Source organism: Oenanthe melanoleuca, chromosome 1 (assembly GCF_029582105.1).
Source record: "Oenanthe melanoleuca isolate GR-GAL-2019-014 chromosome 1, OMel1.0, whole genome shotgun sequence".
In the NCBI taxonomy this organism is placed as follows: domain Eukaryota; kingdom Metazoa; phylum Chordata; class Aves; order Passeriformes; family Muscicapidae; genus Oenanthe; species Oenanthe melanoleuca.
The window spans coordinates 367,879-503,074 of NC_079333.1; the positions used below are offsets into that span (position 1 = coordinate 367,879).

General features: G+C 56.5%; 11 protein-coding genes and 4 long non-coding RNA genes across 21 annotated transcripts; 5 read left to right on the top strand and 10 right to left on the bottom strand.

The window, feature by feature from the left end:
- Nucleotides 1-5,088: 5,088 nt before the first annotated feature.
- LOC130257909 (uncharacterized) lies at nt 5,089-5,545 on the bottom strand. Its single transcript, XR_008841400.1, has 2 exons — nt 5,382-5,545; nt 5,089-5,201 (listed from the first exon to the last, which is right to left on the bottom strand). It is a non-coding gene; the product is annotated as an uncharacterized LOC130257909 (long non-coding RNA).
- Nucleotides 5,546-6,118: 573 nt separating this feature from the next.
- LOC130259854 (serine/threonine-protein kinase pim-1-like) lies at nt 6,119-8,988 on the bottom strand. Its single transcript, XM_056504655.1, is given in 7 exon segments — nt 6,119-6,398; nt 6,645-6,821; nt 7,033-7,399; nt 7,604-7,654; nt 7,826-7,993; nt 7,996-8,173; nt 8,960-8,988. Coding segments are annotated over 7 exon segments (1,077 nt in total). The 3' UTR covers nt 6,119-6,291.
- A 7,856-nt stretch (nt 8,989-16,844) lies between these two features.
- Nucleotides 16,845-19,692, top strand: LOC130257907 (uncharacterized). Its single transcript, XR_008841399.1, has 3 exons — nt 16,845-17,023; nt 18,180-18,243; nt 19,613-19,692. It is a non-coding gene; the product is annotated as an uncharacterized LOC130257907 (long non-coding RNA).
- Nucleotides 19,693-22,210: 2,518 nt separating this feature from the next.
- On the bottom strand, nt 22,211-26,142 carry LOC130257889 (Fc receptor-like protein 5). The gene is made up of 8 exons (XM_056500826.1): nt 26,035-26,142; nt 25,558-25,578; nt 25,239-25,469; nt 24,734-25,006; nt 23,353-23,667; nt 23,065-23,159; nt 22,656-22,690; nt 22,211-22,568 (listed from the first exon to the last, which is right to left on the bottom strand). The coding sequence occupies exons 1-8, from the start codon at nt 26,081-26,083 to the stop codon at nt 22,460-22,462; spliced, it is 1,128 nt and encodes a 375-aa protein (XP_056356801.1). The 5' UTR covers nt 26,084-26,142; the 3' UTR covers nt 22,211-22,459.
- Nucleotides 26,143-31,988: 5,846 nt separating this feature from the next.
- LOC130260188 (Fc receptor-like protein 2) lies at nt 31,989-37,165 on the bottom strand. Its single transcript, XM_056505397.1, has 12 exons — nt 37,139-37,165; nt 35,971-36,052; nt 35,287-35,307; nt 34,968-35,198; nt 34,458-34,712; nt 34,081-34,359; nt 33,351-33,620; nt 32,948-33,262; nt 32,783-32,869; nt 32,375-32,396; nt 32,205-32,284; nt 31,989-32,119 (listed from the first exon to the last, which is right to left on the bottom strand). The coding sequence occupies exons 1-12, from the start codon at nt 37,163-37,165 to the stop codon at nt 32,010-32,012; spliced, it is 1,779 nt and encodes a 592-aa protein (XP_056361372.1). The 3' UTR covers nt 31,989-32,009.
- Nucleotides 37,166-39,421: 2,256 nt separating this feature from the next.
- On the top strand, nt 39,422-43,982 carry LOC130257915 (Fc receptor-like protein 4). Of its 5 annotated transcripts, none has more exons than XM_056500889.1 (6): nt 39,422-39,505; nt 39,961-39,981; nt 40,070-40,300; nt 40,532-40,804; nt 41,879-42,193; nt 42,968-43,982. In XM_056500889.1, exons 1-6 carry the CDS (start codon nt 39,457-39,459, stop codon nt 43,282-43,284), a joined length of 1,206 nt encoding a protein of 401 aa, XP_056356864.1. In that variant the 5' UTR covers nt 39,422-39,456; the 3' UTR covers nt 43,285-43,982. The 5 variants fall into 5 exon arrangements, with proteins under 5 accessions (XP_056356864.1, XP_056356871.1, XP_056356888.1 ...); XM_056500896.1 differs by lacking the exon at nt 39,422-39,505 and adding exons at nt 42,387-42,482; nt 42,847-42,880 and having other exon boundaries at nt 39,776-40,300; nt 42,968-43,173; XM_056500906.1 differs by lacking the exon at nt 39,422-39,505 and adding exons at nt 42,387-42,482; nt 42,859-42,880 and having other exon boundaries at nt 39,777-40,300; nt 42,968-43,173.
- Nucleotides 43,983-55,861: 11,879 nt separating this feature from the next.
- Nucleotides 55,862-60,281, bottom strand: LOC130260254 (Fc receptor-like protein 2). The gene is given in 10 exon segments (XM_056505522.1): nt 55,862-57,104; nt 57,190-57,269; nt 57,360-57,381; nt 57,767-57,853; nt 57,954-58,268; nt 58,359-58,628; nt 59,088-59,136; nt 59,138-59,367; nt 59,466-59,720; nt 59,978-60,281. Coding segments are annotated over 10 exon segments (1,683 nt in total). The 3' UTR covers nt 55,862-57,033.
- A 3,858-nt stretch (nt 60,282-64,139) lies between these two features.
- Nucleotides 64,140-68,436, top strand: LOC130257939 (Fc receptor-like protein 2). The gene is given in 11 exon segments (XM_056500925.1): nt 64,140-64,233; nt 64,723-65,217; nt 65,476-65,730; nt 65,829-66,058; nt 66,060-66,108; nt 66,573-66,842; nt 66,932-67,246; nt 67,325-67,411; nt 67,796-67,817; nt 67,908-67,987; nt 68,073-68,436. Coding segments are annotated over 11 exon segments (1,962 nt in total). The 5' UTR covers nt 64,140-64,184; the 3' UTR covers nt 68,183-68,436.
- A 16,956-nt stretch (nt 68,437-85,392) lies between these two features.
- Nucleotides 85,393-86,840, bottom strand: LOC130255311 (uncharacterized). 2 transcript variants are annotated; one of them, XR_008840905.1, is made up of 4 exons: nt 86,710-86,840; nt 86,285-86,306; nt 86,115-86,194; nt 85,393-86,003 (listed from the first exon to the last, which is right to left on the bottom strand). It is a non-coding gene; the product is annotated as an uncharacterized LOC130255311 (long non-coding RNA). The 2 variants fall into 2 exon arrangements; XR_008840901.1 differs by having other exon boundaries at nt 85,394-86,029.
- A 1,178-nt stretch (nt 86,841-88,018) lies between these two features.
- On the bottom strand, nt 88,019-93,682 carry LOC130251622 (uncharacterized). Its single transcript, XR_008840189.1, has 3 exons — nt 93,530-93,682; nt 88,507-89,724; nt 88,019-88,224 (listed from the first exon to the last, which is right to left on the bottom strand). It is a non-coding gene; the product is annotated as an uncharacterized LOC130251622 (long non-coding RNA).
- A 2,388-nt stretch (nt 93,683-96,070) lies between these two features.
- On the bottom strand, nt 96,071-97,977 carry LOC130255231 (ferritin, higher subunit-like). Its single transcript, XM_056495661.1, has 4 exons — nt 97,330-97,977; nt 97,004-97,150; nt 96,799-96,924; nt 96,071-96,452 (listed from the first exon to the last, which is right to left on the bottom strand). Exons 1-4 carry the CDS (start codon nt 97,753-97,755, stop codon nt 96,276-96,278), a joined length of 876 nt encoding a protein of 291 aa, XP_056351636.1. The 5' UTR covers nt 97,756-97,977; the 3' UTR covers nt 96,071-96,275.
- Nucleotides 97,978-98,557: 580 nt separating this feature from the next.
- On the bottom strand, nt 98,558-101,394 carry BAX (BCL2 associated X, apoptosis regulator). The gene is made up of 6 exons (XM_056485409.1): nt 101,231-101,394; nt 101,013-101,061; nt 100,134-100,295; nt 99,918-100,053; nt 99,741-99,845; nt 98,558-99,523 (listed from the first exon to the last, which is right to left on the bottom strand). The coding sequence occupies exons 1-6, from the start codon at nt 101,352-101,354 to the stop codon at nt 99,422-99,424; spliced, it is 678 nt and encodes a 225-aa protein (XP_056341384.1). The 5' UTR covers nt 101,355-101,394; the 3' UTR covers nt 98,558-99,421.
- On the top strand, nt 101,367-103,709 carry LOC130250069 (leukocyte antigen CD37-like). The gene is made up of 8 exons (XM_056485396.1): nt 101,367-101,872; nt 102,074-102,146; nt 102,231-102,355; nt 102,580-102,654; nt 102,753-102,857; nt 102,935-103,120; nt 103,195-103,278; nt 103,537-103,709. The coding sequence occupies exons 1-8, from the start codon at nt 101,441-101,443 to the stop codon at nt 103,612-103,614; spliced, it is 1,158 nt and encodes a 385-aa protein (XP_056341371.1). The 5' UTR covers nt 101,367-101,440; the 3' UTR covers nt 103,615-103,709.
- Nucleotides 103,710-106,595: 2,886 nt separating this feature from the next.
- LOC130260329 (aldehyde dehydrogenase family 16 member A1-like) lies at nt 106,596-120,150 on the bottom strand. The gene is given in 24 exon segments (XM_056505643.1): nt 106,596-106,693; nt 106,767-106,838; nt 106,841-106,886; nt 106,888-106,953; nt 107,348-107,728; nt 108,086-108,229; nt 108,314-108,367; nt 108,588-108,689; nt 109,619-109,741; nt 109,965-110,141; nt 110,219-110,423; nt 110,537-110,614; nt 110,877-110,938; nt 111,077-111,170; nt 111,250-111,386; nt 111,468-111,563; nt 111,952-112,143; nt 114,727-114,882; nt 114,969-115,156; nt 116,183-116,260; nt 116,945-117,123; nt 118,176-118,302; nt 119,409-119,511; nt 119,961-120,150. Coding segments are annotated over 24 exon segments (3,054 nt in total). The 5' UTR covers nt 120,057-120,150.
- A 7,851-nt stretch (nt 120,151-128,001) lies between these two features.
- On the top strand, nt 128,002-132,995 carry PIH1D1 (PIH1 domain containing 1). 2 transcript variants are annotated; one of them, XM_056485427.1, is made up of 9 exons: nt 128,002-128,670; nt 128,742-128,805; nt 129,082-129,270; nt 129,357-129,418; nt 130,086-130,170; nt 130,567-130,660; nt 131,289-131,376; nt 131,886-132,062; nt 132,908-132,995. In XM_056485427.1, the coding sequence occupies exons 1-9, from the start codon at nt 128,590-128,592 to the stop codon at nt 132,938-132,940; spliced, it is 873 nt and encodes a 290-aa protein (XP_056341402.1). In that variant the 5' UTR covers nt 128,002-128,589; the 3' UTR covers nt 132,941-132,995. The 2 variants fall into 2 exon arrangements, with proteins under 2 accessions (XP_056341402.1, XP_056341396.1); XM_056485421.1 differs by having other exon boundaries at nt 128,005-128,670; nt 131,289-131,379.
- Nucleotides 132,996-135,196: the final 2,201 nt, after the last annotated feature.

A 135,196-nucleotide genomic window follows, 5' to 3' on the forward strand; every position in this document is an offset into this window, starting at 1 on the left:
TGAGACCAAAGGCACTCTTTAGGGGGAAAATGTTCTCTCAGCCCTAACTCTTCCTGGTGGTTGTTGCTGAAGTACCCTCAAGGGAGGCATCACCATTGCCTGAAAACAGGACCCAAGCCATCTTTTAGGAAGCCATTTACAGGCATTGTTTCTGCACATCCAGCAGGTCCCATTCCCAGTACCAAAGGTCTGATTTCTCATTTCCCACTGTGGGCTGCTGATGGATCCAGGGCTCCTTCCTGTGCTCCTGTTGTGTCCCCAGTGCCTTTGGGCCAGAGGAGTTTCACAGTGGCCCTGCAGCTGGGAGTGCTGTAACACTGACCCTGACCAGCTCCAGCACCCTGAGTTCTATTGACATTGGGAGTGATGGTAAAGCACAGAAATTCTTTCACATTGTGGCCTCTAACTCTAACAGGGTTCAGTTTCTACTGAAGAGAAATCTTAGTGAATCCAGTAAAACTGATAACTGTATTCCTTTGTTCCACAGCACAGTTTTCTGTAACTGTCCCTGCACTGACTCTGTTATGAGTCAGAGCCCACTGACAGAGGTCTGCCACCCCACAGGGAAGCCCCACTCCTCCCAACCCTCCCAGTTGAGAACATACCCAGCAATTAGCTACATTGAGTATTTTGGCTACTTCACTCTTTAAATTTTCATAATAATTTCATGACTAATCCTTGGTGAAACTCTAGAGGCGTTTTTGGTGAACAAGACTGGCTGACTCTCAAGATAGAATTTACAGACATAAGCAGTACTTTTAGGGACAAGGTTACTCATTCTTTTTCCTCAATCTCATCCAGGTTAGGAGCAATATTTCCATTGTCCATGGAGCTGGTGCCTTTTTAATTCCAGAATAATGTCCCCAAGGTCCTTTGCTGTTCAGCTGTACCACGCTGTCTGTGGGTGACAAGGCTTGGTGGGTCCTTTCCCCTCCTGCTGGAGAGGTGCCAGGTCCCAGTCCCTGAGGAGCCCCCAGGCTCTTGGTTGGAATTCATGTGGAAGTCCCTCAGTGTCACATCAGCCTTCACATGGACCCCGTGGATCAGAGCATTTTCCAAAGACATGTTAGGGCAAACAAGGAGATTTGATCTGGCAGGACCTGTAAAACAATATCCCATAACATCCACTTGTTCTCACATAGACACTCAGCTGCAGGGACATATTCCCATCGCTCCTGGCCAGGTTTCAGGGTTCAAACAGTGCTGTCTTTCCCCAGAGCTGTTCCTTCAGCTGGCTCAGGAGGGCCATTTGGCCTCTGCACCCACATTTTGCCTCCATTATTAGGGCTCCCGGATCCAAACGCTTTATCTCCACAAAAAGTGGTGATTTGAGGTGGGTCTCCTTTTCTCACTACTGTTTTTAAAACTTAAATATCAATAATTGTGCTATTGTGTCATAGGGCTAAATAATCCAATCTTGTTCACTATTGTGTAAAAGGATTACTTTGATTTCTCCTTGACAATCTGCATCAATTACTTTTTCCGTGACATGAACACTTTGCAAAGCCAAGCTCCAGTGAGCAGTTCCCCAACCAAAGTGTCCTGGAGTAATCGGAATTCCTCTTTCTGGTATTGAAATCTCTCCTTTTCTTCTGATTCATCCTAATGCATCCAAGTCCACCTCTGCAGCCTCTGGGGGCCCTGTCAGGGGCCATGGCACGCAGAACAATTTCCCAGCAAGTCCAAGTCTCACTGGCCATGGCTGTATTTGCAAACTGGGTGCAGCCATGCACATCCAGGGGCTTTCCATTTCCCTGTGGGCCCATTGTTAAGGGTATGGAGCACATCTGGGTGATGGGTTTTCCATCAGGACAGGCTCTCATCTCTTCATTTTTTCAACTGTTCTTTTAACAAACATTCATCTGTTCAAACAATCCTGCAGTTTGTGGATAGTCTGGTATATGAAAAACCCAGCAATTTTAATCACCATGATTTCCACAGTAACAGATAACACATTCCACATCACAGTATCAGCAAACCCCATTAAAACAGCCCATTTCATCCCTTCCTATTATTCATTATAAATAATCTCACAAAGTTTACCATGACCTTTATATCCTTGTTAATGCTTTTCTGTAGGGTATTTAGTGTTACATCCCTGAGCAACCAAAGCTAACACATCAGTATTGTCAGCATTATTTCACATTATTATTATTATTATTTACTTTATCTACAAAGATAAACATTATTTGATTATATTTGATACATTTATAAATATAAATATAAATATAAATATAAATATAAATATAAATATAAATATAAATATAAATATAAATATAAATATAAATATAAATATATATATATATATATATATAAATATATATAATATCATTATTATTTCACTAGTACAAAGAAATTCAAACCCAAGATTAAAAATTCTTCTGTGGCTCCATGTGGGAGCGTTCCAACAAAACTTGTTCCTTCGGTTGGTGCTGTGTCAAATATGCTGTTAACAAAATCCATTCTCATCATCCCAAACCCGTAAGTTCTCTTCCTTTTTCCATATGCAATTTTTGGATGCATTTTAAGACATCCAGTAGTTCAGCCTCTTTTAACTGACTGCTCCACTGCTCACACAGTGCTCTGACCTCAGCCCACTGCAGAGACAGCGAACTCTAGGGAAGAATTCCTGCATCCAGGAATTTTGGATGGGCCTGATGCCTTACATTTACATTTAAAAAGTGACATTTTGTTGTGATCCAGCCAGACAATGCCACTTTGGTTTTACCAGTGGGCAAGGTCAGCACCAAAGACACAGACACCAACTGAAGGAATCAGTGTAATTTTCTGAAGTTCAAAGCAGCAAAGAATCACAAAAGGAGAAGCTCAGCAATGCACCCAATCACTACCAAAAATTGCCCACAGTGATTTAGGAAGATCCATCATCAGTTACCCCCAGACTTTACCATCACATCAGCTGGGGGAAGCTGTCACAGCCAAGGACTGCAGAGCCACTCCCAGACACTGGGAATTCCTGCAGGTGCCTCCAGCCACAGCTGAGGCTTCCAATCCTGCTGTGAGTGGGCCCAGCTCTGACAGTGCTGAATAAACAAACTGACAGCACTGCTAGTGCAGGAACATCTGGTTTCATTCTCCTCTGGGCTCCTCCCAAAGCCTGGCCAGGGCTCAAGGAGGAACCAAGTGAGTTGACTTTGACCATACACTCCCAAACAAGGCATGTTGGATTCCACGGCCCTGCTCAGCTTCTAAATACAGAAAGGTCAATCCATGTTTCACTAATAAGTGCACACATCTATCAGAGTGCTAATGACCATGCATATGTCGTTAATGAGTGGATACAAAGATAACCTTTAGTTGGAAGGTTCATCCAGAGGTCACCTTTGGCTCAGGGCCTCTTGTCCAGGCCTTGGTACTTCAGGGATGTGATCTAGTGGTGGGCTTGACAGTGCTGGGTGAACAGCAGGACTTTCCCAAAGAAAAGATTCTGTAATTCCAGGATTCCATCTGCTGGGCTCAGTTAGGTCCATGTTGGCAGCACCACTTAGGTCAAAAAGCTCCCTCTTGCTCAGCTCTTGTGGCCTAAGGCTGCAGCTCTTTTAGCTCCTGGTGCTAAGCTGCTCATGCTGGACGAGACGACTGAGAGAGAAGAATACAGTTCATCCAATTCCTTCTGGGACACTGAGAGGGGAGGGTGTGGAACCAGGAGCATTGTTTGGTGTCACCTCCTCTCTGCCCTTCACACCTTTCAGCACTTTGAACCAGCCAAGAGCTTTCTCCAAGGGTGCAATGAAGCAGCTGTTCCTGCTTCCAGCTCTGGCTCTTCCCAGTCTCTGACCTTGACTGGTTTTGTCCCTCTTGCTGTGCCCTCTGTTCCCCCTGTGCTCAGTGGCTGCTTCCCAGGACTGTGAAACTGGCACAGATTAAGGGCTCCAGCCCCTCCTTTCTCTGTCCTTGGAGCTGCCTGCTCACAGCAGCCTTTTCCATCTGGAAGCTCCACGTGAACAGGGAGTCCCCACCTTTGTTCCCTGCACAACCTCCAGGAGCCCAGAGCTGCCATCTCAAGTCCCTGCTGGCACTGGAGGCTCCCAGGTGCCCCAGGCTGCTGTGACACCACTGCACATGGGAGGGAACAGTGGCAGGGGCTGTGCTGAAAGTCAGGTCCATTATGTGCTGCTGCTGCTGCTGCTGTGGGGGTCATTTGTCCAGCCCTGCCCCAGAGTCAGGGATCAGATCCAGGCACTGCTGCTGCTTCCTTGGGTTCAGCCACAGTTTGGGTGTTGCTGTCAGTGCCAGCAGAAGCAGTGGCTGGAGCAGCTGGTGCTGACAGTGCCCCAGGCCCCAGGGCCAGAGGGGTCCCTGGGCTGGGAGGGAGTTGTCCCCTGTTCTCCTTCTGCCCCACACAGAGCTGGGCTGGGCACAAGTGGGGCAGCACAGCAAACAAGGAGGCTGCGAGTCTCTTCCAGCCCTGTCTGCTCAGAGTTTGGCCCTTGGAGCTCCAGGGGGACAAAGACAGCTGCTCCAGGTCCCTCTGTGTGTCCCTGTGTTCAGCAGTGCTGCTCCATCAGTCTGTGTCCAGCAACGGGGAAAAGCCTCAGCCCTGCAGGGCCAGGAGCTGCCGGGCTCTGCCTAAGCAGCTCAGCCAGCAGGAAGGAGCTGATCCACACGGGAACCAGGAGCCAAGGACACTCTTTTTTATGGCATGTTTTCTGGTTTAAGGAAAAGAAAAAATAAAAGGAAAAAGCACAGGAAAAATGTGAAAGATAAAAACAAAATGAAGGTGTTACTGAAAAATAGTTCATACCTTTGGATAAAGGGGTAACTGATTTTTTTAAAACAAGAACTAAGTTATTTACTTTGTAAATGTGCTGACGGCATGGGTCCATCTTACTGACCCCAGCAGACTTTTTAAAACAATTTTGGGGTTTATTTCCAATATTGTTATTGTAAATTGTGGTTGAAGTAAGAGGAAATTGCTTTGTGCCCTGCCAGCTTCAAGCAGGACTGGGAATCTAAACTCTGTCAACCCCCAAATCCTTTAGAAGATGCCCTTCCTTCTCACCCTTCAAATGAAGTGCACATTTCCTTTAAATTGTCAGTGGTTTCTTAAAGATGGAAAGTCCCACTTACAGCTTTTGCTCTGGTTTGGAAGTGCAGAAGGGCAATTCTCCACCCATCAGCTCCAGGCTGCACTGCCTTAGGAACACAGCCCGCTCGCCAGGTTTTGTCCACTCGTGGCACTTCTAGAGGAGAAAGAAAGTGCAACTGCACAATTCCAGCCAAGAAGGAACGAAGAGTGGGACAGACAAAACATCCTGTGGAGATCCAGGGGTTCAGCTGGGACCATGGAGAGTTTGGGTTCTTGCCAATTGGGTGTGTGTCCCTAACTGCAATCTCTTGGCCTGCAGGAGCGTCTCCCTCACCTGCAAAAGCAGAAAGCTCAGGCGGTGTGCTCGGAACGGGCTCGTCTGATGCAAAGCTGTCAGAGCCCAGTGAGGGCAGAGCCCTGTGCCCAGGGCTGAGCCCAGCACAGCCCAGAGTCCCTCAGCATCCGCAGAGCCCAGCTCTAAGGAGAGAAACCAGAACCCACCCGTCAGCTGAAGGCTCCTGTCCCCCTTGTCCCAACCCCCCCAGTGCCCAGGCCATGCTGGCTGTGCCCAGAGCTGGGCACAAACCTCCCACCACTGCTGCCTTTGGGAGCAGAGCAGGAGTGCAGTACGTGTGCCCAGCCTGCAGCCAGCCATGGCACATCCAGCCCCTCAGCAGCTGCCCAGAGCCAAAGAGCAGCTTGGCAGCCCACTGAAGAATTTGTTGCATCCACTCAGCAAAGGGGGAAACCTTTGGTGCCCAGCCAGGCCGTGCCATGCCCAGATCTGGGAGCATTCCCCTGGCTGGGGACTCACCTGCAAATTGGGTATGGAGCATGTCATTAAAGAAAGTGCCAGAATCAAAGTCGATCATCTCCAGCTGCCAGTGGCCAGGTCGAGGAAGAGGTTGTCATCCTTGAGGTTGTCCTTGTAGAAGCCCCACCTGGTACAGCTTCTCCAGGGGCTGCTTCTCCTTCCCTGGGAGCCAGACCAGGCTGTCAGTGCTCTGCCCAGGGACTCAGCCATCACTGAAGCAGGACAAGTAAAACCAGGTTGGATGGTGGCCACCAGTGCTTGCAAGACCAGCTCAGCTCCAGAACAGATGCTCCCATCTGATGACCCCTGCTCCGTGGTACAGGCAGGACGAAGAAGTCTGGGTTTCTTTGCTTCTTATCACCAAGAGATGTGTGGAGCTGTTTAATCCAGGCTCCTAAATCAAATGGTGCCTGTGAATCTCTTCCATTTTCTAGGGCAGATGAACATCCTGCAGCCAAGGGTCATAGAAGAGATCTTCCACAGATGGCCTGTCCGAGGAGCGCATGGATAAACACCAACTGATAATATCTTGGCACTCTGGGGAGAGAAACCATAAATCACTAGGCAGTCGGAGAAGAATCCTGTTTGGTTTGCCCCACCATTCCTGTGCCTGGGCTCTGCTGGATGCTCTCAGAGCTGTGCCTAAACTTTCCAGTCAATTCCCTGTTTTGGAGGAGAGCAGGACATGTGCCACCTCCTCAGCAGCTGCCAGAGCAGGATGCTCACGAGCCCACTGCTGTCTCCCAGCACTGGTATTCCCCGTGCCCAGAGATGAGGATCCACCTTGAGAGAGCCGTTGTGGGAACTTGAGCTTGCCCCGCATGAAGCTCCGGCCCTTCTTGAACGGGTGCTTCCCGCAGACCATCTGGTACAGCAGGATACCCAGGGACCAGATCGTTGCTGCCTCGCCGTGGTAGCGTTTATGGTAGGTCCATTCTGGGGGGCTGTAGGATGGTGTTCCTATGGAATACAGATGGAGCTCATCAGGGGGATGCTGCTGCTCCCAGAGCAGTGTTTGGCAGGGCTGGCAGCTGGCCCCCCTCTGACCCCCACCCAAAAGCAACTTGGCTGCAGAAGCAATGCCATGGCCTGCAGCAAAGGGGGGAATCCCTGGTGCCACAGCCAGGCTGGGCCATGAGATTTCCAGGAGCATACCCCAAGCTCGGCTCACCTGCAAACTGGGTGTAGACTGTGTCCTGGAGGAAGGTGCCACAGCCAAAGTCAATCAGTTTGAGCTGCCCGCTGTCCAGGTCGATGATTATGTTGGCCGGTTTGATGTCTCTGTGCAGGACCCCGCAGCTGCTGCAGTGCCGCACGGCCTCCAGCACCTGGCGGAACAGCCCCCGCGCCTCCTCCTCCGGCAGGAACCTCCGAGCCACGATGAAATCAGAGAGGTCCTGACATCGCTCCGGACGCTCCAGCACCAACAAGAAGCAGCTGGGAAGCTCAAACCACTCCAGCAGCTGAATGACTCCACGGAAGCCAGTGGACACCTTGTCCAGCAGCACGATCTCCAGGGGCGCACGGGCGCCGTTGGGCTGCGCGAGGAGCACGATGCCGTCAGCGGGGCTGAGGCCGTGCCAGGGCTCTGGGACTCCTCAGCCAGCCCGGGATGCTCTGCACCCCCCGCTCACCCCACGCCCGCTCTCCCTGCAGGGCTCCCGGCGGCTCCCACCCTGCCGGGCCCCGGCTCCTCCCCGCCCGGCACGGCCCGGCTTCTGCCGCTGGCCCCGCTCACTCACCAGCTCGCCCCAGTGCCGGATGCGATCCCGCGGCACGCGCTTGATGGCCACCTGCGAGCAAGGGGCAGCAGCGGGCTGAGCTCGCCGCCCGGCACGCCGCGCTCCAACCTCCCCTTCCTCGTCTTCTTCTTCTTCTTCTTCTTCCTCCTCCTCCTCCCTCCTCCGCCCTCTTCCTCCTCCTGTTCCTTCTCCTCCTCCTCCTCCTCCACCCCCGCCACTCACCGGGGCGCCGTCCGCGAGCCGGGTGCCCGAGAAGACGCTGCCGAAGCCGCCGCTGCCCAGCAGAGAACCCATCCGGTACCGCTCCTGCAACGCCTCCTGCGACTTCCCTGCGGGCGACACGCGGCTGTCAGCGCCGGGCCCGGGGCCAGACACGGTCCCCGACCGCCCCCCGAGCGTCCTGGGCCGGGCATCCCCACCCGCCCCGGGCCCCGGCGGAGCTCGGGCCGGGGGAGCCGCAGCGGGGGCGGCGGGAGCGGCCGCGCCGCGTGTGCCCTCCGCGGGCCCCGGGAGGAGCCGGGGCCGGAGCCGGGGCTTGAGCCCGCGATGGGGCCGGGGCTGGGGCTGGGGCTGGGGCCGGGGCCGGGACAAGCGGAGCCAAAGAGAGGCTATTCCGCCCCAGCCCCAGGCACTGATGCCTAGCCAACAGCGCCATAGCCAGGACAGTGAGAGCCGGGCGGAGGCGAGACCGCGGCGGGACGGGCGGGGCCGGGGGCGGGGACGGGGACGGGACAGGGGCAGGGGCAGCACCGCCCGGGGCCGGGGGCGGGTTCGGAGCATGGCCCGGCAGGGGAAGAGGGGGAGAGGGGGAGAGGGGGAGAGAGTCCGTGAAAGGGACACCGGGGAAGAGGGTGCGGGACTGCGGGAGAGGAGGAACAAGAGATCGAGAGGGTCTGTAGACTCGCTGCTGCTGCTGCTGCTGCTGCTGCTGCTGCTGCTGCTGCCGCTGCTGCTGCCGCCGCTGCCGCCGCTGCTGCTGCCGCCGCTGCAACTGAACACCGGGGCCGTTTGTCCGTGTGTTCGCTTGTCCGTGTGTTCGCTTGTCCGCGTGTCCGTTCCACGCTCGCCCCACACGCCCCATGGCCGAGCCCCGCGCGTCCCAGGGACAGCCCCTGACTCTGTCCCAACACGAGAACTTTGCCCTGTTGAGCCAAGGCCCAGAGTCCTGACTCCCGCACGGTGACACAGGAATCCCCTGGGTCCCTGCTGTGCATTGGCCCTGCTGAGGCTCAGACACTGCTGGGGCTCATTCCCTGCCTGGAGGATTCCTGCCCCAGCCAAGCACTGCACTTATGTCTCCAGCATTGCTTTCCAACAAAACCAGGGGAAGGCAAAGTGTTTGTAGCTAAAACTCACAAGTCATCGATCTTAGAGGTGAGATCCATTTGGGATTAATGGCATGGAGAAGCAGTGCAACACTAAAACACTAGAAAAAGGAAGCATAGAAATAAACACATGAAAACATCTTGGATTGTTTCTTTCCATTTTCATTTCACTTCTGGAGAGCTGTTTCAGTTTTCCAAGAATCTTCTCCACAGTCCTGTCTGCTCTTTTCAAGAACCTTTCATGGAGAATGAGGTCGAGCTTCTGTCACAAGTTGTGCCACCAACTGCAGCTTCTCTTGGCTTTCCACACTGTGCATGCAGCACAAGTTCTGCAGCAAAGCAGGACAAATGTTTGGAGAACTTTACAACTTATCCTTTCTTTTCCTTGTGGTCTGGGGAGTTGTGCCATTGGTAAGGTTTTGATTGTGATTGTTCCAAGCTTGGAAAACAGGAGATGGTACCAGGAATTGTTAGGGAATGCAACCCTGACTGAACTCAGAGAAAGAATCTCCAGAGCCTGCAGCTGGAAGTGGAGAGTTGTGTGATAATGATCTCCGTGGACACCTGCAAAGTAACTTAGACTGTGAAAATGGGCTGACAGACGCAGTTTGTTTCTGTGTTCAGTTTAGATCATTCTACATCTCTTGCACTGGTATAAATCAAGAGCACAATCCATTCATGATAAGCACTAGACCAAGCTGGACTGCCCAGAGTAGACGACAAAAAGAATCCAAAAAGGGGAAATGCAGGTGAACTTTGTGAACTTGGTGAACATTGTCTGCAAGAAGGGTATTTTTTTCTAATAATTTCTAGTCCATTCCTTTTATCCTTCTGACAAGGCCATTTGCATCCCAGATTCCTCATCAAAGGAGAACCCTGAGCTTGTGGAACTGTGTGTCCCTGTTCCTCTGCAGGGACACTCAGAGTGAGACAGGAAGCAATTTTGAAGCAATTGTATTAAAACAAAACTAGTTATTAAGTAGAGATTGATATCATTCACCCAAACCAAAAACTTTGGCTCAGCCTGGAGCAGTGTCCTTGAGGGGTGTCCCCACTCCAGGGAGGAAGGCCCACACCCTCCAAGGAGGGAAATGTCAGGACACGCTGCTGTTACAATCTGGGACGGGGCTTTTCCAGTCTCAAGTGCTGCCCTGTCAGTCAGATGTGCCCAGGCTGTGCCAGCTGAGCAGCTCTGCAGAAGTTCTCAGTGGTGGCACTTGGTTGTTCCTTTCTCTGGGGATTTTCCCAGCTCTGCCACAGCTTCAGCTCCCTCTCAGGATGTAGAACTTTGGGATGGAGGAGTCAGGCTGGTTTCAGCATTATTCACCCCAAAAGCAGTGTGACCCTCCCCCCCTCCTTCATTTCCCCCTCGGGGCTTTGCAAACAGAGCCTTGTTGGAGTTGTTTGAGCCCATTCCAGGCAGAGCCTCCTGCTCCAGCGGGAACTGCCTTTCCTGTGCCATGGCCAGGCCAGGTCCTGCTGCAGAAAAAGCCCCAGTCAGCCCCAACACAGGAAAGGGCTCGGGCACAAGTGCAGACTGGCATGGTGGGAGCTGTGCCTTTTCCACCTAAACCCAGCTTTTCCCTCCTAAACCTGGCTTTTCCCACCTAAACCCAGTTTTTCCCACCTAAACTCAGGTTTTCCCAGCACTGACTCTAGGAAATCACGCGTGCTAAGGACCTGAAGTCCCGGACATAGCACCGAAGCAGAGACACAAAACTTCCTGCAGAGCCCAAGCCCCAAACCCTGTGGCTGCTTTGGCCCCTCCCAACCTGGAGAACACCCCAAGACCACCCGGAGCACAGGGATGGGGGACAAGGACACCCCAAGTTTCTCAGAGCCCCAGGATGGAGGTGGGGGCTGAGGACACCAAGGCCCCCAAGCCTGGGGATGTTCAAGGAGATGCTGCAGGGGGCCCCTAATCCCAGCAGGTTCCCCCTGAGTTCAAACCCCCACATGGCTCTCCCTGAATTTTCCTGACCAGCGGTTATTGACTGAGGTTTTCCTGCTTTTCCTTTGTTTCCAGGAAAGGTTTCTGTCCATTTTTGGGTGTAGCCCCTGGTGGGGCTTTGTCTGTCCGACATGTACCTGAAGGCCCTTCAATAAATGCAACTGCTTTTTATTCCCTTAATTTTGTCTGGCCTCTGTTTTTAGGTAGCCCTGGAAAAGGCATCAGGTCAATAAAATGCTTAGTTTTTAAAAACCCACTGGCCTATGGAACTGCACGATGCTTTTTCTGTAGGAAGAACTGGAAAGCAACCAGCCCAGTTGTGCCAACTTTTACCAGCTCAGGTGTGACTTTGAGGTTGCCAACCACCAGGGACCACCAAAGAGGACCAGGACAAAAGAACATGTGCAGAAAGGGAAGAGAAAACATGATATTGATTTGGGGGGAAAGGATTATCATACGTAAGTTTATTCCAGGAAAATTGGTGAATATGTATATAGAATAGAGTATAGAAACAGAAGCATTTTCTATTATCAGTGAGTGAGCTTGGTGGAGTTTTGCCCTGCATATCCAGCCAAATAAAGAACATCTGCTTTCTACAGGAAAAACTCTCTATGGGAGACAATTCCTCAAATATAGAACTGAAATGCACAAGGAAGAAAATGCTCACAAAACGGCACCAAATTGTTTCCGAGCCACCAAATCCCTGAAATGTAACCAGACAATTTAACTTAAACAGCAGAATGTGACAGACTCCTTATCTTTGCTTTGCAAAGAACAACAAGTACAGTGTGTCCACTTAAGACAATTCCCTCTGGAATAACACATTCCTCAACTTCCCCTGAAGCTGGGATTTTGTACTAAATACAGACATGATTAAGACTTTTTTTTCCAACCTGACTATCATGGCAGCTCACTTGTGCCCTGTGTGTCCCACCTTAAAGAGCTTTTGAACAGATTGTTTTATCTGCAATGACTTTGTGCGTGTAATCAGGAAATATTTTTAATTGTTCTTTTAACCATTACTGCCCTCAGAGTGGGTTTGCCTGAGGAGATTAGGAGCTCAGACATGCAGGTGTGAGCAGGTTGCTTCCCCTGGAGAAGTCAGAGCAAACACAGAGCTCACATCTGGGATTTGAGGGATCCCAGCTGGCTGGACGCTGGCAAATGTCCCAACTGGCAAGGAGGACAAGAAGGAGGGACTCAGACACTCCAGGCCAGTCAGTCTCACTTAGATACCCAATAAAATAATGGAAAAGGATATTCTGGGAAGTATTGAAATATACCTGGAGGACAATACAGGCATCAGTCAGAGTCAGCACGGCTTCATGAGGGGAAGGTCCTGCTTGTGAAGTCTGATTTCCTTCTATGACAGGGTAAAAACCACTCGGTTGATGCAGGAAAGCCAGCAGATGGAATCTTTCTCGATTTCAGCAAAGCTTTTGGTACTGAGTCTCCCAGAATGCTTCTGGACAAAGTGTCCAGCACACAGCTGGATAAACACATTGTGGGATGGGTGAGCAGCTGGCTCGGGGTCAGGCACCGAGGGTGGCAGTGACTGGGGTGACACCACGCTGGCAGTGGTCACCAGTGGGTTCTGCAGGGCCCCATTGTCAGCCCTGTCAGCCCCCACCCCGCTTCAACATCCTCCTTAACGACCTGAACACAGGACTTGAAGAGATAATCAGTAAATTTACTGATGACACTAAACTGGGAGGAGCTGTCACCTGCCTGGAGGGCAGAGAGGCTCTGCAGAGAGACCTCACAACTAGAGATGGGCAATCACCAACTGTGTGGAGTTCAACAAGGGCAGTGTCAGATTCTGCCCCTGGGATGGGGCACCTCTGCCTTGGTGTATGGACCGGGAAGGAGAGGCTGGAGAGCAGCTGCAGGGAGACACCTGGGGGTCCTGGCCAAGGGCAAGTTGAACATGAGTCAGCAGTGCCCTGGCAGTCCAAAGTGCCACCGTGTCCTGGGCCAGCAGGCCCAGCATCAGCAGCCGGGCCAGGGAGGGGATTGTCACACTGTGCTCTTCACTGGGGTGGCCTCACCTTGAGTGACAGCACAACATAGAAAAGACATAAAGCCATTGCACAGTGTCCAGAGGAGGTCACAAGGATGGGGAAGGGTCTGCAGGGGCTCTGTGAGGAACAGCTGAGGACACTTGGTTTGTTCAGCTGGAGAGGAGGAGACTCAGGTCTCACTTCCTGAGCTCTTCAACATCTTCCCAAGGGGCAGTGCAGGGGCCAGTACTAATCTCTTCACTCTCATGAGCAGGGTGTTGCCTGGTGGCCTGGTCCAAGTCCAGCACGGTGGCCCTATACGCAGGGTCACTCGGTCCATCAGCTCCAGGACACCAATGTGGTGGACAGCAAATGGCATTTATTGAGGGGTTGCAAGGGTCTTATAGCCTAGGTAGTAGGGGTCATTTCCTCTAGGCTCTCGTCCGCCTGTGAGCTCTGGTCTGGAGCAGAGGATCTCTGAGGGGGAGGGGGGTTCCTATCTACCCGTACATCCCGATTTCTTCCGCACGCTTTTCCCTAACTCTCACCAGTTCTGTTAGTAATTTTAACAACTGCTGTTGTTTCTGCTTGTACAGTTAGATATATTAGTACAAGAGCTGTTATTCCTACCCCCTTATCTCTGCCTCAGAGTCCTTAATTCAAACGTTTATAATATTTGGGGGGAAGTAGAATTCAGGTCTCTGTTTCAAAGGAAAACTTCTGCCTTTCTTGGCAGACACCTGTCCTTCAAACCAGGACAGGGGTGATGACGCCATTGATGTGCCTCATGGCACCCATCACATCCCACCAATGCCATTCCATGCCCCCTACCAGGTGACGGCCATCCCCACCTTTGGACACAGCATCCCTCATCCCTCCCTTACCTCACCCTCATCCCACCCTCATCCCCCACCCCTCATCAATCACATGCCCTCATCCCACACCACACAATGACCCCCAGCACCACGGGGTCACTGTCCTGAGTGAAGGAGGACTCTCTGTCTCCAGGTGCCACCATGCAGACTCCCTCGTCCCCCCACTCTGGGTGCCAGCCCCCCCCCCCGCCTCAGCCCTGTCTGTGTCCCCGCAGTGCCCGTGGCCAATGCCACCATCACCCCCGGTCCCCCGGCACTCCAGGTGCGCCCAGGTGACCCCGTGACCCTGCGCTGCTCGGTGCAGGTGGGCTCAGCCCCTGTCACCTTCACCTGGCTGCACAACGGGCACGAGGTGGCCCAGGGTCCCCTCCTGGAGCTTGGGGACATCGATGTGGGACATTCGGGCACCTACCAGTGCGTGGCCACCAACCAGCTGGGACAGGACGGGCACCACGTGTTCCGGGCACTCAGCCCAGAGCTGGCCCTGGAGGTGACACCACAGGGAACCACTGGACACCACTGGAACACAGGTGGGGTCACACGGGGTCACCGGAGTGTTCATGACCCCCGGGGTTAAGTGACCCTGCTGTGTCCCCCTCTGTCCCCAGTAGTGGCTGTGAATGTCGGCAGGACCCTCCTGTACCTGCTCCTGCTCCTGGCTGTCATCGGGGGCTGTCACTGGTGGCACCGCCGGGGTGGGTGACAATGGGGGGGCATGGGGGTCCTGGAGGGAGGGGAAGCCCTAGAATGGGGACAGAGATCAGGCAGCACCCAGGGCCCCTGGGCTGGGGGAAACTGAGCCCACAGTGACCTCGGCCGGGGGTCCTGGGGATCATGGGTGGAATTTGGCGAGTCTTGATGGGCTCCATGGGAATCCCAGGGTGCACTTTGAGGAACATTGGGGTGACACTGGGAGCTCCTGCAGCATTTGGGGAGTTCATGGAGGGCTGTGCAAGCATGTTGAATGGATCTTGTTTGGATCCTGGGGGAGTGTCTGGGATGCCCGTCCTGGCCAGGTTTGGAGTTCAGAGGTTCAGGGACTCTGGGGGCATTCGGGGCATTCTGGTGGTGCAGAAGTTCTGGGGGGCTTCAGCAGTCCTTGGAGTGTCCAGGGGGAATGAGAGATGTGGTGGGAATCAGGGCTGCAGTGGGGATTTGGGGGTCCTGTTGATGGTTGGAACTGCTGAGGTCCCAGGAAGGTTCAGGGGTCCCAGGTTCCCCACAGTCCACCCCCTCCCCTTTTCCAGGACAGGTTAGTGGGGAGCCGCAGCTGGGACTCCCCTTTCTTTCTCTCCAGACATCACCCAGACCCCCCCTTATCCCCCACAGGACCCCCTGGAGGAGGGGGTGGTGCTGGACCCCCACGTTGTGTGCATCAAGAGTATGGGGTGGGGGGGGGAAACCGGGACATGTCACCCACGGGTGTCACCCCCACCCAGGTCCCCAAGTCTGATGTCTTTCTCAGGGCCCCCCCACCACCTCCCCAGGTGACCCGTGTGGAGCTGCCAGGACCCCACGGGTGACAGCAACACCCCAGTGTCATCTAGTGCTGTGACACTCGGGGCTCTGGGGGCACTGGAGGTTCCTGCCCGAGGGCACCCCCCGTGTGTCCCTACCCTCCCTGCTCCCATGGATGTCCACTGTAGCAATGTATTTGAACATCTTAGGCCACAGTGTGCTCCAGCCAAACCATTTTTAGGTATTCTTATCATTCACTTTGGAATTTGTCAAGGCTAATGAAACATAAACTTGTGCTAAATTGGGAAAGAAAAGATTGAAAAACAGAATGCCAAGATTGTGAGAACTAAGATAAAGAAGGGCCTGGAAGCACTGGACTGTAACCAATCATATTTCATGAGAGATGCGAGCAGAGCGCGGGGACAAGTCAGAGGCACCAATCAAGAACTGCGTGATCCCATGGACAGTAGTTTTGGAATGTGTAAGTAGAGCATAATGTAAACAATAAAGTGGTTTCTGCTTAATCACACTGGTTAGTTGTTCAGAAGTCCTGAGTTCCTGCGTGTTGGTGACTCCACAATGTGATCAGCACTGTGATAATGAAGCAGAGCATCGCACCCTTTGGACTCTGCAGGGCTCTGTGGAGTGAACAGGCGGGAGGCCCGGTCGGAGACCGGCAGCTGCAGGACCGCGCTGGGGGAGTCGGAGGGCAGCTCCAAGGAGTAGGGGACAAAAACGGGTCCAGGGACAAAGGCTCTAGAAAAAATAGGTACACTGCAGCGGGGGCACTGGGAAAAGGGGAGCGGCCAGGGCTGGAAGGGTGGGAAAGGCAGTGTCAGAAGAAGAACAGGCCACGCTGAATGTTCTCCAGCTTATTCTGTCAAAGAGAGCAGTGAAGTATGACACGGAGGTGTTAAAAAGAGTCTTGTGATGGAGTCAGGAGAGAGGATTTTTTGCCACGTCCAGGAGTGTTTTCGACACCCTCAAGTGGGAAAGACTGGGAATAACTCTCTGGCATGCTGTAAGCGATGGGTCGGAAGAAACCAACGGGACTCAGAAACGGAATATACAAAGTAGCCAAAGGCTACGGCTACAGACAGCCGCAGGATGGCGAGAAACGAGAAAAGGTCACTAACCGGAAAATATATCGCATCCTTGAGCGTGGGAGCACGGCCGAACGAGTTGTGGGGACAGTGGTCTCAAGAACCCTGGTGAGGGAACAACCGACAGCCGAAAAAAAAAAAAAAAAAATGTAGACGAGACGCGGGGCACTGTCTGAAGTAGCGGGGAACATATGAGCAAAGCAGCCGTGGAGCCGCGATCTGGAATCGTGGGAGAAATACGGCCAGCGAGCCGGTGAGTCAGCGGCCATAGGGGATGACATGGTAGCTCCAAAATTGCTATATTACTGCATGGTATGAAAAAAAAGAATAAATTACAGACCACTGGAGGGAGCACGGTTTCCGCGGCGGCCCTCGCCGCTCCCCCCCGAGGGTGCCGGAAAACTTTCAAACAGTGCCCCCCGTGTCTGTGGCTCTGTTTCTGTTCCCTTCACCAACGAACGATGGAAAGCTTACCTTTGAAGTCCGTTTTTCATGTTGAAAACTAGTGCTAGAAAATGTTATAGTCGCTTTTAAAACTGCTTTTATTCCAGCCGTATGAAGACACATGGAGAGGGTCAAAGAAACCGGGATCGGGAATTCAGTTGCGTGCGCCTGCAGAATAACTGGGGCGCGGTTTCGTTCCCCCGAGAGCGCGGGGCAGCCGCTCCCGCCCTCTGGGAGCCGCGGCGGTGCCGCAGCAGCGTCCGGGTCAGTCTTGTGCTCCAGAGCCCCCGAAGCTGCGCCTGGCCGCGGCTTTGCGCGGGCTGTGCGGCTCTGGAGCTGCTGGGGCCGGCCGGCATTTCCTGCGGCACGGCTCCTTTCCGGAGCTGGGGGCTCCGCTCGCCTTCTCTCGTGGGCTCGGGCCGCGGCTTTTCGGCGGAGCCGGCGGCTCTGCCGGGGCGGGTGTGGGGGGTGTGGGTGCTTTGTGTCCTTTTTAGGCTTTGTTCTGCATTCGTTTTCCGGTGTTTTATCCCCTCCTGTATGCAGTTTTAGGGTTTGTTTTTTACTGCCTTTTCCCCTCCTCTTTTCCCCGCTCTCGTGCTCGGGGGTGCAGCAGCCCCGGGAGGGCTGTGCCGGGCTCGGTTCGGGCTCGGTGCCGTGGCGGCTCGGCGCGGCTTCCACCGCCACCTGCTCGTTCCAAATGCGGGGATCTAACCCCTACAAAGATAGATGCCATACAGCAAAAGTTTCTTTTTCCCTTCCCCGCGCGGCGGCATTCCCCACTCTCCCCCCGTTCTCGGAGCGGCTCCCGTTTTCCCCGCGGGGTCCCGGAGCTGCCGCCCGCCGTCTGCTGCCCGACTGCTGAGCCGCCTCTCTTTACCACAGCCCACAGGCGGCCTGTGTCTTCAGATCCCTTCTAGCAGAAACAAAAGAAAACACAACAAAACAAACAACCCTCCCCCCCACCCCCCCCCCAAAAAAAAAAAAAAAAAAAGGGAAAGAGTGATTTTTTTATTGTTTTTCTGGAGGAATTCAAAACTATCTGTGTGCACTATGGCACAGTTATAATGGTGTTGGCTTTTACTATAATAATTAGAAATTTATATACCAAACAGTATTTACAGACAGATAATGTTTCTGCCCCCTTAATTCGGGGGACCCTTTCTTCACAAATGTTTTTAAGTAAATGCCTGTAGAACAGCAGTTAATGTTTAAGCCAAGGCTGAAAATTCTTTTTGCCATAAAACATGTGTCAACATTTTGATTATATATAGCTCTTTAGTAATTTAAGAATGATTAAATCTGTACTTTAGAAAATCCTAATAAGACCTATACTTAACAATTGCAATTACCATGATCTGTGCTCAAATCCAAATTACACAGAATCACAACATACTTATCATATCCTTTTTAATCCCTCCAGCAAAATCATCCTGTTCACAGATCGTCCGAACGTTTTAGTGCCCTTTTTTATTAACAGTATTAGAGTAACTTACGTCTATAATCTTGTAAGAGATGTTGGTTTGTATTCCTGTTAAGGGCCAATATTTTCATGTCCACATACGTTCTATTAAGATTGACTAAGGCTTAGTTCTATTAGGTTAATTCTGCTCAATTTCATTTCTGTTGAGTTTCAGTATCACTAAATTTAGACAACGTTCCAGTTTTATTTTGATCACGTTATGTTTGGTATTAATACCTGATTAACTGAATTCTCTTAAGGGTGCTTTTTGTTCTACTGAAGTGATGAGTCGCTTTGACTTGGCAATTTGACCCTATCAATATGAGAGCTGGACCTATTTTTGAAGTGCACTTGGGTATCCTTTTCCAGACATCTTTGTCTAGTTCTGCACTGATTTGACATTTTTCAGCTGTTGCAGAAACTGGAATGATGGTACAATGTTCTAGTGGCTGGCAATTGCTATAAATGGATGTTTGGATATGTTCATTTTGTTTAATTAATCAAAACAACAAGGTTAAATTTAGCAGGCAATTCATTAATAGCAACAATTGTATATAAATGAATACAATCAGAATATATTAGTTACAAAGATTTAAGTAAATACAAAATTTAGCAATGGGTAATTTAGTATAATTGAGGCTTGGTTCGAATCAAGTGTAAGCAAAACTGACTGGAGGATACCCTGGCTGGGGGTACGGGTAGGACCATTCCTCTCACAGTGTACAATATGCTTAGTGCATTATGCTTAGCATTATATAATTAAATATATCTTCCCACCACAGGCCTTAGTCCTGTGTCCAATGCTTTGGAATCACCCCAATTTGGCCCAATTCAAGGCTGAAAGTTTTATTTCTAGATGCTGTTCTTAGGCCTACACCCTTACCATCCTCATTGCCACCAAACATCAGGAGGATGATTCTATCTGCTTTGTTTAACCATTTCCTTTATCCTTTCTTGCTTTATAACAATTAAATACAATTTTTCTATTGATTATAAAGCAACAATTTTGCTAATATTGTTCCAATTTAATTAGCACGAATCATATACATAACAGTGAATTGTCTAATTTCACATGTTACTAATTATGTCTGTTATTGGAAATTTTTTTGGTTGCATATGTCTGAATTCTTCCTGACTGCTGTAAGTTTCTGGTCTCACTAGAACACATTGTTTTGCTATTCCCTTCATGTTCTTAGCAAAAGTCATATATGCTTTTAGGAAAACAGAAAGAAAGTGAAATGAGCTTCTAGAGAAGTCTGAGTAATGCAATATTTATATTAAAAAAATTGAAATGATTTTTCGGTAAGGCTCCTCAATTGAATGTATTGATAATTGCTAATCCCTAATTGATACACTAACTTAAAGAGAAAATATGCATGTGTTTCTATCATCAGCAGGTTCAGAGTAGTCATCTATGCAATTGCCTCCAAGAAAATGAGGCACAGTCAGAAGAGAAATTACAGAACCACCATGCAGTTTTCATGACCCGAACAGGAGCAGGACTGCCAAAACAACCCTGTCTGGAAATTTACAAAAGCAACTTAGCAAGAAGCCTGCACCCACCCACCGCCTCTGCCATGTTTCCCGAGTTAGTCACAGCCAGGAGCTGCACAAGCCCTGCAGCCCCAACCTGCAGCACCAACCCACAGCTGCCAGCCCAGAGCCACCAGTGCTGCAGCACCAGCCCAGAGCCACCAGTGCTGCAACATCAGCCCAGAGCCACCAGTGCTGCAGCACCAGCTGTCACGATGTGACTTGGGTTTACCAACCTTAATATATTTATTTTTTTTTTACAGACAGGACCTAGGAGTAGAGACAAAGCAGGCTTAAACTTAAATGTAGAGTAAGAAATTTATTAATAACACAAAAATAATTTAGAATAAGATCTCTGGATTGTTCCCTCCTCCCCTTTATTTTACATTTTTTTACCAACAAACATACAGGGATCACTTCAGTCAGTTATACATCCAAATAATTAGTTTAGTTTACTTAAGAGACAAAAGTCCTTTTTTTAGTTATGGCTTAGGGGGTGTCTTCACCTTCACAATCCACATCTGCCTGGGAAAATATTGCAGATTATGACTTTCGTCTCCATTCTTTCACAGTCCTTTCAAAGCTGTGCAATGGGTTATGTTACACACTTGGGGTATAACTTTTAAAGGCAGGCTGCCGAAAAACAAAATTCTCTTCATCTCCTTCTCTATGAAGTGTCTCTGTTCATATTCCAGTCTCAGAACAGAGAGAAAGCTCCATTTCCCTGAGGCAAAAAGTAATTTCTTTCTCTATCAATGTCTCTGTTAATATTCCAGTCCCAGAACAGAGAGAGCTCTATTTCCTCAAGGCAAAAAAGTCCTCTTTTTAAGCACCAAAACTTCTCCAAGTATATTTCACAGTTTAAAGGAATTGTAGTGAAGTCACAATCCCCTTAGCCCACAAAAAAGGTTTTAAGCTACTTATCAGTTTGCATCTTTTCAATCTCTTCCCACCAGGAACTTTATCTTCATTCCGCTGACCTCTGTAGTCTCCATGCTTTAATTTCTCTCATTCATGGGAAGCTTAGGAGATCGAGGATCTTATCCAGGCATAAAGAAGTTACAATTGTATCCAGATCATGAAGAAACAACATGGGCAGCTGAAGGCCTCTTCTCTCATAACGAGGAGGGAAGGGGGAAGGGAGAGCTTTTGGTGGCTCCCCGATCCCCCCTGCTCGGCCATGCCACGTGGAGAGGGGAGCTCCGGGCCGCGCGGGGCCATGCGGTCAGGGAGGGTGGGCCGGGACCATGCGGCCGGGCCGGGCCCCCCAGCAGAGCCGGGGCCGGGGTCCCAAGCCGGGCCCCCAGCAGAGCCAGGGGCACCGGGCCGGACTCCAGGCCAAGCCCGGAGCAGAGCCAGAGCCCCCAGGCAGGGACCACCACCCCCAGGAGGACCGGAAGCCGCAAGAGAGGCGGCCAACTCAATCCACTGTGATTTGTGAACGTGAAATAACTTTTCATTGGTTTCCCGAGCTGTCCATCACCAAACCAGCTCTCTGATTGGTGGCAGCAGCTCACAGGGGAAGCTCCCAGAGACGGGAGAGCCCCTCCCACTCCCCAGCCTCATGGAGCCTGCTCTGAGGTGAATCCATCCCAAGCACGGGAAACCAACACGCCAGCCCAGAGCCACCAGTGCAGCACCAGATCATAGCCACCAGTGCTGCAGCACCACCAGCCCAGAGCCACCAGTGCTGCAGCACCAGCCCACAGCCACCAGTGCTGCAGCACCATCCCAGAGCCACCAGTGCTGCAGCACCAGCCCAGAGCAGCCATTGTTTGATGATGCCAGAGACATGCAGGTGCCACCACTTGGAAATCCAGGGAATTTGGGGAACCCTCTGGATGTAGTGTGAGCACTGGGGCCAGAGAATGGGGATGTCACTGAGGGTACTTGGAGCACTAAGATGGGGGTTGGGGAGTCCCTGCATGTTATAAGTACAGATTATATTATTGGCTTTTTGCAAGTATTAAAATGAATGCTATGTGTTTAATGTTGGAAAACTTTGCTGTATGAATATAGTTTATTTTAGATCTGTTATTAACAAAACTTAGAAATAATAGTGTGCTAAGTTTTTTTGGGTTTTTTTGGGGTTTTTTTTGGTTTTTTGGTTTTTTTTGTTTTTTTTTTTTTTTACTACAACATGGTGAAGTAAAAAGCTTTTCTTTATGTAAGTAACTCAGAGAATGGTAAAAAGATAATCAGAAATTTCTTCACATTCTTGGATTATCCTATCTGGATAAAGATAGGGATGACAAACACCAGAAGTCCAGGGAAGGAATTTATGGAGCCACAATAAAAGCTGATTTACAGATTGGGGAAATGATTTTGAATAATGCATGAAGGTCTATGAATATTCCACATGTTGATGCATTTAAGGAAGTGTTTTCTGAGTTAGTGTGTGCTCTTGGCTGAACTTCAAGCACTGGGACATAAGAATCTTTTGCTTTATTGTTTTTATTGTCTTCTACTTGACTTTTTTTATTAAGCCTTGTAAAATCTACCAGGAAAATGAACCTCATTTTTCACACTGCAGGTATGGGCAAGGGGATGGGGGAGCCTCTGGGGGTACTGGGAGAGAAAATGGGGAGCACAGGGTGCCCTGTGTAGCCTTCTCCTGGCTCATGACACCTCCCTTGGAAGGATGGACAACCACAGGAGCCATGGAGGGAGCACCCCGTGTCACCCAGTGCCTCCCCCTTCCCAGAGTGTCACAACTTTTGCTGTAGATTGCCATAGATGTCACTGAGTTCCCATGGTTGCCCATGTGGCCCCTGCAGCTCCATGTAGGTCGCCTGAGGATCCTCCAGTGGGGGGGCCCTGTGTGAATAAAGGGGTGTGTGGAAGGGGATGGGAGGTCCTGAGGGTTTGGGGAAAACCCAAATCATGGTCAGAGCCTGCACTCACCTTTCCTGGTGCTTCCTGGCAGCTCCAAAGGAGACCTGGAGGGGTGACATTGATTCCCCACCCACCCCCAGAACCCTGAACCACCACCAGACCCTCAATTCCCACCAAGTCCTCCCAGTATCCCTGATGCACCCCAGGAACCCTGAAGCACCCCACTGCCCCAAGACCCTGACCCCTCGGAACCCCAAGCCTGGCAGGGAGGGGCATCCTCAGAATTCCCAAAAAGCCCTGATAGAACCCCCAACATCCCTGCATGACCCTTCAGCACCTCCCCAGCCACCCCTGGGCCCTGAGCCCTGGTCACTGGGGGCTCAGCCCCTCCCAAGTTAGGGTCTGTGGGGGCCACCCTCCCCTTCTCTGGGCACCTTCCCACCACTCTCCAGGACCCGCGTCCCCCATTGTCACCCACCCATGTGGATCCACCAAAGGCCACAATGATACTCATGAGCAGGACCAGGAACAAGAGGGACCCAATGACCAATGCAGGAAATACCCAAGGAGCCTCTGCAGGAAACAGAGGGGGATACACTGGGGTCACGGGGGTCACCCCAGAGGTTCTGCAATCCCAGTGATCTCATGAGTTTCCCTCCTGTGCCCTGTTCCATTTGTGTCACTGCCAGGGACAGAGCGGGGCTGACCCTGGGTCATCTGTGATCCGGGGATCTCAGAACCACGTAGGAACCCCGTGTGACCCCACCTGTGTTCCAGTGGTGTCCAGTGGTTCCCTGTGGTGTCACCTCCAGGGCCAGCTCTGGGCTGAGTGCCTGGAACACGCGGTGCCCGTCCTGTCCCAGCTGGTTGGTGGCCACGCACTGGTAGGTGCCCGAATGTCCCACATCGATGTCCCCAAGCTCCAGGAGGGGACCCTGGGCCACCTCGTGCCCGTTGTGCAGCCAGGTGAAGGTGACAGGGGCTGAGCCCACCTGCACCGAGCAGCGCAGGGTCACGGGGTCACCTGGGCACACCTGGAGTGCCGGGGGACCGGGGGTGATGGTGGCATTGGCCACGGGCACTGCGGGGACACAGACAGGGCTGAGGTGGGGGGAGGGGCTGACACCCAGAGTGGGGGCAGGGAATGAGGCAAGGGAGTGTCAGATGGGGGGATGTGGGAGCCTGTGCATGGTGGCACCTGGAGACAGAGGGAGCCTGTCAGCCAGGAATGTGACTTATGGTGGTGTTTACCAGTCACCCACTGGGGATGTTGTGGGTGAGGGCTTCCAGAGCCAGAGGGTCCCGGCCACCCAGAACCGTGACCTGCAGTGGTGGGGATGTGGCTGGTGTGGGATGGGGATGCCGTGGATGAGGTCACACCCAGGCTGAGGGTCCTGCTTACCCAGGATGGTGACATTCAGGGGGACACTCTTGGCCATGCTGTCCCCACTGGTAGTGGCTGCTGTCATTGTCCCCAGCGTGCCTCAGCTCAAGGCGGGGGCCAGTGCCCAGTGGTGTCCCTGAGCCTCCCCCGTGCCAGGGGAAGGACAGGGGACCTGTCCCTTTGGCCACCACACAGCTCAGCAGTCTCCCAATGCCACCTGTGCCCCAGGGGGCTGCACGGGCAGGGACACCCCTGAGAGCGGGACCCCTGCAGGGGGACATGGGTGGGATGGGGCATCTGGGAAGGGTGAGACATATGGGGAGTGGCAGGAGGGGAGTACAATGGAGTGGGAGGGGATCCCATTGAGGGAGAAGTGGACCCAGAGAGGGGTGGAATTGAGGCAGGCAGAGATGAGAGACAGGGATGAGATAGGACAGAGGGGACCAAGGGAGGGATGTGGGGTGGCTCAGAGAGCGATGGGGAGAGCCCAGGGAGGGACTGGGGGGAATCAGGGAGGGCTGGAAGTAAGCCAGGTAGGAAAGGGAGAGCAGAGGATGGAGCTGGGAACTCAGAAGTGGTATGGGATGACAGGCAGGGATGGGGTCCCTAGAGAGGGACCTGGACAAATATGGAGGGAACTGAGAGGGACATGGGAAGGTCTGGGTGACCCAGGGATGGAAGGAAGGAGGGAGGAGGGACCCAGGCAGTGGTGGAGGAAAGCTGGGAAGATGCTGGGATTTCCCTTCCCCATTCCCACATTCACCATGTACTGTCACTGTCACTGTCACTGGTGCTGACTTCTCCCAGCACGGTGATGGCCCAGAGCTCACCCAGCCCCCGCAGCGATAGCGGCCACTGTGGTGCAGCTGCAGGGGGGACAGGGACAGCTCGGTCCCACAGAGGGGCCCCCCCAGATCCTTGTCCCCGTGGTAAAATCGTACTCCAGTGACCGTGGCATCCTGCCAGCCCCGGCAGCGCAGTGTCACCGTGTCCCCCTCCAGCAGCGCCCGTGCCGGCAGCTGCAGCACAAGACGCTCTGTGAAACAGGAAGGACCTGTCACATCTGGGGAGTCTGGGGGATCCCAAAGGCCTTGGGAGGCACCAGGGGTCCCCCACTGCAACAGGGGATCTCAGGACAATGGGATGCTCTGGGATGTCCCTGTGTGCAGGGGACGGGCTCTGGTCACATGAGGGGAGTGACCTGGGAATGGAGCCCACCCAGAACTCTTGGGGATCCCGAGGGTGCAAGGGCAAACATCCCCCCTCACCATTTGACACCATCACAGGGGGGCTGAGCCCAGTGCCAGGCCTGTCACACGTGTAGGTTCCACTCTCTGTGACAGTGAAGTGTTCGGGTCCTTTCTGCCACCAGCGCCGCCTGTCCTTGTACCAGGTGGTGTCACCGGTGGTCCCTGAGCCCTGGCAGGTCAGTGTCACCCGGTCCCACAGCACCGCCGGCGTCCAGGGGGGCTCCACCAGGAGCTGGGTGCTCTGGGCACCTGTGGGTGACAGGGGACACCAGCCTGCCAGGGCCACCACGGGGCTGGGGACAGCAGGGCAGGGACATGGCATCCCCCGAGGACTCACCAGCGAGGCCGAGGGTCTGGGCTGGAAGGGAGAAGGGACAGGGCTGGGTGGGGGTGGCCCTGCAGGGACAGCAGCACCCGGGGGACCTGGTGTGGTGTCTGTCCCCAAACTGTCCATAGGTGGCACAGACCTCTCAGGGACAGGGACACCAAAATCACCCCATGTTTCAGCAGGACACGGGAGCACTGTGCACACCCCAGAACTGGGGATGCCATGGCCACCCCGTGCTGGCACAGGTCACCTCCAACAGCTCCATGATGCCTTGCCAAATCCCTGTCTCACCATTATTGTCACCAATCTCCTGTCCCATCTCTCCTGTCCCTACAGCCACTCCAAAACTCCAGTCACCTCATACTCTGGCTCTGCTAGCCTTGGGGACCTCAGGGGACCCGCAGCCCCCCTGTGCCCCCTCCCCACTGCTCTCTGCTTCACCAGGGCCCATCCCTAAGGCATCAGGCCCGTGCCCGGGGCACTCACCCCACAGGAGCAGCGCCACCTTCCCGGCCATCCCGGTGTCCCCGGCCATGGGCACTGGCTGTCACTCGCTGCTGGGGCCACCTGTCCCCTGGCTGGCGGCTCTTCGGATGAAGGGACAGGAAGTGAGGTCAGGTCTCTTCTCATGTGTAGGTGGCTCTTGGAGGGGGGAGGGTGGCCACAGGATGGGGATAGGCTCTGGGCAGGATGGGGACAGGCTGGGGACAAGGCTGGGTGGCACAAGGTGGGACATGGCATTCCCATTAGTGGGGGGCTCAGAGGGTGTGGAGAACTAGGGATTGGTGTCCAGAGGAATGGGGGGGTCCTGTAGAGGGGGAGTCACCAGAGCTGGGAGGAGTCAGGGATGGGAGTCCCAGGGGCAGGGGGCCTGCAGGGATTTGGGGTCATGGATGGTGGTCCCAAGGATGAGGGTGCCAGGGGAATGGAGTGTCCTGGGAGAATCAAGGTTCAGGAGGAAGAGAGATTATAATGGCTTGAATTTGGGGGAGACGGTTCCTTGATAATGAAGGTCCTGGCCCGTGGAGACCCTGGGAAATGGCAGTCCTGGGATGGGGGTCCTAGGGAAGGGAAGTCATAATGAAATGGGGTCTCTTTATTTGAGTCCCAGTGGAATGAGAATGCCAGAGATGAGCAGTGGCTGGGTGGGCCCATGGGTCACAGCTCCTTCCCTGAGTGCCTCAGTTGTTGTGGTGACCCAGGGCTCAGCACTGTCCCCCAGAGTGTTTATGGTTTGGGGGGTCACCCAAACCCCAAAGGCAGATTCCAAGAGACTCTTGGTTTGTGCCCGCCCCCCCCCCACCCCACCCCCTCCCCAGGGGCTTTTTCATCTTATAATTTCAATTCCCTTCTTTTAATTCCTCAATTTCACAACCCCCAAGTCCGTGTCTTGATGATCCTGGGGGACACCAGAGTAGGCAATGGGTTGGGGGAACCCCAGGGTAGGAGAAAAAGGGGGTACAGGGGGTGCTGGGAGGCTTGGGGAGGCTGTGGGGGACAGAGGCATTGAGCTGTGGTCCTCCCCCACACACTTTCACTTTCTCTCTCCTGCAGCAGAAGGAAGAGGTCCTGTCCTGGGGGATGGTGGCTTTGGGTGATTCCAGACTTCCCCAATCTTGCTCCTCCCCTGCAGGATCTGAGCCAGCAAGAGCAGCTGGGGAATGGAGCCCCAGGCAGGAAGGAGCTCCCAAACTCCTGCTCCTTGAAGCCAGTGGCCATCCAAGTGTGGGGCCCAGCCATGGCCCAGCCCCAGTGCACAGGGATGGGCACTGGCCAGCCCTGCTCTGGCCAGCCCCAGGTGGCAGCCAGGACCTGAGGCTCCCCCCACCCCCTTGGCTTTGATTCTCGCAGCTTTTGAGCTGCTGCAAAGGTGAGAATTCTTTCTATGGGGGAAAAGGCCTGGCTGTGGTTTGCTCAGCCCTGCAAGAAGCACAAAACCCAGTGTGAGCCCGAGCAGTGGCTCTGTGACGACCTCTGATGGTTTTCAGAGCAGGGCTGGCTGGAAACCCCCCTGCAGGGACAGCTGTGAGGGAACCGGTCCGGAAATGCAGCAATTGATCATTTGGTGCCTGTCCCCAAGGCACTGAGAGAGCCCAGACCTGCTGGAATTACAATCTGTTCAACAACCCAACCGGGACCCTCCTTCCTGTCTCAAACTTGAAGACCTTTGGAACCTCCCAGAAAGAATGTTTGGGCTGCCAGATAAGAGGGAAAAGTGTGGAAATATCGAGCAGGGGCTCTGCCCTTGGCCTTGGTGGGGCTGTGGGGAATGACCCTGTCTGCATTGCTGGTGTCCCCAGAGCTGCTCCATCTCTGCTCTCCTCACCTGCACAGGACAGGGGAATAGCCAGGGCTCTGCCCCACCCCTGCTCCTGCACCCTGGGGCTCCCCGGTGTGGTCCCTGTAAGAGCCTAAAATGAGGGATGCTGAACTCCAGGGGGCTCTTTAAAATGCTGTTTATTGTATCCAAATGATGCAGCAATTCACGGGTAGTGGGTGACATGTGCCCAGCCCACAGCCTTTTCAGCCATTGCTGTGGGTTCATCTGAAATCTTCTAGTTCCAGTTACAATGTATTATATACTTCTCATTACAGAGCATCTTAAAACATGATAACCAATCAATGCCTTTATTGTTACCTCTAGCCTAATATAACTAATAACATTACCATATTCATGTTACTATATTCCGATCACAAAAAGTATGTTTGAGGTTAAGTTAGAAGTTGTTTTTCAGTTTTCTTGCAGTGGAAAATTCTGAGATCATATCTCTACTTCCTGAAATGGATAGACCTAGAAAAACCTCTGGCTGTGGCACTTGTCTGGTTGGGTATTAAGTGCTGCATTGTAAGAGTGTTGTGTTGTGATTTACCATTTGTTTTGGGACGTTCTTGTTAAATCTGTACTCCCCAGTTTCAGTCTCTTGTGCTCCAAGTTGTACCCTCCCCTGCAATTCCCGTATCCTCAGTTTCCTCCTTACATTCTGTCGAGCAAGGTCTCCGCTACTTTCCACATGCCCATCAAACCGCTGACTCCGCCCAATAATAAACAAATTAAAAAACTCCCATAATGCTTAGCTCTAAAGCAGACGTTCAATTAACACAAAAACTCCTAAAAGCAAAGAGCAGGCACAAGATTTACATCTCCATGAGACATCAATAGGTGAGCAGAATACCAAGCTATGAAGGAAAGTTTCCATGATCACCTCACCATCACCTAAAGCATCATGACAGTATGACCCCATAGACTCAGTGACCAAAAGTGGGTTCCTGGGAACCCGTGTGATGGAACCCCTGATTATGCAGCATGAGCAGCAGATTGGACTGGTGCCTCCTCCTCAGCGATATCCGGTGGGAGCAGCAGCAGTGGAGTGCACAGCCCTTCAAGTTCCCCCACCCATCACTGTCCTAATAAAGGCTTTTGAAAAAGGAGATTTGTCTCCTGCCCCTGCTTTTAACACTTCCAACATGGCATTTTTCTTTGTCTGTGAAAATCTTTATGCTTGGTAAAAACGTATTTTGTTTGAGGTGGATTTATCCTTTGCTCTGAGTCATAAAAGGCCCTTCCAACTCACTTGCTCATTGCCTTTTTAGTTACCCAGTAAGACTGGCTCAGCAATTCCTTTCTTCTACACCAAAAATTGCTATCATTTCTCTACCTTCTTCAGATTCTACTTTCAAAGATTTTTCTCGTATACATACATATCTGTGAGCCTTTCCTGTCAAATCCTTCTCCTTCCCAGTGCGGTCCCTGTCCCTCCATCCCGGCCCCTCGCACCCGGTGCCCCCCAGCCCCTCCGGCCGCGCCCCCGACAGCGCCGGCCCCGGCAGAGGCTCCAGAGCTCCGGGAGGATGAGACGCTCCCCAGGCAGCGCCGGCTGAGCCGGGCCCGGCTCCCTCACGCCATCCTTGCCAGCAGCACTCGGGCTCCAGCAGCCCGGGCTGATCCTTCGGGATGCTCCGTCCGCCCCAGAGTGCTGCCCTTTGTTTGGAACAAGCCAGGAGCACCCGAATCATCCCCAAGGCCGGTTCTGGGACCTCCTCTGAGGCTGTGCCTGAGTCCTGAGCGGCTTTGGAGCCCCATGGGTGTCACTGCTCTGTCCCAAAATCTCGGGGGAGCAGGAATGGCAAGGGGTGCCCCACCATGTCCTGGCCCCCTGGGCCTCAGCACCCTGTGGAGTTCCCGGCACTCCTGCTCCATCTGCATGGCCAGGTGCTGTTCCCGTGCGGCACCTGCTCCAGCCGCTCCTGCCTCAGCAGCTGCTCCAGCTCAGCCTTCCTGGCCAGCCAGAGTGAAGCACCGGCCACAAGCACAGGCTCTGAACCATGCCCAGCACAAGCAAAAAGCTCCAGGAAACCTCCCTAGCAGCCAAACCAGCTCCTTGTGGGCAGAGCTGGGGGCACCTGAGCCCCAAAATGTGTCCAGTGCTGCCACAGGGGCCCAAAATCCCCAGGAGAGGTAACAGAGTTGTGTGCGTGAGCACAGGGATGGTTTAGCAGCACAGCTGAACTTCAGGAGCCCCGGCCCTAATTACAACAGCTCGTTAAGGGTCTGCTCGTCCTCCCTCTCTTCCGCCTCCCCCAGTGGCTGCTGTGTCAGGACCAGCAGTGGCCCAGGAAGAGCAGCAGCTCCAAACGTGCTGTGGAGCCCCTGAGGAGCCCTGGCAGTGTCAGCAAGGAGCACCTGCTTTCCTCAACATCCCAGGGAATTCAACATTCCCAGATCTGCTGTGCCGGGTCTGAAGGAGGAAAAGGCAGTGAAAGGCTGAGGGTTTTCAGGAATTGTGGTGGGAAGGCACGAGAGGTGCTGCTGTGGGCCTGAGACCTGCCTGGGGTTCGGTGCTGCCTTCCTTGCGTTCCCATCAGGGAGAGCGGTCGCGGGTGTCGCGCAGGGTGTGTGCCTGGGCCGGGACACTGCTACGCTGCCACCGGGCACCAGGATCCAAGCTGCTGCCTTCGTCTCTTGTGCCCGGGCGCTGCCGGTGCTGGTGCCGGGACCGATTGGTGCAAAGCGTGAGTTTGCCAAAGGAGCGATTTGGCCTCGTCCCTCCCGCCCGAGGCCGCCATGGCCCCTGAGGGGTTGGAGCTGGCACCGGGGCGCTCCCTGCTGGCCGGGAGTGCTCCCTGCAGCGCCCCCTGCTGGCCGGGAGTGCTCCCTGCAGCGCCCCCTGCTGGCCGTGGCCATAACTGCACCAAAGATGAACAAAGCCCTGAGCGGGTTGGAAATGTCTGTCCTTGTCTTACTGTTTGTTCTGTTCTGTAAATTTCCTAGCAATGAACTGTTATTCCTATTCTTACATTTTTGCCTGGAAGACCCACAATTATAACAATTACAGTGACGGATCCTCTTTCCATTCCAGGTATCTTCATGCTTTCCTTGGCAGACGTTTCTCTTTTAAACCAAGACTCTTTCCAGCTTCTAGGTTTCAGCATGAATGGGGCAGACACTCAAGAGAAGACCGGGTCAGACACTTGACCACCACATGCTCTGCTTTTGAAGCACTGGGGCCTCCCAGGGCCCTGTCTCATGTTGGGACTCCTGGTTCCTTAGCCACTCAGGAGCTGGGTTTGGCAGAGCATCACACTGTCCCCAGTCTGCCGTGGCTGACAGACTGACTGACACAGGGCACCCTGTGTCACAAAAAGCAAGGCCTGACCCAGCCCTGCCACAGTCAGGCGTTCCAAAATATCTCGAGACATCAAATTGTTCTTATTTCTGACACCCCACCCTGTGCCATGGCCTGATTCCCACTGCCCTGGAAAAGGGTGGGGCTCCAATACCCCTCCAGGGCCTTTGTGACATCATCATTTGGGGGACAAGTCACAGGAGGGGTTTGAGACAGGGCAGAAGGGAATCCAGAACACTGGTCTGTAGTGGCAGCCAAAAATTAGAGCATCCCATTCCTAAAGCCTGATAAAGCTGAAAAAAGAAACAACATCCCTGCCACTTGAACAAAAAAGCTGCATTGGATGCCAATAAGAGGGCAACGAGTCTTGTGTTCCCTGGGCACTGGGAGGAGAGGTGAGGAGCCGTGGGTGTACTGGGATTGCTGAGAGGGGCATTGCAGAGGCACTGGGAGTACAGGGGTACTGGGAGAGAGAATAGGAACAGCTTGGATGCACTGGAAGCAATGGAGAAGCACTAGGAAGGGAAATAGGAAAACCTTGGGGGCGCTGGGAGAACTGTGTAGATGAAATGGGGGTGTGTCTAAGGGTTCTGGGAGCACTTGGATATGGAATGGCGAACCAATGCTGATAGTGGGAGAGGGGTGGGGAAGGCCCTTGGTTGTTGTGGAGGCATTGGTGAGCTCTGGGTGCCCTGTGCAGCCTCACACGGGCCCCCACATTGTGCCCACCCACCCATGAATGCTGGGCACCGACGGGAGCACTGGGGGGACACAAAAGTGTGGCTGCCCAAGGGTGGGGTCCCCCAGAGCCCCCAGTACTCCGCCGTTCCCCAAGTGTCACAGCACATTCCCATAGATGTCCCCACATTCCCGCGGTCGCCCATGGGTTGCTGGCAGCTCAGCGTAGGTCACCTGGGGATCCTGGAGTGTGGTGGCACGGGGGGACACTGTGAGAGACACTGGCTGTGGCATCTGGGCAGGGGACACTCATGGGTGACGTGTCCCTCTGTGTGTGTCCCAGCCCGGACTCACCCCCCGTCTGCTTGGTGCTCACGACGTGGGTGTACAGCACCTCCCCCTCCTCTGGGGGGGCCGGGGGCTCCATGGGGGCCCTGAGGAAATAAAGGGGATGTGTGGGAGGGAATGGGAGGTCTTGGGGTTTGGGGTCAAAGGCCAGAGTGTGTTTTGAGCTCCCCACTCACCTTTCCTGCTGCTTCCTGTCAGCTGCAAAGGAAAGAGGGGAGGGGTAACTGTGGGGTCCACAGGGCCCTGAGCCCTCTAAGGAATCCTCAAACCCCACTGCACCCTCAATTTCCCTCAGCACCCCTGAGCATCCCGGGGGGCCCTCAGAACCACTGAACCACCCCAGTGCTCTGCATCCCCTCTGCCCCAAGAATCTCAAGCCTGGCAGAAAGGCTCAACCTCCAAATTCTTCCAAAGACCACTGAAGGAACGCCCCAAAAAAGGCCTTCCAACACCCCCACAAAACCTTTAGTACCCTGGGAAAGACTCAGAGCTCAAGTCACAGGCTGTGGTTGCTGCCTCATCACCCCCACATTTTGGTGGTCCCCCAGCCCTCCAGGGCCCCCATTGTCCCCATTGTCACCCACCCATGTTGTTCCACCGGTGCCAGCCCACAGCTCCACCCACGAGCAGGACCAGGAAGAGGAGGGACCCGCCAAGGCCTGCGGCCACTGCTGGGGACAGAAGGGACACATCAGGGTCACCTGTCACTGCAGGGCTCCTGCAATCCCAGTGACCCCGTGTGACCCCACCTGTGCTCCAGTGGTGTCCAGTGGTTCCCTGTGGTGTCACCTCCAGGGCCAGCTCTGGGCTGAGTGCCCGGAACACGCGGTGCCCGTCCTGTCCCAGTTGGTTGGTGGCCACGCACTGGTAGGTGCCCGAATGTCCCACATCGATGTCCCCAAGCTCCAGGAAGGGACCCTGGGCCACCTCGTGCCCGTTGTGCAGCCAGGTGAAGGTGACAGGGGCTGAGCCCACCTGCACCGAGCAGCGCAGGGTCACGGGGTCACCTGGGCGCACCTGGAGTGCCGGGGGACCGGGGGTGATGGTGGCATTGGCCACGGGCACTGCGGGGACACAGACAGGGATGGCACCGGGTGAGGGGGGGATAGGAATGCTGTGGGTGGTCACCTTCACTCTGGGGGTCCCACTCACCCAAGACAGTGACATTCAGGGGGACACTCTCGGCCACGCTGTCCCCATTGCTGACCCGGCACTGGTAGTGGCCGCTGTCATTGTCCCCAACGTGCCGCAGCTCCAGGTCAGGTCCTGTGCTTAGCGGTGTCCCCGAGCCCCCCCGGAGCCAGGAGAAGGACAGGGGACCTGTCCCCATGGCCACCGTGCAGCTCAGCACCAGGCGGTCCCCCAGTGCCACCTGTCCCCCGGGGGGCTGCACCGACAGGGACACCCCCGAGAGTGGGACCCCTGCGGGGGGACACAGGAGGGTTGGGGACATGGGAGGAATGGGGGACACCAGGGAGCAGTGACGGACTCAGGGAGGGCGAGGATAAGAGAGGGGTGGGGCATGTCAGTGAGGTAGAAAGGGGCGCAGTGGGGAGGAGGCTTGGAAAGGGATGGAAGGGACCCCAGAGAAGGATGGGACATGCAGAGAGGGGAAACAAGGAGACGGTTAAAGGGAACCACAGGGAACATTCTGCAGACCCAGACAGGGATGGCGGGGCCATGGACAATGGAGGGACATCAGAGAGGGAGAGATGCATCCAGGGAGAACTGTGGGGACCTGGTGGGGGATGCAGGAAGCAGCGAGGGTGATGGAAGGACCCAGGGAGAGAGCTGGGAAGGCAGGGCAGCACAGAGAGGGTTGAGCAGGGATGGGAGACCTGGGAGGGCTGTGGGGGCTCCCCGTGCCCATCCCCGCACTCACCGCGCACCGTGACGCCGAGCCGGGCGCTGCTCTTCCGCACGGCCCCCCCCTCGGAGCGCACCTCGCAGCTGTAATTCCCCGAGTGGGAGACCCCCACGGCGGGCACCAGGAGCTGCGGGGACCCCTGCGGGCCCCCCACCAACTGCCCGTCCCGGTAGAAGCTGTACAGGAGGGGGGCTGGGGGCCGCAGGGGGCTGGGGGTGCTGAGGCAGCTGAGATTGAGGGGGGACCCTTCGGGGAGCTCGGGGGGACCCTCCAGCACCAAGACAGGCTTGAGCTCTGGGAAGGAGATGGGGGTGGGGACTGAAACTCTGAGTCCACTGAGAAGTGGCTTTGGGGGTGTCAGGACCTTGGGGTTCAGGCGTGGGAGTGCTCACCGTGCACTGTCACTGTCACCGGTGCTGACAATTTTGCTCCTGTTCCCACCAAGCCCCCGCAGCTGTAGCGGCCGCTGTTGTGCAGCTGCAGAGGGGACAGGGACATCTGGGTGCCCCTGAGTGACCCTCTGAGCTCCTTCTCGTCCTTGTAAAATCGCACCCTGGTGACAGAGTTGTCTGGCCAGGCCCGGCAGCGCAGTGTCACCGTGTCCCCCTCCAGCAGCGCCCGTGCTGGCACCTGCAGCACCAGCGGCTCTGTGGGACAGGAGGGTCCCGTCACACTGAGGAGCCCGAGACAGGTCCAGAGTGGGTGCCCACGGCACCGGGGTCGTCTGGGTGGAGTGTCCACTGTGGGAGGGTCCCAGGGACACCAGGAGCAGTCCCATGGCACAGCTGTCCCTGTGAGCAGGGGACAGGCACTAGGCACATGAGGGATGTGCATGTATCCAGGGAGTGGAGCTCACCCAGACCTATTAGGGAGCCACCAGAGCATTTCAGATCCCCCCTCACCATCTGACACCATCACGGTGGGGCTGAGCCCACTGCTGGGTCTATGACACGTGTAGGTTCCACTCTTGGTGACAGTGAATCTGTCGGGTCCTTTCTGCCACCAGAGCCGCCTGTCCTTGTACCAGGTGGTGTCACCGGTGGTCCCTGAGCCCTGGCAGGTCAGTGTCACCCGGTCCCACAGCACTGCTGGCGTCCAGGGGGGCTCCACCAGGAGCTGGGTGCTCTGGGCACCTGTGGGTGACAGGGGACACCAGCCTGCCAGGGCCACCACGGGGCTGGGGACAGCAGGGCAGGGACATGGCATCCCCCAAGGACTCACCAGCGAGGCCGAGGGTCTGGGCTGGAAGGGAGAAGGGACAGGGCTGGGTGGGGGTGGCCCTGCAGGGACAGCAGCACCTGGGGGACCTGGTGTGGTGTCTGTCCCCAAACTGTCCCCACAGGGACACTGGTGTAGCACGGAGGTTTTGAGGACAGGGACACCTCGGTCACCCTGGGCTGAGTCAGGACATGGGGACACTGTGGATGCCCCATGCATGCACAGGTCACCTCCCGCAGCCCTACAGCACCTGTCCCCATGGTCACATCCCCATAGCCCTGTGCCCGTGATCCCATTCCCATGGCATCTGTCCCCATGGCTCATGTGCATGGGCCGTGGCCCTTCTCCCTGTCCCTGCATCCCTGTCTCCCTGTCCCTGTCCCCACAGCTGCCCCAGCCCCAAGGTTCCTTTTGCCACATCCTTGTCCCCACATCTCGATACCCCTGTTCCCATCCCCACATCCCAGTTCCCCTGTTCCTCTCCCCCTGTTCCTGTCCCCACGGCCACCCCACGTCTCTGGTCACACTGGGCTCCATGCCCATGCCCTGGCTCTGCTGGCCTTGGGGACCTCATGAGACCCCACTGTCCCCCTGTGTCCCCTCCCCACCGCTCTCTGCCTCACCAGGGCCCATCCCCGTGTTGTCAGGCCCGTGCCCGGGGCACTCACCCCACAGGAGCAGCGCCACCTTCCCGGCCATCCCGGTGTCCCCGGCCATGGGCACTGGCTGTCACTCGCTGCTGTGGCCACCTGTCCCCTGGCTGGCGGCTCTTCGGATGAAGGAACAGGAAGCCAGCTCAGCTCTCATCCTCATGTGTAGGTGGCTCTTGGTGGGGGCAGGGTGTGGACAGGATGGGGGCAGGGTGGGGACCTTGTGGGCCATGGGGCTGATGGTGGGACATGGTGAGGACAGGATGTGTCCGGAATTTGGAGGCTGAGGTGTTGTAGAGAGCCATGGTTGGGTATCCAGGCCATGTGGTTCCCAGGTTTGGGGGTACAGGGGGAAAAATGGACCCTCGGGAATGGGGGGTCTGGGTGAAGAAGGAGCCCATGGGATGGATCCAGGCAATGGTGGTGTTGGGCAGAGCTGGGGTGGGTCCCCAGGGAGGAGAGATCAAGGGAATGGGGGTGCCAGGGTTTAGTTCCCATGGGAATGGATCTCTCAGAGAAGGACACTGGTTAGTGGGCAGAGGGGTCACAGCTCCTTCATGGGGTGTCTCAGATTTTGGGCTGACTCAGAGCCCAGCACAGCCCCCACAGGGTGCTCATGGCCAGGGGGACACCCCAGGCTTGTCCTGGGATGTGCTGTCTCTCTGCCCCACACACCCCTGGGTTTTTTCCTGTCTCCCCATTTCCTGGCTCAGCCATCCCAGGGAACATTTGAGCAGGTAACAGGTGGGGAATCCCAGAAAGGGGAAAAGGGGGCTGGGGGGTGCAGGCAGTGATTGGGGGGCTGTGGGGGATGAGGATCTCTGGCTGTGCTCCCCCAAAATTTTCACTTTCTTATTTCTGCAGCAGAAGGAACAAGCCATTCATGCTGAGGCCAGGGCATGGATTCTGTCCTGGGGGGCACATCCAGGGGGGTCCTGCCCTGAGGCAAAAGGGCTCCCTGGGCTGGTGATGCCTGGGTCTTATCCCAGGGTCTTTTCCCAGAGGTGTCCTTGTCCTGGGGTTGCCACGTCCTTGGGGATTTCTGTCCCAGAGTTGTCCCATGTGCCCTGGAGGGCCCTGAGCATTCCCACTGTCCCCAGTCAGGCCCTTGCACCTCTGGGGTGCACAAACTTAAGGGGACGCCTGTGACGACCTTGCCCTGGTAATGGAAAATCCCAGGTACATTTGCTTCAATTCCCTTTTACCCAAATGGTGTAGACAAAATTATACATCCATAGAATAAAGGCAAAAATCTTTTTCCTCATGATTTTTTCCCAAGCAAAGTTCAATCTGACAAGGCATAAAATAGTCTGGCTTATAGAGGGCTTTGCTCTCCCAACAAGTCACTTACAATACAGACACAAACAAATCACCAAGAAAAGAGATATTTTTGTTCCGTTTAGGAGCTCATTGGTGCATCCCACAGCAGCTTTAGATTGTGGATAACACAGAGTGTGGAACCTCCATGAGTTTCCAAAACATCCATGGGATTGTTCCCTGCCTGCTGGGTAGCAACCCACCCCTTAAGGAAGGCAATTTTTGGGCCATAGTTAGGAACTCTTCAAATTTATCATATTCTCACACTCAAACTTGACTTACTTCCCATGGATTCTGCTACCAAAAGGGCAGAAACTCTGTCCATCCCTGGAGCAGTGCACAGCAGTCTGTGGAAATGCCCATGTGCCACTCAGGCTCTGATTCCCTGGTAGATCCACTGCACCCTGCCTGAATTCTCCTGTCTGGACACTCCCTGCTCCTGTTGAGAGACCCCCACTGTGCCCCCAGAGCCTCATGGGGAGCCCCTGCTCCATATTTCCACACTTTTCCCTCTCTGCTGGTGTCCACATCCAGAACCCAAACATTCTTTCTGGGAGGTTCCAGAGGGCTGCAGGTTTTGTTCAAGGAGGAGGGTCCAGGTCAGGTTGTTGAGCAGATCCTTGTGGGATGTGCAGCAGTTCTGGGGCTCTCTCAGTGCCTTGGGGACAGGCACCAAATGATCAGTTGCTGCATTTCCGGACTGGTTCCCTCACAGCTGTCCCTGCAGGGGGGTTTCCAGCCAGCCCTGCTCTGAAAACCATCAAAGGTCCTCACAGAGCCACTGCTTGGGCTCACACTGGGTTTTGTGCTTCTTGCAGGGCTGAGCAAACCACAGCCAGGCCTTTTCCCCCACAGAAAGAATTCTCACCTTTGCAGCAGCTCAAAAGCTGCGAGAATCAAAGCCAAGGGGGTGGGGGGAGCCTCAGGTCCTGGCTGCCACCTGGGGCTGGCCAGAGCAGGGCTGGCCAGTGCCCATCCCTGTGCACACTTGGATGGCCACTGGCTTCAAGGAGCAGGAGTTTGGGAGCTCCTTCCTGCCTGGAGGTCCATTCCCCAGCTGCTCTTGCTGGCTCAGATCCTGCAGGGAACGAGCCAGAATGGAGAAGTCTGGAACCCCTCGGAGCCACCACCCCCAGGACAGGAGCCCTGGATGTGCCCCCCAGGACAGAACCTGCCCCCCAACCTGTGACTCTCAGCACAAACAGCCTCTTCCTTCTGCTCCAGGAAAGAGAAAGTGAAACTGTTGGGGGGCACAACTGGACACCCCCATTCCCCACAGCCCCTCCACCACTCCCTGCAGACCCTTCACCACCTGCTTCCCCAACTTTGGGGTTCCCCCAAACCATTCCCTGCTCTAGTGTCTCCCAGGATCATCAGGGCACGAACTGGGGGCTGTGAAATTGAGGGATTAAAGAAAGGAAATGGAAAATGAAGAGATGAAAAAGCCCCTGGGGTTTGGGGAGGCACAGACCCAGAGCCCCTTCAAATCCCTCTTTGGGGTTTGCCTGACCCCAAAACCACAGGCACTCCAGAGGACATAGATGGGCCCTGGGTCTCCCCAAAATCTGAGACTCCCAGGGAGGAGCTGTGACCCACGAGTCTACCCAGCCACTGCTCATCTGTGGCACCCACATTCTCCTGGGATAACAACCGTAGGACCCCCAGGACTTAAGTCTCCCCTCTCGGAGATCTCATCTGAGGACTGCCATTCCCCAAGGTCTCCATGGCCCAAGACCCCAAATTCCCAAGGAGCCCTCTTACTCAGATTCTACCCCCTAGACCCCCCTTCCCCCATAACCTCAATTCTACGAGGTCTTCCATTCCCCTGGCCCTTCATCCTTTCAACATCCATGACACCAAATCCCTGGAGCCCCCATTCCCCCGGGACTCCCATCCCTGAGTCCCCCCAGCCCTGGTGACTCCCCCTCCTCAAGACACCCCATTCTCCAGGGACCCCATCCCTGGCTCCCCACATCCTCTGAGCTCCCCACTCCTGGGAACTCCATGTCCCACCTTGTGCCACCCAGCATTGTCCCCAGCCTGTCCCCACCCTGCCCACAACCTGTCCCCAGATTGTGGCCACCCTGCCCCCACCAAGGGCCACCTACACATGAGGATGAGAGCTGAGCTGGCTTCCTGTCCCTTCATCCGAAGAGCCGCCAGCCAGGGGACAGGTGGCCACAGCAGCGAGTGACAGCCAGTGCCCATGGCCGGGGACACCGGGATGGCCGGGAAGGTGGCGCTGCTCCTGTGGGGTGAGTGCCCCGGGCACGGGACTGATGCCTTAGGGATGGGCCCTGGTGAAGCAGAGAGCAGTGGGGAGGAGGCACAGGGGGGCTGCGGGTCCCCTGAGGTCCCCAAGGCTAGCAGAGCCAGAGTATGAGGTGACTGGAGTTTTGGAGTGGCTGTAGGGACAGGAGAGATGTGACAGGAGATTGGTGACAATAATGGTGAGACAGGGATTTGGCAAGGCATCATGGAGCTGTTGAAGGTGACCTGTGCCAGCATGGGGTGGCCATGGCATCCCGAGTTCTGGGGTGTGCACAGTGCTCCCGTGTCCTGCTGAAACATGGGGTGATTTTGGTGTCCCTGTCCCTGAGAGGTCTGTGCCACCTATGGACAGTCTGGGCACAGACATCACACCCTATATCCCTGTGCTGCTGACGCTGAAGAGCCACCCCCACCCAGCCCTGTCCCTTCTCCCTTCCAGCCCAGACCCTCGGCCTCGCTGGTGAGTCCTCGGGGGATGCCATGTCCCTGCCCTGCTGTCCCCAGCCCCGTGGTGGCCCTGGCAGGCTGGTGTCCCCTGTCACCCGCAGGTGCCCAGAGCACCCAGCTCCTGGTGGAGCCCCCCTGGACGCCGGCGGTGCTGTGGGACCGGGTGACACTGACCTGCCAGGGCTCAGGGACCACCGGTGACACCACCTGGTACAAGGACAGGCGGCGCTGGCAGCAGAAAGGACCCGCACACTTCACTGTCACAGAGAGTGGAACCTACACGTGTGAAAGGCCTGGCACTGGGCTCAGCCCCCCTGTGAGGGTGTTAAATGGTGAGGGGGGATGTTTGCCCTTGCACCCTCGGGTCCCCAAGAGTTCTGGGTGGGCTCCATTCCCAGGTCACACCCTTCATGTGACCAGAGCCCGTCCCCTGCACACAGGGACATCCCAGAGCATCCCATTGTCCTGAGATCCCCTGTTGCAGTGGGGGACCCCTGGTGCCTCCCAAGGCCTTTGGGATCCCCCAGACTCCCCAGATGTGACAGGTCCTTCCTGTTTCACAGAGCGTCTTGTGCTGCAGCTGCCGGCACGGGCGCTGCTGGAGGGGGACACGGTGACACTGCGCTGCCGGGGCTGGCAGGATGCCACGGTCACTGGAGTACGATTTTACCACGGGGACAAGGATCTGGGGGGGCCCCTCTGTGGGACCGAGCTGTCCCTGTCCCCCCTGCAGCTGCACCACAGTGGCTGCTATCGCTGCGGGGGCTGGGTGAGCTCTGGGCCATCACCGTGCTGGGAGAAGTCAGCACCAGTGACAGTGACAGTGACAGTACATGGTGAATGTGGGAATGGGAACGGGAAATCCCAGCATCTTCCCAGCTTTCCTCCACCACTGCCTGGGTCCCACATCCCTCCTTCCTTCCATCCCTGGGTCACCCAGACCTTCCCATGTCCATCTTGGTTCCCTCCATATTTGTCCAGGTCCCTCTCTAGGTCCCCCCCATCCCTGCCTGTCATCCCATACCCCTTCTCCGTTCTCAGCTCCATCCTCTGCTCTCCCTTTCCTACCTGGCTTGCTTCCAGCCCTCCCTGATTCCCCCCAGTCCCTCCCTGGGCTCCCCCCATCGCTCTCTGAGCCACCCCACATCCCTCCCTTGGTCCCCTCTGTCCTATCTCATCCCTGTCCCTCACCTCTGCCTGCCTCAACCCCACCCCTCTCTGGGTCCCCTTCTCCCTCAATGGGATCCCCTCCCATCCCATCATACTCCCCTCCTGCCACTCCCCATATGTCTCACCCTTCCCAGATGCCCCATCCCACCCATGTCCCCCTGCAGGGGTCCCGCTCTCAGGGGTGTCCCTGCCCGTGCAGCCCCCTGGGGCACAGGTGGCATTGGGAGACTGCCTGGTGCTGAGCTGTGTGGTGGCCAAAGGGACAGGTCCCCTGTCCTTCCCCTGGCACGGGGGAGGCTCAGGGACACCACTGGGCACTGGCCCCGCCTTGAGCTGAGGCACGCTGGGGACAATGACAGCGGCCACTACCAGTGGGGACAGCATGGCCAAGAGTGTCCCCCTGAATGTCACCGTCCTGGGTAAGCAGGACCCTCAGCCTGGGTGTGACCTCATCCACGGCATCCCCATCCCACACCAGCCACAGCCCCACCACTGCAGGTCACAGTTCTGGGTGGCCGGGACCCTCTGGCTCTGGATGCCTCACCCACAACATCCCCAGAGGGTGACTGGTAAACACCACCATAAGTCACATTCCTGGCTGACAGGCTCCCTCTGTCTCCAGGTGCCACCATGCACAGGCTCCCACATCCCCCCCATCTGACACTCCCTTGCCTCATTCCCTGCCCCCACTCTGGGTGTCAGCCCCTGCCCCCACCTCAGCCCTGTCTGTGTCCCCGCAGTGCCCGTGGCCAATGCCACCATCACCCCCGGTCCCCCGGCACTCCAGGTGTGCCCAGGTGACCCCATGACCCTGCGCTGCTCGGTGCAGGTGGGCTCAGCCCCTGTCACCTTCACCTGGCTGCACAACGGGCACGAGGTGGCCCAGGGTCCCCTCCTGGAGCTTGGGGACATTGATGTGGGACATTCGGGCACCTACCAGTGCGTGGCCACCAACCAGCTGGGACAGGACGGGCACCGCGTGTTCCGGGCACTCAGCCCAGAGCTGGCCCTGGAGGTGACACCACAGGGAACCACTGGACACCACTGGAACACAGGTGGGGTCACACGGGGTTCCTACATGGTTCTGAGATCCCCGGACCACAGATGACCCAGGATCAGCCCCGCTCTGTCCCTGGCAGTGACACAAATGGAACAGGGCACAGGAGGCGAACTCATGAGGTCACTGGGATTGCAGAACCTCTGGGGTGACCCCCGTGACCCCAGTGTATCCCCCTCTATTTCCTGCAGAGGCTCCTTGGGTATTTCCTGCATTGGTCATTGGGTCCCTCTTGTTCCTGATCCTCATGGGTGTCATTGTGGCCTTTCACTGGTGGATCCACATGGGTGGGTGACAATGGGGGACACGGGTCCTGGAGAGTGCTGGGAAGGCTCCAAGGAAGGGGAGGGTGGCCCCCACAGACCCTAACTTGGGAGGGGCTGAGCCCCCAGTGACCAGGGCTCAGGGCCCAGGGGTGGCTGGGGAGGTGCTGAAGGGTCATGCAGGGATGTTGGGGGTTTTATCAGGGCTTTTTGGGAATTCTGAGGGTGCCCCTCCCTGCCAGGCTTGGTGTTCTGGGGGCTCAGTGTCGTGGGGCAGTGGGGTGGTTCAGGGTTTCTGAGGAGCATCAGGGATACTGGGGGGATCTGGAGGGAGTTGAGGTGGTTCAGGGTTCTGGGGGTGGGTGGGGAATCAAAGTCACCCCTCCAGTTTCCTTTGCAGATGCCAGGAAGCACCAGGAAAGGTGAGTGCAGGCTCTGACCATGATTTGGGTTTTCCCCAAACCCTCAGGACCTCCCATCCCCTTCCACACACCCCTTTATTCGCACAGGGCCCCCCCACTGGAGGATCCTCAAGGGACCTACATGGAGCTGCAGGGGCCACATGGGCAACCATGGGAACCCAGTGACATCTATGGCAATCTACAGCAAAAGTTGTGACACTCTGGGAAGGGGGAGGCACTGGGTGACACGGGGTGCTCCCTCCATGGCTCCTGTGGTTGTCCATCCTTCCAAGGGAGGTGTCATGAGCCAGGAGAAGGCTACACAGGGCACCCTGTGCTCCCCACTTCCTCTCCCGGTACCCCCAGAGGCTCCCCCATCCCCTTGCCCATATCTGCAGTGGGAAAAACGAGGTTCACTTTCCTAGTAGATTTTACAAGGCTTAATTAAAAAAAGTCAAATAGGAGACAAAGTCAATAAAGCAAAAGATTCTTATGTCCCAGTGCTTGAAGTTCAGCCAAGAGCACACACTAACTCAGAAAACACTTCCTTAAATGCATCAACATGTGGAATATTCATAGACCTTCATGCATTATTCAAAATCATTTCCCCAATCTGTAAATCAGCTTTTATTGTGGCTCCATAAATTCCTTCCCTGGACTTCTGGTGTTTGTCATCCCTATCTTTATCCAGATAGGATAATCCAAGAATGTGAAGAAATTTCTGATTATCTTTTTACCATTCTCTGAGTTACTTACATAAACAAAAGCTTTTTACATCACCATGTTGTAGTAAAAAAAAAAAAAAAAAATACTTAGCATACTATTATTTCTAAGTTTTGTTAATAACAGATCTAAAATAAACTATATTCATACAGCAAAGTTTTCCAGCATTAAACACATAGCATTCATTTTAATACTTGCAAAAAGCCAATAATATAATCTGTACTTATAACATGCAGGGACTCCCCAACCCCCATCCGAGTGCTCCAAGTACCCTCAGTGACATCCCCATTCTCTGGCCCCAGTGCTCACAGTACACCCAGAGGGTTCCCCAAATTCCCTGGATTTCCAAGTGGTGGCACCTGCGTGTCTCTGGCATCATCAAATGATGGCTGCTGTGGGCTGGTGCTGCACTGGTGGCTCTGGGCTGGTGCTGCACTGGTGGCTCTGGGCTGGTGCTGCAGCACTGGTGGCTGTGGGCCCGTGGTGCTGCAGCACTGGTGGCTGTGGGCTGGTGCTGCAGCACTGGTGGCTCTGGGCTGGTGGTGCTGCAGCACTGGTGGCTATGATCTGGTGCTGCACTGGTGGCTCTGGGCTGGCGTGTTGGTTTCCCGTGCTTGGGGTGGATTCACCTCAGAGCAGGCTCCATGAGGCTGGGGAATGGGAGGGGCTCTCCCGTCTCTGGGAGCTTCCCCTGTGAGCTGCTGGCACCAATCAGAGAGCTGGTTTGGTGATGGACAGCTCGGGAAACCAATGAAAAGTTATTTCACGTTCACAAATCACAGTGGATTGAGTTGGCCGCCTCTCTTGCGGCTTCCGGCCTCTGGGGGTGGTGGTCCCTGCCTGGGGGCTCCGGCTCTGCTCCGGGCTTGGCCTGGAGTCCGGCCCGGTGCCCCGGCTCTGCTGGGGGCCCGGCTTGGGACCCCGGCCCCGGCTCTGCGGGGGGCCCGGCCCGGCCGCATGGTCCCGGCCCACCCTCCCTGACCGCATGGCCCCGCGCGGCCCGGAGCTCCCCTCTCCACGTGGCATGGCCGAGCAGGGGGGATCGGGAGCCACCAAAAGCTCTCCCTTCCCCCTTCCCTCCTCGTTATGAGAGAAGCGGCCTTCAGCTGCCCATGTTGTTTCTTCATGATTTGGATACAATTGTAACTTCTTTATGCCTGGATAAGATCCTCGATCTCCTAAGCTTCCCTGAATGAGAAGAAATGAAAGCATGGAGACTACAGAGGTCAGCGGAATGAAGATAAAGTTCCTGGTGGGAAGAGATTGAAAAGATGCAAACTGATAAGTAGCTTAAAACCTTTTTTGTGGGCTAAGGGGATTGTGACTTCACTAAAATTCCTTTAAACTGTGAAATATACTTGGAGAAGTTTTGATACTTAAAAAGAGGACTTTTTTTGCCTTGAGGAAATAGAGCTCTCTCTGTTCTGGGACGGGAATATGAACAGAGACATTTGATACAGAAAGAAATTACTTTTTGCCTCAGGGAAATGGAGCTTTCTCTCTGTTCTGGGACTGGAATATGAACAGAGACACTTCATAGAGAAGGAGATGAAGAGAATTTTGTTTTTCGGCAGCCTGCCTTTAAAAGTTATACCCCAAGTGTGTAACATAACCCATTGCACAGCTTTGAAAGGACTGTGAAAGAATGGGAGGAAAGTCATAATCTGCAATATTTTCCCAGGCAGATGTAGATTGTGAAGGTGAAGACACCCCCTAAGCCATAACTAAAAAAAGGACTTTTGTCTCTTAAGTAAACTAAACTAATTATTTGGATGTATAACTGACTGAAGTGATCCCTGTATGTTTTTTGGTAAAAAAATGTAAAATAAAGGGGAGGAGGGAACAATCCAGAGATCTTATTCTAAATTATTTTTGTGTTATTAATAAATTTCTTACTCTGCATTTTTAAGTTTAAGCCTGCTTTGTCTCTACTCCTAGGTCCTGTCTGTAAAAAAAAATTAAATATATTAAGGCTGGCAAACCCAAGTCACACTGTGACAGACGGTGCTGCAGCACTGGTGGGTGTGGGCTGGTGCTCCAGCACTGGTGGCTCTGGGCTGGTGCTGCAGCACTGGTGGCTCTGGGTTCGTGCTCCAGCGCTGGTGGCTGTGGGTTGGTGCTGCAGCACTGGTGGCTCTGGGCTGGCAGCTGTGGGTTGGTGCTGCAGGTTGGGGCTGCAGGGCTTGTGCAGCTCCTGGCTGTGACTAACTCGGGAAACATGGCAGAGGCGGTGGGTGGGTGCAGGCTTCTTGCTAAGTTGCTTTTGTAAATTTCCAGACAGGGTTGTTTTGGCAGTCCTGCTCCTGTTCGGGTCATGAAAACTGCATGGTGGTTCTGTAATTTCTCTTCTGACTGTGCCTCATTTTCTTGGAGGCAATTGCATAGATGACTACTCTGAACCTGCTGATGATAGAAACACATGCATATTTTCTCTTTAAGTTAGTGTATCAATTAGGGATTAGCAATTATCAATACATTCAATTGAGGAGCCTTACCTAAAAATCATTTCAATTTTTTTAATATAAATATTGCATTACTCAGACTTCTCTAGAAGTTCATTTCACTTTCTTTCTGTTTTCCTAAAAGCATATATGACTTTTGCTAAGAACATGAAGGGAATAGCAAAACAATGTGTTCTAGTGAGACAGCAGTCAGGAAGAATTCAGACATACCAACCAAAAAATTTCCAATAACAGACATAATTAATAACATGTGAAATTAGACGATTACTGTTATGTATGTGATTCATGCTAATTAAATTGGAACAATATTAGCAAAATTGTTGCTTTATAATCAATAAAAAAGTTGTATTTAATTGTTATAAAGCAAAAAGGGATAAAGGAAATGGTTAAACAAAGCAGGTAGAATCATCCTCCTGATGTTTGGTGGCAATGAGGATGGTAAGGGTATAGGCCTAAGAACAGCATCTAGAAATAAAACTTTCAGCCTTGAATTGGGCCAAATTGGGGTGATTCCAAAGCATTGGACACAGGACTAAGGCCTGTTGTGGGAAGATATATTTAATTATATAATGCTAAGCATAATGCACTAAGCATATTGTACAGTGTGAGAGGAATGGTCCTACCCGTACCCCCCAGCCAGGGTATCCTCCAGTCAGTTTTGCTTACACTTGATTCGAACCAAGCCTCAATTATACTAAATTACCCATTGCTAAATTTTGTATTTACTTAAATCTTTGTAACTAATATATTCTGATTGTATTCATTTATATACAATTGTTGCTATTAATGAATTGCCGCTAAATTTAACCTTGTTGTTTTGATTAATTAAACAAAATGAACATATCCAAACATCCATTTATAACAATTACCAACCACTAGAACATTTTACCATCATTCCAGTTTCTGCAACAGCTGAAAAATGTCAAATCAGTGCAGAACTAGACAAAGATGTCTGGAAAAGGATTCCCAAGTGCACTTCAAAAATAGGTCCAGCTCTCATATTGATAGGGTCAAATTGCCAAGTCAAAGCGACTCATCACTTCAGTAGAACAAAAAACACACTTAAGAGAATTCAGTTAATCGGTATTAATACCAAACACAACGTGATCAAAATAAAACTGGAACGTTGTCTAAATTTAGTGATACTGAAACTCAACAGAAATGAACTTGAGCAGAATTAACCTAATAGAACTAAGCCTTAGTCAATCTTAATAGAACGCATGTGGACATGAAAATATTGGCCCTTAACAGGAATACAAACCAACATCTCTTACAAGATATAGACGTAAGTTACTCTAATACTGATAATAAAAAAGGGCACTAAAACGTTCGGACGATCTGTGAACAGGATGATTTTGCTGGAGGGACCAAAAAGTATATGATAAGTATGTTGTGGTTCTGTGTAATTTGGATTTGAGCATAGATCATGGTAATTGCAATTGTTAAGTATAGGTCTTATTAGGATTTTCTAAAGTACAGATTTAATCATTCTTAAATTACTAAAGAGCTATACATAATCAAAATGTTGACACATGTTTTATGGCAAAAAGAATTTTCAGACTTATCTTAAACAATAACTGCTGTTCTACAGGCATTTACTTAAAAACATTTGTGAAGAAAGGGTCCCCCGAATTAAGGGGGCAGAAACATTATCTGTCTGTAAATACTCTTTGGTATATAAATTTCTAATTATTATAGTAAAACCCAACACCATTATAACTGTGCCATAGTGCACACAGATAGTTTTGAATTCCTCCAGAAAAACAATAAAAAAATCACTCTTTCCCTTTTTTTTTTTTTTTTTTTTTTTTTTGGGGGGGGGGTGGGGGGGAGGGTTGTTTGTTTTGTTGTGTTTTCTTTTGTTTCTGCTAGAAGGGATCTGAAGACACAGGCGCCTGTGGGCTGTGGTAAAGAGAGGCGGCTCAGCAGTCGGGCAGCAGACGGCGGGCGGCAGCTCCGGGACCCCGCGGGGAAAACGGGAGCCGCTCCGAGAACGGGGGGAGAGTGGGGAATGCCGCCGCGCGGGGAAGGGAAAAAGAAACTTTTGCTGTATGGCATCTATCTTTGTAGGGGTTAGATCCCCGCATTTGGAACGAGCAGGTGGCGGTGAAAGCCGCGCCGAGCCGCCACGGCACCGAGCCCGAACCGAGCCCGGCACAGCCCTCCCGGGGCTGCTGCACCCCCGAGCACGAGAGCGGGGAAAAGAGGAGGGGAAAAGGCAGTAAAAAACAAACCCTAAAACTGCATACAGGAGGGGATAAAACACCGGAAAACGAATGCAGAACAAAGCTAAAAAGGCACAAAGCACCCACACCCCCACACCCGCCCCGGCAGAGCCGCCGAAAAGCCGCGGCCCGAGCCCACGAGAGAAGGCGAGCGGAGCCCCCAGCTCCGGAAAGGAGCCGTGCCGCAGGAAATGCCGGCCGGCCCCAGCAGCTCCAGAGCCGCACAGCCCGCGCAAAGCCGCGGCCAGGCGCAGCTTCGGGGGCTCTGGAGCACAAGACTGACCCGGACGCTGCTGCGGCACCGCCGCGGCTCCCAGAGGGCGGGAGCGGCTGCCCCGCGCTCTCGGGGGAACGAAACCGCGCCCCAGTTATTCTGCAGGCGCACGCAACTGAATTCCCGATCCCGGTTTCTTTGACCCTCTCCATGTGTCTTCATACGGCTGGAATAAAAGCAGTTTTAAAAGCGACTATAACATTTTTTAGCACTGTTTTCAACATGAAAAACGGACTTCAAAGGTAATCTTTCCATCGTTAGTGGAATGATGGAAACAGAAACAGAGCCAACGGTCTGTAATTTTTTTTTTTTTTTTTATACTATGTAGGTAGTGGTTTTGTGGCTACCATGTCGTCCCTTATGGCCGCTGCCTCCCCAGCTCACTGGCTGGTTCTCCAGACTGTTCCCTGTATCTCCTTGAGTCTTAGTTTGAAGGACAGGGGTCTGCCAAGAAAGGCAGAAATTTTTTTTTTAAACAGAGACCCGAATTGCACTTTCCCCAAATATTATAAACGTTTGAATTAAGGACTTTGAGGCAGAGATAAGGGGGTAGGAATAACAGCTCTTTTACTAATATATTCAACTGTACCAGCAGAAACAACAGCAGTTGTTAAAATTACTAACAAAACAGAACAGATTACTCGGTTCCAGTCCTTTCTTTAGCTGTGACCACGCTCTCTCTCGGTGGGAGCGGAGGCGGGAAGGGGCGGCTGCGGCTGCGCCGGTCTCGGGTGGGAGCGGCTGGAGCGGGCAGCTCCTCGCTCACCGTTTGGGTTCTGGTGCTCAGCTGTGTCCGCAGAGACTGGAGGCTGGAGCAGGGCAGATGCAGGGCAGGTGATTGCAGAGGGTTTGGCTCTCGTGCGTCCGGCCGCGCGGCTCCAAGACCGAGAGGATCTTCCTTCCAGCCCCCGGAAACACAAGTCCCCTCCGGAAGCATGAGAGCCCCTCTCCAAGCCGATCCCACCTACCCCTTTTGTCCAGAGCCCGCAAAGATTCGCGGTGTACCCGGCAGCTCCATTGGCATGACAATGGGAAAAATTCTTTAAATTGACACAGCAATAGGAAAAACATTCAACCCCCAACATTATCCACCCCGAATTTTTTTTATGCCAACATGCTACAGCAAATTAAAACTTTTATATTATATACATACATGCAGCTACAGGCACAGTATTATAGATAGTTTACCTTAGAACAAGGTCTCCTTGGGGTATGCATCGGGTTTGTCCATCCTTTTGCATTACCCACTAAGTACAACCTGGTCCTTGAGCGAAAACTACTCCACGAACAGGATTGTTTTTGCTGGAGGGAGAGTTTACTTAAACAGGTTTTTTTAACATGCCTTTTAGGTGTACTACAGGGACTTTATTTCTATTTGGTGTTTTTAGGGGCTCAGATTGGGCAGGGCCTGCTCGGTTAGTGGAACCTCGGGTATTCACTAACCATGTGGCCTTTGGTAGATTGATCTCCCAGTTTTTGAAAGTCTCCTTACTAAGTGCCTTTAAGGTGGTTTTAAGCAGGCTATTGCACCGTTTGACTTTCCCAGCTGCTGGTGCATGGTAGAGAATATGATACACCTACTCAATGCCATGTTCTTTAGCCTAGGTGCTTATAAGGCTATTTTTGAAATGAGTCCCGTTGTCTGACTTAATTTTTTTAGGGGTACCATGCCTCCAGAGGACTTGTTTTTCAAGGCTCAAGATGGTGTTCCGAGCAGTGGCATGAGGCACAGGGTAGGTCTCCAACCACCCGGTGGTGGCTTTCACCATGGTCAGCACGTAGCGCTTGCCTTGGCGGGTTTGAGGCAGTGTGATATAGTTAATTTGCCAGGCTTTTTTGTACTTGTACTTGGACCACCGCCCCCTATACTAGAGGGGCTTTACCCGTTTGGCTTGCTTGATGGCAGCGCACGTGTTACAGTTGTGGATAACCTGGGAGATGCTGTCCATGGTTAGATCCACCCCTCGGTCTCGTGCCCACTTGTAGGTGGCATCCTTGCCTTGATGACCTGAGGCATCGTGGGCCTATTGAGCCAGGAACAATTTTCCCTTGTGTTTCCAATTTAAGTTTATCTTTGAGACTTCTATTTGTGCAACCTGATCTACCTGCTCATTGTGCTGGTGTTTTTTATTAGCCTGACTTTTGGGAACATGAGCATTTACATGACGGACTTTCACGGGTAGCTTTTCTACCCGAGTGGCAATGTCTTTCCACTCATCAGCAGCCTAGATTGGTTTTCCTCTACGTTGCCAATCAGCCTTTTTCCACCTTTTCAGCCACCCCTACAGAGCATTGGCTACTATTTAGGAGTCAGTGTAAAGGTAGAGCTTTGGCCATTTTTCTCTCTCAGCAATGTTTAAGGCCAGCTGAACAGCTTTGAGCTCAGCAAGTTGACTTGATTTACCTTTTCTTTCGGTAGCTTGTGCAACTTGTCGTGTGGGGCTCCATACGGCTGCTTTTTACTTTTGGTTCATCCCCACAATGCGGCAGGAACTGTTGGTGAAAAGGGCGTAGCATTTTTTATTTGCTGGCAGTTGGTTGTATGGTGGGTCTTCTTTAGCCTGGGTTACTTGTTTTTGCTCCTCTTTGTTAGCGAGACCAAAATTTTTACCATCTGGCCAGTTTGTAATTATTTCCAAAATTCCAGGGCGATTCGGGTTACCAATTCGGGCGCGCTGCGTGATAAGGGCAATCCACTTGCTCCATGTGGCGTCGGTGGCGTGGTGAGTAGAGGGAACTTTTTCTTTGAACATTTACCCCAGCACTGGCAGTCGGGGTGCCAGGAGAAGCTGTGCTTTCGTGCCAATTACTTTTGAGGCAGCTTGGACTTTTTTATAGGCAGCCAGGATTTTTTTTTTTTGTGGGAGTGTAATTGGCTTTAGATCTTTTGTAACTTTTGCTCCAGAATTTCAGGGGTCGGCCTCGGGTCTCACCAGGCACCTTCTGCCACAGGCTCCAGGACAGACCATGGTTTCCGGCTGCAGAGTAAAGCACATTCTTTACCTTTGGTCCCGTCCTGACTGGGCCAAGGGCCACTGCATGAGCGATTTCCTGCTTGATTTGGGCGAAGGCTTGCTGCTGCTTAGGGCTTCAGTGGAAATCGTTCTTTTTGCGGGTGACCAGGTAGAGAGGGCTCACAATTTGGCTGTACTCACAGATGTGCATTTTCTAAAAGCCTATGGCACCTAGGAAAGCTTGTGTTTCCTTCTTGCTTGTTGGTGGAGACATTGCAGTGATCTTATTGATGACCTCAGTGGGGATCTGGCGCCGTCTATTTTGCTACTTCACTTCCAGGAACTGGATCTCTCGGACAGGTCCTTTGACTTTGCTCTTTTTAATGGCAAAACCGGCTCCCAGCAAAATTTGGATGATTTTTTCTCCTTTCTTAAATACCTCCACTGCTGTGTTCCCCCACACAATGATGTTATTGATGTACTGCAAATGTTCTGGAGCCTCACCCTTTTCCAGTGCAGCCTGGATCAGTCCATGGCAGATGGTGGGACTGTGCTTCCACCCCTGGGGCAGTCGGTTTCAGGTGTACTGCACGCCCTTTCAGGTGAAAGCAAACTGAGGCCTGCACTTTGCTGCCAAAGGAATGGAGAAAAATGCATTGGCAATGTCAATGGTGGCATACCACCTTGCTGCCTTGGACTCCAGCTCGTACTGCAGCTTTAGCATGTCCGGCACGGCAGCGCTCAGCGGTGGAGTCACTTTATTTAAGGCACGATAGTCTACAGTTAATTTCCATTTTTCGTCAGATTTGCGCACAGGCCAGATGGGGCTGTTGAAGGGTGAGTGGGCTTTGCTAACCACCCCTTGGCTCTCTAGCTTACGGATTATTTTGTGGATGGGGATTACAGCATCTCGATTTGTCCGGTACTGCCGGCGGTGCACTGTCATGGTGGCAATTGGTACCTGTTGCTTTGTCACTTTTAGGAGCCCCACTGCAGATGGGTTTTTTGATAGTCCAGGCAAAGTGTTTAACTGCTTAATGCTTTTTGTTGCTACAGCAGCTATTTTAAAAGCCCACTTGAACCCCTTTGGGTCTTTGTAGTAGCCATTCCTGAGGAAGTCTATGCCTAGAATACGTGGTGCCCCTGGGCCAGTTACAATAGGATGTTTCTGCCACCCCTTCCCTGTCAGGATAATTTTAGCTTTTAGCAAAGTGTATTTTTGTGATCCCCCCGTCACCCTAACAATAGAAACAGGTACCTTCCCCACATGTTTTGATGGTATCAGGGTGCATTGTGAACCAGTATTAACTAGTACTCTATGTTTCTGTGGCTTTGATGTGCCAGGCCATCGCACCCACACTGTCCAATACTCTCTGTCATCCCATGCCTCTCCCTGGCTAGAGGCAGGGCCCCTCTAGCCCTGGTTATTTTTTTTTTTTTGGGCATACATAGTGGAGGTTTTTTTCAGGGGATTTGACAGATCATTTTCCCTTTTGTGATACCCTGCACCTTTACCATGGGAGGTTGAGGCTACTTTTATCTTAGCACGGTTCCTTTGGTTAGCATTTCCCTCTCTCAGCTGACGCACCCATGCTGCCAGGACAGAAGTGGGTTTCCCATCTCATTTTTCTATGTCTTTTCCATGGTCTCGCAGGAAAAACCACAGGTCAGCTCGTGGGGTGTACCCTCTCTTTTTAGCTGGGGGGCGTTGGGTTTTAGATTTGGGGCCTATGACTCGCACTGGTGCTGCACTGATTTTTTTTATTTCTTCCCTCATCTCCTTTCTCATTTCCTCTCTCATTTCCTCCCTCATTTCTTCCATTTTGTTTTGGAGCTCTTGGAGGTCCCTGGCCACGGCAGAGACATTGGCTTGCATTGGGCTATTTATCATACTCTTAAAATTTCTGAGTCTGTTGGCAACAGAACCTACTGTCTCTTGGTGGTCATTAGCATTGATCATTGCAATGAAGGTGGTATATTGAGATGGCCCCAGGGTTGCCAGATTCCACAGCATCTGCCCTGTGCACCTGACCTTGTCAAGGTCATTGTCATGCTGTCTATCTTTCCCAAAGTGTACCTTTAAGACTGCCACTTCTTTTAGCTGCTGGATCCCTTTCTTAAGAGTTTTTTAGCGCATTTTACGGTGGTACTCCTGCATTCTCTCTTTGTGGACAAACTTTTCCCTCACACTCATTAAAAGCTGGTCCCAGAGGGAAAGGAGGCTTTGCTCCCTTACAAATATTTGGTCTACACCTGAATCCTGGGCTAAGGATCCCAAATTCCTGGCCTCAGTTCCATCCAGTTGCACACCTGTTCCCGTAAGGTCCCAGACCCGGAGTAACCAAGTTGTAAAAGGCTCACGGCCTCGCCGTGCAATGTCTTTACGCAGGTTATGGAGACTGTCGTATGAGAGGGACTCGGTGACAATCTCAATCTCTGGCTCCCTTGCTGGCTGTGAGGACCCTCCCGGCTGATCCCCATTATTTAGGTGCCTCGTTTTAATTTTAGATTTTTTTGTTTCCACAGGGGCAACTGCCACTGGCTGTGGCTGCCCCTGTGATCCGGCTGGAGCTTGGACAGATACAACATTTACGGGTTCTACTGCAGCACCATCTGACTCTCCCTTTTCAGGGCAGGGGGAGGGTTTTTTACTAGCTGAAGAAAAGTGCTCCTTCAACATCTGGCTGTGCTCCTTTAACATCTGGCTTTGCTCTTTTAACACCTGGCTAATATTTTTCACTAGAGCTCCCACCCACTCTGGGTGGTTCATTTCTGCAGTGGGCTGTGGGGCAGCATCAGGCTTTGGGGCAACATTTTTGGTCCCTGGGGCAGGGGCACACTTTGGGATAACATCCCTGGTCCCTTGGGCAGGGTTATGTTTTGGGGCAACATCTCTAGTCCCTGGGGCAGGAGCAGACTCTGGGGCCACATCTCTAGTTTTTGGGGCAGGGGAGGACTTTGGGGCCACATTTTTAGTCTTTGGAGCAGAGGCAGACTTTGGGGCCACATTTTTAGTCCTTGGGGCAGGGGAAGACTCTGGGGCCACATCTTTAGTTCCTGGGGCAGGGGAAGACTCTGGGGCCACATCCCTAGTCCCTGGGGCAGGGGAAGACTTTGGGGCCAGATCCCTAGTCCTTGGGGTAGGTATTAGGGTTGTTAACTAAGCTAATATTTTCTTGTTTTTGAATGCTAAGTAGAGCAGGCCTATCAACAACACCAGCCACTGTATAATAACACTAACAATTAAAACAGATTTGAAATCTTTGAAAACTGGTGGAGTTGCCTCAAAAAACTGGGTGATGGGTTGGGAGAAAATTTTCCTTGCATTCATTACTTTACAGTAAGTACCATTATTGAAATAACCCCAGAAACACGCAGTTAGAGTATGATAGCTCTGGATCCATGTGGCCACTTCCCAGAGAAAATTAAAAAACCATGAATTTTTGACATAATCAATTTACCAAACTAATCGGATAATAGCTACAGTAACTTTGGTGAGAGGGCCCATATTTAAAAAAGGGGTTACAAATGGGAGAGAGGTATCTGTGGCCACATGGAGCCCAAACTAGATTAAACCGGACAACATGTTGCCCCTCAAGAGAGCTGTTACTCTTGTCTTAACTCTCCTCTTAATGCCCTCGAGCCCCACGTTGGGCGCCAAAATCTGTCCTGGTTTGAAGGACAGGGGTCTGCCAAGAAAGGCAGAAATTTTTCTTTTAAACAGAGACCCGAATTGCACTTCCCCCAAATATTATAAACGTTTGAATTAAGGACTTTGAGGCAGAGATAAGGGGGTAGGAATAACAGCTCTTTTACTAATATATTTAACTGTACCAGCAGAAACAACAGCAGTTGTTAAAATTACTAACAAAACAGAACAGATTACTCGGTTCCAGTCCTTTCTTTAGCTGTGACCACGCTCTCTCTCGGTGGGAGCGGAGGCGGGAGGGGGCGGTCGCGGCCGCGCCGGTCTCAGGGGGGAGCAGCTGGAGCGGGCAGCTCCTCGCTCACCGTTTGGGTTCTGGTTCTCAGCTGTGTCCGCAGAGACTGGAGGCTGGAGCAGGGCAGATGCAGGGCAGGTGATCGCAGAGGGTTTGGCTCTCGTGCGTCCGGCCGCGCGGCTCCAAGACCGAGAGGATCTTCCTTCCAGCCCCCGGAAACACAAGTCTCCTCCGGAAGCATGAGAGCCCCTCTCTAAGCCGATCCCACCTACCCCTTTTGTCCAGAGCCCGCAAAGATCCGCGGTGTACCCGGCAGCTCCATTGGCATGACAATGGGAAAAATTCTTTAAATTGACACAGCAATAGGAAAAACACTCAACCCCCAACACCTTGGATGCAATTGTTTATTTTATAATTTTTTTTTTCCGACTCCTGGCTGTTCCCTCACCAGGGTTCTTGAGACCGCTGTCCCCATGACTCGTTCATGCTCCCACGCTTAACAGTACCATATATTTTCCAGTTCATAACCTTTTCCTGTTCCTTGCCATCCTGCGGCTCCCCGTAGCCGTAGCCTTTGGCTACTTTGTATATTCCGTTTCTGAGTCCCTTAGTTTCTTTCGACCCATCGCTTACAGCATGCCAGAGAGTTATTCCCAGCCTTTCCCACTCGAAGGTGTTGAAAACACTTCCGGGCATGGCAAAAAAATCCTCTCTCCTGACCCCGTTACAAGAGTCTTTTTAAGACCTCTGTGTCATACTTCACTGCTCTCTTTGAGAGAATAAGCTGGAGGACATTCAGCGTGGCCTCTTCTTCTTTTGACACTGCCTTTCCCACCCTTCCAGCCCCGGCTGCTCCCCTTTTCCCAGTGTCCCCACTGCAGTGTACCTATTTTTTCCAGAGCCTTTCTCCCTGGACCCGTTTTTGTCCCCTACTCCTTGGAGCTGCCCTCCGACTCCCCCAGCGCGGTCCTGCAGTGCCGGTCTCCGACCGGGCCTCCCGCCTGTTCACTCCACAGAGCCCTGCAGAGTCCAAAGGATGTGATGCTCTGCTTCATTATCACAGTGCTGATCACATCGTGGAGTCACCAACACGCAGGAACTCAGGACTTCTGAACAGCTAACCAGTGTGATTAAGCAGAAGCCACTTTATTGTTTACATTATGCTCTACTTACACATTCCAAAACTACTGTCCATGGGATCAAGCAGTTCTTGATTGGTGCCTCTGTCTTCTCCACGCGCTCTGCTCGCATCTCTCAGGAAATATGATTGGTTAGAGTCCAGTGCTTCCAGGCCCTTCTTTATCTTAGCTCTTGCAGTCTTGGTAACCTGTTTTCTGCTTCTTCTTTCCCAGATTAGCACAATTTATGTTTCAGGAGCTTTGACAACTTCCAGTTCCAACCTAAAAATGATTTGGCCAGAGTACTGACAGGAGCACGCTGTGGCCTAAGATGTTCAAATACATTGCTACAGTGGGCACCCGTGGGAGCAGGGAGGGTAGGGACACACGGAGGGTGCCCCCGGGAAAGGACCTCCAGTGCCCCCAGTGGCCCGAGTGTCACAGCACATTCCCGCAGATGTCCCCATATTCCCGCGGTCACCCATGGGCTGCTGGCAGCTCAGCGTAGGTCACCTGGGGATCCTGGAGTGTGGTGGCACGGGGGGACGCTGTGAGAGACACTGGCTGTGGCATCTGGGCAGGGGACACTCATGGGTGACGTGTCCCTCTGTGTGTGTCCCAACCCGGACTCACCCCCCGTCTGCTTGGTGCTCACGACGTGGGTGTACAGCACCTCCCCCTCCTCTGGGGGGGCCGGGGGCTCCGGGGGGGCCCTGAGGGAATAAAGGGGATGTGTGGGAGGGAATGGGAGGTCTTGGGGTTTGGGGTCAAAGGCCAGAGTGTGTTTTGAGCTCCCCACTCACCTTTCCTGCTGCTTCCCGTCACCTGCAAAGGAAAGAGGGGAGGGGTAACTGTGGGGTCCACAGGGCCCCGACCCCTCTAAGGAATCTTCAAACCCCACTGCACCCTCAATTTCCCCCAGCACCCCTGAGCATCCCGGGGGGCCCTCAAAACTACTGAACCACCCCAGTGCTCTGCATCCCCTCTGCCCCCAGAACCTCAAGCCTGGCAGAAAAGCTCAACCTCCAAATTCTTCCAGGACCACTGAAGGAACCCCCCAAAAAAGGCCTTCCAACACCCCCACAAAACCTTTAGTACCCTGGGAAAGACTCTGAGCTCAAGTCACAGGCTGTGGGTGCTGCCTCATCACCCCCACATTTTGGTGGTCCCCCAGCCCTCCAGGGCCCCCATTGTCCCCATTGTCACCCACCCATGTTGTTCCACCGGTGCCAGCCCACAGCTCCACCCACGAGCAGGACCAGGAAGAGGAGGGACCCGCCAAGGCCTGCGGCCACTGCTGGGGACAGAAGGGACACATCAGGGTCACCTGTCACTGCAGGGCTCCTGCAATCCCAATGACCCCGTGTGACCCCACCTGTGCTCCCGTGTGACCCCACCTGTGCTCCAGTGGTGTCCAGTGGTTCCCTGTGGTGTCACCTCCAGGGCCAGCTCTGGGCTGAGTGCCCGGAACACGCGGTGCCCGTCCTGTCCCAGCTGGTTGGTGGCCACGCACTGGTAGGTGCCTGAATGTCCCACATCAATGTCCCCAAGCTCCAGGAGGGGACCCTGGGCCACCTCGTGCCCGTTGTGCAGCCAGGTGAAGGTGACAGGGGCTGAGCCCACCTGCACCGAGCAGCGCAGGGTCACGGGGTCACCTGGGCGCACCTGGAGTGCCGGGGGACCGGGGGTGATGGTGGCATTGGCCACGGGCACTGCGGGGACACAGACAGGGCTGGCACCTGGTGAGGGGGGGATAGGAATGCTGTGGGTGGGGTCACCTTCACTCTGGGGGTCCCACTCACCCAAGACGGTGACATTCAGGGGGACACTCTCGGCCACACTGTCCCCATTGCTGACCCGGCACTGGTAGTGGCCGCTGTCATTGTCCCCAACGTGCCGCAGCTCCAGGTCAGGTCCTGTGCTTAGTGGTGTCCCTGAGCCCCCCCGGTGCCAGGAGAAGGACAGGGGACCTGTCCCCATGGCCACCGTGCAGCTCAGCACCAGGCGGTCCCCCAGTGCCACCTGTCCCCCGGGGGGCTGCATTGACAGGGACACCCCCGAGGGCGGGACCCCTGCGGGGGGACACAGGAGGGTTGGGGACATGGGAAGGGTGAGGGACACCAGGGAGCAGTGAGGGTCTCAGGGAGGGCGAGGATAAGAGAGGGGTGGGGCATGTCAGTGAGGTAGAAAGGGGCGCAGTGGGGGGAGGCTTGGAAAGGGATGGAAGGGACCCCAGGGAAGGATGGGACATGCAGAGAGGGGAAACAAGGAGACGGTTAAAGGGAACCACAGGGAACATTCTGCAGACCCAGACAGGGATGGCGGGGCCATGGACAATGGAGGGACATCAGAGAGGGAGAGGTGCATCCAGGGAGAACTGTGGGGACCTGGTGGGGGATGCAGGAAGCAGCGAGGGTGATGGGAGGACCCAGGGAGAGAGCTGGGAAGGCAGGGCAGCACAGAGAGGGTTGAGCAGGGATGGGAGACCTGGGAGGGCTGTGGGGGCTCCCCGTGCCCATCCCCGCACTCACCGCGCACCGTGACGCCGAGCCGGGCGCTGCTCTTCCGCACGGCCCCCCCCCTCGGAGCGCACCTCGCAGCTGTAATTCCCCGAGTGGGAGACCCCCACGGCGGGCACCAGGAGCTGCGGGGACCCTTGCGGGCCCCCCACCAACTGCCCGTCCCGGTAGAAGCTGTACAGGAGGGGGGCTGGGGGCCGCAGGGGGCTGGGGGTGCTGAGGCAGCTGAGATTGAGGGGGGACCCCTCGGGGAGCTCGGGGGAACCTTTCAGCACCAAGACAGGCTTGAGCTCTGGGAAGGAGATGGGGGTGGGGACTGAAACTCTGAGTCCACTGAGAAGTGGCTTTGGGGGTGTCAGGATCTTGGGGTTCAGCCGTGGGAGTGCTCACCGTGCACTGTCACTGTCACTGGCGCTGACAATTTTGCTCCTGTTCCCACCAAGCCCCCGCAGCTGTAGCGGCCGCTGTCCTGCAGCTGCAGAGGGGACAGGGACATCTGGGAGCCTCTGAGGGACCCTCTGAGCTCCTTCTCATCCTTGTAAAATCGCACCCTGGTGACAGGGTTGTCCTGCGAGGCCCGGCAGCGCAGTGTCACCGTGTCCCCCTCCAGCAGTGCCTGTGCTGGCACCTGCAGCTCCAGTGGCTCTGTGGGACAGGAGGGTCCCGTCACACTGAGGAGCCCGAGACAGGTCCAGAGTGGGTGCCCACGGCACCGGGGATGTCTGGGTGGAGTGTTCACTGGGCAGGAGAATCTCAGGGACACCAGGAGCAGTCCCATGGCACAGCTGTCCCTGTGAGCAGGGGACAGGCACTAGGCACATGAGGGATGTGCATGTATCCAGGGAGTGGAGCTCACCCAGGCCTATTAGGGAGCCACCCGAGCATTTCAGATCCCCCCTCACCATCTGATACCATCACGGTGGGGCTGAGCCCACTGCTGGGTCTATGACACGTGTACATTCCACTCTTGGTGACAGTGAATCTGTCGGGTCCTTTCTGCCACCAGCGCCGCCTGTCCTTGTACCAGGTGGTGTCACCAGTGGTCCCTGAGCCCTGGCAGGTCAGTGACACCCGGTCCCACAGCACTGCTGGCGTCCAGGGGGGCTCCACCAGGAGCTGGGTGCTCTGGGCACCTGTGGGTGACAGGGGACACCAGCCTGCCAGGGCCACCACGGGGCTGGGGACAGCAGGGCAGGGACATGGCATCTCCCAAGGACTCACCAGCGAGGCCGAGGGTCTGGGCTAGAAGGGAGAAGGGACAGGGCTGGGTGGGGGTGGCCCTGCAAGGACAGCAGCACCTGGGGGACCTGGTGTGGTGTCTGTCCCCAAACTGTCCCCACAGGAACACTGGTGTAGCATGGAGGATTTGAGGACAGGGACACCTCAGTCACCCTGAGCTGAGGCAGGACATGGGGACACTGTGGACACCCCATGTATGCACAGGTCACCTCCCCCAGCCCTACAGCACCTGTCCCCATGGCCACATCCCCATAGCCCTGTGCCCGTGATCCCATTCCCATGGCACATGTCCCCATGCCCCATCTGCATGGGATGTGGCCCTTGTCCCTGACCCTGCATCCCTGTCTCCCCGTCCCTGTCCCCACAGCTGCCCCAACCCCAAGGCTCCCTTTGTAACTTCCTTGTCCCCGCATCTCTATCCCCCTTTTCCCATTCCCACATCCCAGTTCCCCTGTTCCTGTCCCCCTGTCCCTGTCCCCACAGCTCCCCCAGCCCCAAGGTTCCTTTTGCCACATCCTTGTCCCCACATCTCGATACCCCTGTTCCCATCCCCACATCCCAGTTCCCCTGTTCCTCTCCCCCTGTTCCTCTCCCCACGGCCACCCCACGTCTCTGGTCACACTGGGCTCCATGCCCATGCCCTGGCTCTGCTGGCCTTGGGGACCTCATGAGACCCCACAGTCCCCCTGTGCCCCCTCCCCACCGCTCTCTGCCTCACCAGGGCCCATCCCCGTGTTGTCAGGCCCGTGCCCGGGGCACTCACCCCACAGGAGCAGCGCCACCTTCCCGGCCATCCCGGTGTCCCCGGCCATGGGCACTGGCTGTCACTCGCTGCTGTGGCCACCTGTCCCCTGGCTGGCGGCTCTTCGGATGAAGGGACAGGAAGCCAGCTCAGCTCTCATCCTCATACGTAGGTGGCCCTTGGTAGGGGCAGGGTGGCCACAAGCTGGGGACAGGCTCTGGGCAGGATGGGGACAGGCTGGGGACAATGCTGGGTGGCAGAACTTGGGACACGGATTCCCCAGGAGTGGGGAGCTCAGAGGATGTGGGGAGCCAGGGATGAGGTCCCTGGAGAATGGGGTGTCCTGAGGAGGGGGAGTCACCAGGGCTGGGGGGACTCAGGGATGGGAGTCCCAGGGGAATGGGGGCTGCAGGGATTTGTGTCATGGATGTTGAAAGGATGAAGGGCCAGGGGAATGGAAGACCTCGTAGAATTGAGGTTATGGGGGAAGGGGGGTCTAGGGGGTAGAATCTGAGTAAGAGGGCTCCTTGGGAATTTGGGGTCTTGGGCCATGGAGACCTTGGGGAATGGCAGTCCTCAGATGAGATCTCCGAGAGGGGAGACTTAAGTCCTGGGGGTCCTACGGTTGTTATCCCAGGAGAATGTGGATGCCACAGATGAGCAGTGGCTGGGTAGACCCGTGGGTCACAGCTCCTCCCTGGGAGTCTCAGATTTTGGGGAGACCCAGGGCCCATCTATGTCCTCTGGAATGTGCGTGGTTTTGGGGTCAGGCAAACCCCAAAGAGGGATTTGAAGGGGCTCTGGGTCTGTGCCTCCCCAAACCCCAGGGGCTTTTTCATCTCTTCATTTTCCATTTCCTTTCTTTAATCCCTCAATTTCACAGCCCCCAGTTCGTGCCCTGATGATCCTGGGAGACACCAGAGCAGGGAATGGTTTGGGGGAACCCCAAAGTTGGGGAAGCGGGTGGTGAAGAGTCTTCAGGGAGTGGTGGAGAGGCTGTGGGGAATGGGGGTGTCCAGTTGTGCCCCCCAACAGTTTCACTTTCTCTTTCCTGGAGCAGAAGGAAGAGGCTGTTTGTGCTGAGAGTCACAGGTTGGGGGGCAGGTTCTGTCCTGGGGGGCACATCCAGGGCTCCTGTCCTGGGGGTGGTGGCTCCGAGGGGTTCCAGACTTCTCCATTCTGGCTCGTTCCCTGCAGGATCTGAGCCAGCAAAAGCAGCTGGGGAATGGACCCCAGGCAGGAAGGAGCTCCCAAACTCCTGCTCCTTGAAGCCAGTGGCCATCCAAGTGTGGGGCCCAGCCATGGCCCAGCCCCAGTGCACAGGGATGGGCACTGGCCAGCCCTGCTCTGGCCAGCCCCAGGTGGCAGCCAGGACCTGAGGCTCCCCCCGCCCCCTTGGCTTTGATTCTCGCAGCTTTTGAGCTGCTGCAAAGGTGAGAATTCTTTCTGTGGGGGAAAAGGCCTGGCTGTGGTTTGCTCAGCCCTGCAAGAAGCACAAAACCCAGTGTGAGCCCAAGCAGTGGCTCTGTGAGGACCTTTGATAGTTTTCAGAGCAGGACTGGCTGGAAACCTCCCCTGCAGGGATAGCTGTGAGGGAACCAGTCCGGAAATGCAGGAATTGATCATTTGGTGCCTGTCCCCAAGGCACTGAGAGAGCCCCAGAACTGCTGCAATTCCCACACGGATCTGCCCAACAACCTGACCTGGACCCTCCTCCTTGAACAAAACCTGCAGCCCTCTGGAACCTCCCAGAAAGAATGTTTGGGTTCTGGATGTGGACACCAGCAGAGAGGGAAAAGTGTGGAAATATGGAGCAGGGGCTCCACATGAGGCTCTGGGGCACAGGGGTGTCACAGCAGGAGCAGGGAGTGCCCAGACAGGGGAATTCAGGGCAGGGTACAGTGGATTTACCAGGGAATCAGACCGTGAGGGACACACGGGCATTTCCACAGATTGCTGTGGAACCAAATGTACCTGGGATTTCCCATCATCAGGGCAAGGTCGTAACAGACATCACCCTAAGTTTGGGCACCCCAGAGGTGCCAGGGCCCCACTGGGGACAGGAGGAATGCTCAGGGCCCCTCAGGACAGAGGTGTCCAGGATGTGCCACCTCTGGGACAGGAATCCCCAAGGACATGACACCCCCAGAACGAGGAGCCCCCTGGGACAAGACCCCAGGATAAACCCAGACGCCAACAGCCCAGAGGAGCCCTTTTCCCTCAGGGCAGGACCCCTCTGGATGTGCCCCCAAGACAGAATCCACATCCTGGCCTCAGCACAAACGGTCTCTTCCTTCTGCTGCAGGAAAGAGAAAGCAAAAATCTTGGTGGAGCACGGACAGAGAGCCCCATCCCCTACAGCCCCCCAACCACTGCCTGCACCCCTCAGACCCGTTTTCCCCCTCCTCGGATCCCTCAGCCATGACCTGCTTAGGTGTTCCCTGGGATGTGTGAGCCAGGAAATGAGGGGAGGGGAAAAAGTCCAGGGGTGTGTGGGGCAGAGAGCCAGAACCTCCCAGGACAAGCCTGGGGTGCCCCCCTGGCCATGAGCACCCTGTGGGGGCTGTGCTGGGCTCTGAGTCAGCCCAAAATCTGAGACACCCCATGAAGGAGCTGTGACCCCTGTGCCACCCAGCCACTGCCCATCCCTGTGACCCCCTGGGAACCAAACCATGGTAACCCCATTCCCATGGGAACCCAACCATGACACCCCCATTTCCTTGGTCTCTCCTTCCTAGGGACCCCCACCCCAGCTCTCCCATTGCTTGGCACCACCATTGCCTTGATCCATCCCATGGGCAGCTTCTTCCCCCAGACCCCCCATTCCCAAGGGTCCCTTTTTCCCCCTGCGCCCCCAAACTTGGGACCCACATAGCCTGGATACCCAACTGTGGCTCTCTACAACACCTCACCCTCCAAATTCTGGAATCATCCTGCCCCCACCATGCCCCACCATCAGCCCCATGGCCCACAAGGTCCCCACCCTGCCCCCATCCTGTCCACACCCTGCCCCCACCAAGAGCCACCTACACATGAGGATGAGAGCTGAGCTGGCTTCCTGTCCCTTCATCCGAAGAGCCGCCAGCCAGGGGACAGGTGGCCACAGCAGCGAGTGACAGCCAGTGCCCATGGCCGGGGACACCGGGATGGCCGGGAAGGTGGCGCTGCTCCTGTGGGGTGAGTGCCCCGGGCACGGGCCTGACAACACGGGGATGGGCCCTGGTGAGGCAGAGAGCGGTGGGGAGGGGGCACAGGGGGACAGTGGGGTCTCATGAGGTCCCCAAGGCCAGCAGAGCCAGGGCATGGGCATGGAGCTCAGTGTGACCAGAGCTGTGGAGTGGCCGTGGGGACAGGAACAGGGGGAGAGGAACAGGGGAACTGGGATGTGGGGATGGGAACAGGGGTATCGAGATGTGGGGACAAGGATGTGGCAAAAGGAACCTTGGGGCTGGGGGAGCTGTAGGAACAGGGACAGGGAGACAGGGATGCAGGGACAGGGACAAGGGCCACGGCCCATGCAGATGGGCCATGGGGACAGATGCCATGGGAATGGGATCACGGGCACAGGGCCATGGGGATGTGGCCATGGGGACAGGTGGTGTAGGGCTGCGGGAGGTGACCTGTGCATACATGGGGTGTCCACAGTGTCCCCATGTCCTGACTCAGCTCAGGGTGACCGAGGTGTCCCTGTCCTCAAAACCTCCGTGCTACACCAGTGTTCCTGTGGGGACAGTTTGGGGACAGACACCACACCAGGTCCCCCAGGTGCTGCTGTCTCCCCTCAGCCACCCCCACCCAGCCCTGTCCCTTCTCCCTTCCAGCCCAGACCCTCGGCCTCGCTGGTGAGTCCTCGGGGGATGCCATGTCCCTGCCCTGCTGTCCCCAGCCCCGTGGTGGCCCTGGCAGGCTGGTGTCCCCTGTCACCCACAGGTGCCCAGAGCACCCAGCTCCTGGTGGAGCCCCCCTGGACGCCGGCGGTGCTGTGGGACCGGGTGACACTGACCTGCCAGGGCTCAGGGACCACCGGTGACACCACCTGGTACAAGGACAGGCGGCGCTGGTGGCAGAAGGGACCCGACAGCTTCACTGTCACCAAGAGTGGAACCTACACGTGTCATAGACCCAGCAGTGGGCTCAGCCCCACCGTGATGGTGTCAGATGGTGAGGGGGGATCTGAAATGCTCAGGGTGGCTCCCTAATAGGTCTGGGTGAGCTCCACTCCCTGGATACATGCACATCCCTCATGTGCCTAGTGCCTGTCCCCTGCTCACAGGGACAGCTGTGCCATGGGACTGCTCCTGGTGTCCCTGGGACAATCCTGGGCAGTGGACACTCCACCCAGACGTCCCCGGTGCCGTGGGCACCCACTCTGGACCTGTCTCGGGCTCCTCAGTGTGACGTGACCCTCCTGTCCCACAGAGCCGCTGGTGCTGCAGGTGCCAGCACAGGCACTGCTGGAGGGGGACACGGTGACACTGCGCTGCCGGGCCTGGCCAGACAACTCTGTCACCAGGGTGCGATTTTACAAGGATGAGAAGGAGCTCAGAGGGTCCCTCAAAGGCACCCAGATGTCCCTGTCCCCTCTGCAGCTGCACAACAGCGGCCGCTACAGCTGCGGGGGCTTGGTGGGAACAGGAGCAAAATTGTCAGCGCCAGTGACAGTGACAGTGCACGGTGAGCAACCCCACGGCTGAACCCCAAGATCCTGACACCCCCAAAGCCACTTCTCAGTGGACTCAGAGTTTCAGTCCCCATCCCCATCTCCTTCTCAGAGCTCAAGCCTGTCTTGGTGCTGAAAGGTTCCCCCCAGCTCCCCGAGGGGTCCCCCCTCAATCTCAGCTGCCTCAGCACCCCCAGCCCCCTGCGGCCCCCAGCCCCCCTCCTGTACAGCTTCTACCGGGACGGGCAGTTGGTGGGGGGCCCGCAAGGGTCCCCGCAGCTCCTGGTGCCCGCCGTGGGGGTCTCCCACTTGGGGAATTACAGCTGCGAGGTGCGCTCCGAGGGGGGGGGCCGTGCGGAAGAGCAGCGCCCGGCTCGGCGTCACGGTGCGCGGTGAGTGCGGGGATGGGCACGGGGAGCCCCCACAGCCCTCCCAGGTCTCCCGTCCCTGCTCAACCCTCTCTGTGCTGCCCTGCCTTCCCAGCTCTCTCCCTGGGTCCTTCTGACAGCCTCACTGGTGCCTGCATCCCTCAACAGGTTCCCTCAGCCCTCCCTGAGCGCACCTCTGCTGGTCAAAGGTCCCTCCATTGCACACAGGTCTCACCATTCCTGTCTGGGTCCCCAGAATCTTCCCTGTGGTTCCCTTCAATCCTCTCCCTGTGTCTCCTCGCTGAATCTCCCATCCTTCCCTGGGGTCCCTTCCATCCCCTTCCATTCCTCTCCTGTGTCTGCTTCCCTTTCTTCTGCCCCGGAATCACCTCTAACCCTCTCTGATTCTCCCTCTCCCTGAGTCCCTCACTGCTCCCTGGTGTCCCCCACTCTTCCCATGTCCCCAACCCTCCTGTGTCCCCCCGCAGGGGTCCCGCCCTCGGGGGTGTCCCTGCCGGTGCAGCCCCACGGGGCACAGGTGGCACTGGGGGACCGCCTGGTGCTGAGCTGCACGGTGGTCATGGGGACAGGTCCCCTGTCATTCTCCTGGCACCAGGAGGGCTCTGGGGCACCACTGGGCATCGGCCCCCGCCTGGAGCTGCAACACATTGGGGACAACGAGAGTGGCCACTACCAGTGCCGGGTCAACAACAGGAAAAGCATGGCCAAGAGTGTCCCCCTGAATGTCACTGCCCTGGGTGAGCGGGACCCTTGGGCTGGGGGTGACCCCAACTGCAGTATTGCCATCCCCACTCACCCGGTGCCAGCCCTGTCTGTGTCCCCGCAGTGCCCGTGACCAATGCCACCATCACCCGCGGTCCCCCGGCACTCCAGGTGCACCCAGGTGACCCCGTGACCCTGCGCTGCTCGGTGCAGGTGGGCTCAGCCCCTGTCACCTTCACCTGGCTGCACAACGGGCACGAGGTGGCCCAGGGTCCCTTCCTGGAGCTTGGGGACATTGATGTGGGACATTCGGGCACCTACCAGTGCGTGGCCACCAACCAGCTGGGACAGGACGGGCACCGCGTGTTCCGGGCACTCAGCCCAGAGCTGGCCCTGGAGGTGACACCACAGGGAACCACTGGACACCACTGGAGCACAGGTGGGGTCACACGGGGTCACTGGGATTGCAGGAGCCCTGCAGTGACAGGTGACCCTGATGTGTCCCTTCTGTCCCCAGCAGTGGCCTCAGGCCTTGGCGGGTCCCTCCTCTTCCTGGTCCTGCTCGTGGGTGGAGCTGTGGGCTGGCACCGGTGGAACAACATGGGTGGGTGACAATGGGGACAATGGGGGCCCTGGAGGGCTGGGGGACCACCAAAATGTGGGGTGATGAGGCGGCACCCACAGCCTGTGACTTGAGCTCTGAGTCTTTCCCAGGGTACTAAAGGTTTTGTGGGGGTGTTGGAAGGCCTTTTTTGGGGGGTTCCTTCAGTGGTCCTGGAAGAATTTGGAGGTTGAGCCTTTCTGCCAGGCTTGAGATTTTTGGGGCAGAGGGGATGCAGAGCACTGGGGTGGTTCAGCGGTTCTGAGGGCCCCCCGGGATGCTCAGGGGTGCTGGGGGAAATTGAGGGTGCAGTGGGGTTTGAAGATTCCTTAGAGGGGTCAGGGCCCTGTGGACCCCACAGTTACCCCTCCCCTCTTCCCTTTGCAGCTGACAGGAAGCAACAGGAAAGGTGAGTGGGGAGCTCAAAACACACCCTGGCCTTTGACCCCAAACCCCAAGGCCTCCCATTCCCTCCCACACATCCCCTTTATTCCCTCAGGGCCCCCCCGGAGCCCCCGGCCCCCCCAGAGGAGGGGGAGGTGCTGTACACCCACGTCGTGAGCACCAAGCAGACGGGGGGTGAGTCCGGGCTGGGACACACACAGAGGGACACATCACCCATGAGTGTCCCCTGCCCAGATGCCACAGCCAGTGTCTCTCACAGTGTCTCCCCGTGCCACCACACTCCAGGATCCCCAGGTGACCTACGCTGAGCTGCCAGCAGCCCATGGGCGACCGCGGGAATGCAGGGACATCTACGGGAATGTGCTGTGACACTCGGGGCACTGGGGGCACTGGGGGAACTAGAGATCCCTGCCCCATGTGTTCCCTCCCCCTCGGTTCCCATGGCTGCCCACCCTGCCCAGAGGTGGCCACGAATGAAGAGTCCCCACATGGGGCTGCACAGAGCTCCCCATTCCAGTGCTCCCAGTACCTCCAGGGGCTCCCCATTCCTCCCCCATTGCCAGGGGGCACAGGATCCTTCTGCCTCTTATTGGACATAAAACACAGCTTTTGAATTAACCTGGGAGGAATAGTTTTTGTGTGTTCAGCTCTGCCTGCTCAGCTTAGACAAAGGAGAGTCCCTGTCAGGTTGTTGAGCTGATCCTTGTGGGAATTGGAGCAGTTCTGGGGCTCTCTCAGTGCCTTGGGGACAGGCACCAAATGATCAATTGCTGCATTTCTGGACTGGTTCCCTCACAGCTGTCCCTGCAGGGGGGGTTTCCAGCCAGCCCTGCTCTGAAAACCATCAAAGGTCCTCACAGAGCCACTGCTTGGGCTCACACTGGGTTTTGTGCTTCTTGCAGGGCTGAGCAAACCACAGCCAGGCCTTTTCCCCCACAGAAAGAATTCTCACCTTTGCAGCAGCTCAAAAGCTGCGAGAATCAAAGCCAAGGGGGCAGGGGGAGCCTCAGGTCCTGGCTGCCATCTGGGGCTGGCCAGAGCAGGGCTGGCCAGTGCCCATCCCTGTGCACTGGCCAAGGTGAGAAACTCCACAAAACCTTCCTGGCAGACAAAAAACCTTCCTGGCAGACAAAAAACCTTCTTGAGGGCAGAACTGGAGGCACGTGAGCCCAAAAATATGCCCAAATTTGCCACAGTACCCCAAAAGCCACGGCAGAGGCAGCAGAGGCAGCAGAGCCGTGTGTGTTTGTACATAGGGACGGTTTAGCAGCACAGCTGAACTTCAGGAACCCTGGCCCTGATTGCAAGAGCTCATTAAGTTCTGCAGCACCCAGAGCAGAACAGGGGCATTGGCCCAACCTGCTCCAATTTCACCCCATTTTGCCCTCCTAAGGCACTGCACCCAGCCCATGCTGTCCCTGTGCTCCAGCTGCAGCTGTAGAGCCTTTGAGGCTCTAACTCTGCTGCGGGAGACTCCTGGACTCTTTGTATCAGGGTGGACGCGAGGAACAAGACTCAGACGCTCTGTAAATGCTAAAAGCTACAGTTGCAGTTTATTATAAGGGAGTCTGCAAGGAGCTGCCCGGCACAGCCACGTGCAGATTAAAGAGATAAAAAGGGGGAGAGAAAGAGAGAAGAAGGAGGGTATAGAGAGAGAGTAAAGAAGGTAAAGAGGGGAAGAGAAGAGGAAAAGAAAAAAGAAAAGAGAGGAAGAAGAGGAGAAGAGTAATGGGATAAAAGGGTATTGGGGTAAAGGGAGAGGGAGAAGAGCAAAGAGTAAAGATAGGAAGAGAAAGAGAGAAGAGAAGAGAAGAGAAGAGAAGAGAAGAGAAGAGAAGAGAAGAGAAGAGAAGAGAAGAGAAGAGAAGAGAAGAGAAGAGAAGAGAAGAGAAGAGAAGAGAAGAGAAGAGAAGAGAAGAGAAGAGAAGAGAAGAGAAGAGAAGAGAAGAGAAGAGAAGAGAAGAGAAGAGAAGAGAAGAGAAGAGAAGAGAAGAGAAGAGAAGAGGAGAGGAGAGAGCGACTTCCCGTTTGTAACACAATAAATCCACTTCCATCATGAATATTGTAATCCCTAAGAACCAATCTAATACAAAATACTAATTCTATAGCATTTACATACAGCCTATAGGAAATGTTACATTAGCATAGCATGTGACATTCTAAACTCTAAAATCTAGTCTTTGGGTGCGGGTCAGTCTTTTGTGTCTTTTGGCCTTGCCCTCTGGCCAAAAGCATTGTTTAATTAAGAGTGGATTAGCTTCGGTGAGCCATCCTATTGTGTTTATGGTAATTCAGTAACTAGGGCTTTCCTGTTCTACCTTCCCCAACAATTCCCAGAATCTGAGCATTCATATTTGCAAGATTCCTCAGTTTCATCTTCTCCAACATCTCCCCCGTTTTGTTCAACAATTAATACATTGGATATTGCTTTGATTAGTATTTGCAGGGTACAAATATTAAAAATAAAATTAATACTATTAGAATACACAAACTTATTTTAGAGTTAAACAGAGTTTCTTTAGCCAAGAGGCAAAGCCTTAACTTTGAACAAACTGTTCAGCTAGGTAGTAACTTTTTGTAATTTGGTCAGCCAAATTTTTTAAATTTTGCAAAATAGTTTGATAACTTTATGCAGCAAATTTGTGAAAATTTTTACATGTGTTAAATAGACAGATGATATCATAGCTTGTGGATTTGGCTAAAGCAACTCAGGCATTTATCTTAGGTTGATTTACAGATAAGGTTTCACTAGAAAAACTAAAACAAAGGAAGAAATTTAACATGCATTTGAGCAAACGATAAAATTCAGATTTTTTCTTGAGGTGTTTTTGAGTTTTTAACCAAAACCGGGGGGTGCAATGCCGTCAATTCCCCCTCTGTTTTGTATAATATGTGTGCCAGGTTGCGATAACAGGGCTGAACTGGATAAGTCCGGCGGTGGATCTGGCTTTGGTGCAGTAGGCATATAGAATACTGGACAGCGGGCTGCGGAGGGGTACTGCTGAAGGGACGCTTTGGGACATAGGAGAGACGGGGACAGTGCAGATGCAGGAGGCGCTGGCGAGGTCTGCGCATGGACGGTGTTTGTGTCCAGTGTTATGTGGACAGGCATGGCATCTGTGACTGTGGCAGGCTGCTTGCTGACGGCTCTGGTGGGGTGCTGTGGATCAGGAGGGGCTGGGAAGGACTGAGTAGCACTGGTGGGCACGGGCTGCGGAGTTGCATTCAATGGGACTAAAACGGGAGGCAAGATTGGGGCTGCAACGGGTGGCAGCAGTTGAACTGAGGCAGGATGCTGTGTTAGGGCTCCCACCGGCGGACTTGGCTGCATGGTGGCGGCCGGCGGTGCCATGCGGGTCGCAGGCGGCGGAGCCGTGTGCGACGGGACCAGGGCAGGAGGCGGAGGCGGGGCGCAGGCGGGGAGGTGCATAGGGAACGTAGTTTGCACTGCTGACACAGAAGAGCAGCTGAACGGCGGCGCGGCTGCGGCCGTATCTCGGAAGGAGGGTTGGGTGGGCGGCGGCTTGTCGGTGAACGCTGCCGACTGGGGGTGGGGCTCTGCCGAGCACCGGGAGTTCAGGGGGTGAGCGATGGTCACCGGACAGAACTGAGGCAGGAACGCAGTGGCTCGAGGCGGCACAGGAGGTGGGGGAGCTCCAGGCTGAGCGTCCCCCACCGCCTGCCCGAGGACTGGGCTGGCCGGAGCCTGCAGCGCTGGCGTGGGAGCGACAGGCACGTCTCGGCACTCCGGGACCGCGGCCGGCGCCGACGTTGTGCTCCGCGCATCCGTGGAGCTGCGCGCAGGCAGCGGTGCATCGGCGCGGGCCAGCTCCGACGGCGGGCTCACTCCGCACCAGGCGGCTCCCGGGTTGGGAATGGGGAGCATCTGTGCTGCTGCCGGCAGCGCCGGTGTGGAGCCGAGCGGCGCAGCCCGGTCCGTCAGGACGCTGGACTGCACCGATGCCGTAACTGCAGGCACTATGGCATTTGCAGACTGGTGTGTCTGCAACGGGGTGGGAACAAAGGGAGCCGCAGCCACGGGCGTCATGGCGGCGGCGCCGGGTATTGGGGGAGGGGCTGAGGGACTCGCGGGAGCGAGGGAGGGGGGCGGGGTCGGGCGTGACGCCATCAGCGAGGGGCGGGGCGGAGGCGATGACGTTGGCGGGTGGGCGTGCAGGGGCGGAGCCAACGGGCGGGGCCATGGCAGTGACGGGCGCGGGGGCGGGGAGAGCGGGGGCAGGGAGAGCGGGGGCGGGGGCAAGGGACGGGGACGGGCCAGGACCGGGGGTGGGGAAAGTGCAGATTGCGAGCGGAGGGGCGGGATTTGGGGTTACTGAGGAAGCATGAGAGACAGGAACGGTCGTAGTTACCGGGACGGGAGGGAGATTAGCAAGATTGCGTGCGGACGCGGCGGGTGGGTTTACGGGGACGGAGTTTGGGGATACGGGAGCGGAGACAGGGGGAGGAGGGGCAGGAGCAACGTGGGTCAGAAGCGTGGCGGCAGGAGTTTGGGGAAGCAGGGAGACTGGCGCTGCGGGGCCCGGGGTTACAGAAACCGCGGGGGGAGGAGCTCCGGGGGCGTGGGGGATGGCGCCCGCCGGGGCGGCGGGAGCAGCGGGAGAGGCTACGGGGTCCGGGGAAGCTGGATGGACCGGGGGAGCGAGTCCCGGGACCACGTGGGTTGGAGGCGCTGCGGCCGGGACTCGGGGTAGCAGGGGAACCGGTGCCGCGGGGACCGGGGTTGTAGAAACGGAGGGGGGAACCGCGGGGGCATGAGGGGAGGTGGCTGCTGAGGACTTGTCCACAAACAACTCAAGCAACGCGCAACATGCCGGGACTAGTTCTGCTACAGCCATATCTCGGCGGGAAATGCGGTTAAAAAGTTTAACCCCGACTTTCTCCCAAAAATCTGCGGTAAAAACTACGGAACGGTCTGCATGAGGAAAATTAAGTAAAGTCCACTCCAAAAGATTTTTTAACTCTTGCTTAGGCAGGTCATGGTGATGAGAACTTAATAAATGTTTCAACTGCTTATACAGGTCTCTCTCTTGAGCGGAATGAGTCTGTCCCATTATTAACTTTTATATTAACTTTTAACTACTAACTTTTATATTAACTTTTAACTACTAACCTCGGTTTGCCGCTGATACAGTGTAAAATTTCCGGAGTCCCACGAAAGCGCTGGCCAGGCGTCCTTTCTGGGTGGAAGACACTGTATTTCCGGTCCCCTCTCTGAGCACCGCTGTATGCGTCGCTGTGCAACGGCGTAGCGGACTCGGGACCTCCCTCCACTGAGTTACAGCTCACACACCGCCACGCAGCGTGTGGCTGTACTCGGTGCCACGGCGGGGAGTGCCGCGGCGGTTCCCTCAGAGAGCTCCAGGCAGTACTGACCGGCAGTAACTGTGTGCTCGAGGGCTGTCAGAAAGTCCGTGCAAAGCTTGGCTCCCCTTACTCCACGGCTTCCTCGACAGTAAGAATATTTTAAGAGCTCCAGCCCAATACGTTGCTGAACCAACGCAAAGCTGTGCTCACGGCAAGCGAGGAAAGTAGGTAAAAGTAGGTTTAATAATTACCGTCCAGGAAAAAACGTCCCGCAACTAAAAACGGGTGAGCTGGTTCTTTAAATGACGTTGGGCGCCACTCTGCGGGAGACTCCTGGACTCTTTGTATCAGGGTGGACGCGAGGAACAAGACTCAGACGCTCTGTAAATGCTAAAAGCTACAGTTACAGTTTATTATAAGGGAGTCTGCAAAGAGCTGCCCGGCACAGCCACGTGCAGATTAAAGAGATAAAAAGGGGGAGAGAAAGAGAGAAGAAGGAGGGTATAGAGAGAGAGTAAAGAAGGTAAAGAGGGGAAGAGAAGAGGAAAAGAAAAAAGAAAAGAGAGGAAGAAGAGGAGAAGAGTAATGGGATAAAAGGGTATTGGGGTAAAGGGAGAGGGAGAAGAGCAAAGAGTAAAGATAGGAAGAGAAAGAGAGAAGAGAAGAGAGGAGAGGAGAGCAGAGGAGAGAGAGAAGAGGAGAGGAGAGAGCGACTTCCCGTTTGTAACACAATAAATCCACTTCCATCATGAATATTGTAATCCCTAAGAACCAATCTAATACAAAATACTAATTCTATAGCATTTACATACAGCCTATAGGAAATGTTACATTAGCATAGCATGTGACATTCTAAACTAGATTCTAAAATCTAGTCTTTGGGTGCGGGTCAGTCTTTTGTGTCTTTTGGCCTTGCCCTCTGGCCAAAAGCATTGTTTAATTAAGAGTGGATTAGCTTCGGTGAGCCATCCTATTGTGTTTATGGTAATTCAGTAACTAGGGCTTTCCTGTTCTACCTTCCCCAACAATTCCCAGAATCTGAGCATTCATATTTGCAAGATTCCTCAGTTTCATCTTCTCCAACACTCTGCTCCTGCTCCTCCTCCTCTCCCCCTTCCCTCTTCCTCCTCTGCCTCCTGCAGCTGCTGTGTCAGGACCAGCAGTGGCCCAGGAAGAGCAGCAGCTCTAAACGTGCTGTGGAGCCCCTGAGGAGCCCTGGCAGTGTCAGCAAGGAGCACCTGCTTTCCTCAACATCCCAGGGGAATTCAACATTCCCAGAGCTGCTGTGCCAGGGCTGAAGGAGGACAAGACAGTGAGAGGCTGAGGGTTTTCAGGAATTGTGGTGGGAAGGCACGAGAGGTGCTGCTGTGGGCCTGAGACCTGCCTGGGGTTCGGTGCTGCCTTCCTTGCGTTCCCATCAGGGAGAGCGGTCGCGGGTGTTGCGCAGGGTGTGTGCCTGGGCCAGGACACTGCTACGCTGCCACCGGGCACCAGGATCCAAGCTGCTGCCTTCGTCTCTTGTGCCCGGGCGCTGCCGGTGCTGGTGCCGGGACCGATTGGTGCAAAGCGTGAGTTTGCCAAAGGAGCGATTTGGCCTCGTCCCTCCCGCCCGAGGCCGCCATGGCCCCTGAGGGGTTGGAGCTGGCACCGGGGCGCCCCCTGCTGGCCGGGAGTGCTCCCTGCAGCGCCCCCTGCTGGCCGTGGCCATAACTGCACCAAAGATGAACAAAGCCCTGAGCGGGTTGGAAATTTCTGTCCTTGTCTTACTGTTTGTTCTGTTCTATAAATTTCCTAGCAATGAACTGTTATTCCTATTGTTATAGGTAATAAACGAATCAAACCGAATTAAAATGTTAAATTGGCAAATTTTATTTTCGCGACCAAAATACGGTCCTGGAAAGCCACAACCGGAAAAAACAATACCGAGCCCGGGGTCGGAATTGGGTGAACACACGATGTTACCCAGCCTCTATCGCACTGGGTTCCCCTGGTGTTCACATCGCTGTCTTGGTTGGCCTCTTTTTTATACTGTTTTTCATAGCCTGGAGCGGGACAGTCCTTTGTTTCTTTCAAATTCAGCTCTGGTGTCCACACAAGACAAAGTCCTTCCTGCTCCTTGACGAGATTTTGTGTCCGTTGTGTATTGCTTTTAGGTGGTTGATTTCATCTTTACGGGGACCAGAGTCGGGGAATGCAGTCCTGGTGATGGGTTTTTCGGGAAATGCTGTTCTCCTGTGAGTTTCCAGGCGTCCCCAGGAGATAGGTGCTTATCGGTAGCAGTCCGATCTGTAGATATGTTAATTTACCTAGTTCTGAGGCAATCACTGCCTTTACCTGTGGCTCGTTTATTTTGCAGACTTATTTTATACAAAACACGAATTACAATATGGTATATATATATATCACAATCCCTCCCCTTCTATATAAACACATTAATTCGTGTTCCCTTTTTAATCCTCTTCAGATTCCTCACTGCCATTTTTTCTGACTCTTTTCGATAATCTGTATAGGGGAGCTGATTTCTTTTTATCTGTTCTTCAAATTTTGTCAGCGCCTCTATTGCCCTGGTGTTCATCTCCCCTCTCCCTAATTTCATTATTTTGGAGGCTCTACCATTCACCCTTCCTGATGCAAGTTCAGGATCCATGGGCATAGCTGCAATTTGCATGCCCTGTACCACCGAGTGTACTAGTCTAATAAAACAAGGTATTAAACATGGTATGAATATTATTCCTGCCAATGAACACACAATAAAGAACACTACCTTTTTCCACCAAGCTCCTGATAATAACTGGTCCCACCAAGATGCCTGGAGAATGGAATTCCATTTTTGGACTGGAACGTGTGCTACCCTCTTTATCTCTGCTGCAAGACCCTTTATAGTTTCTCCATAATCATCGATTTCGACACAGCATTCAGATTCGTTAAATTTCCCACAGACTCCCCCTTCTTCAGCTAACAAATAGTCTAATGCTATTCTATTTTGGTATACAAAAGCTCGCATCTGGGAGTGCTGTTTAGCCAACAATTCGAGGGCATCTGAGGTGTGATTCGACACAATCTCTACCACGGCCTGCAGCCTTATCAACCTATTCAACAGGTAAACTGGAGTCCGGTATCCCCAACTTCCATCTTGTGCCCATGTTGCAGGACCATAGTATTCTATTATTCTTTCAGCTGGCCACTCTTCCCCTCCCCAAACTTGGCTGCCACCCACATCAGGGAGCTTCTTCCTTAATTCCCTTTTTTCTCTATTCAGTGTCTCGTAGAGAGGTGCCCCCAGGAAAGTACTGCCGGACCTTGGTAAAGTAAAGAAGACCGGCTGAATGATCCCCAGAGTGCATGACCCCTTCCATTTTTGTGGTAATTCACTGTATGCTTTCTTCCCACATACCCAGTATATCCCATCAGGAGCTTTCCATGTACTTTTTGTACTCCCTGGTTCAGCCCAGTAAGTACTTAATTCTCCTAGTGACTGGTAAGGGTTAGCTCCAGAGCCTTTATTCCAGCAAAGTCCAACCTTATCACTCCACTCACAATTGCCTTTCTTTTCTAGGCTCCAGTACCCAGCAGGGGACTCTGGCTGCCAAATTTTACTTTTGTTATCTGAATTTACTGTTAAGGTGGAGACACACGGGGTGTATCCCACTACCTCAGTATATTCTCTTCCCTCCCGACTGATACAAATTGATCCAATCACTCTTTTATCTAAGACCCAGCCCTCAGGTCTTTGAAGTGTCTTTGAAATTTGGGTTTTATCCCCCCTTAGGAGTTGCTCTGGAGTTAAGCTCTCACCTTTCCAGGGCCATTTTTCTGCTGATTTAAGTCCTCCGCAAATCCAGCAGTTGGTCAATCCTAATTCGGTTGCAATCTCTTGCATTAAATCGATAAACAAATTTTTGTCTGAGCCAGGTAAACCCCACTTATCATACTGTTTCTCCAATAAATCATATTGTTCACTTAGGGTCCTCAATCTTTCCTGCTCCATTCTCTTTCTTCTCATCTCTGACTCCTGTTTCTTTATTTCTATGGCTACCTGTTTTATTTTGCTCTCAGGATCCATGCCTTCCCTATCTCTAGAAAAACAGAAAGTGTTATCAAACTGGGCACAGATCCGGTCATCGTCTTCCTCGAGAAGGTCTATGATGACAGGTTTAGTGTCTGAGATGAGTCCACTTTCATACCTTAGATTTTTGCCCACCCAGTAGGTTTTTCCTTCCATGACACACATTCCTAGTTTAGTATGGTCATAACACAATTGATTCACCTGAAAATAAGCCACAAATACCGATTTTCTTTTTCCCCCATCCAAACCGTACGATTGCATTGTTCACATGTGGGAAGAGGTGTCTGGCTTGCACTTCTTTTGTGAATGTTATGAGCAAATGTCTCTGATTGCCCGTTTCTGTTTCTTGCCTTGGGATCATAGCATACCATTTTCTCCCCCAGTTTACACTTTACAATACTGAGTGCCGTTAAGGGTGCAGTGCTCCTCCTTTCCCTCAGGGGTGCAATTAGCTAGGACAGGGTGAGCAGGGGTACTAATTCGTGTGCACTCCCCACACTCATTATGGCTTTGTATTGCAGGGCTCAGGGCATTCTCTGGGTATGCATTAGTCAGAGGATACACGACTAGGCTCAGGCTCACCAGGACTCCCCATAGGTGTACTTCTCTGCCTCTGCCTACGCCCACCAGGTTGCTGCTGGCGGCGAGGGAAACCATCTTCTTGGCAGCAGAAGTATTCTTCAGGGGACCAATGTGAAGTCCAAACTGCATCCCGTCCCTTAAAGGCATCCCACCTTGATAACTTTACTGTATCTGTCCAACAAGGTACTTTATTTGCTTTCTGGCACTCAATTTCCAAAATTACCGTCCTGCAATTTAGCTTTCCCCTAATCCCGTGTTGGTACAAGCGAAACCACTGGATCAACTCCGGTACAATATTATTCAATTTGGTGGCAAGTATTAGAATTCGGTCAGTCAGAGACAGCTCTTTCTCAAGGCACTTAGTACAGAGACCTCTAGGCCTGATTCCCCATATACAATGTGTGACCCAAACCTCACGACAAATCTGGCACCTGAAATGAACAAAAGGAAAAACACCTGCACTCAGGAACTGAACACCTTATCTGATCTAAGGTGCTCATTTACTTGTCCGACGCAATTTTAGCTTGAGGTTTCCAGGGTGGGAGATCACTTTCCACTCGGGTGTCTCCTCTCTTGTCTCGATCTTTTTCGCTCTGGAGGCATGTGTCCAGCCCTTTTCTGCTGTCCGGACTGCTGTGTCTGTGGTCAAAAGGACAAGAAAAGGACCCTCCCAGTGAGGAGAGAGAGAAACCTCTTTCCAGGTTTTTATGAGAACGTAATCCCCAGGTTGGATTTTGTGTATGGCGAACCCTAGAGGAACATTTTGTGTGACAATTCCCTGCTTTCGAAGATCCTGTAAATTTTTATTTATGGTTATTAGGTATGGTTGTATTTGTCCATCTTCTATTTTTGGGTGTCCCACGGGCATGCCATGATCATAGGGCATACCGTATAACATTTCAAAAGGAGATAACCCTGTCTCAGAATGAGGCATAGTCCTGATATTTAATAATGCTAAGGGGAGGCATTTTGGCCAGGACATTTTAGTTTCTATCATTAATTTTGATAACTGGGCCTTCAATGTCTGATTCATCCTTTCAACTTGTCCAGAACTCTGAGGATGCCATGGGGTATGGTATTCCCACCGAATTCCCAGAGCCTCCGCTAATTGTTTAATAATTTTTGAGGTGAAGTGTGTTCCTTGGTCTGAGTCTATATGATTGATTATACCATATCGAGGGATGAGTTCTTCCAGAAGGACTTTAGATACTGTCTGGGCAGTAGCCCTAGAGCTTGGGTAAGCTTCCACCCAATGAGTTAATTTGTCCACTAATACTAGTAAAAACTTATACCTCCCAACCTTGGGTAATTCAGTGAAATCCACTTGAATTCTTTCAAAGGGACGATAGGCTATAGGGCGACTACCCCAGATTACCTGTCGTGTCCTGGCTTTGTTTACTTTCTTGCATGTTAGGCACCCTTGCACCTCTTGTTTAGCCAGCTCATAAATCCCTTTACACCCAAAGAATCTCAGGAACTGTTCTGCCAGAGCCTGGGATCCCCAATGAGTTTGCATATGCAATCTCCTCAGAATTTTTCTGGTGTAGTCCTTTGATACTAATTCCCTCCCGTCTGGTAACTTCCACTTACCATCTTCTAATGTCCCTCCTATCTTCTTATATTCCTCAACCTCTTTTGGAGAGGGACGAGGGGGATATTCCCAAGTACTGCTCTCCCCAACCTCTGGGGTACTTACTGTCATTAGTGCAGCACTTTTGGCTTCCTTATCGGCCAAATTGTTTCCCCGGATCCGAAATTGTATTCCTGTTTGGTGTCCTTTTACATGTACTACTGAGATTGCCTCTGGCTCTCGGATAGCTTCTAAGATTCGCTTTATTAATTCCCCATGAATTAATCCTCGTCCTCGAGTGTTTATTAACCCCCTTTCCTCCCATATTTTCCCAAAAGTGTGGACCACCCCAAAGGCATATTTTGAATCTGTAAAGATTGTTCCCCTTTTCCCTTTAATAATCTTTTTAATGCCCGAAAAACCGCATATAATTCACATGCTTGAGCCGACCAGCTTGCACTGAGGGGTCCTGATTCGATTACTTCCCCTGTTTTCCCATCTACGATTGCATACCCCGACTTTTTCTTTCCTTCTATTACCCTAGCTGACCCATCCACAAACCATTTTTCCCCCCCTTCGAGTTCCTCCTCCTCCAAGTCTGTTCTGATTTTTGTCTGCAATTCCACTATTTCTGCACACTCATGGGTTGGTTCCTCTGATGCTTCCCCGTACAGGAATTGAGCTGGATTCAATGCAGTGGTTGTCCGTAGTTCTAAATCATGTGAGTGTATTAGTATGGCTTCATATTTCAACAATCTAGCATCCGTGAGCCACTTATCTGCTTTTTGTTGTAATATACTCCTCACATCATGAGGAGTATACACCACTAACGAGGCTCCAAATGTCACTTTCTTTGCTTCTTCCACCAGTAATGCTGCTGCTACAATTGCCTGTAGGCAAGTGGGCCAACCCCTGCTTACTGGGTCTAGCAGCTTTGATACATATCCCACCGGTTTCCTAGCTCCTGCCCAATCCTGTGTTAAGACTCCGTAGGCAGTCTGGTTGCTAACGTCCACAAATAATTGAAATGGCCTTTTTATATCTGGGAGATTTAACACAGGAGCTGTCATGAGGATTTCTTTTACCTCTTTGAACCCCTCCTCGTCCCTTTCTGTCCATTTTACCTTGTCAGTGGTCAATTTCTCGTATAAAAATTTCACCTTTTCACTGTATCCCTCAATCCATTGCCTGCAATAACCCAGGAGTCCCAGCAGCTGCCTGACCTCCCTCTTTGTTCGGGGGGAGGGAAGGGATATAATTCCTGCTATCCTTTCCAGGTCTAATTTCTTTCTTCCCTTCACCAGCCAGTGTCCTAAATACTTAACCTCAGGCTCAACAAACTGCAGCTTTGACTTAGAAACCTTTAACCCCTTTTCTCCCAAGAAATTCAGCAATCTTATGGAGGTTGTCCTGACGTCCTCTTCTTCCTGACCAGCCACTAATAAATCATCTACATACTGTAATAACTTGGTCCCTTCTACCGGCACGAATTGGCTTAGCAGCTGTTCCAGAGCCTGACCAAACAGGTTGGGTGAGTCCACGAATCCTTGAGGTAGGGAAGTCCATCGGTATTGTTGCTTACGACTGGTATCCGGGTCCTCCCATTGAAAGGCAAAATAGTCTCTACTATCCTCCGCCAAGGGGCAGGACCAAAATGCATCTTTTAAATCTATTACACTATACCAGGTGTCCTCAGGTGAAATTTTATTCAAAAGTGTGTATGGGTTTGGGACTGTGGGGAACAAGCTCTTAGTTCTCCTGTTTACTGCTCTAAGATCTTGTACCAGCCTGTAGCTACCATCAGCTTTCCGAATAGCTAGGATAGGAGTGTTATGTCTCGACATGCAAGGTTCCAAGGTTCCTTTATTAAGGAGGTCCTCTATGACAGGTTTCAATCCTTTCCTTCCTTCTAGGGGGATGGGGTATTGCTTAACTCTAATAGGTTCTTCAGGTTTATCTATTTTTATGTGTATGGGTTCTATTTCTAATTTCCCCGCCTCCCCTTGTGTGTGCCAAACCCTTGAATCAACTCTATTCTCATCCTCTATTGTTAGTCTAAATAAACGTACCACAAGCCGAGAACTTTCCACAATTAGACTTATTTCCAATGTTACCATCAAATCCCTCCCCAACAGGTTGTAATCCGCTTCTTCAACTAACAACAGATTCCCTAAACAAAACCTCGTTTCAAATTCTATTTCAACATCTTTAATTACCGGTACCCTAAAAGGCTCCCCTTTTGCTCCAATCACCATCACAGTTTCCTTACTTATAGTACATCCTGAAGGCAGCTGTTGGACGGTGCTACGCTCAGCACCAGAGTCTACTAAAAATATCAAAATTAGTTTTTCGGGTCCTATCCTTATTTTTACCAGGGGCTCCCGGGATGTTCTGGACCCTAAATGAAAAAGCCCCTGACACCTCTAATCCTCTTGGAACATTTTTTCGTCTTTCATCCGCTTCCTACAGTCCCTCTTAAAGTGACCTTTCTTCCCACAGTAGAAGCACTCCAGATCCTCCCTCCGTCCGGCCGCCTGTTTTGTCTGGGAGGGGCCTCGCTTCCCCTGGGTCTGCTGGCTCGGTGCCGGTCCTGAGCTGTCCCGAGTCTGCTCCTGCTTTTGTGCCTCCCTCACGGCAGCCACTAAAACCTTTGCCTGTGCCTTTTGTTGTTCCTCTCCCCTCCTCATATAAACCCGATGCGCCTCCTTCAATAATTCCTGCAGTCCTTTCTCTTGCCAATTGTCCATTTTTTCGAGCTTCCTCCGTATATCCTCCCACGATTTTGCCACAAATTGTGCTTTCAGGAGGACCTCCCCTATAGGAGAGTCAGGATCCGTCCCTGAATACATTCGGATACTTTGTCTCAATCTCTCAAGCCACTCAACTGGCGTCTCATCCCTTCCCTGACATTGTGCCAGTGCCTTGCTCATGTTCTGCCCTTTGGGAACGGCCTCCCGTATACCCTGTATTACCATGCTTCTTAATTCTATCATTCTTAACCTGCCTTCTTCTGTCTGTGCGTCCCACGACGGTCTCATGCTCGGCCACCTTTGATCCCCTTGTCCTCCCTGGGGGTTCCTGCGTTCCCAATCCCGAATCGCAGCTTGCCTTATCATGTCCCGTTCCTCAGTATTGAACAATGACCTCAATATAGCATTAATATCATCATATGTGTATACACTAGTTCCTAAGAATTCGTCTAACCGGTTTGCAACTCCTATCGGGTCATTCATTAGATCGCCCATTTCTTTCTTAAATGCTCTTACGTCTGCGGTGTTAATTGGTATGTGTACAAATCCGATGACCCCCGGGGCAATGGGCACTTCCCTTAAAGGAAGGAGTTGATGTCCGTCTGTATTATCCCCACTATCGTCATTATATACTCCCTTTTGTTTTGTGTCGGGTCCTGCTTGCTGGCGGGGATCCAATTTTTCCAGCAGCAGGAATTGTTACTTTATGTCCCGGGAGGGGGGGAGCAGGGGGTGGGTGAGGCGCCGCTGCAGCCGGTGCCTGGGGAATTGGGGCGGGGGAGGGGTGAGGCATAGGTTGGTATGAGGGATTCGTAGGTGCGGGAAGCGGGGGTGGTACAGGAAGAGGTTGAGGAGTGGGATTTAGGTACGGGGGTGGGAGATTGTCCAGGGGTTCCCATGTTTCGCTTACAGATGTAATGTCCTTACAGGTTCTAACTGGGTATAACCCAGTGCTAGTGTGTTTCCATAATTTAGCATAATCCCTCTCCTCCTTTACCTGTGGGTTTTTCTCGTTCACGTGGGTAATCAGGGCCTGGCAGACCCATCTTTCGAATGTACCGAAGATGGGCCACGCTACATGTTCCTTGATCTCCTTCCCCCCCCCAAACCTCTATGCAATAATGTATCAATTTTTCCTTAGACTTGGTTGTTTTATCTGGACCTTGCTCCCAGTATTCCAACATCCACCCCAGCGGACTATCCCTGGGGATTTCGGGTAACTTACCTTTTCTTATCTTAGCTGACTTCTCTGGGGTTTTTCCCTGAGGTTTGCTCTTTTTCTGTCCCATATTTTTTTTTTTTTTTTTTTTTTTTTTTTTAAAAGGTTCCCCCCAAGCCACCTTTGTTATGCCTACTTACCGTGTTTCACGCCGGGACCACCGCCGGGTCCGGGTATGATCGTATTGAAGTTTAAACTTATTTCAAGTGTTTCCAATCTACTCACCTCACACGGAGAACCGTTCCGTGGGGTTTTTCGAAAGGAGGCGAGCTCTCTTTTCCTTTTCCTGGGCTTGTCCTGCCCTAGGATCTGAGAGGTTTACCAATTCCCAATTCCGGGGAACGTACCTTCCCTCCCGATCCTCCCCGTGACCGACCCCCAAAACTTCCCAAGTTTTAGGCTTTACACGAGAGAGAGAGAGCTAATACCACGTTACGTTCGCTTCCCCCGCAACCGACCACACCCCTCGCGGGATAATGGAACTGCGGTTTTGGGGTCCTGCACTCGCTTCGTGATAAAATCACGTCTCAATCACGCGCTCAGTCACACCTCACTCAACCACGCAATACTTACGGCTCCTTTTCCTGCATGGATTCTTCGTGCACGTCGAGTTTTATGAGTGAAAAACGTTGCCGCGGTTATCCGAGAGCTCGGGGCCCAACTTTCCCTTTCCGATTGTGGCTTTTCGGATTTTTAGTTCGGGATCCTGACCGGCTTCGGGGAACTCCCCAATTCCACCAGGTCGCTGAAATCAGCGAGGCGCCTCCTGGTCGGAAAGGGGCCCCCCCCCCGAACCCAAAATCAGGATCACGTCGGGGTCATCAAGATTGTTATAGGTAATAAACGAATCAAACCGAATTAAAATGTTAAATTGGCAAATTTTATTTTCGTGACCAAAATACGGTCCTGGAAAGCCACAACCGGAAAAAACAATACCGAGCCCGGGTCGGAATTGGGTGAACACACGATGTTACCCAGCCTCTATCGCACTGGGTTCCCCTGGTGTTCACATCGCTGTCTTGGTTGGCCTCTTTTTTATACTGTTTTTCATAGCCTGGAGCGGGACAGTCCTTTGTTTCTTTCAAATTCAGCTCTGGTGTCCACACAAGACAAAGTCCTTCCTGCTCCTTGACGAGATTTTGTGTCCGTTGTGTATTGCTTTTAGGTGGTTGATTTCATCTTTACGGGGACCAGAGTCGGGGAATGCAGTCCTGGTGATGGGTTTTTCGGGAAATGCTGTTCTCCTGTGAGTTTCCAGGCGTCCCCAGGAGATAGGTGCTTATCAGGTAGCAGTCCGATCTGTAGATATGTTAATTTACCTAGTTCTGAGGCAATCACTGCCGTTACCTGTGGCTCGTTCATTTTGCAGACTTATTTTATACAAAACACGAATTACAATATGGTATATATATATCACACTATTCTTACATTTTTGCCTGGAAGACCCACAATTATAACAATTACAGTGACGGATCCTCTTTCCATTCCAGGTATCTTCATGCTTTCCTTGGCAGACGTTTCTCTTTTAAACCAAGACTCTTTCCAGCTTCTAGGTTTCAGCATGAATGGGGCAGACACTCCAAGAGAAGACCAGGTCAGACACTTGGCCACCACATGCTCTGCTTTTGAAGCACTGGGGCCTCCCAGGGCCCTGTCTCAATTTGGGACTCCTGGTTCCTTAGCCACTCAGGAGCTGGGTTTGGCAGAGCATCACACTGTCCCCAGTCTGCCGTGGCTGACAGACTGACTGACACAGGGCACCCTGTGTCACAAAAAGCAAGGCCTGACCCAGCCCTGCCACAGTCAGGCGTTCCAAAATATCTCGAGACATCAAATTATTCTTATTTCTGACACCCCACCCTGTGCCATGGCCTGATTCCCACTGCCCTGGAAAAGGGTGAGGCTCCAATACCCCTCCAGGGCCTTTGTGACATCATCATTTGGGGGACACGTCACAGGAGGGGTTTGAGACAGGGCAGAAGGGAATCCAGAACACTGGTCTGTAGTGGCAGCCAAAAATTAGAGCATCCCATTCCTAAAGCCTGATAAAGCTGAAAAAAGAAACAACATCCCTGCCACTTGAACGAAAAAGCTGCATTGGATGCCAATAAGAGGGCAACGAGTCTTGTGTTCCCTGGGCACTGGGAGGAGAGGTGAGGAGCCGTGGGTGCACTGGGAGTGCTGAGAGGGGCATTGCAGAGGCACTGGGAGTACAGGGGTACTGGGAGAGAGAATAGGAACAGCTTGGATGCACTGGAAGCAATGGAGAAGCACTAGGAAGGGAAATAGGAAAACCTTGGGGGCACTGGGAGAACTGTGTAGATGAAATGGGGGTGTGTCTAAGGGTTCTGGGAGCACTTGGATATGGAATGGGGAACCAATGCTGATAGTGGGAGAGGGGTGGGGAAGGCCCTTGGTTGTTGTGGAGGCATTGGTGAGCTCTGGGTGCCCTGTGCAGCCTCACACAGGACCCCTATTGTGCCCACCCACCCATGAATGCTGGGCACCGACGGGAGCACTGGGGGGACACAAAAGTGTGGCTGCCCAAGGGTGGGGTCCCCCAGAGCCCCCAGTACTCCGCCGTTCCCCAAGTGTCACAGCACATTCCCGTAGATGTCCCCACATTCCCGCGGTCGCCCATGGGCTGCTGGCAGCTCAGCGTAGGTCACCTGGGGATCCTGGAGTGTGGTGGCACAGGGGGACGCTGTGAGGGACACTGGCTGTGGCATCTGGGCAGGGGACACTCATGGGTGACGTGTCCCTCTGTGTGTGTCCCAGCCCGGACTCACCCCCCGTCTGCTTGGTGCTCACGACGTGGGTGTACAGCACCTCCCCCTCCTCTGGGGGGGCCGGGGGCTCCGGGGGGGCCCTGAGGGAATAAAGGGGATGTGTGGGAGGGAATGGGAGGTCTTGGGGGTTGCGGTTAAAGGCCAGAGTGTGTTTTGAGCTCCCCACTCACCTTTCCTGCTGCTTCCTGTCAGCTGCAAAGGAAAGAGGGGAGGGGTAACTGTGGGGTCCACAGGGCCCTGACCCCTCTAAGGAATCTTCAAACCCCACTGCACCCTCAATTTCCCCCAGCACCCCTGAGCATCATTGGTGGCCCTCAGAACCTCTGAACTACCCCAGTGCTCTGGATCCCATGTGCCCACAGAACCTCAAGCCTGGCAGGGACGGGGACCCTCCAAATTCCCCCCAGATCACTGAAAGAACCCCCAAAATCCCTGCAAGGCCTCCAACACCACCCCAAAACCTTCAGGACCCTGAGCAAATGTTCTGAGCACTCAGTGCTGCTCAAGTCACAGGCTGTGGGTGCCGCCTCATCACCCCCACATTTTGGTGGTCCCCCAGCCCTCCAGGGCCCCCATTGTCCCCATTGTCACCCACCCATGTTGTTCCACCGGTGCCAGCCCACAGCTCCACCCACGAGCAGGACCAGGAAGAGGAGGGACCCGCCAAGGCCTGAGGCCACTGCTGGGGACAGAAGGGACACATCAGGGTCACCTGTCACTGCAGGGCTCCTGCAATCCCAGTGACCCCGTGTGACCCCTTGTCACAATCCGCTCAACCCGAGCGGGAGTCGTGATGGTTCATTCGACCTCAGGGTGCAAAAGACAAAAGGCAAGAGACTCAGGTTTGTTAAGCAGAAAGCAGTAATGCAGTTTATTGTGTTACAATTCAGTTTGCAGTAGAGAGAGAGAGAGAGGGAGAGAGAGAGAGAGAGGATGGGAGAAACAGACAGGACACATCCTCATGGTTTTCTGACGAGACGCGTCCTCAATCTGTTGGGGAGAAAGATTTCAGAGTCTTTTTAAGAAAGTCACTTTTTATAGTCCTTTTCCAAAGCCAGTGGCCTCTGGCCAAAAAGGTGGGAAGATTTATGGACTATTGTATGTGGAGTTGTAGCCCCATGATGCAGGTGCAGGGACAGGGTGCTTTAACCAGTACCCTGCAGTGCACCATGACAAGCACCAGGCACAGCTGCAAACAGTCCTTGGCCCAAAAGCATCCACCTGGGCCAGGCTGGAGCTCCAGCTCAGGGCAAGTGGTGCAATCTCAGGTCTCAGTCCCTGATGATGGTCGTGAGGCAAATCAGAGAAACTTCAGACCGACTCTTACACCTTTTACAGAAAAAAATGTATTCCCTCAGCCCTGTGTAAAGCCTTATTGAAAATTATGCACTTGAGGAGGGATTTTTTCCTCCTATCATCTGTTCTGTGAATTTGTGGAGATTAGAGTGTGTTGATGAACCCCAGAATACTCAGTTTTCCTCTGCAGTCGAGCTTAGACATGTCCAGAGTGTTCAGTATAACAGCATAAATCCCACAGCATAAATGATATTTATGTGCTTGTAATTCATTAATATTTTTTATCCTCTTGCCAGCTAGTAGACAATTTCATGTTCAATAATTGTTACTGACAAGCTGTGGAAAATAGGCAGGTGAATGAGTTTATTTTTTATCCTGCACCGTGATTATCCATTCTAGAGGATACACTCACCTTGATTTTCAGACATCCTGCACTGGAGAGCTGGTTCCTGGCGTTGGAGCTGAGCTCTATTCCTCAGCCTGGTCTGAACCCTGTCACTGTGAAGCTCCTGTCAGCTCACCTCAGTTCTGGGGAGCTCCAGCTGCTGAAAACAGGCACCCCTGCCCTGCAGAGCATCACAACGGATCACAGATGTCTTGTCCAAGTATTTCAAAGCCATTACCAAAGGTGTCCTGGAAGAGCTGCAGACTGGGGGGAAGGACCAAAGCCAGGTCTATCCCAGGAACTCTCACCAGCTGCAGGCTCTGGAGGAGCTGCACATGTACATGACTGCAGCTCAGCTGAAGGAGATCACTTTAACCATGCTGCAACTTCCTGAGATGGGCTTGGCTTCTCAGAAATCTGAAAAATCCCCTAAAATAGGGAAACCATTAAGCTTCTATGGACAAGTTTTGGTGCAGCTCTTTACAGACAGCTACCAAAGACAGCCTCAGCAAGGAGAACTTCAAGGAGCACGTTAAGGCTTTGGGGAAATTGATGTCAGCATCGGCCAGCAAAGATTTGGAGCGAGTTTTCCTTCAGGCTCTCCAGAGTGAGCTCTCACAGGTGGTGTTGAGGTGCAGGCTCTCTGTCCTGCCCAGTGCTCACACACCTCCCTGGCCATTGTGTGTGCTGATCCAGCATTCCAGGACTCACCTGCTGCAGTTGGAGCTCTGGTGTCTGAGCAGTGCCACTGGGAAGTACCTGAGGAAACACATGGAGAGCTTTCTTCCACTCCTCCATGTGTATTTGCAGAGACCTGTATGGTTTCAGCCAACCTTCTGCAGGTAAAGGCACCACTGAGCCCTGCCTGATGCAGGAGGCCATTCCCTGTTCAGGATCTGCTGGCCTTAAGGGCTGGCAATCTTCACACCACAGATAAAGGTGATAACACTTGGATGTCTGACCTCTAGGTACCTGTGCAGCACTAAAGGTGAAGAGCTGTTCTGAGGCTGGCCTGTTAGACTGAAGCCAAGTGTTCTTGCACTTACTGCTGCCCAGATTTCTCTTTTGAAGCCCTTATTTAATGTTTAGTGAACGTGGAAATCTGCCATTGTGCTTCTCCTGGTTTAGTACAGGAGGTAAAACCTTTTGCTCAGCAATGGACAGAAGAGTGTCTGGAGCGTGCAATGCCACAGCCAGATGGTTTTTGCACAACCTGAGCTTTCACTTTTGCAGAGTCCAAAAAGTTTCTTTCTAAAACAAACCTCCAGCTGTGGGCTGGCTACAGTAATGCTCTTCTTGTCCCACCCCAGGGGTCTCTCTAGGCGTGAGACCTCCTCAGAGAGGACATGCAGGGGGTCAGGAGTCTGGCTTCTCTCAGAGTTACCAGCAAGAAAGCTTCTCCAGATGACCTTGTGTTGTTGCAGAGCTGTTTATTTATCTTATCTCCCAAAATGTTTCAGTCAGCCCAACACTCTGCAAGGCGACCATCACAGAACTGCCCCGGGGGGGGCTGTGCCAAATCTTTTATACCTAAAACTACCTATACAATGTTTACAAACTCTTCCCAATGCCTTGCAATCTCTTTGCAATGTCCAGTTCTTTCCCCATCCAATCTGTGGTTCCCAGGATTCATCCCCAACATGGATAACATGAAGAAGAAGGAAGAAGGAGCCCACCACACCCAGGTTCCTCCATCTTGACCACATGGCCCTCAATATAAACAATCCAAAAACCTACTTATTCTACATTCTAATATTCTAATTTACACTCTGCTTGTTCTCATGTTTTGTGATTCTTCCCTCAGTGTTGGCAAACTCTCCCAAGGAGCTAAATCCAGCCCCTGCAGCTCTTGGGCACCATTTGGGGGTCTCAGAGGGGTCTGCCAGGGGGGTTTTTGCATCCCCAAAGGATTCAGGGAGACACCCTGGACTCCCACATCCGTTTGAGAATAACAGTCACTGGCCAGATACATTCATCTTCGACATGTAGGGCATAGCTCTGATGGCTTGGAAGTTTTTGTGGACTGAGGACAATTTCTTCCAAAATGTCCAAATTCCCCACAATTGTAACATTGTCCTTCAGACGGATTGTTTTTCTTCTTTTGATTTGCAAAAACCTGCGTCTGAAGGACTTCTGTTATTTGCTCCTTGACTATTGAAGCTATGTGTTGTGAAGCTCCAATTTTGTCACAGGCTTCAACCATCTGCCTCAAAGAGGGCTCACCTGGGATAGCACTGATGACTCTCTGACATTCTGGGTTTGCATTTGCAAATGCAAGTCTTCTCAGCAGATGTGGCCTGGCCGACTCTTCTGTGATTTGCCTATCTATAGCTTGTGTAAGTTTGTCAACAAACGTAGAAAAAGGTTCAGATGGTCCTTGTTTGATTTCTGTGTAAATGATACCATGTGTCCCTGCTGGTGAAACTTGAAGAATTGCTCTGCGTGCTGCTTCCTTGACATCCTTCAGCACTTCCCTTGGGAGTCTGGAGGCTTGTGCTGGATTGTTGTGAGGAGGGTCCCCTGCCAGTTCTGCCACAGTGAGGTTGGCGTGCAGACCGCCCTGGTATTTATTCTGCAGCTCCTGAAGCTCTTCTCCATTTGCTCTCCCACATAAGTCCTTGTGTGTCAGTAAGTATCAATGACACAAGAGATCTTATGTCATATGGAGTCAAGTCATACTCGTTGAAAATACCTTTTAAAAGCTGTTTGAAATATGAAGATCCCAGTCCGTAATCTCTAATTGCCTCGATTAAGTCTTTAACTAATTCATGATTAATTTTTGCCATCTCGGATTTTGTCCTTGTGGATCATAATTCACTGGCATGGCTCTCTCACTAGTCCCAATGGCAGGACATTCTCTGCTTCTTGCCAAGTCCATTCTGATATTTGTCCAATCTACTAAAGTATCTTGTGCTGCAGAAATCTGTGTCTCTGCAGAAATTTGTCTGTGAAAAGAAACTATTTGTTGAGATTGAGGCCAGGCTGCTGCCTCATTCATTCTTTGTTCCACAGATATTGTCGGTATTTGTGGTTCTTGTTGCATTGTTCTTGGTTCTGGCTGAAGAATTCGAGAACTTTGTGAAAATTCGGCTTTCTTCTGAAGATGAGGTTCAAAAACACTTCTCATTTGCTGTAAAAATCCTTCAAAAATGTTTTTCAGAATCACAGCCACAGACCTTTGAACCAGCGCTTGCCGTGCTTGCTGGAATTCCCTCTGATGCTGTAATACATAAAGTGTTTCCCGGATCTTCTGCAGGAGCTTGTAGAATTTTGTTTCCAACATCCGCTTGTTTTTTGTATTTAACTGGAAAATAGTCCTGCAATGTTAACGGGTCGCCACGAGGCGGCGCTGTTGGCCTCGCTTGGAATGACTCGCTTTGTTGTTGTCGTGGCCATGGCAACGGCTCGGGCTCCGGCACCTGGCCCCGCCCCCAGGGGTGTGGCCACTCCTCCCTCGGCCACGCCCCCATCCGGCACGGGCCAGCCCCGCCCTGCGTCCCGCAGCTGATCTGCTGTCAGAGCCGCTGCTGTGCTGACCCATTTCCGGTCCTTCCGAGCTGAAATCACCGCTCTCTGAACTAGATCTTGGCCTTGGGGCCCGCACGCTGTGACGTCTGTCTATATTCGAGCGTCCCTGTTCTGTTCCTGTCACTTCCGGGTTCGGGGATGCCGGCACCTCCCGGCACTGCGCCTGCGTGTGCTCCCTACGTCTGGGCCGAACCACGCATGCGCCGCTGGCTGCTCCCGGGTCGGGCTGTCCTACTGATCCCCCTCCCGGGTGTGACCCGCTCCCCCCGGGCGCGGACGGCCCCGCCGCCGCTTGTGTGCTGCCCGCCGAGACCCCCCCGTCCCCGGCATGGGCGGCGCCGCTCTCGCATCGCGAGAAATCCGCCCGCTCGGCGCCTGCGCGGCTCCCGCGGGTCGGGCCGATCCCGCCGCCCCTGGGGTGGCTCTGCCGGGGCTCCCGGTGAGGCGCCACTGACCAGCGGCGTTTTCCCGCGGACAGCGAATCGCACCGGGGTTTCTGCGCTCATATCTCCGCCCCCCGCCGCTGCTGCGCGCGTCCCTGTCCCCCCCGCCCCGCTTTCCGAGCTCTGTGGCGTCCCCCTCCGCGGCAGCGGTGACCAAGCCGGTAAAATGTCACCGGTTTGAAATCCCGATGGTGTTGCAGTTACTGTGTGCGTTCCCGCGGCACCACGAATTGGAGTTACGGTTCGTTCTGCCATTGCACAAGTGTAAGGTATCGTGTGTCCCGTTTCGTCTCCTTGCCCTGATCCCCCCACCGGCCCCGGGGTAGAATGCGATTGTCTCCCTGCTGGTGGTGAGGATACAAAATTCTTTGGAAAAACCTCCCTTCTGAGTTTTCCCGATTTAGGGGGGTAGGTTCAGGTAATTCTAGGAATTGGGGTGAATCTGAGGAATCTGGGACGATTTGTGTAGACACCAGCTGCTGGCTGGATGTCCCCTTCTCAAGTCCCGAGAGACCTCTATGGCCTTCAGAGGACTAGAAACCTTTATTTTTTCAGCAGACAATGCCTCTAGCATTACTCGTGCTACTGTTAAAAGATCCTTTTCTTTATTATCTTTCATTGTCGCAGCATGGTATACATCTCTGTTCACCTGCTGCCAAAATTCTATTGTAAATATCTGATTTGTCCCAGCTCGAGGGTAACGCAAACGTACCCACACAAGCAAATCTCTGAGTTCATCCTTTGTTACTGAAATTGAATGGGAGGAGGCCAAAGACTTAAACATGGATAATATTTGGACCTGTTCGTGGCTGAAGGACCCACCCATTGTATGTGACTATAGTGTATCTTAAATCTGAACAGCCTTACCCAAAAGTAAGATTCCCAAACCGAGTCAGAGTTCTCCTGGGCGTCCGTCCAGCAGATGCACAGGGAGAGGAATTCCCGGGATCCTCCCTTGTGACACGAGCCTGGGAGCTGACTCTTCTGGCACCAGCTCAAGGTCTCTCTTCTGCAGCTCTCTTCAGGTGGATTTTCAGGGTCTGGCGTTCGTGTTCACCCTGTGAACCACGCAGCCAAAACTCACGAGTCCACAAGTCCAGATGTGCACCCAGGGACGACAAATGTCCCACCCCAGGGGTCTCTGTAGGCGTGAGACCTCCTCAGAGAGGACATGCAGGGGGTCAGGAGTCTGGCTTCTCTCAGAGTCACCAGCAAGAAAGCTTCTCCAGACGACCTTGTGTTGTTGCAAGGCTGTTTATTTATCTTATCTTCTGAAAGGTTTCAATCAGCCCGACACAGGTCCGCTCTGCAAGGCGACCATCACAGAACTGCCCCGGGGGGGGCTGTGCCAAATCTTTTATACCTAAAACTACCTATACAATATTTACAGACTCTTCCCAATGCCATGCAATCTCTTTGCAATGTCCAGTTCTTTCCCCATCCAATCTGTGGTTCCCAGGATTCATCCCCAACATGGATAACATGAAGAAGAAGGAAGAAGGAGCCCACCACATCCAGGTTCCTCCATCTTGACCACATGGCTCTTAATATAAACAATCCAAAAACCTACTTATTCTACATTCTAATATTCTAATTTACACTCTGCTTGTTCTCATGTTTTGTGATTCTTCCCTCAGTGTTGGCAAACTCTCCCAAGGAGCTAAATCCAGCCCCTGCAGCTCTTGGGCACCATTTGGGGGTCTCAGAGGGGTCTGCCATGGGCGGTTTTGCATCCCCAAAGGAGTCAGGGAGATACTCTGGACTCCCACACTCCTAAGCTGGCTGTCCAGAACTTTCTAAACCCACAACAGCATTACATCTATGGACAAGTGTGTTAAATCCTCTACCAGCAAACCATGAGTTAGGATTCAACTGGATAGAACAGGATCACTTGAATTTCATTTCTTTTGTTGTCCAAAAATGTAAATAGAAAAGGAAATGGGCTGACTGGGGCTGTAGCTCTACCTACAAGCTCAAGCAGTGGTAAGACCTTGTCAGCACCCTGGGAAGCAGCAGATGGGTGAAGAAGTGAATCTCTCTGGAGCACTTCTCCCTAACAGATTAGCAGCTGCTGTAGCACCGTTTCCTACAAACTGAGTAGTCTGGGCCTGGATTAGAAAGTGATTTGGGATTAGTGTGTTGTTATTAACACCTGCAGCTGGTGGAACCTGTGCCCTCTGCTCTCCCTGCAGTTGTCTCAGCTGTCACACCTGTCGTGAGGAAAGCCCTGTGCAAGGATCCCTGCCCTGGGATTCAGGATGCTGGAGCATCGAGGCCTCCCTGAAACTGCAAATTCTTTCTAAGTTGTTGCCACCTTTGGAAAGCAAAGGGCTGCACAGTCTTTTTTAGGGTACTTTTTAGGGATTTTTAAAAGTTTTTTTTTTTTTTTTTTTTTTTTTAGGTTTCTTTTTGATTTTTAGGGGATTTTGAGTGGTTTTTTGAGTGTTTTGGGGGGTTGGTTTTGGGGGATTTTTTGGGGGGATTTTTGTGGGGTTTTGGGTGGGTTGGGGGGTTCTTGGGAGGTTTTGGTTTTTGGGGAGGTTTGGGGTTTTTGCGGGTGTTTTTGGGTTTCTGTGGTTTCTTTGTTTTTCTCTTCTTGTTTTTGTACTTTTTTTGTTTTGGCAGGGGTTTTTTTCCACATTTTTCCCCCAAAACTTTCCCTCCCCATGTCTGCTTTTTTAAGCATCTCTACAAGGAGATGCTGGAGGGCACTGAGACACCCAGTGACAAAACTTTGTGTGAGGAAGCAGCTGCTGAACAGGTGAGTCAGTGTGGCTTTGTAGTGGGAACTTTTTTCCCTTTTTATATTTTATATTTATCTATATATTTATCTATTTATATATTTATATTTATATTTATATTTATATTTATATTTATATTTATATTTATATTTATATTTAATTTTATATTGCTGATTCCTGTCTGGTGCCCCCAGAAAAAAATGGGGGCTGTGAGGAAAAAAGAAATTTAAATCAAGGAGAGTTACTCCTCTTTGTTATTGTGTGTGTTTGAACTGTGGGAAATAGCCCTCCACCTGTGATTTTAAGGGGACAGACAGAGGCGGAGGCGGCCACGGTGGGGACACGGCCACTGGCCTTAAACCACGCCCCTTCCCTCCCAGACATGCCCTTTCTCAGTAAACCACTCCTGTTTCATCCAAGCCACGCCCATGTCCTCTGAAACCACACCCCTTTTCTGTAAACCACACCCATTTCATACAAATCACGCCCATGCCCTGTTAAACCACACCCCTTTACATAAACCACACCCATTCACCCAAACCACGCCCATGCCATTAAACCACACCCATTTACATAAACCACACCCGTTTCACCCAAACCACGCCCATGCCCTGTTAAGCCACACCCCTTTACATAAACCACACCCATTCCACCCAAACCACGCCCATGCCATTAAACCACACCCATTTACATAAACCACACCCGTTTCACCCAAACCACGCCCATGCCCTGTTAAGCCACACCCCTTTACATAAACCACACCCCATTCACCCAAACCACGCCCATGCCGTTAAACCACACCCCTTTACATAAACCACACCCATTTCACCCAAGCCACGCCCCTTTACACAAAGTCACACCCGTGACCTCTGACCCCTCACTCGGGCCATCTCCGGCTGCCCGTCACCATCGGCCATCTGCAAGAGTCCATTGAGTGACCATCGAGTGGTCACCCAGTGGTCACTCAGCGGCCATCGAGGACCTTCAGGAAGGACGTCTGCGTTGGGTCCAGTTTGGCGTTGCACTCCACCTTGGGGGAGAGGCCCAGGGGGGTCAAGGGGTCAGGGTGGTGTCAGGTGACCACACCTTGAGTGACCACAACCCCCCCACACACACCACAGCGTCCTCGTGGGGAGAGTTGTTACTGACCGCCAGCAGGACTGGGCAGCAGGGAGAGGGGTCAAGGTGTCACTCAGGGAGTCAGTGGTCAGTGAGGGGTCACTCAGCAAGGGAGCACTCAGGTCAGTGGTCAGTGAGGGGTCACTCAGCAAGGGAGCACTCATGGGTCAGTGGTCACTCAGGTGTCACTCGGGGGTCAGTGGTCAGTGAGGGGTCACTCAGCAAGGGAGCACTCAGGTCAGTGGGCATTCAGGGATCACTCAGTGGTCAGTGAGGAGTCACTTGCGGTTCAGTGGTCACTCAGGTGTCACTCGGGGGTCAGTGAGGGGTCACTCAGCAAGGGAGCACTCATGGGTCAGTGGTCACTCAGTGGTCAGTGAGGGGTCACTTGCAGGTTATGTGACCGATCAAACGGCGCAGCATTCACCCGAGCCCGAGCCCAACTCCTAGGACAGACCCTTTATTGGCATCGTGCTGGGACAGCCCAGCAGGCAGAGCCCCCTTGGCCGGGGCGGGGGGTTACGAGGGTCTGGGGGCCGGGACCATGGGGACCAGGAGGGTCCGGGGGCCAGGACCATGGGGACCAGGAGGGTCTGGGGGCCGGGACCATGGGGACCAGGAGGGTCCTGCCCCGCGGCGCGGGGCCGGCTCAGCTGCGCTCCTCCAGGCTCAGCCGGTCGAACAGGTACTCGCCGAGGCCAGCCGAGCTGCCCCCGGGGCCAGCGGCTCCCCCCGAGAGGCGCCGCAGGTTGGTGGCGTGGTCCCCCAGCGCCTTGATGGCCTTCACCTGCTCATCCAGGTAGTGCGACTCCAGGAAGTCACAGAGCTGTGGGACAACGGGGAACCAGGCAGGGCTGAGGGTCTGGGGGAGGTGAGGGACCCCCAGGAGCAGCTGGAGATTCCAAGGTGCCAAGGTGCAGATGTGGGGAAAGGCAGTAGCACAGGGAAAGGCAGGAATTTGGGAGTGTGGAGAGGGGTCAGAGCCCTGAGGGAGCCCCGTGGTGGTACCAAGGTGCAGATGTGGGGAAAGGCAGGAATTTGGGAGCACACTGAGGGGTAAGAGCCCTGAGGGAGCCACGTGGGGGTGAGGCACAGGGAAAGGCAGGAATTTGGGAGCACACTGAGGGTCAGAGCCCTGCGGGCCGGGGGGCAGGAGCCAGAGCAGCACTCACGTGCGGGTCCCCGTTCTGGGCAGCCAGCCCGTGCAGGTCCAGCAGCGCCTGGTTCACCGAGCGCTCCAGCTGCAGCGCCGCTTCCACCGCCTCCAGCGCCGAGCCCCAGGTGTCCCGCTCCGGCTTCTGCGGGGCACGGGCCGTCAGTCCCGCCCCGGGCCCCCCGAGAGACCAGCCGCCCTCCCGAGCCCTGCCCGCCGCGCACCTTGATGTCCTGCAGCAGGACGCGGCCCCCGCGGCGCGTCTGGAAGCGCAGCAGCTCCTGGGCGTGATCCCGCTCCTCCCGCGACTGCTCCAGGAAAAAGCGAGCCAGCCGCGGCAGCGCCACGTCGTCCCTCTCGAAGTAAAACCCCTGCGGGAGGGAGGAGAGGGAGAAGAGGTCAGGGGGAGGCACCCAGGACCCCCCTCCACACCAAATTTTTGGGGTTCCGCTCTCCCGAGCGGCGCCGGCACCGGGAGCGGGTTTTGGGATGCGGGAAAGGCAGGGGGGTGTCCCCCCAACCCCGGGGCGGGGGTCCCGAGCCCCCCTACCATGGAGAGGTAGACGTAGGAGGCGTGGAGCTCCATGTTGGCCATGCGGTTGACGGCGGCTTCGCAGTCGCGGTGATAGTTCTGGCGGATCTGGGAGTCCATGGCGGGACGGACGGACGGACAGACGGATGGACAGATGGACGGGCGGATGGACGGCCGGGATGGACAAAGGGCCGAGAGCAGCCGGTTCCGTTCAAGCACTGTTGAAGCGAGAACACGGCTGTGGCGGCTGGAAACCCGGCAGGGGCTTTTATAGCCCGGCCCGCGGGGCGGGGATAAGAGGCGACCCCCCCCACTCTGTCCCCTCCGGAAGGGGCGCGGTGGCCTTGGCCCTTGTCCCTGTTTGTCACATGGCCCCGCAGTCAGCATGACGGGGCAGATCTCGGGGGGTGGGGGTCCGACCCCACCTTTGTGTCCCCCCCCCATGAGGGGTCCCCCGGCTGGCGGGGGGCGCTGCTGGGGGAGAGCCCCGGTTCGCTGCTGGGTTGGGGGACACGGGGAGCCTGGCGGGGGTTGGGGGGAGCTGGGGGGTGTTTTTTGGGTGTCCCGCCGGGTGCTGAGGTGCCGATCGCCCGTTAAGCGGAGTTTAATGGGTTATAGGGTGCGGGAGGAGCTGACTCAGCGCCGGCACCGTAAAAGAGGAACTTGGCCCCGGGGAAGCGCTGACTCCGCGGTTCCGCCGCTCCGGGGCTGGGGCGGACTGGGGGGAGACTGGGTGGAACTGGGAGCCCTTCATCCTTTGGGGGGACCCGGTTGGGCTGGAGCTCAGACGAGATTCGGGGGGAGCAGCGGCCCCGGACCCCAGTGCAGATCACCCCAAAAACCGCCCCTGGCGCTGGGTCCGGCGGTCCCGTGCAGGGGGGTCCGGATGTGCGACCCCCGCCCCAACACCCCCCCGCGATCGGGACCCACTGACCCCAAACACCCCCAGACACTTTGGGGGGAGGTACAGCTCCTCCCCACGTTTTCCCCCTTAACCAGGACCCCCAATCCCCGAGGTGTTGGACAAAGGAAAGGAGGAGGGGCACCCGGTCCCCCCAAAAGCGGCCGCCTCCAGCCACGTGGAAAAGCGAAAGCGAAAGCGGCGCTGCCCTGTTCCCCCCCCCCCCCCCCCAATTCCTGTGGGGTCCCCCCCTTTCCCCGTGCGCATCCCGAGACCCCCGAGGGCTCCCCCGAGGTTTTTGGGGGGCTGGGAGGTGGGGGGGAGGGGGGTCAGGCCCATGAAGCATCGCGTTTGTTTTTTATTTCCATCGAAATTCCCGAGATACAAAAACCAAGGTACAAAAAAACAGAAGAAAAAAACCACTACGGAGATAAGCTGGGGGGGGGGGGAGGGAAGGCAGGGCCCACCCGTTTTTTTTTGGGAGGGCGGGCTCCCCGTGACGTCACCCCCGAGAGCACCATGGGGGTTGGGAGGAGGGGTCACGTCCCCCCCTCCCCCCCCCCTCGGGAACACGGGGGGGGGGGGGGAAATCTCCAAAACCGGGGGGGGGTTGAGGGGGTGTAAACGGGGGGTGTGGCCCCCCCCACCCTGAGAGCCTCCGCCCCGGGAGGGGGGTATTGCACCTGGGGGGGCCCTTTTTGGGGGGTGGGGACCCCCAATAAATACTCACCCTACAGCCATGGCTGTAACCCTCCCCCCCACACCCCCAACCTCATTTTTGGGGAGGGGGGGGTCACAGAGACACCCCACCCACCCCCACGTCGGGGGTGGAACCGCAGGACCCCCTCCCCCACTCAAAGCACCACAAGTCCTGGGGTCAAACCGAGGCCAGGGAGCCCCAGCACCAGGACTGGGGGGCACGGGAGGGCAAAGGGGGGTGTCCCCACCCCGATCAGCCCCAACCCGCCCCCCAAATCCCAGCTGTGGGCTCCAGATACTTATGGGAAGAGCTGGAGGGAGCCTTGAGGAGGGAGGGGAAGGTTCCCCCCAGCTCGGCCGCCACCCCAAAATGCAGGTGAGCCAGTCCTGTTGGTTAAAACCCCCCCGGCCCTGGAAGGCACTGGGGGTCAGCACCATCCCTGCCGGCAGGGCCAGTCCGGGGAGGGGTCCCGGGGGCGGGGGCACACAAAACGTGGCCCCCCCGGGGGTCTAGGACATCTTCCAGATGGTCAGCGAGGCCGTCAGCACGCCGGCGGCGAAGATGGTGATGGTCTGCCAGGTGGGGGTCCCAAAGTGGGACAGAAGCCCTTCCTGGGGGAGGTGACACAGCAGGGGGAGGTCACCATGTCACCCCCAGAACAACCAGACTCAGGGGAGTTGGGACACAGAGGAGGGATGGGAGGATTTGGGGTAAAAGAGGGTGTTGGGGACGGGAAATTCCCAAAAAGGGGCTCGGCCCCCCTGAGGAACTGGATTTGGGGTACAAGGGGGTCTTAGGGACCAAAGAATGGGGGGTCTGGGGCCTCACCCATCCGCCCTGGGCCTGGATCCAGGCCAGCACGTGCTCCTGGAGATACTCCATGGTCCAGCGCAGGATGGTCTGCACCAGCTCGGGCACCTTGGTGCAGAGAGCCTGCAGGGGCAGGGAGTGCTCAGAGGGGGCTCAGGGGCACCGGGGGGGGGTCCTGGGGGGCTCCACACCCACCTTCAGCACCAGCTTGCAGGCAAAGTAGAACAGGGCCACCACGCGGCCCCAGTTGAAGGTGCCGTCGGCGAACATCTCCTTGGCCACGCGGAAAAACAGCTTTTTGGGGGCGTCACAGCCCACCTGCTCGATCATCCTGGGGCGGGGCAGGGTGGGGGCGGTCAGGGCAGGCTCGGGGACGCCACGGGCTCCCCCCGAGAAGCGGCAGCCGCCCACCTCTGCAGCTCCATGTTGCTGTCGAGCTCGTCGCCGATGCGCCGCAGGCACTCGCTGAGGCGTTTGGTGTCGGGGCTGCTGGGCTGGGGCTCGCCCAGCTCGGCCACGCTCAGCGCCACGGCCTGCGGGTCCCCGCAGCGCTCCACACGGTCCCGCACGAACCTGGCAGCGCCGGCACGCTGGCTACGGCCGCGACCCGCCCCGCCTGCAGTCCCCTCCCGAGTCCCCCTGATGTCACATCCACACCCTGTGTCCCCCTGGGACAAGTCCCCCCACGTCCCTCAATTCCCCCTTGCACCCCGTGTCCCCCCAGTTCTGCATCCCCTCCCCCCAAGTTTCGAGTCCCCACAAGTCCCCCATGCACCCCCAAATCCCAGGATCCTCTCAAGTCCCCCCACGTCCCTCAATTCCCCCTTGCACCCCGTGTCCCCCAGTTCTGCATCCTCTCAAGCTTCTCCCCCCAAGTTTCGAGTCCCCCCAAGTCCCCCATGCACCCCCAAGCCCCAGGATCCTCTCAAGTCCCCCCACGTCCCTCAATTTCCCCCTTGCACCCCGTGTCCCCCAGTTCTGCATCCTCTCAAGCCAAGTTTCGAGTCCCCACAAGTCCCCCATGCACCCCCAAGCCCCAGGATCCTCTCAAGTCCCCCCCATGTCCCCTCTGCACCCCAGTCCCCCCCGCACCCTGTGTCCCCCCTTGTCCCCCTGCACACTGCCAGGCTCCCCAGATCCCCAGGCCCTGGCTTCCCCCAGCTTGCTCTCATGTCCCCGAGTCCTCTCCCAGCCCCGAGCTGTCCCCGCACTCTGTGCCTCACAGGTCGCCCCTTGTCCCGTCCCAGCCCCGCCCGTTCTCCCGGCGGTGCCCGCCTCCCCCCTACTCACGCTCGCAGCAAGATCGCCCCTGTCTGCATGATCTGGTCCGAGGAGGCACCTGCGGAGAGCGGGGAGCTTACCGGGGAGAACCGGCCACAGACCGATCACCGACCGGCCACAGAGCGGCCACCGACCGGCCATAGACCGATCACTGACCGACCGCCGCCGCCCTCTCCGGCCCGTACAGGTCGCTCCCCTCCGCGGGTCCCGCCAAGCCCTCCACTCACCACCGCCTCCCGGGGGCGGGGCGGGCTCGCCGGAGCCGCCGCCAGCCCCGGCCCCGGGATCTCCTCCGCCGCCGCCGCCGCCGCTGCCCCCGCCCCGCTGGGCCGAAGCCGCTGCCGCCGCCATGGCGCCCGAACCACGTGGTCCCGTCCGGCGTCACGTGAGACCGGCGGCGCGGCGCGCCCTGATCACGTGATGGGACCGAGCGGTCTATGGGCAGGGGCGGAGCGGCCGCGCCCCTCGCCACGACCCCAGCGCTCCGGTCACGCCCCTCGCCCGTCACTCATTTCTCGGCCACACCCCTTGGCCGGGCCGGCCCCGCCCCCGCAGCCCCCCGGGGGTCACCCCGCAGTCCCGGGGTCACACCGGGGGTCACACCGGGGGTCACCGCACCCACCGACCATGAGGGTCCCGGGGCGACGCCCCCGTTGCGCTTCCGCCGCCCCCGGCGCCTCCCGCGGGGCCCCGGACGGGGCGGGAGGAGCGGCCGCAGGTGCGCGGGGGGAACCGGGGGCCCGGGGGGCGGTTCGGGCTTGGGGTGCGCTCTGAGGCCGTGTGTGTGGGAGCCCCGCGCAGACATGAATCCCAAAAGCTGCCTCGGCTGCACCAAGTGCTTCGTCTTCCTCCTCAACCTCTTCTTCTTCGTGAGTGGGGCTGGGGGGAGGATGGGGGGAGGATTTGGGGGGCAGGGGGGAGAGGGGGGAGGTAAAACTTGGGAGGGCGGGACATACAGCTCGGGGGGACTCGGGGGGACGGGGGAGCCTGGGGCTGAGGGGGTGCAACAACCTCCCAGTGTGTACGGGCACTGGGGGCCCCCCATTTCCTGACCTGGGCTCCCCCCGCAGTTCCTGGGCATCCTCCTCCTCGCCTTCAGCTTTTGGCTCCTCTTCGACCGGCAGAGCTTCGCCGCCGTGCTAGGTAAGGGACCCCCAAGGCCTGGGGTACCCCAAGACGGGCGGCACCCCGAGCTGAGAAGCTCGCTGACCCCCCCCTGCCCCCCAGGGTCACCGCTGGTCAGCCTGAGGCTCTGGTCTTACGGCTTCTCTGGGGTCGGCATCGTCACCATGCTCCTGGGATTCCTGGGGTGCCTGGGGGCCCTCAAGGAGGTCAAGGTCATGCTGGGGCTGGTGAGCTGGGGGGGTTCGGGAGGGGTCTCGGAACTGGGAGGGGGCTGGGGTGGCTGTGCTGCAACTTCCTGGGGCAACCGCGGGGCCACGTGGGGCCACCACATCCTGTGCCCGGGGAGCAGCGGCGGGGAGCGGGGGGACCGCTCTGACCTGCCCCCAGTGCCGGGGAGGGGCTGAGGGGGGAGGTCGGGCTGACCCCCGCCTTCCCTGTTTATCCCCGAAAGTATTTTGGCCTGCTGCTGCTGCTCTTCGCTGCCCAGATCACGGTGGCCATAATCGTCTACACGCAGCGTGCCACTGTGAGTGCAGGGGCGAACCCTGGGCTGAGGGGGAGACCCCGGGGGTCGGGGGGGACCCTGGGGTCGTGGGGCAATGCTGTGCTGATCCCCCTCCCCAGCTGGCTACGAAGGTGGCCACCTACGCAGAGGAGCTGATCCGGGGGTACCCAGCCCAGGGACCACCCGGGGACCCCCACGAGAGCTGGGATGCTGTCCAGCAGCAGGTGAGACTCCCCCCAAAAGAACCCCAGAGCTACCCCATGGCCACCACACTGATCCCCTGCCCCCCTCTCCCCCACAGCTCGGCTGCTGTGGCTGGAAAAGACCCCAGGACTGGGACCAGCACGATGACACCACCACGGACAGGGACGGGGACAGGACCATCGCCTGCTCCTGCCTCAGGGCACCCAACGGCACCCACAAGCACCCATGGGTGCTGCCCCACGGCCGCTGCCCCGTGGCTGCCCCCGAGGACATCTTCCCCAGGGTGAGGCACGGGGGGATCAGGGGGTCCTGGAGCTCTGGGAGGGGCCCCAAAGTGACCCCCGGTTGTCACCCCAGGGCTGCAAGGAGAGCGTCCAGACCTGGCTGGCTGGAAACCTGATCACCATCGTGGGGGTTTGCATAGGCATCGGCCTGGGGGAGGTAGGGGGGATGCCCTGGGCTGGGGGGCTGAGCTGAGGGTCCTGGGGGCGATCGGAAGACTGTGGGACCATAGGTTGGGTGGGCTGGGCAGCAGCCGGGGGCAGCCAGGGAGGGTTCAGGGGATGGTCCGTGGGGAGCCGGGGCGTTGGTGGTGATTCAGGGTGGCCAGAAGGGTCCGTGGTGGGCGTTCAGGGTGGCCGGGAGGCGGCCAGGGATCCGAGGGGGTCCGGGAAGGCTGATCCTGCTCTCTGCTCCCAGCTCTGCCTGCTGATGCTGTCGATGTTCCTGGTCCGGAACCTGGACTCCCACTACGAGAAGCTGCTGCGGGGGCTCTGAGGGGGCCAGGGTGCTGTGGGGGGAAGCGCGGAGGGCTTTGTCCTTCAATAAAAGCCGTCGGGAAGCAGCGGAACCGAGACGGGACCGGGAGCGCACCGGGAGCGCGCGGCCCGCGTGGGGGCGGCCACGCCCCTTTCCCGTGGCCACGCCCCCTCCCCGCTGGGCGGGAACGGCTCGCGCCAGGCCCCGCCCCTCCCCTCGCCGTGAGGCGATCCCCCCCCCACCCCCACCGGTTCCCCCTCAGTCCCACGACGGTCCCGGGACCCCTCAGAAACCCCCGACCCCCGGCTCTGCCCGGGGGCAGCGCCGGCACCGGAGCACCCCCGAACACGATGGCTGCAGAGGGTCCCTGCGCCCCGGGCGCTGTCATCCCCCTGCCAGGTGCGGGGACCATGAGGGAGCGGGGCGGGGGAATGAGGCGCCGGGCCCCTCCATAACCCATGTCACCCCCCTCAGCCCCTGACGAGAGCGGCTGCTCGGACGAGTTTGCCCTGGACTGCACCTTCGCTGCCTGCGACCCCGAGCGAACAGGTAGCCAAATGCCCTGGGGAAGTGGTGGCCACAGCCAACCCTGGGGCCTTGGTGGCCACAGCCAAACCAGGGCCGTGGTAGCCACAGCCAAATCCCGGGATGGTGACCACAGCCAAACCCCCCAGGCCGTGGTGGCCACAGCCAAATCCCGGGATGGTGACCACAGCCAAACCACCAGAGCCGTGGTGTATACAGCCAAACCCCCGGGATGGTGACCACAGCCAAACCCCAGGGATGGTGGCCACAGCCAAACCCCAGGATTGTGACCACAGCCAAACCCCCTGGGCTGTGGTGGCCACAGCCAATCCCCAGGGATGGTGGCCACAGCCAAACCACCAGAGCCCTGCTGGCCACAGCCAATCCCCAGGGATGGTGACCACAGCCAAACCCCCGGGATGGTGACCACCATCCTCGGCCCGGCACAGGACTGGTGCAGCCGCAGCGGGTGGTCGAGTACGTGGCAGCGATGACGGGGCACAGCGGGCAGGACGGGCGGCTGCGGGCGCTGCGGCGGGCGCTGGACCCCGCGGCCGCGGGCACGGCGCTGGACTGGGCCGGGTTCCGCGCAGCCATGGGCGCCTGGATAGCAGCGTGCCGGCAGGACGGGTCAGTGCCGGGACGCGGGGCGAAACCTGGGCCTGGCGCAGCGGTCAGTGCCACTGACCCACGGCTCCGTCCACGCAGGGCCACAGAGGAGCAGGACGTGGCGATCGGTGACGCCGGAGCAGTGCTGGCGGGTGGGTGCTGGCACGGGAGAAGGGAGTCGGGGTGGCCCCAGTGGGACACAGGCACAGCCCGCTGTGTCCTGTCCCACAGAGGACGACAGACACGCGTCCCCAGCAGCCGCCCAGCGCCAGGGTGGCAGCACGGACGTCACCACCCCGTAAGTGCCGCTGCGGGGACACCCCGCCAGCCCCGGCCGTGCTCCCGGGAGCAGCCTGGGACTGTGGGACTCCCCAGCAGCGCCGAGGCCGCGGGGCTGCGGAGCCGCGCCCGGCAGCTGGCGGCCCAGAACAGCAAACTGCAGCGGGATGCGGAGCAGGCCGAGGAGCTCAACGCCCGCCTGGCCGAGGAGATTGCGCAGCTCCAGGCGCAGCTGCGAAGGTGCTCGGAGGGGCTCCCTGGCACGGGGCCTGGGCCAGCATCCCGGGAATGCTGAAATGCTGTTTGCCCCCGGCAGCAGCCGGCAGGCCCTGGAGCAGGCCAGGGTGGCCACCGAGGAGCTGGACGACATGAAGGCCGTGGTGAAGGGGCTGGAGGAGGAGAACACCGAGCTCCGGCGGCAGGCACGGCAGGCGGTGAGAGGCTAAGCAGAGGTGCCAGATGGTGTCACATCTGGTGTCACATGTGGTGTCACGCGGTGTCCCCTCATGGCCATGCCCTCCTCAGGAGAAGGAGCAGCACAGCCTGTGCTCGCAGGCTGAGGATCTGCAGGAGGAGGTGAGCCCGGTGCTGGGAGCTGCCCCAGTAGGGCAGTGCCTTGGGGAAGCCCAGCCCTGTTTCACCCCCGGCAGAACCAGCGGCTCCTCGCCGAGGGCCAGGGACTGCGGGAGCAGCTCCAGGCGCAGGCAGCCCGGATGGCCAGCCTGGAGGTGAGCGGTGCCACGGTGGCCAGGGTGGGTGGGCGGTGCTGGGGGCCCGTCACACCGTGACCAGGAGTCCCTGTCCCCATCCCTCTGCCCAGGCCCAGCTCTGCCGTGGCACTGCCCTGCTCTCTGCCCGGGACGCAGCCCTCGCCCAGGTGAGCGCTGCCCAGTGACACTGCCACCACCTCGGCTGTCACCGAGGCCACCCCCAGCCCTCTCCCATGGCCCCTCACGTGCAGGCTCTGTCCCACAGGCAGGGCAGCGGGCGCAGGAGCTGACAGCAGCACTGGAGGACTACGAGCGGGTGGTGCAGGTACGACCTCGGTGTGAGCCTGGACAGTGGCCACAGAGCCCATGGTGACCACTCTCTATGTGGGGGTCAAGGCCAGAGGGTGACAACCCCTTTGTCTCTGCAGGAGTTGCGTCTGGAGACAACGCGGCTGCGACAGCAGCTGGGCCGGCTGCGGGACGCCTGGGCCATGTACGGGGGGACACGAGCACGGGGGACATCCCCAGGCTGCTCCAGGCTCCTCAGCTCAGCATCCCCACCCTCCTTCCGTCCCACAGGCGCCCGTGGTGCCCGCGCGGCCAGCTGGCCATCCAGGACACGGCGGCAGCCAGCCGGGTAAGGGAGGGGCAGGCCTGGCCCTGCAGGGCGCCCTCAGCCACTGACCCAGGGCTTCTACCCAGGAGCCTGGGGACAAGGAGGAGGCGGAGGAGGAGGTGGAGGAGGCGGAGGAGGAGGCGGAGGAGGAGGAGGAGGACACGGGGACAGCGCTGTCCGGAGGAGGCCTGGCGGGGAGCAGCGAGGAGGTGGCTGAGGCGGTGGCCCCACAGGCACCGCTGTCACCGTGGGCACTGCTGTCACCGTGGGTGCCGCTGTCCCCCTGGGCTGTGGCGCTGCTGGTGCTGCTGGCCCTGCTCTACCTCCTGCCCCGCCAGTGGCCCCAGCCCCAGCTTCGCTACCAGAGCCCCCCACCCCTGTGAGACCCCCCCAGTAAAGACCAGTTGGGCACTGCTGCGCCCACCCCCAACGCTTGTCCCAGTTCCTCCCGAGCAGGGTCAGGGTCAGAGTCAGGGTGTCAACATCAGCTTTATGGGCTCTGCAGGGGGCCAGGCCCCCTCGTCTCTCCGTGGCTCCGGGAGATCCCGGTGTAGCCCCCCGGGGGCTTCCAGCAGGGAACTGGGGGGTCCCCGCCTCTCACCAGTGGCTCAGGCCAGCCTGGACAGGGACAGAGGGTGAGGACCTGACGATCCAGGGGTCTGCCCTCAGGATATTCGCAGTGATCCCAGTATCCAACAGCCCTCCCAGTACCTGTGTCTGTCCCCAGGTGTCGCTCAGCCATTCAGGTCCCGTCGTGCTCCAGTGTCGGGGGTCCCTGTGAGGGCTGGGGGGGGGGCCTGAGGGGAGTGACCTCCCAGTGCTCCCCAGTCCTCCCAGTGACCCCGAGACAGCCACCAGGGCTCCCAGTGACCCCGAGCCTCCCAGCACCCACACTGTTCCCAGTGTCCCCAACACACGCAGTACCCCCCGTGCCCCCACCACCCCCGGGGTCCCTGGTAACGCCGTCCCCTCCAGTGTCCCCAGTGCCCTCCAGTGCCCCCAGCATCCCCACCTGGGCACAGGGTCTCCTCCACAGCACCCAGGCCGCCGCCGCCAGGCCCAGGGCCCCCCCAACTCCCCCCAGCAGCACCAGCCCGTGCCCGGCGGGGCTGGGGGGTCCCTGCCTGGCCCCCAGGGTCCCCTCCTGCCGCACGGCCGGACTGGTCAGCGCCACGCCTGGGGGGACACGGGGGTCAGCAGCTGCCCTGAGGGAGTGCTGGGGGTCTCCTGGGGGTCCCGGGGGGGTACCTGGGGGGGTACCTGGCTGGCAGCGCAAGCGGGCGCAGCCAGGAAAGTGGGGGGGTCTCCCTCGCAGCCCCCCCAGGTGCTGCGCCAGGGTCTCCAGCAGCTGCGACACATTCACCGTCTCCAGCCGGACACAGCCCTGGGGGTCCTGGGGGGATGTCACAGGAGCCCCCCAGGGGACCCCAGACCCCTTCTGAACCACCCTGGGAAAGCCCAGAAACGCCCCAGAGATCCTGCACCCCCCCAAGACCCCCCACAGAGTTACCCTGGACACCCCAGACAGCCCCCAGACCCCTGCGGGGTCCCCAAAGCCCCCCAAGAGCCCCAGAGTGACCCTGGACACCTCAGGGTACCCCCAAGAGCCCTGCGGGGTCCCCAGAGCCCCCAGACTCACCTTGGCCTCCCCAAGACCACCCCATAACCGCCCACCCGAAGCCTCCCAGCTCCCCCCTCCTCCTTCCAGGACCCCTGCCCCCCTCGGAACCCCCCGGGGACCCCCACCCACCTGGATGTGACAGTCGGCCAGGAAGTGGAGCTGGGCAAGGAGGTTCCTGAGCAGGGGGGCCAAATCCCTCCCTGCCACCGCCAACATTCGCTGCAGAGCCAGCGCCCCGAAGTGCAGCCCCCAGAGATCAGAGCAGCCACTGTCCTGGGGGGGTTCGGGATTTGGGGGGACACAGGTCAGGGGGTGAAGGAACAGGGCGGGATTTGGGGGGCACGTGTGGGAACTCACCTGCTCCAGGTTGCTGGGCATCGCCACGGGGTAGTCGAGGAGCAGCCAGGGGTTCTGTGGGAGGAGCCAGGGGGTCCCCAAAAACAGCCCCAAGGAGCCTTCGGGGGTGAAGGGGTGCAGAGGTTTTTGGAACCCAGGATGGGGCTTCCCTGGGGAACGAGGGAGCTGGGGGCGTGGGGGGGCTCGGGCGGACCGGGGAGGTCCCGTGAGGATCCCGGAGGGCAGGGGGCGTCCCCGGGTGTGCGGGAGGGGGTCCTGTGGGCGGGGGTCTCACCAGGTTGTTGAGGTGGGCGCTGAAGGTGCTGCTGACGGGGTTAAAGCCGAAGGAGCAGCAGCTGCTGGGGGTGGGCGCGGCCAGGAGGAGCAGGAGCGGCACCTGGTGGGGCACCGGGGGGGCTCTCACGGGGGTCCCAGAGGGGCGCGATGAGGGGAGGGGTTGTCCCTTCTTACCAGAGCAGAGCTGGGGGGGCACGCGTCCATGGCGGTGCCGAGCTGGGGGCGGCACACGGCGAACCCGCGACCCGCCCCGGGACCCCTCGGGCCGCGGCGGAGCCGCCGCCGAAAGCGAAAGCGGGACCGAGCCGGGAGGGGGCCCAGGAAACCCGAGGGGGCAGCGGGACGTCGTGAGCCGCCCCCTCCCTCCCCAGGACCCCCGGCCGCCCCCTCCTCACCCCGCGCACTCCCTCCCGACCCCGCGGTGGCTGCGCCGCTCGGGACCCCCCGCCCGCTCCGCAGCGCGCTGGGTGCGGCTGCCCCGAGCGAGGGAGGGGGCCCCGCCCGGGCACGCGCGGGGGCGGGGCACCCCCAAAACATCCCCCCGACTGCAGCCCGAGAACCCCCTGGACCCCCCACAAACAGAGACACGGCGGCGGCTGCGGCTCGGAGCGGTTTATTGGGGTGGGGGCACAGTGCGAGGTCTGATACCCCCGCAGGTGTTCGGGGGTGCTGGGGGGTCTCAGGGACCGCCCCCCGTCAGCCAAAGGCAGTGGGGGCGAGTGCAGCGCAGCTCCAGCTCCCGCTCGGCGCCGGGGGGGGGCTCCTGCCCCGGACCCCCCAGGATCCCCAGCGGGACCCCCCAAACGCGGGGGACGCTGACGACGGAGGCCCAGTCGCAATCCTGGGTAGGCGGGCACAAGAGAGAACAGCTGGGGACAGCTGGGGTGATGTCCCCCCTCACTCCAAATCCCCGCCTCAGCAGCCGTCCCACGGCTTGGGACCCCAAAAGTTCACGGCCACCGTCCCGGTGTCACTGCCCGCCATCCTCATGTCCCCACGTCCCGTTTTCGCCGCGGCCCCGCCACTCACCGCGGCCCCCCCGCAGATCCAGAGCCCGTCCGGCTGCTGTCGCGCCAGGTGACGTGCGGATCCCCGGGGATTCCCGGAGAGCACCGTCAGGGCGCCCCCCGGGAGCCCCGCGGCCACCAGAGCCTGGGGACACAGGGGAAGGGGCAGTGTCACCGAGGGGGGGGTCCTGGGGACACGGGGTGCCCTGGAAGGTTTCGTGGGGGCACCTGGGGGATCATGGGGGACACCCCCGGGGATCGCGGGGAGACATTCAGGGGTTCAGGGGGGCTCCGGTGGGTTGCAGCGGGGAGGTGACACAGGGGGTGACACACGGGGGTTATGGGGGGGTCACGGGGGGGTCCCGCACCTTCCGCAGCCGCTCTGCGGGCCCGCCGCCGCCAGGGGGCGCCACCACCACCACGCAGTTGCCGAGCGCGAGCGCCGGGAGGAGGAGCCGCGGCGCCAGGGGGCGGGGCCAGCCCCAGGCCACGCCTAGCACCCCGAGCGGCCGCCGCGTCACCAGGGCCCGGCCCTCGGGCACCTCCTGCAGGGGACAGGCCACGCCCACTCAGAGCCACGCCCACACACAGAACCCCGCCCCCCTTGCCCGGCCCCGCCCACCTGCACGGCCCCGCCCGCGCGCTCCACGCGCGCCGCCCAGCGCAGCAGCGCCCTCTGCAGGCTCCCGTCGCTGTCGCCGCTCCCGTCGCTGTCGCCGCTCCCGTCGCTGTCGCCGTTGTCCCCGGGGGTCCCGTGTCCCCCCGCCAGGGCCGCCGACGCCTCCCGCAACAACCGGGCCCGCGACGCCCCCGGCAGCCGCCCCCACCTGCGGGAGTCGGGGGCGTTCGGCACCGACTCCCCCCCCCCCGCCCCGAGGGGTCCCATCGTCGGGGACACACCCGGTGGGGTCACCCCCCCCCGCCCACGCCCGTCACTCACCGTGGGGCGGCCCCGCGGGCGGCAGCCACGGCCTGAGCCAGCTCGGGGTCAGCGGGGTCATCCGCGGTCACCGGGGGGCTGGGACAGGGACAGGAGACCGGGTCAGAGGGCGTCGGGGGCACCGAGACCCCTCGGAGAGGAGGAATCGGGGTCCTGAGGGGGACACGGGACCCTCTGGGGAGACAGGATGGGGGCGGGACCACCCGGAGGGGGAAGAACGGGGTCCTGGGGGTGTTAAACTGGGCTCCCAGTGGAGTCTTGGTCTCGGAGCTTTCCTCCTGGGACCCCCTAATTCAGGGTGTCCATCCTGGGGAGGGGTCCCTGTCCCATCAGGGGGTACCTGAGCGGCTCATCCACCTTGGGGGGCTGTTCCCAGGGGGGGCACCCGAACTCTCGCAGCGCCTGGAGGGAGTGTGGGGCGGCAGAGCCCATCTGTAACGGCACAGGACCCCCCACCCCACCCCAGGAGACCTCCACATCCCTCTAGCTTCTGCAGGGCTCCCCCAAACCACCCAGCAGAGCCCCCCTGGGACCCCCCACCTCATCCAGGTCGGCGTCCGCAGCCCCCCCGGCGCAGCCCCCGCTGGGGTCCAGCAGGTCCAGGGCGTTGAGCCACACCAGCCCCTGGGGCAGCCTGGGGAGGGGTCAGCGCTCAGCGCCCGGCGGCCCCGCCCTGCTCGGGGCTCGGGGCTCGGGGAGGGGCCGGGGGTCACCTGTCGGCCGTGTCCAAGGCCACGGTGACGTCCTGAGCCCAGACGGCGGCGGCCGCGGTTCGGGGCAGCGCCGAGGCCACGGCCACGGCTTCGGCCGGGCCGCGCACGGGCAGCAGCAGCAGCAGCGGCCCCGGCGCCTGGCGGGGCAGGGGGCGCTCAGGGGAGCCCCAAAAAGGCACCCTGGGCACCCCCGACCCCCCCCCCCCCGGGGCACCCACCGGCTCCCGCAGGCAGCGCCAGGTCGGGGCCACCCCCGAGATCAGCGTGGGGGGGAAGAAACGACCCCCGCCCTGCGGCAGCGGCGCCTGGAACACCTGGACAGGAAATCCGGGATCACAGGGAGCAGGGACCCCTCAAAGTGCCCCCCAAACTGCCCCCCGGGGACCCCCAAAGCTGGGAACCCCCCCATCGGGAACCCCCAAATTCCTCCCCAGGGGACCCCGATGTGCAGAAACGCTCAGACTTGACCCCAAATCTGCAAAGCCCCAAATGCCACATCCCCCTCTCCCCGCCCCCCAAATCCCTTAGTGCCACCCCATTGTCCCCACAGCCCCCCCGAAATCCCTTAGTGCCCCCGCATTGTCCCCACAGCCCCCCCAAATCCCTTAGTGCCCCCCATTGTCCCCACAGCCCCCCCAAATCCCTTAGTGCCACCCCATTGTCCCCACAGCCCCCCCAAATCCCTTAGTGCCACCCCCTCACCTGAGCCCCCTCCTCCCGCGCCTCCCGCACCAGCTCCTCAGGCACGGGGGTCCCGGGGGGCAGCGGCCCCGCCTCAGTTTTGGGGTCCAGGGGGTCCCCGAGCCGCAGCCCCTCGAGCCGGGCCCGGAGGCGCCGCTCCAGCGCCGGCAGCACCGAGTCCTGGGCGAGCACCAGGCAGCCCCCGGCCGGCAGCTGCGGACACGGAGCGGGGGCTGCCCTGGAACACCCGCAGCCACACCCCGAACAGCAGAAACCCCCTGAACAACCCACACAGAGCCCCTGGAACACTCACAGCCACACCCCGAACACCAGAAACCGCCTCAACAGCCCGCACAGAGCCCCTGGAACACTCACAGCCACACCCCGAACACCAGAAACCGCCTCAACAACCCGCACACAACCCCTGGAACACCCGCAGCCACACCCCGAACACCAGAAACCGCCTCAACAACCCGAACACAACCCCTGGAACACTCACAGCCACACCCCGAACACCAGAAACCGCCTCAACAGCCCGCACAGAGCCCCTGGAACACCCGCAGCCACACCCCGAACACCAGAAACCGCCTCAACAACCCGCAGCCACACCCCGAACACCAGAAACCGCCTCAACAACCCGAACACAACCCCTGGAACACTCACAGCCACACCCCGAACACCAGAAACCGCCTCAACAACCCGCACAGAGCCCCTGGAACACCCGCAGCCACACCCCTCAACAACCCGCACAGAGCCCCTGGAACACTCACAGCCACACCCCGAACACCAGAAACCGCCTAACAACCCACACAGAGCCCCTGGAACACCCGCAGCCACACCCCGAACACCAGAAACCGCCTCAACAACCCGCACAGAGCCCCTGGAACACTCACAGCCACACCCCGAACACCAGAAACCGCCTCAACAACCCACACAGAGCCCCTGGAACACCCGCAGCCACACCCCGAACACCAGAAACCGCCTCAACAACTCGAACACAACCCCTGGAACACTCACAGCCACACCCCGAACACCAGAAACCGCCTCAACAACCTGAACACAACCCCTGGAACACCCGTAGCCACATCCTGAACACCAGAAACCGCCTCAACAACCCACACAGAGCCCCTGGAACACCCGCAGCCACACCCCGAACAGCAGAAACCGCCTCAACAACCCGAACACAACCCCTGGAACACTCACAGACACACCCCAAACACCAGAAACCGCCTCAACAACCCGAACACGACCCCTGAAATATCCCCAAAAAATCCCAAATCCATCTGAAACATCCCCAAAAAAACCCCTAAACCCCCCTGAAATATCCCCAAAAAAAAAATCCACGCAACCCCCTGAAACACCCCCAAAAAAATCCAAACTCCTCTGAAACATCCCCAAAAAAAACCTCACACAACCCCCTGAAACATCCCCCAAAAAATCCCAAAATTCTCTGAAACATCCCCAAAAAAACTCCTCCAAAAAAACCCAAACCTCTTTGAAACATTCGCAAAAAATCCCAAACCTCTCTGAAAACCCCCCCAAAAACCTGCACACAACCCCTGAAACATCTCCAAAAAATCCCAAATCCATCTGAAACATCCCCAAAAAAATCCAAACCCCCAGAAACCGCCTGAACAACCCACACAGAACCCCTGAAACATCCCCAAAAAAACCCAAATCCTTCTGAAACATCCCCAAAAAAACTCCTCCAAAAAAAACCCAAACCCCTCTGAAACATCCCCAAAAAATCCCAAACTCCTCTGAAACATCCCCAAAAAACCCAAACCCCTCTGAAACATCCCCCCAAAAAAAATCCAAATCCTCCTGAAACATCCCCAAAAAAAATCCAAATCCTTCTGAAACATACCCAAAAAAAATCCAAATCCTTCTGAAACATACACAAAAAAAACCCAAACTCCTCTGAAACATCCCCAAAAAATCCCAAATCCCCAGAAACCCCCCAAAAAACCCCCACACAACCCCCTGAAACCCCCCCCAAAAATCCCAAACCCCTCTGAAACATCCCCAAAAAACCCCCAAACCCCCCAGAAACCCCCCCAAAAAACCTCAAACCCCTCTGAAACTCCCCCAAAAAATCCCGAAAGCTGCAGAAACCCCTCCAAAAAAAAAAAAAAAAAAAAAACGCCGAGAAACCCCAAACCACCCCCATCAAAAACCCGCCTGAAACCTCCCCCCAAAAAACCCGAAAACCCCCCGATCCCCCCCGAGCCCCCTCGACCTGCCCGACCCCCCCTGAATCCCCCGACCCCCCCGAACCCCTCCGAGACCCCGAATCCCCCCCAGCCCCCCCGACACCCCTCAGCCCCCCCGAGCCCCCCTGAATCCCCCGACCCCCAGACCCCCCCCGATCCCCTCGACCCTTCCGAGCTCCCCCGACCCCCAGGACCCCCCGAGACCCCTCCGACCCCCCGACACCCCGAGCACCTCCGACCCCCCCGAGCCCCCAGACCCACCCGAAACCCCCGAGGCCCCCGAGCCCCCCGACCCTTCCGAGCTCCCCCGACCCCCAGACCCCCCGAGCCCTTCCGATCCCCCCGACCCCATCGACCCTTCCGAGCCCCCCCGACCCCCTACGAGCCCCCAGACCCACCCGAAACCCCCGAGACCCCCGACCCTTCCGAGCTCCCCCGAACCCGCCGAGCCCCCCGATCCCCCGACCCCTCAAACCCCCCGAGACCCCCGATCCCCCCCAGCCCCCCCGAGCCCCCTCGAACCCCCCGACCCCCCCCGAACCCTCCGATCCCCCCGACCCCCCCCGATCCCCCCGTGTCCCACCAGGGCCGGGGGCGCGGCGGCGCTGGCGGCGATGGCGGCGGCCGCGCTGTCCAGGTCGGCGGATTCCAGCACGACGCAGACGGTGCGACCCCCGCGGGGAGCCCCCAGGCGCGGCCCGCGGCACGGAGACCCCCAGAGCAGCGCCGGCAGCTCCTCCTGGGGAGGGGACACAGCGCGTGGGGGCGCAGCCGCGACCCCCGGCCGGGGGTGTCCCCGCCGCGGTGACATCGCCGTGGTTGTACCTGCGGGGCTCCGAGCACGGTGACCGCCGCCAGCTCGGGGTGGGCGCGCAGGGCGCGGCTCAGCGCCGGGGGTCCCGTCAGCACGTTGAGAACCCCGGGGGGCAGCGCCGCCCCCTCCCCGCCCAGCTCCGCCAGCAGCAGCACCGGCGGCGCCGCGGGCGGCGGGCACAGCACCAGCGCCGTGTTCCCTGCGGGCACCCCGGAAAACATGGGGCACCCCGAAAACGATGGGACACCCCGCAGGGACACCCCGGGACCGACGGGACACCCCGGAAAACATGGGGCACCCCGGGAACGATGGGACACCGCAGAGACACCCCGGGACCGATGGGACACCCCGGGACCGATGCGACACCCCCAGGGACACCCCGAAAAACGATGGGACACCCCGCAGGGACACCCCGGGACCGATGGGATACCCCGAAAAACATGGGACACCCCGGGAACGATGGGACACCCCGGGACCGATGGGATACCCCGGAACCGACGGGACACCCCAAAAACGATGGGACACCCCGCAGGGACACCCCGAAAAACGATGGGACACCCCGAAACCGATGGGACACCGCAGAGACACCCCGGGACCGATGGGACACCCCGGAAAACGATGGGACACCCCAAAAACGATGGGACATCCCGCAGGGACATCCTGGGACCGATGGGATACCCCAAAAACTGCTGAGACACCCCGAAACCGATGGGACACCCCGGGACCGATGGGACAACACGGAGACACCCCGGAAAACGATGGGACACCCCACAGGGACACCCCGGAACTGATGGGACACCCCGAAAACCGATGGGACACCCCGCAGGGACACCCCGAAACCGATGGGACACCCCAAAAACCAATGGGACACCCCGAAACCGATGGGACACGGGGGACACCCCGAAACCGATGGGACACCCCGCAAGGACACCCCGGAACTGATGGGACACCCCGAAAACCGATGGGACACCCCGAAAAATAATGGGACACCCCGAAACCGATGAACACCCCAAAAACTGCTGGGACACGAGACACCCCAAAACCAGCTGGGACCCCGTCCAGGGACACCCCAAAAACTGCTGGGACCCCTCGGAGGGACCCCACCTGGATCCACCTTTGTCCCTTGCTCCCTGGATCACCAGCTGTCCCCAGTTATCCCCAGCTGTCCCCATTTGTCCCCAGCTATCCCCATTTGTCCCCATCTGTCCCCAGCCCCCTCACTCACCCATGGCCAGCAGTGGCCCCAGTTTCCAGAGCAGGGCCGGCAGCGAGCAGGGCCCCGCCAGCACCACGGCCACCACCCCTGGGGGGACACGGGGTCAGGGACAGCGGGAGGGGACAGGGCCCTGGGGACAGCGGTCACTCACTCACTCACCCAGGGGTGTCCAGCCCTCCAGGCCAGGGGGCTGGGCTGGGGACAGTGGTCACTCAGTCAGTCACTCAGTCAGTCACTCACTCACCCAGGGGTGTCCAGCCCTCCAGGCCGGGGGCTGGGCTGGGGACAGTGGTCAGTCAGTCACTCACCCAGGGGTGTCCAGCCCTCCAGGCCGGGGGGCCCGAGCTGGGGACAGTGGTCACTCAGTCACTCACCCAGGGGTGTCCAGCCCTCCAGGCCGGGGGCTGGGCTGGGGACAGCAGTCACTCAGTCACTCACCCAGGGGTGTCCAGCCCTCCAGGCCGGGGGCTGGGCTCGGGACAGTGGTCAGTCAGTCACTCACCCAGGGGTGTCCAGCCCTCCAGGCCGGGGGCTGGGCTCGGGACAGTGGTCAGTCAGTCACTCACCCAGGGGTGTCCAGCCCTCCAGGCCGGGGGCTGGGCTGGGGACAGTGGTCAGTCAGTCAGTCAGTCACTCACCCAGGGGTGTCCAGCCCTCCAGGCCGGGGGCTGGGCTGGGGACAGCAGTCACTCACTCACTCACCCAGGGGTGTCCAGCCCTCCAGGCCAGGGGGCTGGGCTGGGGACAGTGGTCACTCAGTCAGTCACTCACCCAGGGGTGTCCAGCCCTCCAGGCCGGGGGGCCCGAGCTGGGCGCCCCCCGCGGGCGCCCGCAGCAGCCGCAGCCCCAGCTCCAGGTCGGGTCCCAGTGTCCGGCACAGCGGCCGCGCCCCGGCCAGGGCCAGCAGCGCCCCCAGCGCCCCCCGGCGCTCAGCGGCCAGAGCGGCCAGCCTGGGACACGGCGGGGAAATGGGGGTCACTGGGAGTGACCAGGGGTCACTGGGGGGTCAGAGGGGTCACTGAGGGTCACTATGGGACATGGGGGTCACTGAGGGTCACTGGGTGTCACGGGAGGTCACTGGGGGTGACCAGGGGTCACTGGGGTCACTGGGGGTCACTGGGGGACACAGGGGGTGACCAAGGGTCACTAGGGGTCACTGGGGGGACATGGGGGGTCACTGGGGGACACTGGGGGTCACGGGGGGTCACTGGGGATCACTGGGGGGACATGGGGTCAGTGGGGGTCACTGGGGGACATGGGGGTCACTGGGGTCACTGGGGGTCACTATGGGACATGGGGGTCACTGGGGTCACTGGGAGTCACTGGGGGTCACTATGGGACATGGGGGGCACTGGGGGTCACAGGGGGTCATTGGGGGACATGGGGGGGTCACTGGGGGTGACCAGGGGTCACTGGGGGTCACTGGGGTCACTATGGGACATGGGGGTCACTGGGGTCACTGGGGGTCACTGGGGTCACTATGGGACATGGGGGTCACTGGGGTCACTGGGGGGACACGGGGGGTCAGAGCGGTCACTGGGGGTCACTGGGACTGACCAAGGGTCACTGGGGGACATGGGGGGACACGGGGGTCACTGGGGGGACACAGGGGGGACACAGGGGGTCACTGGGGGTCACTGGGGGACACTGGGGGTCACGGGGGGTCACTGGGAATCACTGGGGGTCACTGAGGGGGGTCAGAGGGGTCACTGGGGGGCACTGGGGTCACTGGGGGTCATGGAGGGTGACCAGGGGTCACTGGGGGACAGTGGGGGTGACTCGGGGGACACGGGGGGGTCAGAGGGGTCACTGGGGGTCACGGGGGGTCACTGGGGTCACTGGGAGTCAGAGGGGTCACTGGGGGTCATTGGGGGACATGGGGTCACTGGGGGGACACGGGGAGATACGGGGGGACACGAAGGGGTCAGAGGGGTCACAGGGGGTCACGGGGGGTGACCAGGGTAGGTCAGAGGCCAGCCCAGGGCCAGCCGTGGTCACTCACCGGCTCAGGCGCTGCCCCCTCTGGGGCGCCCCCAGCCCCGCCCAGCCCTCGGCTGCTGCTGCGGCCGCCGCCACAGCCACGGCCACGTCCGAGCTGTCCCCGGCTGGCACCGCGGCCACCGGCCGGCCTGGGGACACGGGGGAGCACAACTGAGCAGTGAGCCTGAGACCAACCCTGAGCCTGAGCCCTGAGCCTGAGCCTGTCCCCTGCTGGCACCGCGGCCACCGGCCGGCCTGGGGACACGGGGGAGCATGGACTGAGCAGTGAGCCTGAGCCTGAGCCTGAGCGTGAGCTCAACCCTGAGCCCTGAGCCTGAGCGTGAGCTCAACCCTGAGCCTGAGCCTGAGCCCTGAGCCTGAGCCCTGAGCCTGAGTCTGAGCCTGAGCGTGAGCTCAACCCTGAGCCTGAGCCCTGAGCCTGAGCCTGAGCCTGAGCCCTGAGCCTGAGCCCTGAGCCCTGAGCCTGAGTCTGAGCCTGAGCCCAAACCCTGAGCCCTGAGCCTGACCCTGAGCCTGAGCCCTGAGCCTGAGCCTGAGCCCTGAGCCTGAGCCTGAGCCCAACCCTGAGCCCTGAGCCCAACCCTGAGCCCAACCCTGAGCCCTGAGCCTGAGCCTGAGCCTGAGCCCTGAGCCCTGAGCCCTGAGCCTGAGCCCTGAGCCTGAACCCTGAGCCCAACCCTGAGCCTGAGCCTGAGCCTGAGCCTGAGCCTGAGCCCTGAGCCTGAGCCCTGAGCCCAACCCTGAGCCTGAGCCTGAGCCTGAGCCCTGAGCCCTGAGCCTGAGCCCTGAGCCCAACCCTGAGCCCAACCCTGAGCCCTGAGCCCAACCCTGAGCTCTGACCCTGAGCTCAAACCCTGAGCACAAATACTGAGCCCAACCCTGATCCTGAGCCCAAACCCTGAGTACAAACCCTGACCCTGACCCCAAACCCTGACCCCAATCCCTGTCCCCAAACCCTGACCCCAATTCCTGACCCTGATCCCAATCCCTGTCCCTGAGCCCAGTCCCTGACCCCAAACCCTGACCCTGGCCTGCACCAGTGACTCCAAACCTGTGACCTTGACCCCTGACCCCAGTCCTGCCCCTGTCCCTGACCCCAAACCCTGAGCCAAATCCCTGTCCCTGACCCCACTCCCTGACCCCAATCCCACTCCCTGTCCCCAATCCCTGTCCCTGTCCCCTCCCTGTCCCCTCCCTGTCCCACTCCCCGTCCCCTCCCCGTCTCCTCCCGTACCTGTGCTGGCCTCCTGGCACTCCAGGCTCGCCCGTCCCGGCGGCTTCAGCCACGTCCCGTCCACAAAGTGTCCGAGGCTGCGCCCGTGGGACTCCAGCCACGCCTGGGGGGGTGGGCGAGGGTCACCCAGGGACCCCCCAGCCCGGCCAACCCCCCCCCCGACTGCCCCGAATGACCTTGGGGCCGCGGGGGGACTTTGACCCCAACACACCCCAAGGGGCCTGGGCTCTGCCCGGGACCCCTCCGGCCCCAGGGACCCCCAGTGTCCCCCCAGTGTCCCCTCAGTGTCCCCTCAGTGTCCTCCCCAGGGCCCCCCAGTGTCCCCTCAGTGCCCCCGCAGTGTCCCCTCAGTGCCCCCCGGGACACCCCCATCCCCACGGGACCCCCAAACCCACCCCCATTCCCCCCATTATTCCCCTCGGTGCCCCCTCAGACCCGCTCCCCGTCCCTCAGGAGACCCCCCAGAGCCCCTCAGGAGCCGCCTCAGACCCTCAGGGCCCCCCCCCAGGACCCCCAGAGCCCACCCAGGACCCCCAGGGGGTCTCACATCACCTCTCCCGGGTTGGTCCCGCCGGGGATCGGGCCCTCCTCCATCGTGGCGAAGATTTTGGGGACCGGGGGAGCCCCGAGAGCCGCCAGAGCTGCCATGGCCGCCGAGGGGCCACAGAGACGGGGCGGGGTTGGACGGAGCGGCCCCGGAAACCACCGAGACGAGAATGGAGGGATAGAGCGGCCCCGGAAACCACCGAGACGGGGCGGGAGGAATAGAGCGCTTCTGAGAAACCACCGAGACGGGGCGGGATGGATAGAGCGGCCCCGGAAACCACCGAGACGGGAATGGACGGAAGGAGCGGCCCCGGAAACCACCGAGACGGGGCGGGACGGACAAGAACTGCCCTGGGCACCACCGAGACGGGGCCTGTTATGAATGAGGAACCTTTTGTTCGCCTGACAGACCTTGAAAGGATATCGCCAGGACTTGTGAGGCCAGGGTGTTAATTGTTTTGCATTGATCGCCTGACAGACCTTGGGAGGATATCGCCAGGACTTGTTAATTGTTTAAATTGTTATTCGATCATTTATGGCCCATTGCGCTCATTTATAACAATTTTGGCCTCGTGACTCGGATCGAGATTTTGGAGGGGCTCTCTGCCTGCGGGAAGGCGCGCCCCACCATTTTGGTGGCCCAAGGGACGGGAGTCCTATCCTAACCTCGACCGACGAACCTAAAGTCAAGAAAGCAAAAGCAAAGGTAGGAGGGCCCGGTTGACCCCTTAAATTTTGTGCACAAAGTCCGGACGAAGACGCAGGACGCGTAAGTATAAGGGATCCGTTCGGGCGGGGTCGGGATCCCGGAGTACAACGTGTGGTGTGTGTGTGAGAGGGGGACTGGCAGCCAGATTCCCCAAGCGAGTGCAGACCCTTAGTAGTGCGGTTCCCATCGACCCGCGAGGGCGTGGGCCACGAAACAGGGGAAGCGAAAGTGATTTTTGGTGTGAGTGAAGGTACTCCGGAGGAAATGGGGCAGGGGAAGAGTAAACCTCCTGCAAGTGTTAAACTCCCACCCATACCTAGAGATAGTCCCTTGGGATTTTTACTAGAAAATTGGGACCATTTCCCTGGAACGGAAGGGAAGGATAAGGCAAAAATGATATATTACTGTGTAGAAGTCTGGGGTGGGAAGGAGATTTCAAGAAACGTGTTCTGGCCAATATTTGGGTCAACAGAGGATTGGATAAAACAGAGATTAAATATTTGGGTAAATACAAAAAAACCTGTTTGTTTGGAGGAAAGTGAGTATGCAAAAATTTGAATAGCCCATCCTGAGGTTTTTATCTTTAAATTGACCGAAAAAGGGAATAACAAAAATAAGAAAAAGGGAGGTAGGAAAGAAGAAATCCTGATGGTACCCCCTCCACACGTGCCCCCACCGCAGGCCCCTGCCCCCAGTGCACCTCCCCAGAGGAGGATTCGGATTCAGATCATTCGAGCTACTCAGGACCAGTCACTAGAGGGAGATCTAGGAAACAACAAGAAAATTTATTCCCATTGAGAGAAATGCCTATGGGGGGTCCTCAGGCAGGAATAGGATTTATATCTGTGCCCCTCAGTTCAGGGGATGTTAGGGAATTTAAGAAGGAAATGGGACACTTATTAGAAGACCCGCTGGGAGTTGCTGAAAGAATGGACCAATTTTTGGGTCCTAATATGTACACCTGGGAGGAATTACAGTCCATTTTGAACATCCTGTTTACAGCCGAAGAGAAAAATATGATTAGAAGGGAGGGCATGCGTATCTGGGACACCCAACACGCTCAGGGTCCTGCAGCTAACACCAAATGGCCCCTTCAAAATCCTCAGTGGGATCATCAGAATCCTGCACATTGAACACACATGCAGGATTCGGGATGAGAAGGAGTTCAAGACAGATTAGAGGGGTCAGGGGCTCTATCTCTTGGGGACACGGAAACATCATAAGGAGCCCTTGATAAAACTGAAGGTGGGTCCCCATGGCCAGGAAATAGTTTTTCTGGTTGACACAGGAGCTGAAAGATCAACTATTTAGTTTTTGCCAAAAGGATGTAGACTATCTAAAGAGACTGCCACGGTAGTAGGAGCAAAGGGAGAACCCTTTGAGGTGGGGGTTATTAAAAGGGTGACAGTTGAATCAGAATCAAGAATTGGGCTGGGAGACTTTTTGTTAGTATCAGAATCTGAATATAATCTATTGGGGAGAGATATGATTATAGAACTAGGAATTAGGATAGAAGTAGTAGAGAAGGAACTACAAATTAAACTCTGTCCTCTCAGAGTGGAGGACGAAGAAAAGATAAACCCTGAAGTATGGTATAATCCAGGAAACGTGGGGCAGCTAAAAATAGCCCCATTTTCGGTGATTATTAGAAATCCGGAAGTCCCGGTAAAAATAAAGCAATATCCCATATCCCCTGAGGGTCGATGGGGATTAAAACCTGAGGTAGATAGATTGTTGAGCAAGGGGCTGCTAGAACCATGCATGTCACCCTTCAACACACCGATACTCCCTGTGTGCAAATCAGATGGCACTTATTGGTTAGTGCACGACTTAAGGGAAATTAATAAACGCACAGTGGCTCGGTTCCCCGTGGTGGCAAATCCATATACACTCTTAAGTAAATTGGGGCCTAATAACTTATGGTATAGTGTCATAGATTTAAAGGATGCCTTTTGGGCTTGCCCTCTCAACGAGGCAAGCCGGGAGTACTTTGCATTTGAATGGGAGGACCCCGATACAGGGAGGAGGCAACAGCTGAGGTGGACAGTGTTACCCCAGGGGTTCACAGAATCTCCAAATTTGTTTGGACAGGCATTGGAACAAATTTTGCAGGATTACCAAACAGGACCGGGAGTAACCCTGATACAATATGTAGATGATCTGCTTCTGGCAGGGGAACATGAGGAGGATGTAAGGAAAGAAAGTATAAAGCTGTTGAATTTTCTGGGACTTAAGGGGTTAAAAGTTTCTAAGACTAAACTCCAGTTTGTAGAGGAGGAGGTAAAATATTTGGGGCACTATTTAAAGAAGGGAGAGAAAAGAATAGACCCTGAAAGGATCCAAGCAATTATGTCACTACCTATTCCAAAAAACAAGAGACAAGTTCGTCAAATTTTAGGACTTACTGGGTACTGCAGGCAGTGGATTGAAAATTATAGCAGTAAAGCTAGATTTCTTTACCATAAATTAACACAGGAAGGGCTAATGAAATGGAGTCAAGAAGACACAGAGAAACTTCAGGAATTAAAGGAAAGTTTGGTCCATGCCCCGGTCTTAAGCCTCCCGGATGTGAGGAGACCATTTTTCTTATTTGTAAACATAGAAGAGGGTATTGCATTTGGGGTACTTACCCAGGATTGGGCAGGGAAAAAGAAGCCTGTTGCATATTTATCAAAAATTTTAGATCCTGTGAGTAGGGGCTGGCCAACCTGTTTACAAATAGTGGCAGGATGTGCCCTATTGGTGGAAGAAGCTAGAAAAATTACTTTTAATGGTAATCTCAAAGTAATGTCCCCTCACAACATCCGGAGCGTATTACAGCAAAAAGCAGAAAAATGGATTTCAGATGCTAGGCTTCTAAAGTATGAAGGAATTCTGGTAGAGGCACCCAATATTGATGTTAGAAACCACTGCACTACAGAACCCGGCCGCATTTTTATACGGGGAACCGGAGCATGAGTGTTTGACCCATGACTGTATAGCTACAATAGAGGAGCAGACGAAGATTAGACCAGATTTAGAAGAAGAGGAATTAGAAAGTGGTGAAAGACTTTTCGTGGATGGATCCTCCAGGGTAATAGAAGGGAAAAGAAAATCAGGGTATGCAATAGTGCGGGGTCCGAACTTACAGGTGGTAGAGTCGGGTGCATTAGATAGATCATGGTCTGCCCAGGCATGTGAATTATACGCAATATTAAGGGCCTTGAAACTTCTTGAGGGGAAGGAGGGGACAATATATACTGATTTTAGATATGGATTTGGAGTAGTCCATACATTTGGAAAGCTATGGGAAGAAAGGGGCCTGATCAACTCACAGGGGAAGGATTTGATACACCAGAAACTTATAGTTGAGATCCTAAAAGCTCTGAGAGGGACGACAAGGTTAGCAGTGGTTCATTTAAAGGGACACCAACGAGGAATAGATTTAAAAAGCAGGGGGAACAACGCTGCAGATCAGGAGGCAAAACGGGCAGCCCTAAAGGAAATGGTCCTAAAAGAAAAAGGGGGGCAAAGGGGAAAAGATGGAGTCAAGGACGGTGAAAACACTGACACAATTTTTACGAATGAGGAGAAAGAGAGATTTAGAAGAATGGGTGTTACAGAGGAAGCAGGAAAGTGGATATTAGCAGACAGCCGGGAAGTGTTACCAAAGGCAATAGCTCAAAGGGTATTGTATAAGTTACATCAGAAAACTCATTGGGGAGCCCAGGGGCTGGTGGATCACTTTGCCACTAGGTACATGAGCATCGGGCTCCACGATATAGCTAAACATATCACAAAGGGATGTCCTACCTGTTTGCGGGTAAATCGAAGTAACCTCAGAAAACTACCCTATGGGGGAAGGCCTCTAGCAAAACAAACCTTTGCAAATATTCAAGTGGATTTTACTGAATTGCCAAAGGTGGGGAGAATTAAATATCTTTTAGTAGTAGTAGATCATCTTACTCATTATGTGGAAGCCTTCCCGACATCAAGGGAAACCGCACGAACAGTAGTAAAAGCCCTGCTGGAGGAGATAGTCCCCAGGTATGGTGTACCAGAAACAATTGACTCTGATAAGGGGCCGCACTTTACATCAAAGGTAACTCAGGAGCTGGCAGCAGCATTAGGAATAAAATGGGAACAACATACTCCTTGGCACCCTCAAAGTTCAGGCCGGGTAGAAAGGATGAATGGAGAAATAAAAAAACAACTTACTAAATTGGTACTAGAAACAAAATTATCATGGGTTAAATGCATTCCCCTAGCCTTGCTGAATATTCGGACTCAACCCCGGGCGGATTTGGGAATTTCCCCATTCGAGATGTTATATGGCATGCCCTATAGTTTAGAAAAGGCACAGACAAACCCAAATGTTAGTGAACGATACATTAACGAGTATTTAATAGCTTTGATGAAATTCAAAAAACAGCTATGGGAAAAAGGAATGTTGGTTCAGAGACCACCATTAGATCTTGTATTACATCAGGTTCAGCCCGGGGACTGGGTACTGGTCCGAAGTTGGAAGGAAAATCCGATAACACCCAAGTGGGAAGGACCTTACCAGGTGTTGCTTACAACAGACACAGCAGTACGCACTGTGGAAAAAGGGTGGACTCACGCAAGCTGAATCAAGGGACCAGTAGATCCGTCTAAATTCACCAACGACCCCGGGTGGGAATTGAAGGGCACACCTGGGAGCCTGAAACTGACACTTAAGAAGCGAGGAAGCTCTAATTAAAAGACAAATTACATTATTCTCACCCCACCACAGGTATGAGACTTTTTCCACATGGGAGATAGACTGTGAGATCCAAGATACTATTCCTTCCTAGTAGAGCTCCGAGCAACAGGAGCACCAATTGCGGGGGGAGAAGATCTGCTGAATACAGCAGTGAAAATAAGATGTAATGCTGAAAATTGCTGGGGAAATTGTAACCCTTTTGTATGCTTTATTTGTTTAGTTTGTAAGGAGGAGTGGTGGACCCATTGCAGCAACAGTTACCCTCCAAGGGGAGTGTGTAAAAATTGTTATTTGGACCAAAGGCTACTCACCTCTCAGGTCCTGGCTACCAAAGTGGCTGCCAGAGAACTCTTGAGAGGGTCTGAAGAGTGGTGGAAAGTTTTTACAAAGGGGATAAACCCCCAGTTCTATTGTTATCACTCTAATGAACCTGCCCCATTTGTGGCTAGGATAGTAGCCGCCCTGTGCAGACGGTGGGTACCTGAACTCAGTTGTTATACCCCTCAAATTAAGAACCACAAGTGGTATAAATACATAAAACGTATCAAAAAGCATGGGTCAAACACCCCTCCTGAAGAATACTCCTGCTGCCGAGAAGATGGAACTCCCCATAGCTCGTAGCAACCGAGTTGATGGACAAGGCAGAGGAGATGAGAGCAGTGGAGGGGGGAGCCCGAGCAAAAGGGGAAAACGAGGAACAGGTACCCAGAGCTGTCGAGAGTTCAAGGGAAAGGAAAAGTCTGAGGTAAATTGGGAGAAGTATAAAAAGAGCAGTTGTGGAAAATGGGGAAGCTACCACCTCCAATTAGGAATTTTACATATAATGCTTTTGAAATCTGCGCTTGCAAGCCATGAACCTTTTAAATGGTCATTAATAAGGTGGGAGGACCAGAAAGTACTTAGTACAGTGGTGACTTCAGGAACCCCCTCGTTCAACTGCTACCTTTGTGACTTAACCCAAACACACCCATGCTTGAACAAGGTGGGATTTTATTTTTGTCCGGCATCCAATCCAGGAAAACCTTATTGTAATTATCCTGGAGAATTTTATTGCGGATACTGGGGATGTGAGACAGTGGCTTTCGGATTTTCCCCGGGAGGAGGAAAGGACCAGTATATATCTGTAGGGTGGTGGCCTGCAGGATGCATTCCCCCTGAGATAGGAAAGGATCAGGGAGTGGGAAACCCTGGCAACTGCCATGGAATACAAATCAATGTTACAAACAATAAGGTCAAAGATGAGGTATGGACGATTGGCAAAACCTGGGGAGCTAGAGCATGGGAACCAGGAAAAGATAGGGGAGGACATTTTCTAATCAAGAGGGAACCAATTCCACATGATCCGGTACCTGTAGGGCCAAATCCAGTAATAGGCACCCAGGAAATAGAGGAAAACTGAAATGAGGCTATGAGGGAAAACACAACAGTGGCCACTAATGGATCTATAATTATGCCTGCCACTGTGTTACCACCAAAGCATGGGACGCTCTGGAAAGTAATGCAAGCTACCTTTGGGGTCCTCAACAGTACATATCCAAATCTAACCAAACAGTGCTGGCTATGTTATATCATTAATCCACCTTTTTATGAAGCTTTGGGGTCCGCAGCAAAATCCAAACGTGTCAATGGATCAAATCCGCGGGAGTGCCTTTGGAAAAAGGGGAAAGAGAGTACCCCAGGAATATCAATGGCACAAGTAAGTGGAAAAGGAAGGTGCATAGGCAATATACCTCGAGATAAAGATCATCTTTGTCTGGTAAAAATGTCTGTAACCGACTCCCGCAAGCCGGCCCAATGGCTGATCCCTGCTGCGAACACCAAATGGGTCTGCAACACATTAGGGGTAACCCTGTGTATATCAGTATCTAATTTCAATGAAACATCCGAATACTGCATTCAGGTCATGGTAGTTCCCCGGGTTGTGTACCATCCAAAAAATTTTAATGATTTTAGGGCTTGCTTTCGGCCCCCAGTATTTTTAACAAAATTATTAGCATTGTAAAAAGCAGGTTAGAAGCCGCTCACCTCATGTTAATACGAGCAAAATATGAAGCCTTAAATGGGGAAGAGGCAGAAGATTATTTGGAGTTAAGTAGGAGGGAATTACAAAGATTTAGCGAACAAAAGTAATAATATAGAAAAAGGGGGGCGTTGTGATGAATGAGGAGCCTTTTGTTCGCCTGACAGACCTTGACAGGATATCGCCAGGACTTGTTAATTGTTTTGCTTTGCTTGCTTGCTTCCTTGATAGACCTTGAGAGTGAGGCCAGGCTGTGTTCTGCTTTGCTTGCATAATCACATATCGCTTTAAGTGCCAGAAAGCTTCCAAAAAAACCGCCGGATCACCTTATAAGGAAAGGGGTCAGCGGCTGAGGAAGACTATTCACCTTCATCCCCCGACCACCAGAAGGCAGAAGAAGACCCGGAGGAGCATGCGCAGAACTGCTGGGGGAGGAGCACGTCACCCGAAAACTGAACAGCTTAAAAGGAACAAACTAAGAGGGGTTGGGCGCGGCAGTTGGTGGAGCGGAGACTCCCCTGTCGCCCAGCGCTGAATTTTGCTTTTGCCTTGTGTAACCAATAAATTTTTTTTAAATTTGTATTCGATCTTTTATGGCCTATTACGCTCATTTATAACACTGAGAAACCACCGAGACGGGGCGGGATGGACAGAGCGGCCCTGAGAAACCACCGAGACGGGAATGGATGGATAGAGCGGCCCCGGAAACCACCGAGACGGGAATGGATGGACGGAGCGGCCCTGAGAAACCACCGAGACGGGAATGGATGGACGGAGCGGCCCTGAGAAACCACCGAGACGGGAATGGATGGATAGAGCGGCCCCGGAAACCACCGAGACGGGAATGGATGGACGGAGCGGCCCTGGGAAACCACCGAGACGGGGCGGGATGGACAGAGCGGCCCCGGAAACCACCGAGACGGGGCGCGATGGGCAAGAACTGCCCTGGGGCACCACCGAGACGGGGCCGGGTCGGATACAACAGCCCTGAATGACCATCGAGACGGGGAGGAATCGGCCAGAGCGGAATTCCTCCAGGATCACCGAGACAGGGCAGGAGCGGCCAGAGCGTCCTCGCGTAACCATGGAGACGGGGCTGCGCCGGAAGCGGAAGTGACGCGCGCACGGAAGCGGCGGCAAGTGCGGCCCGGGGTCCCTGAGGGGTTCCGGGGTCCCTCAGGCCATGGCGGACCCGTCGCTGCTCTCGGCCGAGCTGGAGGCGGAAGAGGAGGAGGAGGCGGCGCTGCGGCGGCTGCTGCTGCAGGTGGGTGTGGGGAAGGGCTCCCGGTGCCGGTCTCGGTCCCGGTTCTGAACCTCCCCCTTCATTTCCCGCAGGTTACCCCGGACCGTGAGGAGGCCCCGCGGCCCGGGCCCGCCCGCGCCGTCACCCCGCAGCCGGGTACGGGGGTTCGGGGGGTCCGGGGGAGGGTTCGGTGGGTCCGGGGGAGGGTTCGGTGGGTCCGGGGAGGGTTCGGTGGGTCCAGGGAGGGTTCGGTGGGTCCGGGGTCGGTTCGGTGGGTCCAGGAGGGTTCGGGGTCGGTTCCGTGGGTCCGGGGTCGGTTCCGTGAGTCCAGGAGGGTCCGGGGTCGGTCCGGTGGGTTCAGGAGGGGTCGGTCCGGTGGTTCCGGGGCCGGTCCGGTGGCTCCAGGCGGGTTCATGTCCCCGTGTCCCCCAGGGCTGTGCGTCAAGACCCGCGCGGGCGGGCACAAGGCGTTCATCAACGTGTGCCACTCGCCCGAGGTGCCGCCGCCGCCGCCCGTGCCCCCGCCGGGGCTGCAGCGGCTCCTGCGGGACCCTCCCGGCCCCGACGGCGGATTCCGCATCCCCATGAGCCTGGGGGAGCCGCACGCCGAGCTGGACCGAGGTCAGCCAGCCCCGGGACGGCCCCCGGGGCCCTGCCCCGAGCACCGGCGCCGCCCCGGCAATGCTGACCCCTCCCCGATCCCGCAGGCGGCCGCGGCTGCACCGCCTACGACGTGGTGGTGAACTCGGGCTTCTTCAGGACGCTGCAGGTGAGGGAGGGCAGGGGGCTGTTTGGGGGCATTGGGGGGCTCAGGGGAGTTTGGGGGCTCGGGGGACCTTGGGAACATTAGGGGTTTGGAGCTGTTTGGGGGCATTGGGGGGCTTAGGGCAGTTTGGGGACATTGAGGGGCTCAGGGCAGTTTGGGGACATTGGGGGGCTCAGGGGAGTTTGGGGACATTGGGGGTTCAGGGCAGTTTGGGGACATTGGGAGGCTCAGGGCAGTTTGGGGGCTTGGGGCAGTTTGGGGACATTGGGGGTTCAGGTCAGTTTGGGGACATTGGGGGGCTCAGGGCAGTTTGGGGACATTGAGGGGCTCAGGGGAGTTTGGGGACATTGGGGGGCTCAGGGCAGTTTGGGGGCTTGGGGCAGTTTGGGGACATTGGGGGATCAGGGGAGTTTGGGGACATTGTGGGGGATCAGGGCAGTTTGGGGACATTGGGAGTTTGGGGACATTGGGGGATCAGGGGAGTTTGGGGACATTGGGGGCTCGGGGGAGATTGGGGACATTGGGGGTTCAGGTGAGTTTGGGGACATTGGGGGTCTCAGGGGACATTGGGGCAGTTTGGGGACATTGGGGGTCTCAGGGGACATTGGGGTCTCAGGGCAGTTTTGGGGTCTCGGGGGGATTTTGGGGACTCTGACCCCCCCGCCCCCAGGCTGACCCCCTGTACCTGGAGTTTTTCCTGACGGTGGCCATGGAGGGGCTGTCGGAGAAGTACGGGGTGGAGCTGGAGCTGACTGGTGAGACTGGGGGTTGAGACTGGGAGTGACTGGGGGTGACTGAGGGGGCTGGTGAGACTGGGAGTGACTGGGGGTGACTGAGGGGGCTGGTGAGACTGGGGGTTGAGACTGGGGTGAGACTGGAGGGGCTGGGGTGACTGGTGAGACTGGGGGTGACTGGGGGTGATTGGTGAGACTGGGAGTTACTGGGGGTGACTGGTGAGACTGGGGGTGATTGGGGGTGACTGGGGGTGATTGGTGAGACTGGGGGTGACTGGTGAGACTGGGGGTGTCTGGTGAGACTGGTGAGACTGGGGGTGACTGGTGAGACTGGGGGTGATTGGGGGTCACTGGGGTGGCTGGTGACACTGGGGTTCTGGGGGTTCCTGGCCCCCCGTGACCCCCGCCCCCCCCCAGGCTGGCGGGTGCTGCGGAACCGGAAGTTCCTGGGCAGCATCTCGGCCCAGAGCATCCGGGCCCGGCCCCGGCCCCGCATCCAGGAGCTGCCGGGGTGAGCGGGACCTCCCCAAAAACCCCCGGGACCCCTCCCCAAAATCCTCCAGGGACCCCTCCCCAAAAACCCCCCGGGATCCATCCCAAAAACCCCCCGGGATCCATCCCAAAAACCCGGGACCTCTCCACAAAACCTGGGACCACTCCCCAAAATCCTCCAGGGACCCCTTCCCAAAAACCTTGTGATCCCTCCCCTAAAACCCCCAGGACCCCTACCCAAAATCCTCCAGGGACCCTTCCCCCAAAAACCCCCAGGGACTCCTCCCCAAAAACCCCTGGGACTCCTCCCCAAAAGCCTCTGGGACCCGTTCACAAAAACCCGGGACTCCTCCCCAAAATCCTCCAGGGACCCCTCCCCAAAAACCTTGTGATCCCTCCCCTAAAACCCCCAGGACCCCTACCCAAAATTCTCCAGGGACCCTTCCCCAAAAACCCCCAGGGACCCCACCCCAAAAACCTCTGGGACCCGTTCACAAAAACCCGGGACCCCTCCCCAAAATCCTCCAGGGACCCCTCCCCAAAAATCCCTGGGACCCCTCCCCAAAACCCCGAGGCTCTCAGGGTCCCCCTGGGACCCCTCCCCAAAACCCCCCGAGGCCCTCCCAGCCTGACCCGTGCCCCCCCAGCCCCCCGGAGCCCCCCCAGTTCGTGGTGGTGGCCGAGCCCTCGGCCCAGGAGCCAAAGGTGCTGCAGGCCCGGGTGCACCTGCCCCAGGTGGTGAGTGGGGACAGCTGGGAACACCTGGGACAGCTGGGAGAACTGGGAGAGCTGGGGCAACTGGGAGAGCTGGGAGAGCTGGGGCAACTGGGACAACTGGGTTATGGGGCTCCCCTGATTCTGGGGGAGTTTGGGGGGCAATGGGGAGGATGGGACAGCTGGGGTTGGGTTATGGGGCTCCCCTGATTCTGGGGGAGTTTGGGGGGCAATGGGGAGGATGGGACAGCTGGGGTTGGGTTATGGGGCTCCCCTGATTCTGGGGGAGTTTGGGGGGCAATGGGGAGGATGGGACAGCTGGGGTTGGGTTATGGGGCTCCCCTGATTTTGGGGGACAATGGGGGGGATTGGGGAGCAGTGGGTGGATGGGGGAGCCCCGTTTTCCGGGGGGCACTGGGGGCTGCGATGGGAGGGGTTTCCACCATCCTTGGTGTTGGGGGGCTCCCCTAAAACCCGAGGCGGGTTTGAGGGGCTGTGGGCGTGTCCTGAGCCGCTCTGGCCCCGCCCAGGAGGGGGCGGGGTCGCTATGGCTGGGGCTGAGCGAGGAGCGGCTGCTGCTGGCCCGGCCGCCGGCAGGGGGCGCGGCCGCGGGTCCGCCCGCCCGCCAGGGGGCGCTGCTGGAGCTGGGGCTGCCCCTGCGCGCCGACCCCGCGCGGTGCCGCGCGCGCTTCCACCGCCGCTCCAAGGTAACCATGGCAACCGCGGGACGCGGGACATGGACACGGGACAAGGGACAGACACGGGACATGGGACACAGGACACGAGAGGCAGGATGCGGGACGTGGGACATGAGGCACAGGACATGGACACGGGAGGCGGGACACGGGACACAGGACACGGGACATGGGACATGGACGCGGGTCATGGGAGGTGGGATGCAGGATGCGGGAAACGGGACGCGGGCGGGACATGGGAGGCGGGACACGGGACATGGGACACACACAGGAGGCGGGACATGGATACGGGACGGGAGGCGGGACACGGACATGGGAGGCGGGACATGGGACATGGACGCGGGACACGGACACGGGACACGGGACGCAGGATACGGAAATGGGACGCGGGTGGGACATGGGAGGCGGGACATGGGACATGGACACGGGAGGCGGGACACAGGACAGGGGACACAGGACATGGGACACGGGACATGGACACGGGACGAGGGACACGGGACCTGGACACAGGACGCGGGACACAGGACATGGACACGGGATGAGGGACATGGGACATGGGACATGGACGGCAGGAGCGGGACATGGGCATGGGACACAGGACACGGGACACAGGACGGGACATGGATACGGGACATGGGAGGCGGGGCACGGGACATGGACACGGGACAGGGGACATGGACGCGGGACAGGGGACATGGGCACGGGATGAGGGACATGGGATACGGGACATGGACATGGGAGGCGGGAGCGGGACAGGGGACACGGGACACGGGAGGTGGGACACGGGAGGCGGGACTCGGGATGCGGGAGGCGGGACACACACGGGACACGCCCGCTCAGCCTGGCGCCCGCTGCAGGTGCTCACCGTGACCGTGCCGCTGCGGGCGTGAGGGACACCGAGCACCGCGGGACCCCCTGAACACCGCGGGACCCCCCTAAATACCGCGGGACCCCCAGAACACCGCGGGACCCCCCCTAAACACCGCGGGACCCCCAGAACACTGCGGGACCCGCCCCTAAACACCGCGGGACCCCCGGGACCACCCCGGACCCTCCCGAGTGCCCCCAGCCTGGGGGGATCCTGGACTCTGCCTCAGGGACCCCGTTCAGGGCACTGTGACCGCTTTGGGGGCCCCCAGGATCATCCTGGAATCCCTCTGGATCCCCCAGGACCCCCCCAAGACCCTCCTGGATCCCTCGGGACCCTCCTGAATCCCCCCAGGACCTTCATGAACCCCCCCAGGACCCTTCTGGATCCCCTCAGGATCCTCCTGAATCCCCCCACGACCACCCCAGGACCCTCCTGAACCCCCCCAAGACCCTCCAGGATTCTCCAGGACCCTCCTGGATCCCCTCAGGACCCTCCTGAATCCCTCTGGACCCTCCAGGACCCTCCTGAACCCCCCCCAAGACCCTCCTGGGCCCCCCAGCTCAGGATTACCCTGGATTTTTCCTTGGGCACCCCCCTCAGGATCCTCAGGGGCTCTTTGGGGCTTTTTTGGGGTGGTCCTGAACCACTCAGGGACCCCCAGAACTCCCTCAGGACCCCCAATATCCCCCCCAGGATCACCCTGGACCCCTCCAGGACCCTCCTGGATCCCCCAGCTCAGGATTATCCTGGATTTTTCCTTAGGCACCCCCCTCTGGGCTCTTTGGGGTGGTCCTGAACCACTCAGGGACCCCCAGAACCCCCTCAGGACCCCCCCAGGATCGTCCCGGATCCCCTCCCCCTGCCTCCTTTTTTCCCGCACAAACCCCCCAATAAAAGTTAAACCCGGAGCCGCCCTGCGATTGGCGCGGCCCCCCCGGCGGGGGATTGAGGGGGATTTAGGGCTGAGCCGGCCCGGGGGGGCCGCCCAGAGCTCCCGGGAGCTCGGAGGGTCGGGGGGTCCCCCGGGGGATGGAGCCCTGAGCCGCCATGCAGTTCAACCGGGAGGAGTTCCGGCGGCAGCTGGGCGCGGGGCTGGGCCGCCTGCACAGGTGGGACCCCAAAATTTGGGGGGATTTGGGGGGTTTTGGGTGTGGGGGGGGTGCTGTGGGTGCGGGGCTGGGCCGCCTGCACAAGTGGGACCCCCAATTTGGGGGGGTTTGGGTGGGGGGGGTTCTGTGGGTTCTGTGGGTTCGGGGCTGGGCCGCCTGCACAGGTGGGACCCCGAATTTTGGGGGGGGTTTGGGTGGGGGGGGTTCTGTGGGGGCCTGCACAGGTGGGACCCCAAATTTGGGGGGATTTGGGTGTGGGGGGTTCTGTGGGTTCGGGGCTGGGCCGCCTGCACAGGTGGGACCCCAAATTTTGGGGGGGTTCCGTGGGTTCGGGGCTGGGCGCGCTCGTGGGTTTGTCACGGCTCTCGTGGCAGGGTTGAGCTCGGCGGGGTTTGTGGTCCTGGGGGGGATTTTGGGGGGTTTTGGGGCGTCTTGCCACGCGTGTGTGTGTGCGTGTGTCCCCTCCCCAAGCACACCCGTGTCCGTGCCACGCGTGTGTGTGTGTGTGTGTGTGTGTGTGTGTGTCCCCTCCCCAAGCACACCCGTGTCCGTGCCACGCGTGTCCCCGTCCCCGTCCCCTCCCCGGCGCCGCCACCGCGGCGGATTTAGAGCGTTAATCTGCTGCCAGCGCGGGGGGGACGCGGGGACACGCGGGGACACGGCGGGGGAAGGACGGGGGGGACACCGGGGAGGGGGGTGGCAGCGGGGTGACCCCCTGAGCCCCGGGGGTGGCGATGGGGTGACCCCGAGCCCACCGCGGTGACCCCGAGTCCTGGGGATGGCATTGGAGTGACCCCGAGCCCCGGAGGTGGCACTAGGGTGGCACTGGGGTGACCCCCGAGATCAGTGGCGTGACCCCCGAGTCCTGGGGATGGCACCGGGGTGACCCCCGAGCCCCGCGGGTGGCACTGGGGTGACCCCCGAGATCAGTGGAGTGACCCCGAGTCCTGGGGATGGCATTGGAGTGACCCCCGAGCCCCGCGGGTGGCACTGGGGTGGTACTGGGGTGACCCCCGAGATCAGTGGCGTGACCCCGAGTCCTGGGGATGGCACCGGGGTCACTCTGGAGCCCCGGAGGTGGCACTGGGGTGACCCCCGAGATCAGTGGCGTGACCCCCGAGTCCTGGGGATGGCACCGGGGTCACTCTGGAGCCCCGGGGGTGGCA

Excerpts from the sequence above, each read along its gene's own strand:
- PIH1D1 (XM_056485421.1), top strand. The coding sequence starts at position 128,590 with ATGGCGGACCCGTCGCTGCTCTCGGCCGAGCTGGAGGCGGAAGAGGAG. Across the intron at positions 128,671-128,741 it reads TGCGGCGGCTGCTGCTGCAG|GTTACCCCGGACCGTGAGGA; the intron begins GTGGGTGTGGGG and ends CATTTCCCGCAG. Across the intron at positions 131,380-131,885 it reads GGGTGCACCTGCCCCAGGTG|GAGGGGGCGGGGTCGCTATG; the intron begins GTGAGTGGGGAC and ends GGCCCCGCCCAG.
- LOC130260188 (XM_056505397.1), bottom strand. The coding sequence starts at position 37,165 with ATGTATAATTTTGTCTACACCATTTGG. Across the intron at positions 35,199-35,286 it reads CCAGACCCTCGGCCTCGCTG|GTGCCCAGAGCACCCAGCTC; the intron begins GTGAGTCCTTGG and ends TGTCACCCACAG. Across the intron at positions 34,713-34,967 it reads CACCGTGATGGTGTCAGATG|AGCCGCTGGTGCTGCAGGTG; the intron begins GTGAGGGGGGAT and ends CCTGTCCCACAG.
- LOC130257889 (XM_056500826.1), bottom strand. The coding sequence starts at position 26,083 with ATGGCCGGGGACACCGGGATGGCCGGGAAGGTGGCGCTGCTCCTGTGG. Across the intron at positions 22,691-23,064 it reads CCTTTGGTGGATCCACATGG|GTCTCCTTTGGAGCTGCCAG; the intron begins GTGGGTGACAAT and ends TCACCCCTCCAG. Across the intron at positions 22,569-22,655 it reads GCCAGGAAGCACCAGGAAAG|GGCCCCCCCACTGGAGGATC; the intron begins GTGAGTGCAGGC and ends TTATTCACACAG.
- LOC130255231 (XM_056495661.1), bottom strand. The coding sequence starts at position 97,755 with ATGGGGGGGGGACACAAAGGTGGGGTCGGACCCCCACCCCCCGAGATC. Across the intron at positions 97,151-97,329 it reads CCTACGTCTACCTCTCCATG|GGGTTTTACTTCGAGAGGGA; the intron begins GTAGGGGGGCTC and ends TCCCTCCCGCAG. Across the intron at positions 96,925-97,003 it reads TCCTGCTGCAGGACATCAAG|AAGCCGGAGCGGGACACCTG; the intron begins GTGCGCGGCGGG and ends CGTGCCCCGCAG.
- LOC130257915 (XM_056500882.1), top strand. The coding sequence starts at position 39,997 with ATGCCATGTCCCTGCCCTGCTGTCCCCAGCCCCGTGGTGGCCCTGGCA. Across the intron at positions 40,301-40,531 it reads CCCTGTGAGGGTGTTAAATG|AGCGTCTTGTGCTGCAGCTG; the intron begins GTGAGGGGGGAT and ends CCTGTTTCACAG. Across the intron at positions 40,805-41,878 it reads AGTGACAGTGACAGTACATG|TGCCCGTGGCCAATGCCACC; the intron begins GTGAATGTGGGA and ends GTGTCCCCGCAG.
- BAX (XM_056485409.1), bottom strand. The coding sequence starts at position 101,354 with ATGGCGGCGGCAGCGGCTTCGGCCCAGCGGGGCGGGGGCAGCGGCGGC. Across the intron at positions 100,296-101,012 it reads GGGGCGATCTTGCTGCGAGC|GTTCGTGCGGGACCGTGTGG; the intron begins GTGAGTAGGGGG and ends CGGCGCTGCCAG. Across the intron at positions 99,524-99,740 it reads TCCAGGCCCAGGGCGGATGG|GAAGGGCTTCTGTCCCACTT; the intron begins GTGAGGCCCCAG and ends CACCTCCCCCAG.
- LOC130250069 (XM_056485396.1), top strand. The coding sequence starts at position 101,441 with ATGGGCAGGGGCGGAGCGGCCGCGCCCCTCGCCACGACCCCAGCGCTC. Across the intron at positions 102,147-102,230 it reads GAGCTTCGCCGCCGTGCTAG|GGTCACCGCTGGTCAGCCTG; the intron begins GTAAGGGACCCC and ends CCTGCCCCCCAG. Across the intron at positions 102,356-102,579 it reads TCAAGGTCATGCTGGGGCTG|TATTTTGGCCTGCTGCTGCT; the intron begins GTGAGCTGGGGG and ends TATCCCCGAAAG.